At 36.5% G+C, this 144,179-nt stretch overlaps 2 protein-coding genes and 1 long non-coding RNA gene across 5 annotated transcripts; 2 read left to right on the top strand and 1 right to left on the bottom strand.

Moving 5' to 3' along the window:
- Positions 1-3,748: 3,748 nt before the first annotated feature.
- On the top strand, positions 3,749-14,575 carry Lrat (lecithin retinol acyltransferase). The gene is made up of 2 exons (XM_005330912.4): positions 3,749-5,504; positions 10,616-14,575. Exons 1-2 carry the CDS (start codon positions 4,965-4,967, stop codon positions 10,766-10,768), a joined length of 693 nt encoding a protein of 230 aa, XP_005330969.1. The 5' UTR covers positions 3,749-4,964; the 3' UTR covers positions 10,769-14,575.
- An 18,716-nt stretch (positions 14,576-33,291) lies between these two features.
- On the bottom strand, positions 33,292-42,469 carry LOC144366912 (uncharacterized). The gene is made up of 2 exons (XR_013426090.1): positions 41,658-42,469; positions 33,292-36,637 (listed from the first exon to the last, which is right to left on the bottom strand). It is a non-coding gene; the product is annotated as an uncharacterized LOC144366912 (long non-coding RNA).
- Positions 42,470-45,267: 2,798 nt separating this feature from the next.
- Positions 45,268-88,003, top strand: Rbm46 (RNA binding motif protein 46). 3 transcript variants are annotated; one of them, XM_040293152.2, is made up of 7 exons: positions 45,268-45,379; positions 48,297-48,422; positions 53,879-54,040; positions 54,915-55,382; positions 56,077-56,859; positions 77,919-77,978; positions 86,120-87,130. In XM_040293152.2, the coding sequence occupies exons 3-6, from the start codon at positions 53,890-53,892 to the stop codon at positions 77,972-77,974; spliced, it is 1,458 nt and encodes a 485-aa protein (XP_040149086.1). In that variant the 5' UTR covers positions 45,268-45,379; positions 48,297-48,422; positions 53,879-53,889; the 3' UTR covers positions 77,975-77,978; positions 86,120-87,130. The 3 variants fall into 3 exon arrangements, with proteins under 3 accessions (XP_040149086.1, XP_077878113.1, XP_077878112.1); XM_078021986.1 differs by lacking the exon at positions 45,268-45,379 and adding an exon at positions 45,746-45,904; XM_078021987.1 differs by lacking the exons at positions 45,268-45,379; positions 77,919-77,978; positions 86,120-87,130 and adding exons at positions 45,504-45,904; positions 87,158-88,003.
- Positions 88,004-144,179: the final 56,176 nt, after the last annotated feature.

Here is a 144,179-nt window from a genome sequence, read left to right as displayed (position 1 = left end):
CCTCACTCACGTTAGGTGAGTGCTCTACCACTTAGCCACAATCACAGCCCCCATTCCAAGTTCTTAAGAAGAAACATGACAGCCAGATCTTAAAATCAGGTTTTTGCTCCCTTCCTCTACATCACAGCTGCCTCAACCTGTTGTAAATTTTATATTAAACTATATTCATTTGGATTCGTATTTTGCATAATGCTAAATATAAATTCTTTTTCTCAATGTCTGACTTTGTGGTTGGCAAACAACAAATTATCAAATGCAACTGTAGTCTTTAAGCTTTCTAAAGCCAATAGGCAGGAGGGAGGCCCTCCTAATAGGGTGTGAGCCAGCCAGGAAGGAAGCTGGGGAAAGTTTCCTCCCAGGAGGTAATTAATTCCTATTGTCCTAACACTCCAAGTAACCTTGAGTTAGGAGAGCCCAGTCTGCTCTTTTTCCTCTGCTTCCCAGAGGAAATTCCCTGGAGAATTTCACAAAAGCTTTTATTCTCATCACCCCTGTAGAGTAAGCTAGTTAGGCCCTCTGCTTGTGTCCAGAGGACCAGATCTGAACGTATGTAAATGAACTCAAAGTCGATGGACAGCCCAGAAGGAAAACATCATTTATGAGCCCAGTGATTAGTAACCTAAATAAGATCTAAAAACCACAACAACAAATCTTAGAAGAATTTAAATGAGCCCAGTGGTTTAGTACTTTAAAAAAAGATCGAAGAAGAAGAAGAACAAAATAATCTTAAAGGAGGACAAGAATTTAAAATGATGCCATTTAGACCCAAATTTATCAATCTGACACTCAGGAAAAAAAAAATGGGCTAAAACAAAAAATCAGTAAGACTGGATCTAGGTTCTGCTCCTGACTCTTTGCTTCTGGGAAAGACACTGAACTTTCTGCCTAGAAGCATGTGCCTAAGGAGGATAAAAGACTAGTGTCATTTACCCAATGACATTCAAATGAAGGCCTTTCTGGTGAGGATATTCTATTAAACAAAACCTTTACCAGCCCTTTCTTACTATCCCAGTACAATAACTGATGCCAGAAATTGGACACCATGGTTCTAGAGAGGTGGAGAAATGAAGCCCAAAGACAGAAGATCTATGTTTAAGGGTTAATTGTAATGAACTTCTAGGACTGGACATAGTGCCTGGCATACAGCAGGTACTCAGAAAATGAATATATGGTAGATAGACTGATGGAAGATCAGGCCTTCCCCAGTGGTGGTTAAGAACCTCTGGGCAAATGAGACCTGTGGTTGAGTTCTTATCAACCAATTAGCACTGTGACCTAGACAGATAATGCTATAAGCCTTGATTTCTTTCTGTGTAAAAAAGAAATACCTCTTCAAGGTTGTTATGATTAAATGAGAAAGTGCTCAGTTCAGAGTCTAGCACATAAGATGCATACAATAATCATCAGTTATTTTTAGTACTAACATTATGACCACATCCCTCCTCTCCAGACACAAAACAGGGCAGCTCCGAGGTAAGGACCCCACAGGTGAGATTATCTGTTAGCCTCCTAGAGCCTTCGGCCTCTTCTGACTCTACACTTCCTCTTCATCCTGGTTCCCCACAGCAGAAACTGGAGACTCTTCATGAGGTCACAGGCCTTAAAGTGATAACTGGTAGAGTCCATTTTTCTGCCTCCTTTGTGCTGAGACCTAACCTAATCTTGGCCTGTACAGTTGGGGGAAACTGACAGGCCTGAGCACTGCAGCTGATAGACTCTGGCTTGGCCAACCTACAGCTAGGAACATCATAGCTGTCATTCTTTCTGTAGCCTAGAGGGGGGCTGTGGCCCTCACGAGGGTGGAAGGCTCAGATCTGGCTATTTGTTGACCAGGGAAGTTGAGGATATTTCTACATTGCCTTACCGGATCTGCATGTATTTAAGACATAGATGGACCTTTATTTTATTCATTTTTTTATATGTGGTGCTGAGGATAGAACCCAGTGCGTCACACAAGCTAGGCAAGTGCTCAACCACTGAGCCACAACTGCAGCCCCTGCACATAGAACTTTTTACTTAGGATCTAGGAGAGAAAGATCTTTATAGTGACCTTTACTGGCATGAAGGTGGAGCAGACTGGTTACTCTTGTCTCCCAAAGGCCCTTTCAAATTTAGGGGACCTGCTAATATCAGATTTCTTTTGGGATTTCCTAACAGTGACCGGTTTCCCTTCATGCAGCTTTGATGCAGCAGGAAAGTCTGAAAATGTGACCCTGTTAGTGAGTAAATGTATTTGTATTGTTTGTCTCTAAAGACAAACTGACTGTCAAAAACTGACAGCCACAGAAGTATATGCAACTCTTGAGAAAACGTCAAGAAGCTGCCTTTTGCAAGGTAAGGTTATAATAATGATCCTTGACCAAGAAGTGAGGGACATAAAGCAGTCTAGCCAATATATGCTCATTCGACTTTACATTCTTCAATTGAAAATCATGGGGTGACACCTCCCCTCTACATTAAGGGGTTGGAAGACTTCAGAAGTGTCATAAAAGACATTTGGCTGCCTGCTTCGGGTTACCCAAAGCTGAATTTCCTGCAGGTGGGGCAGGCAGTTCCATTGAGAAAAATATATTTAATGATATTATATTATGGCTTAACAATCGGTATTTATCACAGGCAAAACCAATAATCTTCCAGAAACTTCATTTCCCAAGCTGCAGAATACCTGCAATATTAAACTACACCAATTCCCCCTTGCAGAAAAAAAAGGCAGTCCAAAACTTGACCCCAACAGGCAAGAGAAAAAATAACTTCAAATGCAAAACAGCGAGGCACTACCTGCCTCTCCTCAAAACGTCCCGTGGGTGAGGCTGAGAATCTGTAGAGTCTTCCCTCTCAATATATTTTCATCTAGAAAAAATCTCTATGCAACCCCATGCTTTTGTCTCCTGCAAGTTTATAAGCAGCGTTAGTGACCACCAGAGACGGAAACTGCTAATTACCAAGACTCTTTTGATCTCTGGGGCCATTTGGCCGGGACACAAGCTCCAGTATAGTTTCCAGCGAGTCCAGAGCCTGCGAGTCGGACGATGAATCTACAGTTAACATACCAGCCCAAATCTGGATCAGACATTCTAAATTTTCCACGGACCTTCCCCCATTTTAAGGAAGTACGAACTGTTGGTACTGCTGCCTTAGTGTGCTGCTAAAAGAAAACAAGCTCCCCCCTTGTGCAGAAGTGTTTGATTAATTTCAGAAACCCTCTAGCCCCGCACTTTTCTTTGAATTCAGGGGACAGATTAGGGAAATAAGTTTTTAAAACTGTCCATGTCCACTGACTCTCTCCCTTCCCCACCTTCTTCCTTTGATTCGTTTGTACAAGTTTCTTCTTTTTTTCCTGACACCATAATGGGATTCGCAGTGGTTTGTGTAACGAACAAAAGTCACTGCCAAGAGACAGATCACTAAAAGCAGACGGAGAGGGGTGGGTAAGAGGTGGCCTCGGAGGAGGATAATGGGAAGCCGGTCTCCTTCCCATCTGGTCTCCAAAGCCCCCTTCATCTTCCAGGTAAAATGAATGTCCCTTCATCCATCATCCGCAGTGAACGCCCTCCCCCAGGCGAGCCGACAATCTTCTCTCTGATTAAACCTATTAGCCCCGAGCTAGGCGGCTTTGTGGAGCCAACTGAGGCTCTCCATTGTGGCCTTTGTCCGCGGAATTTAAGCATTTACATAATGCATTAGCACGGAACTCAGCACAGGGTCGGGACATCGCGTGGCCAGTTTATCAGCAGCTCCCTCACACGGCGACTCGCGGGGACCACCCTCGCGGATGCGCCTGGTTCAGGCTGCAGACGCGTAGTGTTTAGCCTCCCGTAGGCACTTCAGGATCGCTGCGCTTTAAGAGAAATCGGTAACGTTTCCGTGAGTAAACCGAAGCTTGGGCCGTGTGACCCTAACGCCAGAAAAAAAACTAGACATGAATCCTCCTTTCCTGGTGGACGTTGGGGCCTCACGGTTTTTCATGCTGACGGTTGGACTGCCGCGCGCTCAACGGCCACTGGTACTGTGGAGCGCAGAGGGTCCTCGAGTTCCAATCGCTTGCGCTGGGATCCTGATTCGAGGGTAACAACCCCATCCACCCGTGTTCTTCCTGAAAGCACCAGGGATTCGGGACACTTAAGGGGGCGGGGGAGATATCATTTTGAGAAAGAATTTGCAGGCTTTCCAGGAGCGCACACTTGGCAGAGTGAATGCAAACTCTTTAGGAAGCCAACGTCTCTGGGTATCCATCCCTTCGGAAGGAGTGGTCCTACTCAGAAATCGCGCCCTAGGAAACTTTCCACTGAAGAAGATTCCGAAGTTTTGAGAACGTGCCCCAGTCTCGACAGGTGCAGGATCTGTCGCGTGGCCACGCCTTCGGCCTCTAAATCAGCCGCCTAAAGGCCAGAGTACTTCGGGCTTCAGTGCAAGACAGAGCCCACGGCAAAAGGGGGACTAGGTGCCGAACGTGAGAGCTCTGGGGCTCTGCCCGCGGGCTTCCAAAGAACCCTGGGTCCTGCTACCTCCGGGCGAGTGCTCTCACCAGCACCCAATCAGTGCTCTCGCCGAGTCAATGACCGCGTTCGTCCCGCCCCCTCGACGGTGATAAAAGCCGCAGCGAAAGCAGTGCTCTGGACGAAGGCGCGTGGTTCTGCACCCCGGCACCTTCCGCGAGGTGTGTTTCTTCTCTCGCTCCTCAGAGCGTGGGTCCCACTGTCCCCGCGGTCGGCAGCTACTCTAATTCCTCACCCTCTTCAGCCCGCAGTCAGAATTGGCAGAGCTGCTTTCCAGGCTTCTCTCCCTCCGCTCCTTTTCTGTCTCCCTCCTTAGCAGTCGCTTTACCTCGCGGCTTTGGGTCGCTGGCGGGCCTGCAGGTGAGCAGCAGCGCAGCGCCACTGTCTGGCGAGTTTACCTTGCACAGCCGGACTCGGGCCACAGCAGCTGCAGCAGCACCTCTCCCAAGACTCACTCTTCCTTGCAGAATGAAGAACCCGATGCTGGAGGTGGTGTCCCTACTGTTGGAGAAGCTGGTCCTCTTTTCCAACTTCAGGTTTTTCAGTTTAGACATCCCGGGAGAAGAAAAAGGATGGAAAAAATTCTATGAGGTCAACTGTTTCCTCCGCGGCGACTTACTGGAAGTGCCCCGGACCCACCTGACCCACTATGGCATCTACCTGGGCGACAACCGTGTCGCACACCTAATGCCCGACATTTTGTTGGCTCTGACCAATGACAAGAAGCGCACGCAGAAAGTGGTCTCCAACAAGCGTCTCATTCTGGGCGTCATTGGTAAGGTGGCCAGCATCCGCGTGGACACAGTGGAGGACTTCGCCTATGGAGCCGACATCCTTGTCAATCACCTGGACCAGTACGTCAAAAAGAAGGCTCTGCTCAACGAGGAGGTGGCCCGGAGGGCTGAGAAACTGTTGGGTCTGACCTCCTACAGCCTATTGTGGAACAATTGCGAACACTTTGTAACTTACTGCAGATACGGTTCCGCGATCAGCCCCCAGGTCGACAAGGTAGGATGTATGACTCTAGGGAGTTGGGCTCGGTGGGGACGCCCCCTACCATCTCTGACATTTTCTCTTCCCTGGTAGCAGGAATCTTGTGTACCTCCCCCACTATTTCCACACCATTCACCATTCTTAAGAGTTCTAGATTAAGTACGGAAAGCTCTGATGTTTCTAAGGGAGACAAAGTAAGTAAAATAAATGTCGAAGAGCTTTGCAGGATATGCTCAGGAAAAGGCTGTAGCCATGCAGGACCGCTTCCAGCAAATCCAGACAGCAGCCCTGTTATTGCTGCAGAAGTCATCAGATATATACACAACCATAGTAATTCAAATGACAAAGAGCAAGTGGTTGAGGGGTCTCAGGAAATCTTTTGCAGTAACTTGCAACTTTTCCCAAGAATTGCAATTGGAAGGAAGGTGTGTATTGTATTTATTTAATCCATAATATTATAAATATTAAAATAAGGAAGTGTGCATATTTGTCCCTCTGTAAGCTCCCAGGAGTGAATTCCCTTAGCTTAATATAAACTACCAAAATGTCCTGCTATTAGGACATCCCTGATAAACCCTTTATTTCTGTTTTTTTTTTTTTTTTTTTTTTTTTTTTTGCTTCAGAGAAGTTTTCTCCTTGTACTGTGAATCTTTTCCTGTATTGACTTTAATCCCCATCTAACTCCCTCATTGTTAACCATCCTTTATCCATTAGCTCCAAAGATAGTTAGGGCATTTACAAGTTCCCCAGGGATCAAATCTATTGATTTTTCAAAAAGAGCTCTTTAAATGTTAGAAGGTAATTTTTACAGGAACTTTGAAAAAACAGTATTACAATTTAAGATTCTTAAATGAGCCACAAATCCAAGGGCGGGGGCAGATTGTTTTCTTTTGGAATCTCTTAACTTTTAAAGATAGTCAACATTTTAAGCCTGCCACTTCATTTGCAATTGGAAGCTTTCTCAGCCTTCACTGTAGTTGTTAAAGAGGTATTGTTAATATTCACTCTTCTTAATGGAAACCTGGGTGAACACACAATGAGCTTTAATATTCCTGTTCACATTTAGATGAAGAATCTGAGTAAATATAATCAAATCTTAGATTTTTAATTGCTCCACATCTTACTAATTTTTTTTACCCAAATGGGAACTCCCTGCCCCACAAAGCATGAAAGTATTATGTTTTTATACATTGATGTATGAAACCCCTGTAGATTTTTTATAGAGCTCAGCCTCAATCTAGGAATTCTTTCCCAAGCAAAATTAAAATACAGTTAGAACACTGTGAAATGATTCAAGAATCACAGCTCCAGTCCAGGCCTGTTTAGAAATGAACTTGCCCACATTTACAAACACTGTCTCTAAAAGTATGCAAAAGGAAACACGTCAGATTTACTTAAGAACCAAGCAAATCATTTCTCCAAGGAAAATCAGTATTTCTATCTAGTAATTAGGAGTTACTTCTTCATGGAACACATGGAGCACTGTATTATATATTTCTACAGAAACAGAGTACAAGTGCTTTTTAAAGCTAGTAAAATAATCTGCATAAATAACTAGTTGTAGTAGTTTTTCATCTTTGGAAACTTTGTCAGGTTTAGCAGCAGTGGAGAAGTGTTTTAATTACTGTTGCTGCATAGCACCTCTTGTGAAACTGAGTTTTTGTCTTCACTTTGAATGGTCTAACAAACAATTTTGGCCACAGACTAGATTTCCTCAGGGGGAAAAAAAATCTTCATCCCCAAATTTTCTAATTCTAAGAACTGTTTTTTGAACTTTCCCAGAGAGAAGTAGGCCATTCATAATAAAGAAGTTCTACTTTTTAGAAATATAAGAAATTATTTGATTCTGGATTCGATTGTTGAAATCTCCATATTCAAAGCTATTATCATCTTAACATGAGCGTGTTAAAGTGGTCTCTTACTTAAATTCATGTTGGAAAAAAAAAAAAAAACACAAAACTCTCCCAAAGGTTTTCCCTCAGAAAAACACTGCAGTTAGTTTGAAAATGAACTGGGAAAGAACCTTTTAGTTCTTTGTGATAAATTCTTTTTACAAGTTTAGAAGCCATAAAACTAAGAGATTTTGATATTGCTTTTGATCATTAGGATTTTGTAAATCATAATTTTATAATTATACTTTATAAATCCTTTGATTACAACGCCTTATGCTTTTTCTCCTATGATGTTTTTTTCTGACTTTGCTAATACTGTTTTTTTCTTTGCCAAAATGAATATGAACAGAAAATTGCTCTACATCTTACTAAGTTTTTTTACCAATGGAAACAGAAAATTTTTCATTTTCTGTGAATTCAGCACTCACAAAAGTATCCCTACAGGCTTCTTGATCCCTTTCTAGAAACTTCCTACTGTTCAGTACCTCTAGAGATGCCTCCTGGGCTGATGGCCAACTGAACAAGAACTGGAACATTAGAAATGAAATGCTCTTTGAGAGAAACTGCTTCAGGGGAGAATTTGCCCCAATTCTTAGTTTGCCTTCACTAGTAGGATGAAGAAGAAGCAAACATAACTGTATCAGGACAACTTACTTACCTAAATACGCCTTCTGGTATTTCCAACCTCCTTTTCTAACTGTCCTGAAAACTTCATTCATTTTGATCATCACTACTTTTAAGACAATGTTCTTATTAACTAATGTTTTAGTTTAGTAGAAAAGAAACAAATCAGGGCTGAGGTTGTGGCTCAATGGCAGAGTGCTCGCCTAGCATGTATGAGGCACTGGTTTCGATCCTCAGCACCACATAAATATAAAATAAAGATATTGTGTCCATCTGAAACTAAAAAATAAATACTAAAAAAAGAAACAAATCAAATGCTTGACCTATAAATAGATCAACATCTGGATGATTAACAGGATGATTAACAGGATGTTTCTCTCTTAAATAATATGTAAAAGTATGAACAGGGATAACTATGCACAGTTAAGATAGTATGTTAAAATATATAGTCATTCACTGAGAACAAATTTTGAATGGATCCACTCCTGTGAGGACAGAGGATATGGCAGTAATGTTCACCACAGACTTTATTTCCACCAGAAGTAAAATTTAGCAGTTTTATGCCTTATCAGTTCTGTGTTTAGGAAATATATCTTGAAGGAAACATAAATCTAGAAAACTACCCTGTTTTCTAGTTGACATCTTTCTTGACTTATTTAAAAGAAATGAAAATCAATAAACAATTTTTCTCATTGCTTACAGACTAAAGTGGAAATTATTTTTTACTAGCATTGACTGTTAATATCTTTTGCTATCTTATGAGCAATTTAACAGAAGACTTAATGATTATTAAATATGAACCTTATAAAATTCAGCATAACAATCTATGATATAAATTATAAGAAAGAAACTTCACATTAGTTTTGTAGAAAAGAAAAACTTAAAATGTAATTCATTATTATAAAACTTGATTAAGGAGCATCTCAAAATCCCATGTAATGTGAATTTTATCAATAAAGGTCAACTAGGAAAAAATTTTTTAAAATATACAGTCATGCATCCTTAGTGACATGAGAAATGCACAGTTAGGAGATGTCATCATTGTATGAACATGATAGAGTATACTTACATAAGCATTATCATTTTACTGGGCTATGTTCTATGTGTGGTCAGTTGTCAATGAAATGTCACTATTGTGACTCATGACTGTATTGAACTTGTTTATTGTCTCCTTTAAGAACTTGGAAACCAGCTGGGCAAGGTGTGCACACTTGTTGTAATCCCAGCAGCTTGAGAGGCTGAGGCAGGAGGATGGAGAGTTTTTGAACTCAGCAAAAGTATGGGGCTAAGCAACTCAGTGAGATCCTGTCTCTAAATAAAATATAAAATAGGCCTGGAGATATGGCTCAATGGCCGAGTGCCCCTGAGTTCAATCCCTGGTGAAAGAACTTGGAAACCCAGCTGTGGATACAGCTCAGTGGTACAGTATTTGCCTAGCATGTGCCAGATCCTGAACTTGAGCCTCAGCACTGCAAAATAAATAAACAAATTAATTAATATGGAAATATTCCCAAGGCTTTTGGAAGCTAAAGCAGGAGGATTTTTTTTTTTTTTTTAAGCTTCAATGTTCTAAGCTATCTTGGTCAATATAACAAGAAGAAAAACTTTGGAAACCTCGCTGTCCAATACTCTATAAGACACTATAAGAGAACTTAAAATCATACACAATGCCATGTTCTGGAACAAGAGCTTAAATCTAGTATGAATAGAAAAACTCTTTAAAAATGATAATCGTTAAATTCTTGCAGTGACAATGATGAGGTAGAGATTCTCAACAGTGATAATAATCATTATAATACTTTACATTTATATAACTTGTAGAAGAATATAAAATACACTGTTGCATAGAAGATCTCATTTGATCCCCACAGTTGCCATGGTATTTCTATGAAGAGGAGTTGTATTTCTATGAAGAGGAGTTGACAGGTTAAGTGACTTATTTGAGATCACTCAGTCAATAAGAGGTGGATTCAGGAATTCAACAGAGGCCATTGCTTCCAAGTAAAATGGTTTTTCTAAGAAAAAACTACACATTAAGAGAATGCATTACTGAAGGTTATTTCCAGTAACCAATTTATGTGTGCATATAATTGACGGTGAATATAATATATTTAGACAGGGAATGGGATATGACAACAAAATGAGACTAATTTTATGCCTTCAGATTTTAAGCTTTATATAAAGTTATTATTGACATTGAGCATATTTAGAATGGTGAATTAGAAAAACTGAATTCCCCCTAACAATAAACTTAATTCTGTTTTTTACACAGTATTAGAGATCTTTCTTATGTAATTTTAGAACATGCTATTAATACTAACAAGTATTTGAATATTTTTAACCTTTCATCCTGAATAACTTTTAGCTTTCTATAAAATTCTGTATTTTAAAATTTATTAACCTAGTTGTTTGTTGTATTATTTCACCTATTCAGGATATAGAATCAAGAAACTGAGTTATCTACATTTTAAATTTTTTCACATATCACACAGAAATTTCTAGTTCTCCTGGTAGACAGAAAATAGTTGTAAAAACTGTTTTGCTATTTGGTATATGTGATTCTTTTAGGTTTAGCTACCTTTCCTAACATTCTTAACTTTTATTTTCCAGTTTTTTGAGATGCTGAAGATAATTATTCGTGATCAGAGAAGTGTTCTTGCTTCAGCGATCTTGGGATTGGTGTCTATAGTCTGCATGGGCCTGGCATCATATACTACCTTTCCTGCAATTATTATTCCATTCTGCTTATGGATGGTTGCCTAATTACATGTCCCCACATTAGTGTGTATGTATTCAGCATGTAAATGTATTTATATTTATAGAGCACAAATCACTATAAGCCTTGTTAACAAAAAATGTGACCTGTAACCCTGTGTTCTGGATAAAAATGTGATTAAGAATCACACCAAGTGCTTACCATGTAAGCCCAAGAACAAAGGCTTTCTGAATCTTCTCAGGCAGTTCTGTTGCAAAGCACTATCCAAACCTTGGAAAAGTGACAGCTTGTGATAGAATTTGACAGTACAAGAAAATCAGCCCCTAAGGTGATGGCCAGAGGAGATTATTTGTGTTGTGTTTTTCTTCTGCAATCATGGTTGTGAGTCTTGAATTTGAAGATTGGAAGACTTAACAACTGTGCTAACCAATTTAATGTAAGTTTATTTTGTTTTATTGAAAAACTTAACATTAAACTGAAAGCATTTTCCAAATGCAGATGAAAACATGTTTGATGATTGGCTTAAAAGAACCACCACCAAAACACAATGTCCTTTTTCTTGCATATTATATATTATCCCAAGCAAGTCAAGAAATCTTATTTTCATTACTTGAAATCATTCTAGGCAAAGTTAAAAGTTTAATGAACAAGTAACTGACCAGTAAGTGTGGAAGTCTGTGTTTTCCTGAAGAAATAGCTACAATAGCATTAAATCTGATTTGATTATTTAATCAGAAGCCTGGCATTGATAACTTTTTCCTTTTATGTGTCAATATTGTTATTTTAAATCTGAGAAATAAATGGATATGGATTAAAATAATTTGGATATTGGACATATATGTATATATATATCAAATGTATTTGGAGATATCCACATATGCACCAATTAAAAGACAAATTAAGTTTATTCTTGATTGCTCTATTATACTGGTGTGGTTATTATAGGGTATCTGTTGAGGCGAATATAAAAGCAAGTCCAATCTGTTTTCTTGTGCCTTGAACCATTAGATATATGTGATTGATTGGTTATCTATTGAAGCCTTTACCAGTAACGTATGGTATAATTTTTTTACAGATTTCTTTTTCTGGTCAGTTGTCTCCATTTCATTTCTAGCCATACTTTATGTCCTTAAAATAATGATGCTACACCAGAATATAAAACCCAAATAAGTAGGACCAAAGGAAATTACTGGGTGAAATAATTTTGAAGTGTCTCCATGCTACCTAGCATGTAAGTTGACTTCACTGCGGCTGGCGAGACACAGCAGCGTTAACACCATCCCGAGGCATTTTTGCAAAATTACCAGATTCAAAAAATCAATCACAAAATAGATTGTATTTCAACTATTAAAATTGCTTTATTAATATTGAGAATCACAAAACAATAAATCATCAGGACAGTGAGGTCAGCTATTGATCCAATTAGAACAAATTTAAAGAGCATATTTTAGTTTAACTGAAGTTTTATCACCCTTAATTTGCCCACATAAATTCAGTTGTATTATAATATGAACTAAACTTTGTGTTTAATTATTCAATTTAAGTGTTTAATTGTTTTCAAATTTTTAAAATTAAAACACTTAATGGCAATACCAAAGAATATGGGTGTTCTGTGGGTCTATTCCATTCACTTAAAGTTATCTTAGGAATGTATGCAGAATATCAACCACTATGAGAACCATTGTGCTAGTGGTTTTTCACTTCTTACCCTTGTATTGATTGTTTAAATAAATTCATTTCTTCAAAATATAATGTCCTCATAAATAATTAACACTCTTTTGCAGTCTTGAGTATTAAAGGCAGGAAAAAACAACAACAACAATAAAACACTGTTTGAAATTAAATCTGTGTTCAAAGATAAGGAACATTTTATTTTATTTTAGTTTTGTATCAGGGATTGAACCCCAGGGGCGCTTACCCATTAAGCCACATACCTAACACTTTTTATTTTTTATTTGGATACAGGGTCTTGCTAAATTACTTAGGACCTCACTAAATTGCTGAAGCTCCCTTTGAACTTGTGATCCTCCTGTGTGTGTCATGTGTTCGCCATGTTCAAGGACCAACAAGGAAATTCTTAAAGTTAGAATTAACGTAATTACTCTTGACTCACTTCATACCTTTAACCAAGCTTTAATCCATCATTCAAGTGCTCATTGTGTGCTAGGCACTGAACTGTTGTAACTTCATGCTCTAGAATTAATATTGTTTTAAAACTTAACTGTTACAGAGTATATATACTGCTATGGGAATAGAGGAGAAAAAGCAAGTCAATTTGCCTGAAAGGTCATCTTATTTGAAGGAGGCAGTGCTAGGCATGAAGCTGAGAATAGTATGAAGTGATCTTATCACACTGATAAAGAGGGAGCAGGAAGGAAGGTTTTATTTATTTAATGTTCCACAACACCAGAATTATTGAACTTCTTAGGAGAAAGGGAGATTCTTTGTTTCCTGTGCTAAATTTGGTTGTTTAACAAGGTAGAAAGAGAGCATGCCTTCCTGATGATGGCAGTGAAGAAAACCTTGTGTCTCCTAACTTGAAGCAGTTTATGAATTTCTATGGACTCAACCACTTATGGTTCATCCTTATGATCCTACAAGGCCCTTATATTTATATATTTATATTCTAACTTGTAAAATCATAACCGAGTAGTATCTGATGGCATTTCTCGTTATTAGTTTGTTCTTTGCCCTAGATGGAAGTTGAGAGAACTCGTTGGGGCTTAGATAGGTTGATGCAAGTGTCAGGCACCAGTCATGTGTTAGGATGAAAAGATGCAAGAGATGTGGATCTTTAAAGCTGATGGCCTAGTAGGCAGAGACTTTCAGCAGTTGACATCTGAATAGAGCCAATTGAAGGCATGGAAAGAAAAGTGGTTGGGTTTAATAACTGACAAGGCCAAAATTATAGGAACTGAGTAGTGCCTTGAAAATATGTGTTTATTTTTCCAGGAGACAGATCTTGGGCAGGACATTTTACATGCTGGAAACAGTATACGTAAATGCATGAAAACTGCAACAACGTGGCTCATGCATAGCTGTGAGGTACTCTATTTTAATGGAAAACATTAAACTGCAAAGAGAATTCAGGCAATTGTAAGTGGTTCAAGGGCCAGAGCAGAATAAGTGTGGTGGGTAGAGATATCAGGAAAGGAAAGCAATGGTCAAGTGGTCTAAGTCTTCTGCAGACCAAGAAGTTTGGACTTTATATACAGGCAGTGGAGATTTGGAATACAGAAAGCTAACTCCCAAAAATATGGTGGAAGGATGGAGGCTTGTGCAAGAATGGACAAGAGATTTAGCTTAAATCCTCAATCTCAAATAAGGGTCTATAATTTTGAGGATAGAAAGCAAACAAGTCAAGGAAGTGCAAATAGACTTTAGTCAAATCTTTTCATTTTACTCATGAATAACTCTTGGTGGAGTGTTAGGGAAGAGTCCTGCACTCTCTCCAAAAAAAAAAAAAAAAAAAAAGATTCCTGAAAAATAAATTAACTTGGTCACTATGTGTATATATTGAATGCTCCTGGTCTTTGCTCTGCTAGAGATGCTTCTTTCTAAGGAAAATCAAGTATGAATTTGTTGCTTCAACTTTTCTTCAGAATACAGTTATAGTTCTTATTTTTCCGTTTTCCATTTCATACTATTAATGTCAAATATAAAAAAAAATGTTTTCCAGTAATATCAAGTTGGGGCAGTACAAAACTCTTTTGTTATGGATGAGAAGCATATGAGAAATAGTGGCCAATCTTTGTTTTATATGATCTATTTGGAGAGTTTTAACCCAGCCTCTGTCAGATAAACTAATTTTATATTTGATATGCATACATGTTGAATAAAATCAATTTTACATATTGTTCTCTCTTTTCTTTGGATTTGAAATACATAAAAGTAGGTCACAAATACTTTTTTTGACATGGTAGCTCTAAAGAATATTGCCCGTTCAAGCTTCCTTCTCCATTTATTGAATATAGATTTACATGTCTGAAATAGAACTTTATGCAGATCTGCCTTCAGACGTATGTGTTATCTACATCTCAAAGCCTACCTTGATTATGAAGGCATGTGTAATATTAAACAACAAATCTCTTCTCCATTCTCCGAAATTAAGCAGTAACAACAACTAATGAGAGCTATGCTATAAACTCCGTAACCACATTTATAGTGTTACCAAAGCATCCAGCAGTGTGAGTGGCAAGGGTTGGGGTATGAGCAGGGCCATTATTGAAATGCATTTACAGGCAAGCACCAAACATTCCTGAACTGAAACCTTAAATATCTGAACATATTTACAGATGCAAAAGATCAGAGGAGTCAAAGTGCTTCAGAGTGAGATCAAGAACTTGGCTGCCGAGTTCTTTCCACTATACCAAATAGGTCTTGGAGGTCTCACAGGAATTGGACAAGCCTTCCACCAATCAATGTATTAATTTCTTATACATTTTCTGGGTACTCTAAACAGGACCATAGGGCCACAAGAGGATGAACTACTTAGAATCTTTTTTTTTTTTTTGGAACTACTAAGAATTCAATCTAGGAGCGGTGTACTTCTGAGCCACATCCCCAGTCCTTTTATATGTTTTATTTGGAGACAGGATCTGACAATCACATAGGCTGTTCTCAGATACTCCTGCCTCAGCTTCCCAAGTAGCTGGAATTAGAGTTATGCCCAGCCAGCACTAGTTAAAATTTTAGTTGTATAGTTGCTTAGTCTAATGAGAAAGAATGGCAAGCAAATAGATTTTAAAGCAGTGGTAAGCTCGTACAAGTGTCAGAAAAGCAAAGACCAGACCTTTACCTGTCTGTTGGGGTCCAGTGAGAAGAATGTTAAAGGATATAAATATTGAAAGTAAAAAAGACCTCCCTTTTCTAGGTCATTCCAGGCACTCAAGAACAGTAAATACAAAGGCCCGGAGTCATGTGAGAATCCTTAACACTGTTGGTTTGCTCCCGGTCATTGAAAACAATGGCCTGTGTTTATTTTGCTGCTTTGAGAGATGGGGGCCAGTCCAGTCAAAAGGAACTCAAGGCAAGATCACCAAGGACTTGGCACTATGAGAGTCTGCAGTTGAGAGAAAGCAATTCCCAAACTTTCTAAGTGCCTTGCCTGAGTATTCTGAATGTGCAATTGAATGAGACATGGAAAATAGAGGAGGAAAGAAAACATAAGCATTGTGAGTGAGGTTTATTTAAGGATACACAGATGTAGGAAGTACAGAATCATTCAGTAGGTGAATGGTCACTTTTCCCTGTTCACCTCACAATTGCTCACACCCAGCCCAACCCCAGCAGCATCCTCTTTGGTTCTGGATGCTACTGCTGCTATTTCCACTGAATTTATAACTGCTGCTTCTATGGCTGACTACCTACTGCTATGAACTTGGTGTATTATTGTTTCTGCTGTCTCGTGGTTTTCATATACCTTCACTCTATTTCTTTTGGCCTCTACTCCACTCTCTTGCTTCTTTGCCTCTCATTTAGAATTGCCAAGGGATCTAATCAGGCTGACAAGTCATACCGCAACACTGATGGTCATGGTCAAAAGTCCTCTAGCCTGGTTACCTTTTGGTCATTGGTTCCTCCCACAGCCTTGAGACCAGTGCTTTCAGGTGATATCCTTGAACTAGTTGGTTGTCACCAAGTTGCAAAAGCATGTGCTCCAAGACCTGGTGACCTTATTTTTAAGGACTCACTTATGAGTAATCTTCCTTTGAAGATGGCTATCATCAGCCTTAGTCTAAAAGAGAGAGTAAATATCTGATTATCATTTTAGAAAGTTCACTCTGCAACAGTGCAGAAAGTGGATTGGAAGAAGAGATGTAAACTAGGGGATATAAAGTCTATTACCCAAATGTAGGGGAGAAATGATGAAGACTAGTTGTAGTCAATGGCAGTGTACATGGCACAGAAAGGAGCAGTGGGTGAATCTGAAGGGGTAAGAAAGAAGGATTTCATGCTGATTCCAACCAGGAAAGTGGCAACTGTTCTCAGTACTGCCCGGTGACATGCGTAAGAGCGTGCCTGTGTGGTACCCTGGTTTCTCCTCACCTCTCAGCCTCTGCTTCACCTTGGCCACTAGGTCAGAAACCAAGAGACAGAGCAGCCTGGGAAATAGGCTGTTGGCAAAGGTGAAAAATGTACCTGGGGGATTAAAGGTCAAAATAGGTACCTGGTAAGTATAACTGGTTGGTTTGTGGCATGATTTAGGGAGTTCGAGGAAATGGGTTTTAAGTAGGATGAACTTGGGCTGAGTTCATGAAGTTTGAGTCGCCTAGAGTCTCATAGTTAGAAATATAAAAGAGACAGCTGAAAATTGGAGTCTCACATACAAGATAGTTCAGGGATGAGGAGATATTTAGGTATAAAAGAGGTAGTTAAGGCCAATGATGTGAATTAGACCATCCTGGGAGAGTTCATGAAATTTTTTGTTTTCTTTTGTTTTGTTTTTAAATATAAAGATGAAAGACTAGCAAACAGGAGAAGGAAGAATGATCAAGAATAATTCCAGAAGTCAAGATTGAGGCCTAATGGTACAAAAGGTTAGAACAGACCAGGAGAGACTGAAGAAGCCAAAGAGAAGAAAGTCTTAGAAAGTAAGAGTGTGAATAGCATCAAGATATAGGACGAATCTGACAAGTAAGTCTGATCATCTTGATCAAAAGCACTACACTAATGCCAGGAATAGGGGTGTCAAGGAGGTCAGAGGGAGAAAGCAGACTGTAGGTAGAGATGTAAAGGGGAAACAACGGTGGGCCTCTTTTTCCTTGTACTTTGGTAGGAGGAGAAAGAAAATGAATAAAGCCCACAGACCCAGAAAACAGACCATAATACCTGACTTGTCTTTTCACTTCAGCATGCTTTGAGACAAAAACATATCATTACCTGCTTTATTCTTCAATTAGGAAGCATAAATCAGGGGCTGAGATTGTGGTTCAGTAGCTTAGCATCCATAATCCCCAGCGCATGCACATGTATACACACACGTGCGCGCACACACACGCACAAGAGCATAAATCACAATGTTCGTAATTCTTTTCTGAGGAACATTCTATGATATAATCATAATTGATGACTATCAGAGGTTTAGTTAGATCAATAAACAGCTTCTTTAAAAAAAACCCATATATTCATATTCAAATTCTCATCAGAGGAATTGAGGTGGGGTAGAAATAAATGCTGTATGGGACTCCAGAGCCTTAACTCTCATCCTTTAACAGAAGAATGGAGTAGAGGGATCAAGACTGTGCAAGATTCACATTCAAACTCTTTGGAAAGTTTCTGAGCAGCATGATCTTATAAATATTCAGATTCTCTACAATTAAGATATTCATGGAAAAACATAATGGAAGATTAAAGAAATCCAAGTGGGTCACATATCCAAAGACAACTGGACAGAGCAATGGTTTCTTATCCCTTTGTCTTATTCTGACCCAACATGTAAACTTTGAGATCACTTTTATCTCATGCTTAACTGAATCCCCTATCCTTTGAAGAAGAATGTGTCAGTATTTCTGACAAAATCTTCTTGTTTATATTGAGCTAAACAATGAACCCAAATTCCAAAATTTATCAGATTAACAACACTTGTCTGCTAATCCTGGCTCAGCCTGCAGTTGCCCCAGAGGATCTGCTCAGGCTGAAGGACTGGAGCTCCGTAAGCTTTACATTGGTTTAGAACGACCAGGTGTCTCACTGCTGGGTGGAAACCAAAAAGATAGCAGTTGCTATGTGCTCCATCGAGGCCGAGATTTCTTTCCTCTCCAAGATTTCTTTCCTCTCCTGATTCTCTTTTCCACACACTCTTTCCACTTCACCTCTAGCAAGTCACACACAAATGACTGCCAGGGGCTTTAACAATGGCAAATTCTTTTCACGCTCATTTTTTTCTGGATGGGGACTTAAGATGACCCCGAACTTCATGACAATGATTTGTAAAAACAGAATGGAGTTGAAGGCATAAGACAAGATGGGAGAAAATCTGAAAATGAGATTTAAAGAAATGAGATAAGGATTTACAGTGCTTAGTATGTTTCAGTGTCTAGATTCTCTGCTGAATGATGCTTCCTGTGACTATTAGGGCTTCATCAGAGGAATTGAGGTGGGGTAGAAATAAACGCTGTATGGGACTCCAGAGCCTTAACTCTCATCCTTTAACAGAAGAATGGAGTAGAGGGTCAAGGCTGCTGCTGCTGCTGCTAGGGTTTAATAAGATTTCTCCACTTTGTAAATACTCATTTTCTTGACCACTCTGGAACCACCTGAAATGAGGATCTTTTCTCAAAGTTTTTTTTTTTTTTTTTTGCATTGGGGATTGAACCCAGAGCCTAGTGCATACTTTTGAGGGGACTGGAGGTATATAGCTCAGTAGTAGAGTGCTCATGGTGCTAGTGACTGGGTTCAGTCACTTGTATCACCATAAAAAAAAAGATTTTTGAGAAAATGTACTTATTGCATTTATTCTTGACAGAATTCAGCTATAGGATTTGTGGACTTCTGAGATGAGGAAACTAAGAATTTCTTTTAGAGTAGTGATCTTCAAAATGTGTTTCTTTACTTGGTTTTCAAACTCAAACTTATCCCCCCCCCCAAAGTAAGTCAATTCTTTGATTCATAATTATTTTCTTAGAGGAAAAAAAGATTCAATTTTCATTCTTGGAACTTGATTTCTATTTTTTCCATGTTTTCGTCTTCCCATCAGGTCTAATGTCAGGTGCCTCTCCTCTCAAGAGCTTCATCTGGTCATCCGGGCTTTTCTAGGCAAGGTGAACAGATGCAGCATGCAGAATGAACATTTAGTAGGAGATCAAAACTACAAAGTTTTAAGTTTTATTTAATTAAACTGAACTTATAGAATGCCACCATATCCCACTAACCTGATTTACAATCAAATCACAGTGAAATTGCAATGTTGTATTTTGGGTGACTAATAATTAATACCATTAGTAATAGTAGAGTACGAAATCACAAGTGTGTAGGCAACTTTCCATTTCTGTAACAAATACCTGAGATCAACTTACAGAGAGAAAAGGTTTATTTTGACTCACAGTTTTGAAGGTGACCAATCTTTCCCTGACCAATGGACCCCATTGCTTTTGGCCTGTGGTGGCATTTCACGTGGGGGCATGTATTGGAGCAAAGCTTTTCACCTTATAGTGTGGAAGTGAAAGAGAGAGGGAGGAAGACATCAGAGTCCCACTGACCCCTCCTAATAACCTGAAATTTCCTACTAGGCCCACCGCTCACACTTTCCACTACTTCCCAAGAGCACCAAGCTGGGACTAAGGTTTAATATATGGGCCTTTGGAGGCATTCCAGATCCCAACTGTAGTGATGAGTTTCTTGGGGAGCTAGAGATGTAAAGGATAAGAGAAAATCTTCAGGTCATAGATGCTCCTGAACTCTAATAAAGCATCATGAATCAGAAGCAGGTGGCCACGGCAACTTTTGGCACGATAGTCTAGCAAATTAGAGATGATGGCATGTTCAGAGCTCCCAGACAATAGGGCTGGTGAGTCATAGCAGAGGGCAATCCAGTCTCTTCACTTTATATGCAAATTTTAGGTCGAAAAGAACTTGGACTCCAAGGAGACTTTGTGATAGAACCAGAAGAAAAATAGATTCTTCTGACACTTATTTCCTCTTTTACTCTGGGGATTCTATATTGATGCCTTGTTTGCAAGTTCCCCAGCTGGTAAGGGAATTCTTTCACATTGCAACCATTATTTGATTATTGTGGGAGAGGAGACTCTAATCCTAAAGTTATCTTCCTATCTAGACAGCTGCACAAATTTTTAGAAAAATAGGAAAAGTCAACTTTATCCCTCCCAGGTCATATTTAAATTGCTTGCCTCTGTCTGTATTAAGCTCAGAGAACTTTAACTGATGTGTCCAAAGCACAGATTTTGCCTGATATGTTTTTGGGGATTGAACCCAGGGCCTTGTGCATGTTAGGCAAGTGTTCTATCACTGATCTGCCTATCAGTGATAGATTTTGCCTATCAGCAGATTTTTGCCTAATCTGAAGGAGAACTGGTGGAGCCTCCTTTTTTTGTCTCTTAAGAACACACAGCCTATGGGGCTCACTTACCAACCACTCCATATTGTAGTTATGGGCTTGAGTGATACTAACTTTTCTTGCAAGTTGAGACAGCCAAATTATTTCCATGACAAAAAATTCAGATTCTGATTCATTCCTTTAATTCATATTACACATACTGATGTCACCAAGATGCTAGGTATTAAACTTGGCTGGGTCTACATAGCTAAAAAACAGAGTTTCTGCTGTCAAAAAAAAAAAAAGGTATGTTGCTATCATGACATTATGACTGAGTTGAAAGTGGCTTTAAAAATTATCTAACATGGGCTAGGGTTGTGGCTCAGAGGTAGAGTGCTTGCCTACCATGTGTGAGGCACTGGGTTCGATCCTCAGCATCACATAAAAATACAATAAAGATATTGTGTCCACCTATAACTAAAAAACAAATATTAAAAAAATTATCCAACATTTTAGCATTTAGTATTTTATAAAGCACTTTCACATTGACCTGGGTTCAATTCCTGGTACCCACACATACACAAAAAAAGAATTCTAGCCAGTGATGTAACATTAGGACTCAATCCTTGGTGTCTTTACTCCAAATGTTATATTATATCACACTATCCTACTGGGGACTAATGAAGTAAATAAAGTCATTAATTTCTTTTCACAATCATATTACCACATCTAGTCCATGATAATTTTGCACAAGAAGGCAACATGTTTATTTATATAATTTTTTTAAAGATGTTGACAAACCTTTATTTTATTTCATTTATTTATATGTGGTGCTGAGAATTGAACTCAGTGCCTCACACATGCTAGGCAAGTGCTCTACCATTGAGCCACAACCCAGCCCCTATTTATATAATCTTTACCTGTGATTTTCAGCTGCAGAGTTTACAGTTGAATATGATGCAATATTACAATCTTCAGTTTTCACCCAGGGAACTTGTATGGAAAGATGAGGCAGCTCCTGCCCCTGGAACCTGAAAATTAAGTTGACACAAATGATGTCTGGTTTTAGTTTTACAAGTGTATCTGTTATGAGCAGAATGTTAACTTCCCCCTCAAAATACATGTTCAGTACCCAACTCCCAATGTGATGGTACTTGCAGGTGGGGCCTGTGGGAGGTAATTAGGTTTAGATGACATTATGAAGGTGGAGTCTACTTTGCCGAAGTCTGGCTGGGCACAAATCATCGAGCTGGCAGAAAGCACTTGTATCTTCAAACAGGAAACTTTATTGCCTGAACTCCAACAGCACTCCATGCACACTCCCCAGGAACTCTCCCGAACACCACCCATGCGGCCCCCAGGATCACCACACACCAACCGGAACTCCCTCCACTGGGCTGCATGCATTCACTCTCCGAACTCCTCCAGACCGGGAACTCCAAAGTAGCAGGCCCCCAAGGCAGCAAGAGCCTCCCTATTACTGGTGTAAAGGTCTAAAATACAATTGAATCAATCCAGCATCATCTTAATGGCTTGCCTCTCAACCATTACTTCTGGCAAAATGTCAGGGGCCATTCTGACTCCGCTGTGGCTCTCAACACTACTTCATGGGAATAGGGTCCTTATGAGAAGACAAAGAAACCAGGATGCGCTATTTCTTTCTCCTGCCATGTGGGAGCACAGTTAAAAGACTTCCTTTTGGAAATCAGGAAGAGGGCCCTACCAGGAAAGAATTTGTCCACAACATGATATTAGTGTCAGTTGTTTTAAGTCACCTTATCTATGGCATTTTTTATATGAACCCATGTGGACAAAGATGGTGTCCATGCAACTTGTACCTAGTTACATTGATCCTGTTCTAATTCTGCAGTCCTCCTGTGAGGGCAATATGAAATTTATGAGTTGACATCATGGCGTATATTCCATAGAAAACTGCTTACAAAGCAACTTCCTTATGGGAAGCAATGCCACAGCAGATATTAAAATAAAACCAAGGCCTGTAACAATAACATCTGTCTGTTGGTATACCCACAGATGCACGTATGATTCCCTAAACTTGGAATCTTGGTATTTGGGAATTATACTCTAGGTATATGAAGATAATATTTTCTGGAAATGAATTTCATATTCTAAATGACAGTGCAGGAAATGGGAAGCTGAGATAACAGAAGAAGCAATTGGACCATCCTGACTCCTCATCCCAATTGAGAACTTTGCAATTCTTTTCGGTTATAAATCAAAAGATATAGGTCATATGTGATATATCTAATGATGTTGACTCAGAGAAATCTGTCCTGGCCATTTCCTAAAAGCAGACAGGCTGGAATATATATCTATACTTCTAAACTCCTCTGATTTTCATAACTTGTGGGTAAAGCCCTGAAATCCCTATTAATGCTGTTGATAAGCAACAATAATATACTTATATATCAATATGATAGTCACTTAAGAGATGGGAAAATATGTCAGAAGACACAGTAGAAGACAAGTAGGATAAATCTGTCTTGTAAGGATAGGCTTTCCTTCTTCATCTGGCCCATCCAGGCATTTTTAAATCAACAGCCTGAATGTCTGCAGCAATATTGGAAAACAAAAGAGACCAAAACCACACCTTGAGTGCCTTCTGCAGAGTGGGTTATCTGGGGGATGGATGCAGGCCCAGTACCTTTTGTCTACCTGTGATTCTAAATGCACTGGGGGAAGGCATAGCTCATGATACTAAGACAACCTGGAAACACTGTAAAGGTAAAATTTCTAAGCCGATTCTAAGCTGCAAAGCCTGAGTTAAAGTGTAAAAGACCAGGCATTGTAAAGTTTCTAAACTGCAAGGCCTGGGTTAAAAAGTAAAAGACTAGGTATTGTTAAAATTCCTCTGCTACCCCTAGAACCTGAAATCCCTGTATCTGTTAGGACAATACCCGAACTGCCCAGTAAATATTTCCACTGATTCCCTGGTTGTTTAATAGCTAAGGGCTCTGAGTAGCCCAGCACGTAGGCATCCAGGCCCCAAAACCAATCAGTTTGAATGTGTACCCCGCTTAGGAGTGACCAATCACCCCTGCCCAGCCTGTTCCTGCCAATGAATGTACTAATCATGTCTCAGAGTTGTTGTTCAATTTTCCCGTGCCTCATGATGATTTGTTCTGATGTATGCAAAGCCCCCCACCCTCTCCAAAAAGTGTACTTAAGCTCTGCTTGACCTCTGCTCTGGGCTCTGGGCTGCTCTATCTTCCTGAGTGAGCCTGGAACCTCAGCATGCTGAATTAATAAATTAATAAATCCCTAGATGTCTAGAAGACATCTTTCCAAGATTTGGACTGCCTAAGGTAATGGGGTCCGATAACGGACCGGCGTTCATGGCCCAGGTAAGTCAGGGATTGGCCAGGACACTGGGGATTAATTGGAAGTTACATTGTGCCTATAGACCCCAGAGTTCAGGACAGGTAGAAAGGATGAATAGAACCATTAAAGAGACCTTAACAAAATTAAGCTTGGAGACTGGCATAAAAGATTGGACTATGCTCCTACCTTATGCACTGTTTTGTGCAAGAAATACCTCCTCCGTCTCTTTGTGTAACCTCACCCCCTATGAAATTCTCTATGGTGCCCCTCCTCCAATCAGGGACCTGACCCCAACTCTGAGACTTAACGATTCCTTTCACACCCCCTTGCTTAACAGACTTAAAGCCCTTGAACACACCCAGTGATACCTGTGGAAACGGTTGGCCACTGCTTATCAGCCTGGAGACAAGGAAATCCCACACCGATATCAAGTGGGAGACTTCGTCTATGGAGACGACATCAGGTGTCATCCTTGGAACCCTGCTGGAAAGGACCATACCAGGTGCTGCTTATAACACCTACAGCGGTAAAAGTAGATGGGATCGCTTCCTGGATCCATGCCTCCCATCTCAAGCCTGCGCCCTGTCCAGACTCCGGCTGGAAACTGGAACAGACTGGTAACCCTCTCAAGTTGCGTGTCCATCGTGTGGGTAGGGCTATGGATTCTTACCCTGACCACCTGCAGCCCTAATCCCCAACAGCCTGTTCAACAACAGTGGCAAATTATAAATCCCACTGGACAAGTAGTATGGTCTATTTCACATATAGCTCCCTTATGGACTTGGTGGCCATCTCTCCATCTGGACATTTGTCAACTGGCCATAGGCCTCTCTAACTGGGACCTCCCTGACATAGAGGACCCCACACAGATCCCGTTCGACCCCAAGCCAGGGCAACATTCCCCACAGGGTCACCATATGCATTATGGATGTCATCGCCCACATCATAGGTGTAGACTAGCCAGTCTTGATTATTATGTGTACCAAGCTGATTTCTGAAGCTGCAAACAGGCCGAACCTGGGGAGGGCCCAATGACTTTTATTGCAAATCTTGGGGTTGTGAACAAATGGGAGCTGCATGGTGGAAACCAAATTCCCCAGACAGCATGATTCAGGTAGGGTGAAATAACACCTGGATAAACCCTAGAGACTGTGTAACTAGCCGAGTGTCGAACACTCGCTGTGGAAAAAATAGTCTGTGTAACCCCCCTCAACATAACTTTTACCTCCAAAGCAAGGGGCTACCTCAGGACCACATGGCTTACGGGAAATACCTGGGGAATGCGATTCTATGTTTATGGCCCCACCTATGACTTTGGTCTCTGTTTCACCATCAGACTTAAGCAGGAAGAAAATCTCACGGCAATAGGGCCCAATCCCCTTAAGCCAGGAATTAAGCATCCCAAACCCTAAGTTCGCTTAGAACTACCAGAACCCCTTTACTATCTCATTCCTCCCGGTTTCCGTCTTTGCCTACTTCCCCAGTCCAGAGTACAGCTGACTCCTCCCCCTGGGAATTAATTAAAGGAACCTTCGTGGTACTGAACTCCACACAGCCAGACCTCACCCAATCCTGCTGGCTATGCCTCTCTGCCGCGCTCCCTTATTATGAAGGGATAGCAGTTAATGGGACTTACGCCGTAAAGACGCAGAGTTCCACCTGCAGTTGGGGTGAAAATCCAAAGTTAACTCTCCCAGAAGTAACCGGGGCAGGTTTATGTCTAGGGTCCCCACCTAAAAGTAAACAACACATATGTACTCAGATAGGAGAAATTAAGCAGGGCTTTCTAGTCCCAGAGAAAGGAACCTGGTGGGCGTGTGACTCAGGATTAACCCCTTGCATTTCAGTCCAGGTGTTTGACAGCTCAGTAAACTATTGTGTAATGGTGCAAGTACTCCCCAGGGTGCTTTTTCATGATGCAGAATCATTTGAAGGTTTAGTAGGGGGACAAATAACCCGTTTCCCCCCGGGGAACCAGTGTCCCTCACTCTGGCCATACTATTGGGGATAGGAGCTGCTGCAGGAGTTGGTACAGGAGCTGCTGCTATGATCCAGGGGTCGCAAAAAATGGCTCAGTTAGAGACAGCAATACATCAGGATTTGAAAACATTAGAAACTTCTATCACAGCCTTGCAAGAGTCTTTAACCTCTCTCTCTGAGGTTGTTTTGCAGAATAGGCGAGGGTTAGATCTTCTTTTTATGAGGGAAGGAGGCCTCTGTGTAGCACTAAGGGAAGAATGTTGTTTTTATGCTGACCATACTGGAGTTGTAAAAGAATCCATGAGTAAATTAAGAAAACGCCTTGAAGAGCACCAGAAAGAGAAGGAAACTCAACAAGGGTGGTTTGAGTCTTGGTTTGCCCAGTCCACCTGGTTAATTACACTCCTATCAGCTCTAGCTGGACCCTTGATCATTCTTATGCTGTTACTGACTGTGGGTCCCTGTTTGCTTAACTGAATAGTTTCTTTCCTCCAGGCTCAGATTGGATAGGTGAAACTCATGGTAATCAGGCAACAATATGCTCCACTGGCAGAAATGGAAAATGAGACCCTCCAATAATTATGATTCAGTACTTTTAAGATTAAAAGTAGTTAGAAAAAGGAGTGGGAAATGTAAAGGTAAAATTTCTAAACCGATTCTAAGCTGCAAAGCCTGAGTTAAAGTGTAAAAGACCAGGCATTGTAAAGTTTCTAAACTGCAAGGCCTGGGTTAAAAAGTAAAAGACTAGGTATTGTTAAAATTCCTCTGCTACTCCCAGAACCTGTAATCCCTGTAGCTGTTAGGACAATACCTGAACTGCCCAGTAAATATTTCCACTGATTCCCTGGTTGTTTAATAGCTAAGGGCTCTGAGTAGCCCAGCACGTAGGCATCCAGGCCCCCAAACCAATCAGTTTGAATGTATACCCCGCTTAGGAGTGACCAATCACCCCTGCCCAGCCTGTTCCTGCCAATGAATGTACTAATCATGTCTCAGAGTTGTTGTTCAATTTTCCCGTGCCTCATGATGATTTGTTCTGATGTATGCAAAGCCCCCTGCCCTCTCCAAAAAGTGTACTTAAGCTCTGCTTGACCTCTGCTCTGGGCCCTGGGCTGCTCTATCTTCCTGAGTGAGCCTGGAACCTCAGCATGCTGAATTAATAAATCCCCTTTGCCAATTGCATGAAGTCAGTCTCTTGTGTGGTCTCCTCCTCCGACACTCCGCCAGACCCTTACAACACCATGGGCTGTGAGTTGGAAATTAATGGGTATGTTTGTTTACAGTGGTTTGTCTTACTCCCTAATAAAATTATAAGTTATCCTTTTTTTAAAAAAATATTTTGCTACTGGGGATTGAACCCAGGGGCACTCTACCCCTGAGCTACATCACCAGTCTTCTTAAAATTTTTAAACTTTTGATATCAGGTTTTGCTAAGTTTCTGAGGCTAGTTTTGAACTTACAATCCTCCTGTCTCATTCACACAAGTAGCTAGGATTACAGGTGTGTGCACTACTCCTGGATCATAAATTCTAATAAGGAGTTTTTAAGTGTCAATACTCATAGTATATACAGAACTCATAAATTCTAAAGAATGAGTACAATTTCACTGTCCCCAGAGTGGTCATTATTTTTTTTATTTCTATCAACAGGTAGTCAAAGTAAAGAAGCTCTTTCCTTTCTTGTTCCTTTGTAGACTTATATTTAAAAATCTAATTATTCATTTTTTTTCTTTTTCCTTACTACTTTCCTCTCTGCAACAAATTTATTTTGAGGACCTAAGTGTGTGGGAAGCTATTCTAACACGTGATTGAGCGACTCCCGTTAAGGGCCTGAGGCACTTTGGCAAAAGTCGAAGTTTTCCCGACCCTTTCCTGATGAGAGAGCCCATCCGTGTGGGGGTGTGCCTGACCACTGACCCCGGGGACCCAATCACTGACCCTGACTTTGGAGTACAGCCCCCTCTCAACCTTCATTGGATGGAATTCTCCCCTGAATCTCTTGTTCCCCAATAAAAGGCTGTTCCCGGCGTGCTCTCTCTCTCCTGCTAGCCCTGAGTAATCCCTGCTGCCCTGCTGGGCGGCTAGAGGAGCGAACCAGAGAGGGGAGCCGTCTTGGACCTAGCAATAGAAATAAGGTAATTGAGTCTGTGTTTTTATTCTGATCTCTTCTAACTAATTTTATGCCTAGAACCTCATTAATGAAACCACTGTGCAGGCTGCGTGGTAGATAACTGTAATGCTGGACCTCTTTATTTGTTCTGAATGTGGAAGATGAACTACCAGATCTTCCCAGCAGAAGGCAGAGGGTGGCCCCATGTAGACTCTCTTATCTGTTGTCTGCAGTACTAACAGTGATATTACTGTGGTTTGTGTGCATAAACAAAGTACTTATGGCCATACATTATAAATTTCCTCTTTAATCCCTTGTTTATCTCTATACCACTCCAATTCATAGTGTTGAAGCCTTACTCCTAGGACTGGCTATGACTTTAAGGTACAAAATGTTTCTCCTTTCTTTGTAAATTTCTTCTGGTGCTCAGTGGACTATCTCATAATAAAAACTTTTGGACTATATTAATTTGAAGGGGGATGAACATAGCTGTTTTCCAGGGCATGAACTCTACTGTTGCCTTCTTCCACAGGGGTCATTGCCAGAACTGCCCCAGGACATCCAGGTTGGCTATATTATTCATTTCCATCACTACTGTGATCATTTTAAAAAAAAGCCTGTTTCTTCTTACATCATTTCTTTTTTTGTGTACTATTAACAAAGAATAAAGTCTGCTTGGTCAAGAATAAAGAATATCACATTTATTTGGGAATAATTAGGATCACAACTGGGAGACAAAAATTCAAACATATTTGAAATGTGATCTAAGACATGATAAAATGGCAGCTGTACCTAAAACCAAAATTTAAGGAGTTGGTAGTTTTATCATTTGTTACTCAGGAGTTAGGTCTGGTGCTGGTTAAAAAACAAAAAGAAAGACAAAAGTTAAGCAGTCCTGTAAGAAAGGGCTTGGGTGTAGTCTCAGTCTCTGGGTCTTTGAGGAAGGGGTCCCTTGTATAGAAGGTCTGCAGAAGTCAACAGAGTTTCACTAAACTCTGCCTTTAAGCCAGTCCAAAGGTCAGCACATCAAGGGGGATGAGAATGGGGTGTCTGCTTCCCAGTTCAGAGGTTGGCTTGTATATAAAAGATCATTTCTGAAATTTCATCCAACTGACTCCATTTTAAGTCCTCAGAACAAATACCATTTTGATTTTCCTCCTTGATATTACCATCTAATTTAATGAATTTAAAAATAATTTTATTTATTTATTTTTATGTGGTGCTAAGGATTGAATCCAGTGCCTCATGGGAGCGAGGCAAGCCCTCTATCACTGAGCCATAACTCCATTCCCATAATTTTTTATTTCTAGATTTAATAAAATATATTTGAATTCAAAGTTTTGGTATTACCTAGTCCTCTAATTTTTCTGTTATTTTATGAACATTATCACATTGATTTAAAGCTTCCATCATAATTTCACATTTCTCCCATGATTCTGTTCCATCTTCATGGAAAAATGTAGTGATAAAATGGGAAGGCTTAGCTTTGTGTCTAGCTCCTGACCAGCTGCAGCTTATGGTAAATTATGTCTTTATTTTTCACATATAAATGGGGGTGATATTAGTCCTCTGTAGAAATTATTGTAAAAGTTAAAATATGTAGAGCCCTCTGATGAGCGTGGCACAGAGATGCACCTAGTCAAGGTCAACCACGAGACAAAGTGGCTTTGCCTCCCCCATGTTGTGAGCACTGTTTCTAGGCTCACAGTTCCTCCTTGTATTTACACATCAATTTTCTGTTAATGTTTATAGAAGAGATTCTTTCCTGCCCTTAGCTTCTGCATGACTTAAGCCTCAGAACAAAGCAGGTGCTCAGCTCTCCTGCTGCCACATCTTTGAGGAAGGCAAAGTGGGTGTGGGAAGCCATTCTTGCACGTGATTGGGCACCTCCTTGACTGGGTGTGAGGCGTTCAGGCCAAGCTGTGTCAGAACCTATCCCCACCCTTTTTAGGTGTGAAAGACCCTCCGTGTGGGGGAGTGACTGACCATTGACCCTGAGCTTCATACTAGAGGTCCTAAGCATAGAAGATAACTAGTGAGATCAAAATAAACACACAGAAACTCAATTTACCTTTCTCTTGACCAGGTCAGAGATGGTCCCCCCTGGCTCCTGCCTTGAGCCACCTGGTGGGGTAGTGAGGTTTACACAAGAGACTAGCAGGAGAGAAGAAGAGCACGTCAGAGAGTGGCCTTTTATTGGGGAACAAGAAATTCAGGGGAAAATTTTATCCAATGAAGGTTGAGGGGGACAGCATTCCAAGGTCAGGGTCAGTGATTGGTCTCAGGGTCAATGGTCAGTCACACCCCCACATGGATGGGCTCTCGCACCTAAAAGGGGTGGGGATAGGTTTTGACACAGCTTGGCCGGAATGCCTCACACCCAGTCAGGGAGGTGCCCAATCACGTGCGAGAATGGCTTCCCACAAGTGGGGATTAGGGTAGCTGTGTCCCAGGTGGCTGCTTAGACCATGTGGCCATTTCCACTGATGTGACCCAGCTTCTGGTGTCTTAAGAATCCCAGTATGGACAGACTGGCTCTGCTTACAGCAACAGGATGAGATTCTTTCAAAGCAATGACTTTATAAAGAGAAAGGGCCACTGGCAGTGAAGTGCTTTTTTACATGGAATTTGGGTAATAGGAAAGCTTGTTTGGAAGCAGTCAGGGAAAGGAAGATGGAGGTAAAAAGAAAGGACAGACTTGCCACAGAAGGCATGGATGCGACTCAAAGCTTGTATGGATGCATGTATGTTTGCATTTATTTGTATACACTGAACTATATAACTAAGCCCAAAGCTTGCACTATGAATGAACACCTCTTATTCTAAAATCAGAACCTAGGAAAATTCAATGGCTGTTCAGTTATAATTAGCAATCACATTGATAACTGAGGTTTTATATCATTCAAGAGTCCACCTGAGGAATTCAATGCAATCAATTTTGTGCATGTGTACAAGTTCCCATGTGTGCACTCAGTGTATATTTTAGATGTTCAGAAATAATAATCCATATATAATAATGTGGTAATACTAAGCCAATTAAAAAATTTAATACTAATACCCAATTTTTTAACATTCTTTATAAACAAGAGGTGGTTTTTAAAGGTATACGTTTTGTTATCTCCATCAATTGGACTGCTTAAAAAAAACATTGGTCAATTATAATTTCCCCCTTATTCTTATTTCCTATAGTACTGTTATTGTGCACCCCATGGGCCACCTCCATTAGAGTCACACAGACTGTTAAACATTCCTGGCTCCTGGGCAACAGTCTACATGTGGTGGAGCACAGATGACTAATTGTCACCTTCCTTTTTAATGACATGATCCTGATTTAGTTGGGATTAGCAATACAGCTATTGTGATACTATATTTACTGGCTTCTTTTCCATGTGACAAAGTTCTGAAAAATCAAATGAAAGCAGAAATGTCACATAAAAGACACCTGGAAAGGGAAGGAACACACATTTTTTCCATGCCTGGAAGTAGACACCAGAAGACCTGTAGATCAAGAGGTAGAGCCAGGCACCTTGGGTGGTGAAGAAGGAAGAATCTTGGGTCCCCATGATGCCAATATATCAGGGTTGGGCTATTTCCCTCCAGAGGAAATAAGCTAATTTATTTAAATGTTTAGGTTATTTTAGATTATTCTCTTCTTTGCAGCAGACTTAATCCCATTTACCAAAATCTAGTGATTTAAAATGTAAGGTTTGGAAATCTGTCTTTTTGACAATCTCCTAGGATAACTCTTGAATACAATAGAATTTAGGAGTAACTACCATCCTTTACTAAAACCATTTTATAATTTTTTCCTGGACACAGACCTGCAAAAGGAATTGTATAAATTATGCCTTCAGGGCTGGGGATGTGGCTCAAGCAGTAGCGCGCTCGCCTGGCATGCGTGCGGCCCGGGTTCGATCCTCAGCACCACATACAAACAAAGATGTTGTGTCCGCCGATGATTAAAAAAATAAATATTAAAATTCTCTCTCTTGCTCCCTATCTCTCACTCTCTCTTTAAAAAAAAATTATGCCTTCACTTAGAGCAAATTATGCTAAGTGAAATTAGCCAATCTCCTCCCCCCCCAAAAAAAATGCCAAATGTCTTCTCTAAGGGAGGTGACTCAAAATGGGGTAGGGAGGAAGAGCATGAGAAGAAAATTACCTCTAGATAGGGAAGAGAGGTGGGAGGGAAAGAGAGGGAAAAGGGGAATTGCATGGAAGATGGAAGATCAAGAGGTAGAGCAGAGGTGGAGCAGAGACCCCCTTCGTTATACAGAATACAGTATGATGATGTAAGGGGAAAGAAAAGAATCACATTAGATTGGGTAGAGAGAAGTGATGGGAGGGGAGGGGAAATGAAGGGGGCAATGGAAGGACAGCAGAATAAAATAGACATTATTATTGCTGTGGGTATATACGTGACTGAATGACCAATGTAATTCTGCAACCTGTACACTCAGAAAAATGAGAAATTATATCCCATCTATTTCAATTGTATATGTCAAGATCATTGTACTGTCATGTGTAACTAATTAAAACAAATAAAAAAATATGCCTTCACTTTTAGGGTACAGGGTTTAGTACCATAACAAAGGATTCATCTAAGCCTTCATTATGAACTACACTCATTTTTCCTTCTTTAGCTACCAGAGAAAATAATTCTCCATTGTAAACAATTTTTTTTGGTACCAGGAATTGAACTCAGGGCCACTCAACCACTGAGCCATATCCCCAGACCTATTTTGTATTTTATTTAGAGACAGGGTCTCACTGAGTTGCTTAGTGCCATACCTTAGCTGAGTCTGGCTTTGAACTTGTGATCCTCTTATCTCAGCCTCCTGAACCACTGGGATTATAGGTGTGCACCACCGCGCCTGGCTCCATTGTGAATAATTTTTTAAAAACACTTGAAATATAATTTTTCTATTCCTTTGAAAGTTTGGACTATATTATTAAACTACAATGTGATGAACAGTGATGATATAGTTTCTCAAATGTGGTGGCTATTCTACTTCCAAAGTCTCTTCCAGAGTGTTCTACCAGGACAGCATGAGTTTAGCAGGCTTACTTACTTCCGTACTGTTAGTCTCCTTGGAAGTAGAATAAAATCTAGTCTGTCACATAAAGCAATTAAATGTAACAATATTCCTTTTATGATACATATTTTAATATACAAATATATACAAATGAATATCTGTGGGTAAACATACACATACATGTACACATCACTTTATAAACAAACTTTCAACTTCTCAGGTATTATATGTCCTCCAAAATTATGGCCAGTAATAACTCTGATAATTATGCTAATGAAAATAACATTTTTTGGATTGGAAGTTGTTAGTGGTGCTTAGAAGTCAAGGATGATACATGTTGATGATTTAAGAAATTCCCACTAAATTTTTTTTTGGAAAAAAATTCACCTGTATGTTTCAGGATATTGATTAGCCAACATTTCTAAAGTGGTGAAAAATTTTGGCACTTTCCCTGTATTTCCAGATTCACTATAACATGGAATCTATCATCTTACTTGTATTTTCCTTTTATTGTGTGAGGACTGGAATATGCTTCTGAGAAAGAATTCAAAAGGAAAGATCAACAGCAGAATAGAAACAATCAATAAATTATCTAGTGGCTGGAAGAACAGGTCAAATACTTACCAGTAGTAACAGGAATGAAGACAAGCAACATGGTATATTGGCTAAAATTAAGATGCTTTGGGTTTGTATCTCATGTCTGCAACTTAATAGTTGAGAAACTTTAAACAAATCACTTAACTATCTTAACCATTTCCTCATGTAAAATAGGTAATCATACCTATATAGTTTTGTAATGAGGATTAAATTAGTTAAAAGATGCAAAATGTACATCAGAGTCTTTAGCAAATAGCTAATGCTGCATAAATGTAAGGTCATTTTATTATATCTGGTAAATATGTGTATGTGTATGTGTTTGGGGTCAAATCCAGGGTTTGAGCATACCAGGCAACTGTTCTATCACTGAGCTACATCGTCAGATCAAGATATTCTTATTATAAAGAATTAGGAACTATAAAAGAGTAATTCATAGGAAATGTAGGAGAGAAGCATCTATCATTCAACTAACATGAGTTCTTAAAGAGGGAAACAAGATGAAAGGAGGAAACAATTAAGAGGAAGACTATTTAAAGACTGTTATATTCCAGAATCAAATAAAGACGAAATCTCTCTGAAAGTCATAGAGATTTAAAAGTGATGAGGAAAAGAAAACTATACCTAGACACACTGCCATAAAATTTAAGATCAGAGACAGCATGCTCATGCGTGTGTGCATGAGCAAGAGAGAGAGAAAGCTGCGTGAGAAAACAGAAAATCATGAAAAGAACAAGAGTAGGTTGACATCACATTCCTCTACAATAACACTGGACACAAGAAGATAGTGAGTACTATTTCAGGTGAACTAATATAATTGAACAAATAGGGTTTTATACCCAGGAACACTATTTCCATATGTTATGGAGCAAAAAAGAAGGGTCTGACATTGAGGAGTCAGAAAAGAGTATTAGAAGGGGGAAAAAAACCTGAGAAAAATAAATCGAGACAGCTGTGGAAATGAGAGGTAAGTAGGTGACTGATTAAAGCATTTAATTTACAAAAATTGTAGGTCTGTTTGTGTGAGATAATCCCATGCCACAGCAAGAAAGCAGTTGTGTATAGTGTGGTCAGGAGAGCAGGAGAAGGAAAGAAGAAACAAAGTTCTAAAGGCCTTGTCTTAATCATAAAAAACAAAACAAACAGAAATAAAGAAGTAAAAGTCTTAGCAAATTAGACATAAAATATATAGTTTTCATATCAGCAGAAAAAAACAAATCTTTTCATATAAAGTGAGAAAGGGAAAAACAAAAAGAACCTCATGCTTCAACTTCCCCCACTGCATCAAACCCCTACTTCTTGTATTCTTAATTTTATTATGTTTAAATTTGCAACCTCGTTATGAGTTACCACTTATCCAACAGTCTGTATCAGATAATACAGTGGCTTTAAATTATGTACTTATATGCCTAGAAAATCATTTATTCAGACATCAACAAGTTACATCTTATGACATTGCTGTCAGGTTTGGTCGAGGCTTAATTTTACAAGAATTTTAAGAAATTAGTATCAAACCCAAGACTACAAGAGAGAATAAATTACTTCAGATATAATTTAAGGGATTCCTAATACTTTTTTGGGAGGGATATGAGGGATTGAACCCAAGGTGCTTAACCACTGAGACACATCAGTTGTTGAGGTTTGTCTCAAACTTGCCATCCTCTTGCCTCAGCCTCCCACCTCAGCCTCTTGAACCACTGGGATTATAGGTGTGTGCCACCATGCCCAGTAAGGATCCTAAATATTTTTAAAGTAGCCATTTACTTACATGCATTTATTTGCAAATTTGGAAATAGGTATCAATCACTCTCATGTACTCATTAAGTTGTTTTCAGAGAATACTTTTTGTCAGTTTTATTGCTCAAATGTTTGTTTAAAATAAATACTTAAGGTGTTGGGGCCTAGCAAGGTGAGGGAGGCACTGGGTTTAATGAACGCTGGGTTCAATCCTTAGCACCACATAAACAAATAAAGGCATGCTGTCTATCTACAACTACAAAAGAATAAAATTTAAAAAATAAATGCTTAAGATAAAATCCTCCTTTCTCCTTTTGATTGGAATTAGCAAAGTAAGTGTGTACTGTAAAAAAGAATCTAGTATAAAATATTAAGTACCACACAATTCCCGGGCTGACCTCTTGTTAACCATCCTGAAAGTGCTCAACCCATAGGGAGAAGCTGACCTATCTATGGTGATTCTAGGTCTTGGTCTAAGCAGTCCTAAGAACTGTTTTTTTTTTTTTTTTTAACCTTGTGCATATATATACTACCAGGGTGTGTTCAGCCAAGATAAACTGTGCATAACCCATTTATCATCTAATCCTTATTAAAATTAAACTCAACACTTATTTTCTTTGGCTAATTATAAAATTATTTTTTCTTAGCTTTATGGCAGATAAAGGCTTGTTTTATTGAGTTATTGATGTATATAAATGCCTAAACCACTATTGTACAAATAAAAGAGGATGATCTTTGCTTCATGATCTTTTCCTCCTTGGACAAAACCTTGATTATCTCTTCCTTAGCCTGGGGTGGCTCTTCAGGACGATCTGGGATTCCTTGCTCTTAGTCCCACAGGCTACAGTCTGGTCAGCAGGGAGCTTCCTGGAGGCTTTCTCTGCCTTCAGTTTGTGGTGTGTTCCAGGTGAATCTCTTTGATATCTATCTGCTTGAAAGATAATGTAATCTTTAAGATAAAAATCATCTAAGTTGCTTTTCTTTGGGCACTTCAGCCCCAACCACATGTATTGCTTCAGGCCTCTGAATAGGCTGGTTTCCAGCATCCTCTGCTGTGACATGAATGCTTGGTAGGATCCAAATGGGACCAATCCAACAGTCAATGCCAGCTCCAGTCACCAGATCTGGAAGCAGATCAAAGAAGAGTGGATCATTTGCCAGCCTACGATTATCTCTTCCTAGGAAAAGGGGCAGGCATGTTAGGTGTAGGTAAGCATGCAGATCCTTCAGATGCTGAAATGACTGAAAAAGTAACATGCATGAAGAGGATGAGGACTCTATTCTGGCTTCTTAAAAAGATAATACAATCAAAGACTGATCACCATCTTGTATCACAGCATGTACCTGGAAAACACATGTGTCAGTTTAGAATCTAGCATGTAATTGCCCACATGGGATCTTTTAGAGTCTCCTTTTTGTTTACCATAGTAATTTGCAATGTAATAAAAAGTAGTGCTCCATCAGTCTGGGTTCCTGATTAAAGAGCTAAAGGAAGACTGTGCAATAGCAGAGCCACCGTTACTACAGATCAAGAGAGAAATAAGCTTTTATTGTTTTAAGCTTAGATTTTGTAGAATTGTTGGTTATTACAACATAACCCAGAATATACTGACTGACAGAGTACCTTATTTGCTCCAGACAACAAACATACAAGGTATGTAATATTTCTATAAATTTAATTAATGTGTAAATGAAGACTTTGGGAGGTTACTTATTTCCAAAGCCAGCATTTGGATGATCTCATGCAAAATTCCTGTGTATTTACACTTTGTCTTTCTGACTCAAAGAAAGTTTTGAAGTAAAATTCATTAGACTCCCTCGCATGTTTAGAAATATGTAGATGATACACAAAATTGTGTTGAACAATGTTGCACATGCCTTTGGATCACTCTTCCAGTGATCTTGAGATTAGTAAAAAAAAATAGTCCTCTACAGTACCAGCAAAGAACACTTCTAGAGACTAGAGAGAAAGCTGGCTTTGGAATCTGCAGGAATTTAAGCTTCAACATAATATCAATTAAGAGGTAAATGAACAAATATAGCATAAATTGTCTAAAACCTAATTTTAAAGTCATACAGCCCAAATTTTCAAAATACTTCAGCCATAACTTACCTAAATCATGATTACTGTTAGAATCATCACTTACAGTTTTAAAATAAATATTCTATTTTTTTTTGTAGAAGCAGAGAGATAGAAAAGATATCTATGTTTTCAATTTGGGAGACCATATAGGAATCACACTTTCATTTATTAGGTCATTTTAGGCATTAAAATTTAAGAAGAAAATATATGTTCTAATTTTTATCTTTTATTTATTCATTCATTTGAAAAATAATTATTATTATGGTAGGTACTGTACGTAAAGCAATTAATAACTTAGACAAAGATCTCTGCCCTTTTGGAATCTATATTTTAGTTGGGGAGACAGATAATAACAAGGTAAAATACAGAGTTAGAAGCACAATGGAGAAAAATGCTATAATGGGAAAAAAAGAATGCAATTAACATACTATGCCAGGCTGGGGATGTGGCTCAAGCAGTAACACGCTCGCCTGGCATTTGTGGGGTGCTGGGTTCAATTCTCAGCACCACATACAAACAAAGATGTTGTGTCCGCCAAAAAAACTAGAAAATAAATATCAAAAAATTCTCTCTCTCTCTCTCTCTTTTTTTTTTTAAAAAAAAACATACTATGCCCACAAGTGAGACACATTGTACATTTTTGTTAATTTCCAAAATGATAGGTCTTATTGAGAAAGTGCAAGGTCTTACTGAGAAAGTGAAATTTGAACAAAGCCTTATATATGGTGAACTAGCCAGCTACTTAGCTATCTGGAGGAAGAATGTTACAGAATCATGGAATGCCAACAGTAATGGCCCTAGGGTGGCAGTATAGCTCAGGATATACATACTCAGCATGCAGTAGACTCTGGGTTCAATTTTCAATCAACAAAATGAAACAAAAAACAACAATAACAACAAAAAACCCACAATGACTCTGAGGCAGCATTGTGCCTAGTATAATTAGGAAAAAAAAAAGCTAGATCATTGTAGCTAGTAGAAAGTGAGGACAAGGCCTTCTATCTTGTTCACCATAAATCTCCAACCTAGCAATTAGCATAAGTGCCTGGAACTTAGTACTCTCTGTAAATATATGTCAAATAAAGGAACCAACCTATGGACAAAGGGAGTGAATGGCTTTAGGACTCCCTGGTCAAAGAGTATGCTAATTGTATTGTATGTATGTGTACAGTTTTCTTTAAATTGAAAAGAATTAAGTCAATGTGACTAAATGCTAAGAGTGACAATTTTGTGTTGTTAAGAAAGCACACTGTACTTTGTTTGGTTAATTTCCAAAATGATGGTGATCATCCAATTCAAGAGATGGTACCAAAAATTCCACACCCTACAAATGAAGTGGCTAGATGGGGTGTAACATTTCCACTTGCTGTTTCATGTTATCCTACACATCTCTGAGAGTAGGTGCTACTCTCTCCTTTTTTCATCTGTGGAAACTAAATCTCAGAAAGCTTATGTGAGTTGACTAAGGTTTTGTACAACTAGGAAAAATAAGAGATAAAATTTCTTTATAGGCTTTTCTGACTCTAATTCCAGCATTTGTTTTTCATATAACACTATCAGGCATCTCACATGAGAACCAACAGGAATGATAAAATATATTTAACCTGTTTGTTACATCTAGTAAGTCATAAGAAAAGAAAATCAAGCTGGGTACAATTTTAGTATATTTTATGCTATTAATATTTTTTATTAATCACTTAGAATTTACAACTTATAATAATTCTACCCCCTTCTTGCCTCTCATACCTCCAACTGACTTATTCCCTGCTCATGCAATTCTTCACCAACTGTGTTAGTTTTCCAATGCTATGTCAAAATAACTTGATAAAATCAACTTAAAGGAAGGAAGGTTTATTTTGGCTCATAGTTTGAGAGGTTTTAGTCCATGGTCAGCTGGCTCCATTGCTTTTAGGCCTGAGGCAAGAAAGGGAATCTTGGAGGAAAGTTGCTCAGATCAAGGCAGCCAAGAAGGAGAGACAGAGAAGGGGTTGGGTCGGGGGAGGGGGAGAAAGCGAGAGCAAGCATGTTCATGAGGGGTAGTATGAGACACATACCAGGGTCAAGATACACGCTTACAGGGCACACCTCTAGGGACCTCCTTTCTCTAAGTAGGCTCCAATTCCTATGGTTTCTGCCACCTACCAATAGTTCATTTAATTATGAATCTATGAATTAATGAATGAATGAATGAATGATCCTATTGATGGGATTAGGGACCTCATGATCCAATCACCTCCCAGAAGCCCCAACTCGATACTGCTGTACTGAGGACCAAGCTTTCATTACATAAGCCTTTGAGGGCACTCCCCAGATCTAAATCATAACACCATCCAAGCACATACTTACTCTACTTATATCTATTTATGGAACCAAGGACCTATATCTGGGTTACACAGAGCTACTAGACTGAACTAGAGAGGAAGGCCTAATTCAGTCTAGTTAGCCTGTCCTATAAATACAGGAACAAAAAATAGTTCTGGTGAAAATCAGAATTACAGATTACAGCTATTCTGACAAATTTACATTTAGATAAATTATTTTGACAGAATGAGATTGCCTCTTTTTTTTTTTTGTCACTGGGCTTAGTAATTCAGTAGTATTAGGATACAAGTTGACCAAAAATGTATCTTGTCTACAATGACAATTATAATTGAGACAATGACAATTGTAGAATGAGAAGTTTAAAATGGTATATGTAAAAGCTGGCAAAAGACAGTGATTTCAGGAATGCCCTAGAGACTGTGCATACAAGCTGACTGGTGCAAATTGAGCTGGATTTTAAATATTTATAAGGACTTCCCATTGCTTTTCTTCCATTTTGGGGAAGGTATTTACAGAAGGTATAGAAAGATCAAATACCTTAATTTAAGAACAAATTGTATGGTGGAGAATAATGGCACTCTTTCCTGTTTCAGAGTTTCATGATCTTTATGTCCTGAATTAAGAAAATGGAAGCAAAGCACAGTGACAAATGACAGAATTGGACAGTCAGAGCTGGAATCATCTAGGACTTCACCCATATAATGCAAAGAAAAAAATGTCATTACCAAGAAACTGCCTCACCTCAAACATTCTTTATGGTGAATTGCACTAATATCCCTGAACTAAAGCTGACCCTGCTGTCTTTAGCCAAAATAATTTTTCTCATCAGATATATTTATGATAGCTTCAAAAAAACCCAACAATTTGCCAGTCAGAGTGTTGCATGCCTCTAATCCCAGTGATTTGGGAAGCTGAGGTAGGAGGATCACAAGTTCACGCCAGTCTCAGGAGCTTGGCAAGACCTTGTCTGAAAATAAAAAATAAAAAGGGCTGGGGATGTGCTCAGTAGTTAAGTGCCCCTCAGATAAATCCTCAGTACCAAAAGAAACAAAAAAAAAATATCACCACCAAAACCATCCAACATAAAATGCAATTCAAAACCTTCTGAGAAAGCCACTGGAGCAAATTAGAAGAAAGGAGTTGGAGACTCAGACTAGTTGCTAACTGGCTCTGTGATTTGGGGCAAATTATTTCATCTTTCCAAGCTGACTGGCTGTTAAGGTATGTTTCAGCTCTAATTTCATTGTAACTTATTACCCAGGGAAGCATACTATGAAGTTCTCCAGTGATATAAGACAGAAAATATTTAATAACAACAAAATATTTAATTTTTAATCAGTCTTCATGATCAGAAAGGTATTTTTTATAACATATGTTAGTTTCCCCCATGTTTTAGGTAAAGCCTAATCATCTCAGAGGAGAAAAAAACCCCCTTATTTCCAGTATCCCCTAATGCTATCACTAATATTGTAGTTTATTACTTTTAATAACTGGGTGACTGAACTCTGATGATAAATATCAACTAACACCAAGAAAAAGGCTGGCTTCATCAATACTCCCTTTAGTTTGTACTTATGTTAAGGCCTGGGCCATGGGTTGGATTCCTATATAGGACTCTAGGCTACATACAAAAATCTCCATATTTGTTTTGTTGTCCTGTAAAATGATGTTGTTAATTGAAGATACAATGATGGTTCATCAATACAACTAAGAAAGCAAAGCTAAAGTGCCTCTCTTACCTTAGAGTCATCTTGGTGCTGATGCTCACTGTCCACCAAAATAAAAAGTTCAAAAGAATCTGTTGAAGAAAGTGGCAAACCACAGTGAGAAAGAAAGGGTCAGTAGATTGGAATAAAACATATTTACTATCAGCATAAAAAAACAAAACCCAAGACTCCTTACTTTGGAAGGATATGACACGTAAATTCTACTGGAGTCACCATGTTAAAGAGCTATGTACTCTATCCTGAGCTCTGTGCCATAAATTATTAATTCTATAGGCACACAAGTAGCTGTCACGTTTTGGGTAGATCTGTGTGGTCATTGCCAGATTATGAACAAAAGAAGCTCCAACACGTGGAAAATAAACTAGACTACAATACACTGTTCTTTTATGGGGAACATTTCATATCTCATTATTTTTATCAAGTGTAAGCTGGATTTTCAACATTTATAAGGATTTTCCATTGCTTTTCTTCCCTTTTGGGGGGTTTGTATTTTACAGAAGGCATATGACACTAATTTCCACATAATCCAAAAAGCTTGTGTTTCATATGGGAAAAAACACTGTTTTAACCAACTATATTTTGCATAGCACTTCCATTGTTTAATTGCTAACTTTTCTTCCCATGTCTTAAAGACAGTATTATTTCCCTTTCTGGTATTCATAGAGCTCTCCCTCCCCAATAAAAGTCCCCATGTCGTCTTTTCACTTCAAAACAGTTCTACATCACTTATCTTCAATCTTATTCATTTGGGTCTCCTTTTTCTATAAACCTGTAACAAATCCTAATTTAGTGTCTATTCCTGAAGAAGGATGCTAGCTGGCAAAACTCTCTTAGATTTCTTTTTCTAGGAGCCTTGAGCAACAAATATACCACTTACAGTAACTTTCAAGTGGAAAATGTAATTTTTATACAATTTGAAAAATATGCCTGTAAAAAAAACTTTGAATAATAAAAACCTCAGAAGGAATCTGACCTAAAGGACAAAGAATTTAAGTGGGGGAAGAGTCTTTAAACAATACTGTCTTATCTAATGAAAGGTTCTACGACCTGACTCTCATGCTTATTAAGAAACCCTTTTTTTTTTTCAGTTTTCCTTATATTTTGGGGAAATGGCCAGGCAAAGGGAAAAATCAAGGAAATTAAAAATGTTAAATAACAACTCCTCAGTCTGCTTTTAAGAACTTTCACACCTCAAAAGCTATCTCCACCCAATGACTGAAGGATCCTACAGCAATTTTTTGAAATTCTTATTTGTTTTAGCACCATTTTAGTTATTTTAACCTTAAACACACTTGTATTTAAAATTAACTACTAGGAACTGAGAATACATCAAGAAAATGAAGAATGTGGTGAGTCCTTTTCTGGAGAAATAAAAAAAAACCAAAACAAATATTAATCAATATGATATAACTGTTATTAACCCCAATTCTTGAGGTAGAGGATGGCATGTTTAAAAAAAAAGAGGTTTGGAGTTATATCTCAGTAGTAGAGCACTTGCCTATCATGTGTGAGGCACTGGGTTCGATCCTCAGCACCACATAAAACTAAATAAATAAAATAAAGGTATTGTGTTATACTTTTATTTATTTAGAAAACAAATTTTAAAAAGAAAAGACAGCCAAGTAGTTCTACCACTGTAGTTGCTTTATTTTGTATGCATATAGCCTTCATAAAATGAGACTGGTATTCACTGACCAAAGGGCAGAGAGCTCAAAAAAAAAATATTTGTTGAGCTTCCAAAGTGCTTATCTTCAATCTTGGTTTTTTTTTTTTTTTGCCAAGTGTTCTTGTTTCTGGAAATACAGTGGTTATATCTACAGGTTTTAGAGCTAAACTGGGTTCACTTAATTGCTGTAAAATCTTAGGCAAATTGCTTAATCCATTAAGGCCCATTGTTCTAGACACAGGGCAACTATAAAAACTTAAATTGAGCAACAAATATACTTGACAGGAGAGTTACAGGAGAGTTTGAAATAAACAAAGGACAGGAGAGTTTGAAGTAAACATGTTGTGATGAAGAAAGGTGCCTAAGCTAGAAAATGTGTGAAATAGATAAGGATAAAAGGTAAACATGTTTTGAGGTATTTTAGCACAAAACAAGTGTGATTTTCTAAGATAAGCAAAGATGTAAACAAGATGTGATGTAATAGAGACGATCTGTTAAGATAGGATAAGAAATAGAAATTATGGAATAAACATGTTTTTGGTTTAAAGTATTGTAAACAACTATAGTATTTAAAGGCCAGGAAGGCTGAGCTCTTTGGCCAGTTCAGACCCACTATGTGCGGGTCAACATCGAGCGAACTGAGTCCCACCAGCCTCTGTTCCTGTGCCTCGTGTGATGTGATGTGATGGAGTGAATAAACCGGGCATTCGAAAAGGCATCTCGCGTGTGGCGGCTTCTTCTTTCAAGACACGGATCGTCGGCCGGGAGAGGTTACCTGGGGCAGGGGCAGCCGTGACTTCAGGACCACCCGGGAGCGGTCGGAGGACCTCGCCGCCGTCCTTTGCTCGTGTCAATACTACTTACAGTAACTTTCAAAATAATCATTGTTTGTAAGAGTTCTATTCTTTTGAAAAAATAGGTGAATGACTAGAGCTTTTAAAAATATACATTTCACACACACACACACACACATATATATATGTATATATAAAGGTTATATAAACTCTAGATTATGATTTCCAACGTAGTTTAGAGCTCCCGCGTCAATTCTGTTGAAATTCTCAAAGAATTGAAAGCTTAAGACTTAATGAATTAAGCTTTCTAAATCTCAATTTCCCAATCTGTGGGGATAGTACTTTTATCAAATTTTGGTATTATTCATCATCGGATCCTCACAATCTCTATTTTGAACAGGAGTTCAAGTAAGTTAAGTAGCTTTTTTTTTATTATTTATATGAGGAAGCGGAATGCATTACAATTCTTTTTACACATATAGAGCACAATTTTTCATATCTCTGGTTGTATACAAAGTATATTCATACCAATTTGTTTCTTTATAAATGTACTTTGGATAATAATGATCATCACATTCCACCATCATTTCTAACCTCATGCCCCCTCTCTTTCCCTCCCACCCCTCTACCCTATCTAGAGTCGTCTATTCTTCCCAATCCCACTATGAATCAGCTTCCTTATAAGCCACCTACTCCAGCCCTTCTTTTAAAAGGTCCACAGTTAAATATATGACTTTTCCCACACGCTAGTAATTTAAGACTTACAAATTCCTTCAAACAAGAAAAAGAAACTTCACAAGTATCTATATTTCCCTAAGTAAGCAAGGTATATAAATTCAAATTATAAACTTTTTAGTGCCTTTAGATATGTGAGACTTTCATTTGTCATTGCCCCAGGCCCGTCCACACCCTTAGTATTGCTTTTCTCGCCTCAATTGACTGCAGTGCCAGTCACTCCAAACTCTCACACCTCTCCCAAGAACCTCCTAATTGATTTGACCCTTGGTCCAGCCCACTCCTCCTGGCTCCTCCCCGAGGAGCTGCTGATTGGTCGAAGCACCCCGCCGCGTGGGGCTGTCTAGGCCACCTCGCGCAGCGCCCGCTGGGAGCCTAGCCAAGGCGCGAGGACTAGCGCGAGCTCCTCCTGGTGGGCCCCCTCCCCCTGAGACGACCCCCGCCCCTCCGCCCGACTGGTCCCCGAAACGGTGGTGGTGGCGGCGGTTTGTGGTCGTTGGTCCCAGGGATTTAGGACCAACCTTTGAAGACCCAAAGGGGTGAGGAAAGGATGGGGACAGTGGGTTTAGTGCCAACTAACTTACCGCACCTAACGGCTGGAGACCCTGCCCCTTGGCCGCAAAAAGTCCGGTCCCACTCACTGTCACGCTGAACAGGCAGCAGGGATCTTGCCCCGCCAAAGGCAGTCGCTGTGGGCTCGTCCCGCCCTCCCCAGTGCCACCCAGCAGCCCAAGTCAGCTGTTGGAGAAGTCCCTCCCTGGCCCAGGGGCATCTTGAGGCCAGACAGTGTCTGGAGCCCGCTCTCGCGCCGCCCGTCCCCGCCGTCGGGCCTGGGCTGCTCCTTCCGCCCAGCGGCGCCCTGCCCTCTCTCCGCCTTATTTCCGCTCTCCCTGGCCGCCTTCCGGCTGCTTCCCGTCTGCTGCCTTCCATGTTCTCTCCTTGACCCTCTTCCTGCGTCGACTGCAGCAGGTCTGGGCCGCCCGCCTTCCCGTCCGGCAGTTGTCGCGCCCGCGCGTCTCTTCCAGAGCCTTTGAGACGACGCCTAGGGGCGTCCGGACCGCGGGGTGAGATTTAGCAATCACGTCGTGCCTCCCTCGAGTACTGAGAATGAGCCTCGAACTTTCCTCTTGCTGGAACTCCTTCCTGTCTCTTCCCCAAGCCCTCTCCTGCGTGTTGAGTAGTGGAAGGTTGCGGGTGGACCGGGAAGACAAGTGACCCCTCTCACCCGCGTACGCCCTGGGTAGCTGGACGCGCCACCGTACCATCGTGGTTTCCTTACACTTGATGGCTTTAATGGCTAATTTTAAAATGTTTCCTGGAGGAGAACTAGGGAGTCCCTAGAATCTGGAAATTGGGGGTTTTACCTTAGCGTTAATACAAATGCTGAGATCCTCGGGCAAACCTTGGGTTGGCTCGGGCACCGCCTTCCTCCTCTGTAGATTTAATGTGGCTCACGTTGAAGTTCCTTTAAGCTTTGACTCTCTTTACACTCGTGGTAAATAGGCTCTGCTCTTTACGTTATGTAAATCGTGTCTTTAAAAAAAAAATCTGCCCCACGTTGTTTGGGAATGGCGTTATAAAGCAGGAAGCAGGATGCCCTGCAAGTAGACATTAATTCACGTGTGGGCAGAGATTTGCTTATTGAAGTGATCGGAAGATATTTTCAAGAATGAACAAAACAGAAAGTTGAGGAATTAGACATATTTGGAGCTTTTCAGATTTAAATTTCTTATGAACCGTGATGATAGACTTATTCAAACCATTCCCTTTTAATACTTACTTGCAACTGTGTGTCTTTATAGACGTAAAGGTGACTGCAGTTCCTGCATATTAACAGTGCCTTGTGTTCTGCTTAATAAATGCCGATTTCCACGTCAGGGGGAAGTAGTAAACTTGAATATTGCTAAAGATAATAATGTAGTTTAATACTTAAAACGTAAACATGTATTATGGGATATATTATGACTTAAAGATTAAGAATATACCCAATTTATGGATTGAAATTTAAGCCTCATGTCTCACAGTGTCATTTTGTTGTCTGATGACACCAGACATACTTAAGAAAGAGTTGTGAATAGAAATCAGTGAGTTGGCTTAAAAAGTTGGACATTTTAATGCTGGCTATTGTTTACCATTTTATTTTAACTACCTAGTGGTTGGTTAGGTTAGATAAGGAATTGTGGGAAGAAAATATGGTCTCGATTATAGAAGAAATTTAAGAATAGAGGTATACTTAATTTGGACAATAATATGTGGATGTATTTGTCCTGCATCCAAAGGGTGTATATACTTTTGTGTTCAAAAAATATTTTAAAAGTTTCTTAAAAGTTATAAATTATTTTTTAAATTTTTATTTTATGCAAAATTTAAATCTCTCTGCAGTAATTCTAGGTGCATGAAACACTACATTACATTTATTTTACTTTTTGCAACAAAATGTGCTGATTCTTTAAAATTTTAAATGGAATTCAGCTGATCCATCTGTGCACTTTTATTTTGAAATAATCTTACATGCACCTATCTTCACAGGTCTTATTAATCCTTCTTATTTTCCAAACAAGTTGCTCTAGTGCATTCTGTCACTAAAATGAATTGCTGCTGAAAATCTCCACTGAATTGGCAGCCATGGTCTCACTATACCGTAGTGTATAACTGAACTGTAACGTATCAGGAATTTAACATCTACTTTTAAGAATTCCATAAATATCTAATTGCTTTCTTTAAAAGTTTTGATATCTTGAAATGTTTTCATTATTACATTTAATTTTTAAAATCGCAAAAGATGGGACTGGAGTTATGACTCAGTGTAATGCACTTGCCTGGCATGCATGAGGCACTGGGTTTGATTTTCAGCACCACGTACAAATAAATAAAATAAAGGTACAGAAACAACTAAAAATATTTTTAAAACATCGCAAAAGACCTGTTCACTTTCAAATTACTACTTGTTTTGTAGAAATTTGGAAGAAGTTTTAATTTAAATTGATGAAACCAACTTCCTTAGATAAATTGTGTTGTCCATTTATATTTTACTAAAATTGTATTTATCTATTTTTTATTAATATGTTTAATATATTTCCTTTTTTGCAAGACAATGAAAATATGAAAAACATGTATTTGTTAACGAAAGATGCTTGAAATTAAGATGTAGTTAACAAAGCTAAAGATTTGGTGGAATTGTTGTATATCTGTTCTGTGATTAGCTATGTTGTCCTGACCTTTTCATAATTTATTGAGTTTTTTCATTTTTTCAAAATTAAACTAGAGGTAAAAATATTTATCTCTGAAAGTGTGGTAAATATGACAAAAGAACATTTATTTATTTTTTTAGAGAGTATTTATTGATTATTTTTTTCATATTTTTCATTGGTGCATTGGGTAAAACAACTTTTAATCTACTATTTCTACTTTTTTTCTTTCTTTTTCATAAACCATTTGTGTCATTCTCTTGCCCAGGAACCCTCCTTTTCCTACTCTATTCCTTGGGTCTGCAGAATAAAGAAAAAAATTGGTAGAATACTTTGGAGTGTGAATCCACAGCTGAAAGTAAAGAGGAAAGAGTGAGCCTGGAACCCTCAATTGGTATGTCAGCTTTGTCTTGATGATTAGGGCTGCTATGCTTCCTTAGACATTTAGGTTAGATCTCAGATTGATTCTGGAATGTTTTAGAATGAATATATTAGGTCTGAGTATAATTCTCTGGCTCTGACTCTTGAATTTTGGTTCTTTTAGAGATATAATTTGGTTAATAGTGTGTTAAATTTAGGCACTTGTAAACTTTCTTAATTGTGCATTATACATATATATTTGTGTATATATATATATATATATATATATATATATATATATATACATATATATATATGAGATTTTAAGAACAGATACCTTTTTAGGAGCTCCAGTGGCACGCGGTACTTATAAGAACAGATACCTTTTTAAAGAGATAATGGGATTGGTGACTCTCCTGTGTGTCTTAAATTTCTGTAATTTCAAGTTTTTGCAATATTTTGATTGAAATTTCTTGAACTGTACAAAGTCTTGCATATATTTCTTGTCATTCTCTAGTAAAAGGAGTGGGTAAAGATTAGATGGTAGGTAGGGAGAACTGGCAGTCGAATCTAATAAGATAAAATTCAGCTGATTGTAAAATCTGGTTACTTAGTATATAGGTCAGGACAGATTTCTTTTTTTTTTGATAGATATAACTCATTTGAACCAATAATTTTATGCAACTCTGTTGGACACTAATGTGATCTTTCTCTGCACTAGTAACTTTTTAATTTTGGCTACCACACTTTTAAAGGAAATAGGATAATGAGAGAACATGATGGTACAGCATATAAGAAACCGTTAAAGTAGCATTTTCCAAATGGTTCTATAGGAAATAAATAGTTTGACAAGGGAAATTAGGAGATCATGCTGAAATTAAATGGAATTAAACAAAGATGAAAAGTTCATTTTAACTGAAACTTTTAATGGCCTTAAATATGCTTATGTTCATTATTATAGTTTGAGGAGGGAGGTGTGATTCTTTGAGACATAATTAGATGTGGAATACTTATACCCTGGAAAAGTGTTCTGAGGAACAGAACATCTTTCTCCTTTAAAAAAAAAAAAAAGCTGTTTTTACTATATTTACCATACTTTAGGAAACCAGTTTGGGAAATGTTGTTTTAAAGAAACTGAATATTTAGCCTGGAGAAGAGGAGAATTATCTTTTAGATGCAACTGTATAAAATTGGATAGGAGGGTAAATCAGGATCAATATTGAAATTTATAGAGAAAAAGATTATAATGCATTAAAAGAAAGATCTCAGTTAACCAAAGATACAGTACTTTAGATGATAGTCCATGTAAGAATCATGAATAAAATGGGTATCTGCTCTCTATGGGTGTTACAAAAGAGGATGTAGATTTCACATGGGTAAATTTGATATTTAAGGTCTCTAATAATTCTGAAATTATTTTACTAGAGGTTTTTCCAAGAAGCTTTTGTTGCTAGACTTTCTCCTTAATATAGTTTTGAGTGTTTTTTAATCATGGTATAAGTTTTCAAAGTCAATGAATAACTGTTACTAGATGTTTTACTTTTTTAATTTTTTTAAATATTTACTTTTTTAGTTGTAGTTGGACATGATACTTTTATTTTATTTATTTATTTTCATGTGGTGCTGAGGATTGTACCCAGGGCCCCACCCTTGCTAGGCAAGGGCTCTACCATTGGGCCACAACCCCAGCCCTTGACTAGATGTTTTAATCGTTTGAAAAAAACTTCTGTAGTGAAAAAATCTGAATTCAGGTATTGGTACCACTATGTTATATGATTGCAGGTAAATCACATTTTTTTCATAGCTTTTAGTTTTTAAAATATTTAAAGTGAAGGTAATATAAAATAAAGGTTAGGAGCCCAACATTTGGGCAGACAAACCTCTGAATTGAATATATGCCTCTATAATTCTATGATTTTTATCTCAGACTCACTTTGTTTTTCAAATGGAAAAGAGTAGTATTAATCTCACAGGATTGTTGCAAGTACTATATACTGTGTTTGTCATTCTGTATGGCATTTAATTATGTTAAATATATACAGAAGTAAGCATAAACTGGAATTTCACTAATTAAGAAAGTAAAGGTCAGAGTTATAAAGTGATTTGACAGAAATGTTGACCAGTGACTGAAATTCAGGTCTTTTCTCATACAAGTTCATTATTTTCATTTCAATAATGATGTACCTCCTGTCCTGCATCATTCATTTAACATTTATCATAGGCCAAGGAGTTTACATGGTGTTAGAGATATAAAAGACTAGACTCTCTTGAATGTCTCGTGGGTTTGAGGAAGGGAACAAGTGGAGGTGTAGGTGAAGAAGAGGGAGACTGACCTTCTTAGGTTCTGTGATTGTAGTGGATACAAAGGAATACCTAAAATTTAGAATTGAGAGAAGGAGAGTGGAGGTGGAGAAGGATTCCCAGAGAATACTAGGAATGAAAAATGCCAAAAAAAAGTAGGGAGGAAATGTGTAAAAAAATCTAGGTAAAGTCTAGTATATGAGAAGATGTGTATTTGAGAATTTATAAATAGGTACCTGCTGTTGGCATATAATAAGAAATGAATAATAAGTAGACTGATTATATGTGTGTGTGTGTGTGTGTGTATGTATGTGTATACATATATATATATATATATATATATAGTGCTTATATGCAATGGAATTCTTCATATCTTTGTGATCAGTTAGCCGTAAGTCAAAGGAAAGCCTCTGGGATAACTCCTAGATTTCTAGCTTTGACACTTTGAAGAAGAAATATATTTGTTTTGGTGCCCTGTATTCATTGAAAGAGTTGAGATAAGATAAAGTAACAAGTAACAGGTTTGGAAGATAGAATGGCATTCAGTTTTTTTAATATTTATTTTTTAGTTTTAGGTGGACGCCAATATCTTTATTTTACATTTATGTGGTTCTGAGGATTGAACCCAGAGCCTCATGCATACTAGGTGAACACTCTACCATTGAGCCACAACCCCAGCCCTGGCATTCAGTTTTTGATATGTTGAATTTGAGATGCCTAATGATATCTAATTTTCAGCACATATCCATTAGGCTGTTTTGTAAATGAATCTTAGCTTAGGAAAGAAGGCTGGTCCCGAAAGAGTAACTTTAAGGAAATAAGATAGATGGCACATAGAAACTATGAAGTGCATGAGTTGCTTTCCTGGAAAGCAACTTTAAAAGGAGAGTGTGCGTACATATATGCATGTGCATGGAGAGAGGAGAGAGATGCTATGCCATCATTCATCACTCAGAAAAATTTAGATAATATAAAAGTAGGAAGTACTTAAGAGTTCACAAAATTTAGCTATGTCAGTTTCTGAATATTTCATTTGCATGAAAGTAATTTAGGGGTCTTCCTTGTTTTTCAAGGGACTTAAGGTAAAATTGTGGCAGAAAGTATAACAGAATAATTTTCTTGGCAGGAAGGTAGTGTTTGAGATCAAACAGACCTGGTTATGAATCTGTCTATGCCATTTTCTGGCTCTTATGATCTTGGGTAGTATAATTCTCTCTCAATCTGTTAAGTGGAAATAATAGTTTTCTTTTAATAAGGTTAATACTTGCCTCTAGTAGTTGTAGTGATCAGTGGTAACATGTAGAAATTTCCTGATATTTATAGTACACCCACAGAATTAAACCAAACCTCTTATGATTTTATTATCAGATTATTATTCTGTTTCTGTCTGGTATCACAGTTTTGTTTTGAAGCCAATTATTCTATAGATAATTGAATAATTGGATTTCAGGCTATAGTTATTTGCAGATGCCTAGTGGTTTGAAAGGTTTCAATATATGCATAAAAATTTGTGGTTGAGTAGTATTTTTATTGTTTAAAGCCAAAAAATGAATCCTAAAGGCTTTTTTAACATTGATTTATTCTTCATAAAAATTTGTGAGACTAGAAAGTATTATTTCTGCATATGATAGATGAGGAAATTGAGATACATTGGAGCTAATATATAACTTAAAATTATATAATTAGTAAGTGAAAAGAAAGGTTATGAGTCCAAGTAATACTAGGGAAGATGGCTGCAGGGACAGTTCAATGCTCTGGAGCAGATCCTTTGGTGATATCACTTCAATCCCATCCCACTTACTGTAGAGATGTGGATATTCTTCTGTAGCTATGTGTCTGTCATATTACACTTACTTCTTACTTTTGAGAAAATGAAATATGTTTCTGAAAAAAGCATGTCTGTGTCAGCAGAGTTGGTGCAAAAAAAAAGTAAGATGTACTGTTAGTCTCGTATTTATCAAAGCTAGCCTTTATTTGATATTGTGGAATTTTGGCAGTCTTTTTACATACCTTGTCTTATTCAGTCTTAAAAGCAACCATGTTATAAGGTTATCCCATTTTTAAGTGAAGAGACTGAAGTGAGAAGAAATTGAATAAATTGTCTAAGATTGCACAATAAGGAAACCTGAAATTGAGGTGCTGTGGCTCAGAATTTCATATTTTAAAATGCTTTGTCCCAGTGACTTTATTTACATTTATAATTAGGAAGGTTCTATTGGAAAGTGAAAAAGCTTTCACAGTGTATTTTTTCTCCATGCTGCGAATTTTAATTTTTTGTATTTATTCATGATAACATTGAATGAACAACATAAAATTAATTAATAAGTCACAGCATTGATATTAGGAAAAATCCTAAAGAATATGGTAATTAAAGTACATTTTTAATGATAAGTGAGTTCTTGGCTCTTTTGCCTTAGCTCCTGCCACCAGTTTTATTTCTTAAGCTGCAGCTAGTAGGAAATTATAGTAGCTCTTGTTTTTGCTCAGATGACCAGAGGCTGTATTCTCTCATCTCTCTAGTAACTTCTAGTAGATAGGTTCAGGGACTGACTTGAATCTCTTATTCCAGTTATCGGGTTTTGGATTCTGGTGAAGCTGTTTGGGATTGCTGACAAAAAAGCAATATTGGCAGAAGCCTACTTATATTTGGACACAGAAAGTTTGAGTGGCCTATATAATAAAGTGATTTAAATCTTGGGCTATGAAGATTAACAATGATTACGTATTCTTTGATGGCAGTATGTTTTGTTTTCTTGCTCCTTTTGCTGTGTGTGTGTGTGTGTGGGGGGGGGTGTTGGGGATTGAACCCAGGACCTTATGTATGGGACACAAGCGTTCTACCAACTGAGCTATGCCCCCAGCCCTTGTTTTATTTTTTTCCTTCTCTCTCTTGTTCTTTTTTTTTTTTAAATCATTACTGGTTTTATTTATCTTTTTTCACTTTTTCTGTCCCTTTAGAAGGCTCAGGCTTTCTAAAGATATTGCTTAATTAAACAGTAATAAAAGAAGTTTCCAGTTTCTATTGTAGGGAAGAACTCTTGATGCAGAACTAAAGGGAACAAACAGCAAAGAGTAATCACCCAACATGGCAGCCACAACTGTCCTTGGTTTCTTGTACAAAGGAATGCTTCATAGATTATGGGTTCTATGACATAAATTTAAGCATTTTTAAATTTAACTTCATTTTAGGTATTACAGCCATGAATGAAGAAAATATAGATGGAACAAATGGATGTGGTAAAGTTCGAACTGGCACTCAGAATGAAGCAGCATTACTTGCTTTGATGGAAAAGACTGGTTACAACATGGTTCAAGAAAATGGGCAAAGGAAATTTGGTGGTCCACCTCCAGGTGGGGATTTGTTTATATTCTTTTAAATTAGATCTTTAGTCATTTAGATGATGTGTATGTTTCTGCAAGTATCCCAAATAGTAGGTCTCTCCTTGTAACTGCTTTAAGACCTCACCAGTCATTTTAAGGGGAAGGGATATATGCTGTGTTCGTCTTACTCCCCCACCTCCCACCTCCCTTTTCCCCCAGCTCTGCTCTTGGTTTGAAAAGTAGTTGAGAAAGAAGTCTGGATAGGTACAATGTGAAAAAGTGTACTTTTGATATTAAAGGGGAAGTTGTTTGGGAGAGAATTTGAAAGCAATGAGTAGAAAATTGCTATTTATAGAAGAAAATCAGATTCAAACAGATATAGTATTTTATTTTCCTATCAGTGGCAGTGCAGCTACTTTGTTCAGAGCCCTCCAGTTAGCTTTATTATATCTAAAGTTCTTGCTTCCAATGACCTCAGTGACTGTATCACTAAATACTTTGCTTGACCCTCAAGCATGCTGTAGCCATATAGACCTTTATGCTGTTTTGCTCTAACATCTAAAACTCTCTTTTTCTTCTTCCCGAATGCTCTTCTCTTGAGAGATTTGTCATGGCTCATTCCCTTATTTGTACTTGAACATTGTGATAAAAGAAGTTTCATGGTAAAGCTCAGAGCTTTACCATGTCACTATTGAATGCATCATCCCTTTCATGGCTTGCTTTTTCCTTCATAACACTTACCATTCACTTATTGTCTTTCTTGTCTTTTGAATATCAGCCATTGTATCTCCAACACCTAGAATAGTGCTTGGCACATAGGAGGCCCACAGCAAGTTTGTTGAATGAATAAATGATTCAGTAATGAATAAATGTTTTTAGATTTTTTTTTTTTTTGGTCTTTCAGGTTGGGAAGGTCCACCTCCACCAAGAGGCTGTGAAGTTTTTGTAGGAAAAATACCTCGTGATATGTATGAAGATGAGTTAGTTCCTGTATTTGAAAGAGCTGGAAAGATATATGAATTTCGACTTATGATGGAATTTAGTGGTGAAAATCGAGGTTATGCTTTTGTGATGTACACTACAAAAGAAGAAGCCCAGTTAGCCATCAGAATTCTTAATAATTATGAGATTAGACCAGGGAAGTTTATTGGTGTGTGTGTGAGCTTGGATAATTGCAGATTATTTATTGGAGCTATTCCTAAGGAAAAGAAGAAAGAAGAAATTTTGGATGAAATGAAGAAAGTTACTGAAGGAGTTGTAGATGTCATTGTCTATCCAAGTGCAACTGATAAGACCAAAAATCGTGGTTTTGCATTTGTTGAATATGAATCTCACAGAGCTGCTGCTATGGCTAGGAGAAAACTAATTCCAGGTAAACTGATCTTTTAAAGGTTATTTTTCCATATTAACTTTATTATTACAAATATGGAAAAATAACAGTACATCATAGATCATTATTAACAAAATATGTAATGCCGCTTAACAGGAATAAAGAATTGTTTGAGTAAGGGAAGTAAAATAAATGATTCTAAAAGACAAGAAATTATTTCTATAAAAATGTATCATGTGTATGATAATTATCAATTACTGAATTGTATACTTTAGTTGAGGTATTAACTATTAATAAAAATCCAAAGAGAATTAATTCTTCTAATGGAGACCTAGCTTTAAAGAATATTTGTCATATTAAATAAATTTCATTGTCAGGTGCTTGCCTGTAATCCAAGCTACTTGAGAGGCTGAGGTAGTAGGATCCCAAGTTTGAGGCCTTCTTGGTCAACTTAGCAAGACCCTGTCTCAAAATTAAAAAAGGTCTGGGGATATAGCTAAGTGCTAAAGCATCCCTGTGTTCAGTTCCCAGCATCAGGTACAGAGGGGATTCCGCTAAATTCTGATTATGTTTGCTTTAATAAAAGGTTTTTATGTGAGTAGGAAATGAAGGCTTAACCAAATACAAACATATGTGCTTGAGTTTCTGCTTCTTTGAAGAAATAGTTTTACTTAATATTTTAAACTTTTGTTTTTTGTTCTGATTGTCTTCAAATTAATATAATTCTTTTATACAGGAACATTCCAACTATGGGGCCACACCATACAGGTAGATTGGGCTGATCCAGAGAAAGAAGTTGATGAGGAAACCATGCAGAGAGTTAAAGTTCTCTATGTAAGAAATTTAATGATATCAACTACAGAGGAAACTATTAAAGCAGAATTCAATAAATTCAAGCCTGGTGCAGTTGAACGAGTAAAGAAACTTAGAGACTATGCTTTTGTTCACTTTTTCAATCGAGAAGATGCAGTGGCTGCTATGTCTGTTATGAATGGAAAATGCATTGATGGAGCAAGTATTGAGGTAACACTGGCAAAACCAGTAAATAAAGAAAACACTTGGCGACAGCATCTTAATGGTCAGATTAGCCCCAATTCTGAAAACCTGATTGTGTATGCTAACAAAGAAGAGAGCCACCCAAAAACTCTAGGCAAGCCACCAACTCTTCCTGCTCGTCTTAATGGTCAGCATAGTCCAAGTCCCCCTGAAATTGAGAGATGCACTTACCCTTTTTTTCCTGGAACAAAGCTTACTCCAATTAGTATGTATTCTTTAAAGTCCAATCATTTTAATTCTGCAGTAATGCATTTGGATTATTACTGCAACAAGAATAATTGGGCACCACCAGAATATTATTTATATTCAACAACCAGTCAGGATGGGAAAGTACTCTTGGTATATAAAATAGTTATTCCTGCTATTGCAAATGGATCCCAGAGTTACTTCATGCCAGACAAACTCTGTACTACGTTAGAAGATGCGAAGGAACTGGCAGCCCAATTTACATTACTTCATTTGGGTAAGTTTAAAAATATTTAAATAATATTTAATATGAAGTTAGGAATATAATGAAAGACTGTTTATAAATGTGTTTATTTAACATTATAAATGTGTTATTTAACATTAGTGCAGAGCATTTAATATTAATTTTATCTGTTTTATGAATTCATGATAAACTATTGAAAGTTGTCTCCTATATAATATTCCTACATATAGCTTTTTAAGCATTTGTTGCTTAGAAGAAAATTTGGTTTTGATTTAGACTCTGTTTCATTTACTTTATTATTTTTATAATGACAAATCCTAATTTGATAAAAATTTGTTAGTTACAGAATTTATGATGTAAACTAACTTATAATTCTGCCCCTACATCTTTGGTAAAGTCTACACAGTGATCTTTTTGAGGTACAGGAGTAGGGAGTTCTTTGAGAGACATTTCATGTGGGTTATGTATTGAGCCAGCCTTATGCTCACCAATCTGGAAATTTGTCATTATTACTCATGAAAGGAAAAAAAAAGCATCATTAAGAGGTGTTTATTACCATCATCTCTTAATAATTTGTATATTTATAAAGTAAGTTTACAGTGTTTGAGGGATAATTAATAAGGCTGTGGAGCTCATATAAAGATATTCTAACTAAATATTTGACATTTGTAAAGGAAAACATGTCACTCTGTTGGCGTCCTACTTCTTTCATTTGTGTAATTTTTTAATGCATCTATGGAATTCAATTGGTGATTCCTCTCCATCCAGAATAATATTTACTAGAAGAGTAGTGGTTTCTTGGTCAGCAATAAGAGAGAAAGATCTACTACTGAGGATTACAGTTTTTTCTTGATTATAATTGTCAAACTTTTAGCTTATATGGTTTCAGAACCATACTAATGAAGCTTTTATCTATGTAAAATTAGTATTCTCAAATTTACTCAAGAGAAGGAATCAAGAAGGAAAATATTATCATAATGGAGAGTAATTTTTATACATTGTGAAACTTACCCATACTTCTGTTTTGAATATTTTCAGGAGAGTTTGGTTTGGATATCTCATCAAAACTTCAGGGCTAAATATAGGAGTCTCCTTCAAAGAAACTTTTCAGTAGTGTCCTTCATTAATAGTTTGGAAATGTTAGGAATTTAATAGTCACACAAGATAAATTCTTAGATATTACTCTGTTTACACAAAATAGAAACTTTCTTTTTCTTTAAACAAAGATCATCTAAATTTATTAGGTGAATAGCAAATCATTCAAATTCAAATTCTTAGACAAAAATGGGTTAAAATTTTTTTTGGAGTTGGGTATAGGTAATTAGCTGCTGAGCAAGGATTTCCCTTGTGTCTGATCTACCATGGTAATGCTGACACATTTTAAAATTTTTGTCCCTATTCATTCCCTTACAAATTTACTTAAATGTCTAAGATTCTTGGAACTTGGCAGGTTTTTACGTAGACATGGTTTGCCCATATGTTTATCCCATAAAGAAGATTAGATTCGGAGGTTTTTCATCAAGTTTTAACTTTCTTATTAGGATACTTTTAACTTTAGTCCTAGGGCCTTAGTTAACTGTTATTGACCTGGAGTTCCTAAGAAAACTCTTGCAGATATGTATTGCTAACTTGATTTTGGTTAATTAATGATAAAATTAGCTTTAAGAAATTAAATACTTAGAGGGTTACATGCGGTTTCCTTTTTATCAACCTTGTATCAAAGCTGCTGTTAATAAAAAGTTAAATGATTTTTATTTTATGTATTTACTCAGTGTATTCATTATCAGGGAGAAGAACTAATAAATTTAAGCAAGATCCAGATATAAAAATATTTTAAAAATTAGATTAAATCCTAGGGCCTATTTGAGCACAATACCCAAGACCTAGGCCTTGGCTAGAGACAGTAATAGAAAAATCCATATTACACTTGAATAGTAAATATAACTGAAGTTTGCTCAGGTAGAGATAGGAACTATTACATTTAGCCAAATGAAGAGTAGGAAAGAAAGAATTTAGGGAAGCAGAAAAGCCAGAGATCCAAGAAACTTCGATCCTAAAAAAAAAAAGCAAATATCAGGCCTTCAGAGGTCATTGCAGGGTCAGGAGCTATGGACAGCCAGGAGGTTACATGTTACCACATAGTGGATTAGAAATAGATTGAATATTGCTTGAGCAGTGTTTTAGTTCACTTTTTTTCTTTTAAAAATATTGGAGCTTCTGATTACAACATTTAAAGTGTTGATCCTATTTTAGATGCACCTCCTGTAGAGTTTCATTGGGTAGTTCAGGGTTGAAATAAATTAATGGTAGTAGTATGTTTTTGGAGGGGAAGGGGTAGTGTATTTATATTCTGCTAAATGTTTCAAGGATTGAATTTTTCTGAAGTCTTACAAGGTTGTTATTGGCTCTTGGATTCTCTCAAATAGAATTCCTTGTGTGTTAAATCATCTTTTGGCTCCATTTAAAAAAATAGAAACTAATTTTTTAGTTCATTTTTTAACTGCTATTTTAAGATATTTTCTTTGAATGTGATAATTTTTTAAAATTTTTGTCTGGATATTCGTCTGTGAATCCTTTCAGTTTCATTCTTTTTTCAGGTATTGTTATCTGATCTTACTTTAATTAGTTTTGCTATTGTATGTAATACAAATAATCATTTACCTTTTTATTTCAGCTCATTTTGAAGGTATTTCTAATACCTTCTAATCCACATAATTTTGGAATTACCATCCCCATATTTTGAGTTTGAAAACTAAAAGAGGAAAGGAAAATTAGACTTTATGTACTTAAATGATCATCATTAATGTTATGAAAAACAGATATACCTTTTGAGAACTAACAAGCAACTAAATGAATATTAGAAATATGGGAGTTTAATTCTGGTGACCATTTAGTGATCTTACCCGAATCCAAAAAGTTCTTGTTTTAAAGCATATAAATTTTTAGAATCAATCTCTGTCTCTCCTCCCAACCTCTCTCCTCCCTCCCTCCTCCTGTTCCCCCTCCCGTCCCCACCTTCTCTCTTTCTCTCTCACAGGTTCCTTCCAAAATGAGTTCTGTTTTAAGCCAAATACCCTTAAATAGAAGTAAAGGTGAAAGTATATTTTTTGCTTCAAAATTATACACTGTCTCCATTTTCATAATATCAGAGAATAACCTTCCTTTATGTCATCTGGAGATGATCACCTGTCCACCAGGATAAGAAATTGTGTATTTGCCTGGCTATTTTTTAGGAACCTGTAATAAATATGATCTTCAGTGAGTCTAATAGGTGTAGACTTGAGGGTTAGGATGGATAGGTTCTGTACGAAATGTATAGTTTATAGAGACATCTCAGATCATTCAGTATCACTTTTAAATAAGTTTTTTTTTTGTAATTTTGCATTTCTTTAGTAGTGGGTCAGAATGATCATGTGAGTAAGAATCCTGCTTTTCTTAAAAGATTAATTCTGTTTTGGATCTGGACCTTTCAGTAGTTATCACTGCTTTTCTCTGGAGGACTCTCTTGTAGGAGTGGAATAAACAAAATCAAGGAGATAAAGGAAAGTTCTGAGGAGTTAAAAAATTGAAAAGTCCTGGAGAATACTTGGTGGAAGGGAAGAAGGAGTCTTCTTTGTGTTGATATGAATTTTCCTTATTAAATAATTTATTAACAATAAGTGTAGGCAAGGCATTCCTGCTTATTACTGTGTAATGCTCACTGATGGTAGTGGTTGTTTTTTCTTGACCACGTGAAACTTTAGTTTTTAAAAACAGGGATGAGAACCTCTCTATCACAAACTAGCTTGTGCTTTTGATTTAATTATACCTGATTTGTGTACTGTTGTTCTGGCCATGGTATGATGACGTTTAACTAAAGAAGACATCTTTTTTGAATACCTCTTGTGAGATAAATGTGCTTTCTTAAGCACTTCAGAGATAAAGATAAATAAAACTTGTTTTTCTCTTAAGAAGTCATGGGCTAATGAAGGCAGCACAAATGTATGCATAGGCAATTTTGGTAGTATGAGGGAGGGGCTGGCTTTCTACCTGATCCAAGCTGTAAATCTTGAGATAATATAATTAAAGAGAGGCACACAACACCAGCAAACTTCTTTAAGAAAATAGTATTGTGGTGGGTTAGTGACTGGCAGTTGTATATAGTGTTTGCTTTGGAAATTTCAGTCAGATTTTAAGAATTAAAAAAGCTGAAAAGATGTGGATGTTAACTGAACTTTTATTAGTCCTTCTGTTTAAAACTTTCCAAGTATTGTTTTTAGTACTACTGTGTTGGATGTACTTGGGGTTTCCTCGATGCATTTAGTTTTTCAAGATGAACCTATCCTGATTTCTGTGGACCACTTAAAAAAAAGTGTCATTTTTACTGGCTTTTTTTGTCTGACTTGTATGTTGCTTATCATTTGATTTGAAACAGCATCAGCATACTCTTTATTTTTTCTAGTCATTTATTTGTTAAAATATTTAGTGTATGTATTTGTATTGTTTGCTATCAGTATCATTAAATTTAGTCTTATTTTCTTCTTTCACTTGTAACTTTCAAGAGTTATGAAATAGCAAGGTGAAAGTCATGTTGAAGTTTTCATCTTAAAACTAATTGGTGCTTTTTTCTTATGAACTATTATTATTTCCAGATTGATGGGCAGAAGTGCAAAAATAAAAAAAAAATTAGATTTAAAATTTTGGCAATAAATTGTTTTGAAATAAAGAGAAACTTTTCCCCAGAGTTTTAAATTTTAATAAGTAATTTTAGTAGATATTTGAGTTAAATATAAAATGATGGTTACTTTAATTATAAGTAGAAGAAAATACTTTTAGAAAGCTATTCTTTCCAGTTTTAATTGCACCTGTGATGATGCTGTCTCAAACTGATACTCCAAAGAATAAAAATAATTTGATTTAAAAATCACCTAGTTAAGTGTTAGGTTTTGTATGATGACATATACTTGCTTTTTCGTTATTTTCTTCTGAATTAGTCAAAACCAAGATTTTTAAGATTCTTATAAAACAAATTTTACACATTTGTTTTCATATGATCAAATGGTGAGACCAAAATTCCATTAACTCAACTATGTGTCTTTGACCCTCCCAAGAGGGAACAGTCCTCATTTAAGTGCATATATATTCCTTTTGAATGATCATCTAGTATTATTCATAATTCTCATTAACACTTGTATTAATGGACCATAAATAATATAGCATTAGTTCTATAAGAGAAGCAGCTTAATAGAGTAATGAGTACTAAAATAAAAATATAAGAATCTGCAGTTTTAGCCACCAACAAAAGGTGTGACCTAAGTTGGCAAATGAATTGGTCTTTGTGTGGACTTCAGAGTCTTTACCTCTAAAATGTGACAGTTTTATTTGGTGAGCTCTAAGGAGTCTTTTGTCTCAAAAATTGGTGGTTTTGTTTAAAGTACATGTTCAAAAATCACAAAAATGGTATTTTAATATATTTTCTGTTTGCCAAAATACATTTGAATTCAAGTAATTTAAAATCAAGAACTTTTTCTAATAATTAATTCTTCATCAGTTTATCATTCCTTTCATTGTAAAATTCAAAGCTTATTTTTGCCTTTTACATAGCAGAACAACTGGATATAATATTAAAAATTTAGTCAGCCAACTGTTTTGTGTGATGACATATACTTGCTTTTATATTATTTTCTTCTCTGAATTAGTCAAAAAACAAGATTTTAAGATTCTTAAGAAATAAGTTTATCACTTCAAAGTTTTTAAACTAGTTTTTTATTTTTTTAACAGAGGATCAAGGAAAACAATGATGGTATTAAAACATATGACCAGTATTTGTTCCATAGTTATATTTACTAGCTAAAGTGATAAATTCTGATTTTATTTATTTTATAATAAATAAAATTAATAAATACTTATTTAATCATGCTTAATTCTTTACCCTATAATTTATTAATCTTTGGCTAATACATTCCTAAAATACTTGTTCTAATACAATGACTTTAACAGTAGCTATTGTTGTATTAATAAATTTAATGTCTCATTGTGTCAATTAATTCATGATTTAAAAAAAATGGTTTTAAAATTTTTCTCTCCTATCAAATGCATATAAGTTCCATTCTGAGATATCAGCAGCAGTTCATAATTTTGCCACATGGTGTCGCCTAAATATATTTTTTAATGTGGCTTTAAAAGGAATTTTAATGTTTTATTGATTTTTAGCTCCTTTGTTGCTTACCTTCTTTTTTTGTTTTTGTTTTTGAATCAGGAAAATCTGTGTGAGAAGCTGAAATCAGTCTTCTTCAACCTGTCATGCCTTCATTTCTGCTTCATATTTAGTATTTAGTATAGACAATAATAGTTTATGCTGTAGCAATGTAAGTTAGTGAATGGACTAGTGATTGGAGACAGATATTCTACATTGATGACTTTACTGCAATGAAATTATTTGTGCTTTTAATCACTTTAAAATTATTCCATGTCCCTTGCTTCCAGACTTTTTGTTTAAAATCAAATGTACTCTTACCAGTTAATATCTGACATATCAACAATCCTAGAGTAATTCATTCTCTATCCTAGAGCATCACATCTTCTATCCAGGGCCTTATAGTATGTTACCTCCAAGAATGGTACACTTCCCTGTGGATTTTTAAAATAAAAGGAAACAAAAACATTAGTCTCCCCAACTAATTAGAAGTTTTAAGCTACCAGAATATTAGTAATTACTTGAATTCTCTTGCTCCTTAAATTGATAGTTTCTAGGTAGAGAATATTAATTATATGTGGACCATTATTTTTCTGCAAGTGATATTTGAGCTGTACCAATGACCTGCATGTGGATTTTTATATACATATTTTAAAAGTAAGAAAATAATGTTTGGGTAAAAAAATTTAGGTTATTTCTGCATTACTTTGATTCAGTAAATGTAGTCTTTATGCCACACTGATAGTATAATGATTTATATTGCTATTCTGTCTGTAAGTTTAGTTTAAAAAGTACATAGGACGGTGTGGGGAGAGGACCCTAGGGGTGTATCTCAGTGGTTAGAGCACATGCCTGATAATGTGCAAGGCCCTGGGCTCAGTCCCCAGCAAACACACATACACACACACACACACACACACACACACACACACAGTTTGCAGGCCTGAAATCATTAGATTATAAGTCTTTTGTAATTATATTGCCTGATAATTTTGTGAGTATACTCTGGAACTACTCTTGGTTGTGCTTTTAAACAGTAAAACTTAATCCTTGTATAATAATTAATTCAAGGGATTGGCACTTTAATAAATAAAATAATAAAAAATGTAAACCAAGATAGAAAACTCCAGCTTCTTTTATAAAGATCTATGCCAACCTTTACTTTTTCTTTTGCACATTTTGATTGTCCCTTTTTATGTTTTATAAAGATGTTAATACTACTTTTCTTCTTTAAACTTTTTTTTGTAATCCTGTTTTGTTTGTGAATTGTTACAACTCTATAATCCTGTTAATAATTTTTTTCTTGTTAACTTTGTTTCAGAAATACATGTTCCAGTCTGCTTGTTTACTGCCCAGACTCTGGGATAAACAAATGTCCATAAATTTGCAACATGTATGTTATATATGGATACCTTCCCCCCTTTTTTTTCTTGTTGCTGCTCTGTTAATTTTTGGTTCTGGGGTGATCAAAGTTGTAGTTACAATTTTATAAAAATATTGGATTATTTGGAGCATAAAATTTGTAAGTTTCACTGTGAGTCATAATGAATGTTTAAAAAACAAATTTAAAATTGATTTCTGTACTATAAGGTTATAACTTTTGCCAGAAGTAAAAACAAATAATTCAAGTAGAAAAATGTTCATTAACTTGAAGGAGTCTTATCTTTATATCTCATGTGTTTACACGTTTCATTGAGAAATTAAAAATCCTTGAAGGATTCCTTGATATGAAATTTTGGTATACAAGTATGGAAGTAATTGTTGATACCAAGTATTGGAATTTTTTTTTCTAAGCAGAAAATTTTTTTTCTAAGCAGAAAAATACAATGACTTACTCTATGTAAAACTACTCATTTGGCTTCTGAGGATGATTTATAAACAGGATGAAATTTTCCCACTTTATTTCTTAATTTTTTCTTTTGTAATAGACTTAAGATTTTTAAGTTTTTCTCTTAAAATATAGGTAGTTTGCTGCTCACTTCTCTTGATTTTTAAGTCATCATAGTTTTATTTATTCTTATGGTTTGTATTTACAAGCGGAGAGCTGCTACATTAAATAATATGACTCGGAAAGAGAGATTGCTGGACTTCTCTTCATTCTTCTGTGGGGCAATGTGTGTGCCAGGGATTGAACTCGAGCACTCAACCACTGAGGCACATTTCCCAGGTGAATTTTGTACTTTATTTAGAGGCAGAGTCTCACTGAGGTGCTTAGCACCTCACTTGTTACTGAAGCTGGCTTTGAACTCAAGATACTCCTGCTTCAGCATCCCGAGCTGCTGGGATTACAGGCATGTGCCACTGCACCCAACTTCATCAGTCTTTTGAGGTCTCAGAAAGTAGCTTAGCAGTGTGAAGTATGCTTTCATTTGAATTAGAATTATTTCATTGCCTTAAGATTGCATTTGAATTTTTATATAATAGTAATGATTTTTATTCTCAGTTCAATTTGAAACTTTATGATAGGAGTTTTCTATGACAAGAAAGATTTCTATAGTTCAATTCGCAAGTATATATACTTAGGTCTGAAGCATGAATACATTGAAACTAAATAATCAAATATAACTGGCTTATTTATTATATTTTTTCATGCAACCTGGGATGCTTTTTAATTGTATGGTATCTCAATTCTGGGAATTTACATAATACTAAAAACCCTATTGTAAAACACAACTTTTAGGAGAGGTTGGAAAGATATTCAGTTTCCCCTTGGCCCATTTTCTTACCGAAGAGAGATGACAATCTCTCATATTGATGCATTGCAGTGTGACCTAAGAATATTAATATGCCCTCTTATCTTTTCTGTATCCTTTTTACTGGCAATGGATTCACTTTAATCTCTGCCTTATTCCACAAAACATTTGCAGTGCTTTTTATAAAGATGTAAAAACAAAGGAATGAAATTTTTAAAATGAAGGAATTCAGGAAGTGGGAAATTATGATTAAGAAAATAAAACCAAGCAAAACTTAACAATATATTGTTTATGGGTATATAAATATAAAACTTTGAAAATGTGGGGAATGATTAACATCTGAAAAATTAGAATTGTGTTTACTTTACAGGTTAGAGGAAGAATTTAGGAAGAATGCAAAATAAACTTCTAAGGCAATTTTCTATTTTTACACATGGGTGGTGAATACATGTTTTTATTTTTTAAAAATTAATTAGCTGTCCATCTGTATTATGTACATTCCTCAGTTTGTATATTTTTGTTATATAAATAAGCTGGCATAGAATGAAAGCTAGCAAACCAAGAGTAAGAATTTAAAAGTAATTCTACTCTTATAAAGATTCTTAATTTAATATAATTCACGGCAAAATAGGAAAGTTACATAGTGTCCAGGACAAATAATTCTGTTCTGCTCAGACTCTGATGTTTGCTTTTTGGTACTACAGTTTAATTAAGACTTGACAACTAGGGAAGGCTTGGAAATGCTGTAATATGAAGTATGGCAGTGAACACATGAAATGTTTGGGGCTTCATAACCTGTAAATACGGATAAGTATACTGAGGGATCATGATCGCTGGTTTCAAATGTCTGAAGGGCTGGCACATAAAACAAAGACTAGGAAGCGCCAGGAAATAGAAGTATGTCTGATGGGAATGTTTTAGGGAGGTACATTATGACAGTAAACCAGGACTATCTAAGCCCAAACTCCATATCCTTCAGTGAAAACCAAACAATTTTGTACTTTATTTAGAGGCAGAGTCTCACTGAGGTGCTTAGCACCTCACTTGTTACTGAAGCTGGCTTGATTTTTTAAGATTTATTTAAAATCTGTATTTGCAAAGGATAAATGTATAGGGAAGGAGAGTTTTTTCTAGACTCTTGCAGGTCAGAATGATTTTCCCTAGCAGTACTTCCATTGCCATTTGGAAGCCCACTGAAAAATTTAACAAAATATGATTCAGGGTGCCACAGTCTGGCTGGGCACAAATAACCGAGCTGCCACAAAGCCTTGTGGGTTCAAACAGCAATTATTTATTCCCCAACTCTCACCAGCACTGCACACACACTACTGGGGAACACACTCCTTCCACCGGGCTCCTGTGCCCAGTCTCCCTGAACCACTTCAAGAACTGCACAGGAACTCCAAAGTAGCGGGTGCGGAGGCAGATTCCCAGGAGCCACCCTATTCCCCCGGTGCAGGGTCCATATACAACTCAATCAATTCAGCATCACAGCAATTATATACAGCTTAACTCAAGTCATCATCTCAATGGTTTGCTGGTATCACCTTTCAACTATTGCCTCTGGCAATATGCTAGGCGTCATTCTGACTCCCTGTGGCTCTCAACATCAGGAAACATTGATTTGGGCATCCTTGTTCTTCTTGTACATTGCTTTAGGCCTTCTGTTTTCATTTTCTGTTTATTAACTGGCAGCAAACTGTTTAATTAATTCTTGTTAAAATGGGTTTACTTAGTAAATACTTATTCAATACTGTGCTTTGTATGAAGATCACTGTAGTGAATCAGATACACTTGCTGCAGTTATAAAGCTTTCCTTCTGTTGACGGAGACTGCTATTCAGTTACAGTTCTGATAAATGCTCTGAAGAAATACAGGGTGTTATGAAAATATATGATTGGTGACCCTACCTAATCTGGAATGATAAGTCAAGACATGGTACATTGCATTTTAGAAAGAATTTCAGCAAAAGGAAACCCAGTACTTAAAATTTAGTATAGCATATAGACAAAAGAGTATAAGAGCATAGCTTTTGAAGCTGGATGTTCTGTGTTCACATTCCAGCTTTGTTGCTTGGAAAATTTTTTTCTCTGTACTTGTATCTCTCTCATCTGTAAAATGGGAGTGAGAACATTTTATGTCATAGGGAAATTACAAGTATTAAGTGAGTTTTAAGTGATTTATAATTTATATTTCTAATTTATAAATTTATATTATGCTCATAATTATTCAGAAAACATCCATTTCCCATCACATGTAACAACAAATATTAGTAATGATAAGAGTTAAGATTCTTTGAGCACTTATTATGTATTAGGTATTCTGCTAAATGCCTTTATAGTTTATTGTTCTCACAACTTACTGAGGTAGATATTATTTTAATATTGACACTTTATTTTTAATACATGAAGAAACAGACATTGGCAGGTGAACTTGCTTCAGATTCCAGTTAGCTAAGAAGCTGTGCTCTTAACTGTTACTCTTTGTACCTTCTTCACATAATTTCAATTTCAGTTTTAACATTTGTCTAATGTTAAACATTTGATAACAGACTGTGAACTTAACCGAATATTATTGAAAGTTATTCTTCTAAAAATTAAAATATTATGAGACAGGCTTTTTGTCTCTGCTTTATTTACTCTTCAGAGACCATTTTGGCCTTATCAGTCCAAATCAGAGTTATTCATGAGTATCTCTATTATTATTCTTCCTTTAGGCTTTATGTTCTCATTTTCTGTTTATTAACTGTCATCATCTGTCAACTTGACACATATGATATTGGTTGGCAATGATTATCCTACAATAAAGTTTAAAATCCCAAAGGTATTTACAAGATGCCTACAAAGGTATCTTATAAATAAGATATGTTCACAAGATCTTTTCAACTTATTAAAATGATTTCCTTAGGATTTAGCCAGATGTCCCAGGTCCACACTACACTGAAGTGATCTGGTATTAGGGCTTGTAGGACGGCAAAATTTCAAACAGACAAGGTTTGTTTTTATTTATCTCCTGGTCCCTTGTTTCTTGGTACTCTCAGTTTACTCTGATTATATTCAAAACATTTCAACACACAGTTCAGCCATGTTTTAATCATGATAATTTATCAGTCCAGATATGTTTTTTTTTATTATTTTCTTGCTTAGGGATCTACAATAGCTTTCTGTTGTAGTATAATCAAATACACTGAACTCCATATTCTGAATGCTCTATTGTTTCCATCTTACCTAACCTTAGGTATGTATCTTCTGCTTTGATCATCATCTGTACATATCCTGTTCATAGATAGTTACAGACACTTCTTGGTGCTCTTCATTCTGCTTAGAATATTGTTTTCTTGGGAAAACAAGAGTAATCCTAAATGACTTGTTCTTTATAATATTACTCAATGGTTTAGTATTTTTTATGTTGTTCTTTATTAGAACAATTTTTTATATCTTTATATGTTTCTTACATGGTGCTGAGGATTGAAACCAGTGTGTCACATATGCTAAGCAAGTACTCTGCCACTGAGCTACAATCCCAGCCCTAAGCATAATTTTTAATCCATCAAGATTTATAAAACCAAGGGACTTTGTATACATATAATTTGTTGTTGCTATGCCCTGCATTATATTATGTGAGTACCATGTCCTTTAGTACTCCTTTAGTAGTAATTTTAGATAAAGTGATCTGCTTGCTATAAGGTTAAAAGATAGAGGTGAAGGAAAAATAAATTTTGACTGTGCTTTGAGCAGAAAGAAGAAAGGATTGAAAAGGATGTAAGTTATGGAGTTGGCAGGTTGGCAGGAACAATTAAATTATAAATGGTAGTTAGTGGCATTAGATGTACATCTATTTCAAGGAACTAGAAATTAACTAATATGTAATTTTCAAGATTCTCATGAAATGAAAGTTTTAAAATGGTAGAACTCTAGAAGCATAGACTGAGGTATACGAAGGAATTTATATTGGATAAGTATGCGTTGTATATGTATGTATATATTTATAAAATAGAATAAGAGATTATGATTGTAGTAGTTTTTATTTTTGTTTATATATTCTGTTTTTGTGGTACTGGGGATCAAGTACAAGTCCTCACACATCTTAGGCAAGTGCTCTACCATTGAGCTATATCCTCAGCCCATAGTAGTTGTTTTTAAAGCATTAGAGGAAGACTTGTTTTTATCTGTGTCATTAAAATATAGACTGTAACGGATCATATTATATATGTTTTATAATTTTTCTTAAATTCATATCCACAGTTTTATAGTTGGAATACTAACATCTCTAATATTAAAGCTTCACAAATGGGAAGTATTTGGCAATAGCTTTTGTTATTTCTTTCTAATTTAAGTTTATACTAGCATTGCATTTCTTCAGGGTGTTCTACACAGGTACAGGACTGAGAAGATAGTATTGTACCTTTCAGTTTAGTATGCCAATCTGGCAGGTTTATTTGGGATACACTGGAATCCTATACATTCAATTATTTTTTTTTGTCCTCAAGAGAATAAATAGATGTGTAACATATCTGAGAGTCTGTAAAATAGTTTTCATTTATCATACCAATTACTTTAAAAATTATATGGATTTTTTCCTCTGATCAAAGAGCAGTAAAATCTTCAAATATACAGAATGTGTTTGTACAGTTTTAAATGACTTAAAATTTCTTGTTACACTTTCATAAAAGTCATATCTGCAATATTATTATATCTCATGGAAGTTAATGAATTAAGATCCTAATTAGGAATTTTTACCTAGTTCATCTTTCTGTTTTTCTCTTATTCCTACATAAAAGAAAACTAAAAATAATACATAAAGTGATTCCCATTTTATAGAAAGCAGGTTAAAATCCTTTTTTTGATCTTTGTGAAGTATAATTTATTCTTATTCTGGACTTTTTGACAAGCCTTTCCCTAGTTTTCTTTTTTTTCATTCTCTTGATTAAACCCTTATTGTCTGAACAATCCCTTTTAAAATAATTTCTCATATTGTGAGAAATTGGTACATTTTAAAAATAAATGACATTAGTAAAATGGCTAATTAAATTGTACCAACATACTTTTACTAACCTTGTGTTTGACTCTACAGTGAGACTCTGCCTATAGTTTTGCCTTTGCTCTGACAATTATCACCATTTCTTATATGCTCAATATTACTAAATAAGATATAAAATTATAATCTTAAAGGAGTTTAGTTACCATAAATTGATCATTTAAATTCCAGCATTGTTCTCTGTTAAACTTGATAACATTCAGATTAAAAATTAATAGGAAAACTAAGTGGTAGATAGTGAAGTCATTATGAAGAAAAGACCTGTTCCATATTTAAGAGTATTTCCATTTAATATCTCTACTGAAAAGTCACTATCATAGTTTAAAAATTAGTTTAAATTGTTTTTATTTTTGTATATTTTTCTGTTATGATAGTAACTGTAATAATCAGGGATTTTGTATTTTATTGTATTATATATTATCCTCCTCTTCATCATGTGTATCCTTGGCAGGTGTTTTAGTCCCCTTTTTTACTCCTCATTTTTACTTCTTAAGTTATAACATCATGTGTAAACAGGAAGTGCACAAATCACAAGTGTCAGCCAATGAATTACCACAAAGGACTGTATCTCGTAGTCCCAGATGAAGACAAAATACCGCCCTCCAAGAAGGCCTTTGTGTATTTCCTGCTAGACGTTAGCCTACCTCCTTTCCAAATGAAGCCATTTTTTTCACTAATTCTGTGTACTTTTGAAATTTCATAACCTTTTATATACTCTTCTGGCTTCTTTCAACATTGTAAGAGTGGTCCATGTTGTTGCTTTGTTTCATTCAAATGAAATAATTTATTTGCTGTTTCTGTTGATGGAAATACAAAGTGCTTTAGTTCGGGGCTATTTTAATAATGAGGTTATGCAGATTCTTATACTTTCTTGGTTTTGTTTTTATGTTTATTTTTATGCATTTTATTGCATTTAAGTACATTTGGTAGGGTTTTATTTTTAAAACTTCAGTATATAGTGCCAAACAGTTTCCGAAGTGATAAATTTATGCCTCTGCAGCAATATATGGGAGTTGTAGTTGTTCTTTATTCTTGCTGATACTTAAGTAGCAATATTTTTAGATGTGGACATTCTGGCTGCCATATATTGCTGTCTCATTAAGATTATAATTTTATATCACTGTTTTCTAATATTGAACATCTTCTAATGGTGCATTAGACTCTCTTTTTGAAGAACTGTGTTATCTTAAGTCTCTTGTCCCATTATTCTAATGCTTTGTCTGGGTTTTTTCCTTTCTTAATATACACAAAGAATCACAACTTCTTTGTGTGATTATATTTTGTAAATACTTTTTTTTCCACTTTTTTTTCTTTTTACTGTCTTCATGGTATTTCTGTCAAAATTTTAATTTTAATGTGACTTAATTTGTTAATGTTTTAGTGCCATTTGTGTCCTGCATAAGAAATCTTCATTTACTTCAAGGTCATGAAGTATTCTCCTATATTATCTTTTAGAAACTTTTAAAAATCTTCTAAATTTAGTGAAGGTTTAAGTAAAGCAAAAGTCAAAGCTTTCCCCCACCAATATGTACGTTCACTTACTTAGCGCTACTTATTGAAGACTCATTTTCCCATGGCTCTGCAGTTCCACTTTAGCATTAACCAAGTGTATTTGTATACACACAACATACATATATGTACATACATATCTTATGGATTCTCTATTGTATTGCTCCAGTCCTTAATGCTCCATTATCTTATTACAAATTTTATGAAATGTTTGATATTTGGAAAGGAATGTTTTCCTACTTTAATTTCCTTCACATTTATTTTAGCTGCTCTTAGTTCTTCCATTTTAATAGGAATTTTAGAGTCATCTTTATAAAAAGCAATCCTACTGGAATTTTGAATGCAATTGAATTCTGTAGATTGGTTTGGAAACTAATAATATTTTAATAGTATCAGACCCTGTGATTAATGAACATGATTCATGATCCATTTATTTAGGCTTTCTTAAATTTCTCTCATACATTCAGTAGTTTATTGTATAAATATCTTTCTTCACTTTTCATTATTTTATTCCTAGTATTTTTCAGTGCCATTGTAAAAGATACCTTCTTTTACTTTTGATTTCTGATCGTTTCTACTTTATATAAATATAATTTATTTTTTAACATTAAATAAAACTATTTATTTGATTCTAATGGTTTGACTCTATAGTGTCAGCTATATCAGTTGAGTTTTTTCTTCTTTTCTATTCATATACTTTTTGCACTGGCTAGAACTGCTGTCCAGACATCCTTATAAACTTTTAAAATATTTCTTCATTAAGCTAGGATGTCTGCTATAGCTTTTATTTATAGAAGCCTTTTATCACTTAATAGATATTTCCTTCTGTTCTCAGGTTTTATTTTTTTATCACGAATGGACGAAGAATTTTATCATACTTTTTTGTATGTATTTAGATTGTTATAACATTATTGTTATGTTTTTTTAAATTTTTAGTTGTTGATAAACCTTTATTTAATTTATTTATTTATTTGTGGTGCTCAGGATTGAGCCTAGTGCCTCACACATGCCAGACAAGCACTCTACCACTGAGTCACAACCCCAAATGTAGCAAATTGCCATTGATACCAGAATGTTCAACTTTGCACTTCGTACTTAGGAATAAACCAACTTTGGTAATAGTACATTATCTCTTTTATATTTTCTATATTTTATTTTTATATTGTCTTTAGAATTTTTATTATCTATGTTTATAAGTGAGATTGGCCCATAGTTTCCTCATAAAAATAGTTCAGAAATTTCTTCTCTTTATCTCTGGAAGAGTTTGTGTATGTCTGATATTATATCTCCTTTGATTTTATATACATATTGCTTAAGGAGCCGTCCAAGTTTAACATTTTTAGCCTTTTAAAAAATCATACTATGTGCATTTAAAGGCTCTAAATTTTCCTCTTAAGTATGGTAAAAACTATTTCTATAACTGTTTTATGTGTTTCATTTTTGTCAGCATTTTAAAATATTTTGTTTTGATTTTTTTCTTGACCCATGGGTATTAATTTCTACATATGAAAACTGTTGTAGTCATAATTTTGGTACTCATTTTGCAATAATTAGAAGGTATATTCTGTATTGTTTCATTTATTTTTTTAAAAAATGTGTTTGCAACTGGTGATTGCATTATTATCAGTATCCTCATGGCTGCTGGGGCAAATTACCACAAACTGAATGGCTTATAAACAACAGAAGTTAATTTTCCCATGTTCTGGAGGCTACAAATCATAAATCAAGATGTTCAATGATCATGTTCCTTCTGAAGCCTACAGGAGAGCTTGTAGTATTTGCCAGCAGTCTTTGAATTCCCTTTGTCTATACATGAATTATTCTGGTCTCCGTCTCTGTAATAATATGGCTCTTTCTTCTTTGTGTCTTTGTGTCTGCACATGAAATTCTCTTATTTCTCTACTCTTATTTATCATTCACATTAGATTAAGGGTTTACCCCACTTCTGTGTGACCTCATTTAAATTAATTACATCTATAGTGCACTTATTTCCAAAGAGGAGGGTTACATTCTGAAGTACTGTGTATTTAGATTTTGACATAATTTTTGGGAACACAATTTAGCCTATAACCACTACATGTACTATTTAGGTGAAGTTTGTTAGTCTAAATTTCTTTTTCATAGTTTTACAAAAGAAATAATTCTTAGTGCTGGGGATATAGCTCAGTTGTTAGAGTGCTTGCCTCTTATGCACAAGGTCCTGGGTTCAATCCCCAGCACCACCAAAAAACAAAACAAAACAAAAAATTCCTTTAGAGAGGGTTATGAAAATCACCCATTGTAAATATAGACTTGTTTTTCTCTCTTTAAGTTCTGTCAATTTTTGCTTTATATATTTTGAGGTTATGCATTAGGTACATAGAAATTTAGAATTTTGTTTTTGGTGAAGTGAACCCTTTATCATATTTTGTGTCACACTGTCTCTGTAATGCATTTCTTCCTTAAGGGCTACTTTTCTCTGATATTGTAATAACTTTTTTTGGTGAAAGTTTGTATATTATATATTTTCCCATCTTTTCAGATTTCCTGTTTCTTAGCATTGAGATGCTCCCAATATGCGGTTATGATTTTTTGTTGTTGTTTGTTCAAAGTCTATCCTTGCAGTATTTGGTCAGCTTGCATTTAATGTATTTGTTGATGTGTTTGGGATTAAGTCTCTCATCTTGCCATTTGTTTATATTTTTTCATATTGTCTCTTTGCATTCTTTTCTTTAGTATTACTGATTCTACCTGGACTGTTCTTTGATTACTCTGTAAATTACAACATTAATTCTTTAAAGAACTTTTTTTTAGTTGTAGATGGACACAATACTTTTATTTGTTTTTATGTGGTGCTGTGAGGGTTGAACTCAATGCCTCACTACAACCTCAACCCCACAAAATGCATTCTTAACTTATTTAAGTTTAATGTTAGTACTTTAATTCTTATAGTCTAGACAATACAAGGAAGTTAAGTTCTTTTCATTTTTTCTTCCAATTTAAATATTTTAATTGATATTTCTATGTAGTTTACCCCTTACGTATTTTAAACCCTACAATAACTAATTTATAGTAGTTTTTAGACTTAATATATGTTTATATTTATTTATGCATTTATTATTTCCTTCGCCCTTCATTTCTTTCTATGTCTCCATGCTTCTACCAGAATGGTTTATTTACTTTGCCTCAAGAACATGTGCCCATATTTCCTTTTAAATGGGGATGCTGATGATAAATTATCTTAGTTTTTGGTTGTCTGGTTGTACTTTTTGATTGAAAGGATATTTTTGCTAGGTTAGCAGTCCTTTTTTTGTTTGTTTTAGAAAGGTAAATTTTTTCTGTTTTCAAATATTGCTTTCGTCCCATTTCCTTTTTTCTTTCTTTACAGTATCCCAGTTATGCATGTTAGACCTTCTTACTCTGTCCCACATAATGGATTATATTCATTCTATATTTTCTATTCATAATTTAGTCTGTCTTCTTATATGTTATTTGGTTCATGAATTATTGTTTTCATCTGTGTCTAACATGCTGACAAAACCATTTATTTGGATTTGTTTTTCAGTTCTATGATTTCATTCAACTCTTTATGATTTCTATTGTCTTCCAAAATTTTTAGTCTTTTATTCCCTGAGTATATTAGGCACAGTTTTTAAAAAAATATTTTTTTAGTTGTAGATGGACACAATATTTATGTGTTTATTTTTATGTGGTGCTGAGGATCAAACCCAGTGCCTCACACATGCTACTTGAGTATTCTACTACTGAGCCAAAGCCCCCACCCCTAGGCACAATGCTTTTAATAATTAGTTATAAAACTTTGTTATCTATACACCTTGGAGGTCTTTTACCGGTGACAGCTGTGTTTAGTGCAGGTTTTCTTTCCTGATATACTTGATCATTTTTTTATTGAATGCCAGATACTGCATGTGAAAAATTATAGAGATGATTTGAAGGTGAACCTAATGTTATCTTTATTCAGAAAGCATTTATTTTGGCTTAAGACTGACAGTCCTATATTCTAGGCAGAAATTAAGAAGATACAAAGTTGAATTTAGTATGTTAAAGTGGGACAACTTCTGACTTAGTTTTATACTCTGGGTTCTAGTCATGCCTCATCATAGCTCTTTAGCTCTTTTTTTTGTCATCCTAGCCTTAAAAACTTGTCTTTTGTCACCTTTTGCTTTTAATCTCCCTCTTGGAATTTGGCCAACCCTTGAAGGGAAAACGTGCAGCACCCTTCAAGTCATGACCCTGTAAATTGTCACAGGCTTGCTTTCAAACAGATGCTGTTTTTAATGATTAAAAACAAAGTTTATTAATGTAATCTAGTTTATTGTATGAAAACAAGATATTGTTAATTTTTTTGTACTGATTGTAATCTTTAAATGGTTCCTTAAAATCTACAAAAGTTTTTTGTAGAACTTCAACCATTTTCACTTGTTTATGTTTATGCATGCACATTATTTTTTAAAATTTATTTATTTATTCTAATTAGGTATATATGACAGCAGAATGCATTTTGATTCATCGTACACAATTGCAGCACATCTTTTCATTTCTTTGGTTATAAACAATGTATCGTCACACCATATATGCAGTCACACATGTACCTAGAGCAATAATGTCCATCACATTCCAACATCTTTCTTTCTTTCATCATGCCCCCTTGCCTCCCTCCCCTTTGCCCAATCACTGTTCCTCCATTTTTTCCATGTCCCTGCTCCCATTATGGATCAGTATCCACTTATTAGAACATTCAGCCTTTGGATTTTGGGGATTGGCTTAGTTCACTTACCATGATATCCTCCAACTCCATCCATTTACCTGCAAATGCCATAATTTTATTCTCTTTTAATACTGAGTAATATTCCATTGTGTATATATACAATTTCTTTATCGATTCATCTACTGAAGGGCATTTAGGTTGGTTCCATAGTTTAGCTATTTTGAATTGAGCTGCTATAAACATTGATGTGGCTGTGTTACTATAGTATGCTGATTTTAAGTCCTTTAGATATCAACCCAGGAGTCAAATGGTTGTTCCATTTCAAATATTCTGAGGAGTCTCCATACTGCTTTCCAGATTTGTTGCACCAATTTGCAGTCCCACCAGCAATGTATGAGTGTGCCTTTTCCCCCACATCCTCGCCAACACTTATTGTTTGTATTTTAATAACTTATGCACAGTGTTATTTTAGCATGTAATTCCATGTATATCCTTGACAGAAAGCTTTAAGGAATATAAAAAAGAAATAACCACTAAAATAGATGGATGCCCACAGTGTGCTATATATGGTTAACTTAGGTTTTAAGTAAATTTTGCTTAGATTCTTTGGCTCTTATAAATTAGGTAATCTCATTTATTTTTAAAATCCTTTCTTTACCTGAATAGAGTAGTATTTCTTGGAAAGTCCAAGAAATTAAGTTCTAGTAAGAACTTAATTCACTTAGAAAGATAAATATATTTTGATATATTAGCTGTAATTTTCATTTAGATATAAAAATAGTGTTCTCTGCTCATCTTTACAAAACTTCAGAAGTTATAACTATTTGCCATTTGTTTCTTTTTCTCTAAATTTATTTTCTTATATAATGATCAGAAGTTTTTAACTAAAGCTATCAAGGATTCCATGCACTTCCAAGATAGGGATAACATCACTCTAAAGACAATTCTTTTCTGTCTCCACTGCTTACAGACAGGGAACACAATCTCTTCAGCCTGGACCTGTGTAGAAGAATATGGAGAAAATAAACAGGTAAGAGAAAGTCTCTTAGGATTATTATGATATATCTAGTTTTGAGAAAACCAGTTTTAAGTTGTTCTTTTGGATATAAGAAATATTCAGAATTGTCTAATAAAACCTTGTGGGCTGTTTTGTTTTTACTAGTTCTATTACTTGCTGGTTCATTAATCAAAATTTTAAAGTTAAACTTTTATTTTCAAAACTTTGAACTCATTGTGTACACTAAACCACTGAGATCATAAACATTATTGTAAATTAGAGATGGAGTGAGCCTTTTATATTTTTATATGTTATATTTTATATATTATCTAGTATTTCTCAAAATTGTCAGAAAATGGGAGTCTAATATTTTTCAATCTTATCAAGCCAAAATCTTATTAGATCAATTTACAATAAAATTAATATTTATTAGAATTCACCAAGCTACTGGGAAAGATAAACTTCAGTAGGAAGTTAAAGGTAATTTGTGGCTTGAGTGAGGATTATTACTGTTGAGACTCCTTTATATATGTAGAGGCAAAGAAAAGAGTATCCTGGTAAACAATGCATGTGCTGTTTCTGTGTGCTTGTGTAAGTTAATTCTCCTTTTTGTACTTCCATTTTCTCATTGTCAAAGGGGTTGAGAAAAAGTATTTATGAATCTATGTAAGGATTCAGTTGTACTGATCTAGTATGGTTATTTTGGCACTTATTAAGTCCTCATTAACTATTAATTATTATAATTAATATAATCTAGAGATATATACTACAAAAAGAAATATATTATTATTTTTGAGACTTGTAACTTTATTTTTATAAATATTAAATTTTAGCTCAAAATTCAAATATGTGATACTGGTCTCAGAACGACTTTCTTTACAACTTTTTATTTATTTTTAAATTTTGATTTATGACGACTGATTTTGCTGACAGAAATGAAACTTGAAAAGTTTCTAAGGCTTTCTATCTTCTCCTCATTTGTGCCCGTAATTTATTTAGTGAGTCACAATTTGTTCTGAGTTTTAAAGCCTAGATTGCCATTGCACAAGTCATGATTTTTTCCTCTCCTAAGCTGCTTATACTATTCTCTTTCTATATGTTTAAAAACTAATATTAAAAGGAGTTTTCCTTAATTATCTCAGTACAAAGGTATCAAACTTGAAACTCTAGACATGATTTGTTTGGTGTCTTTAGTTATTTGAAAGGAAAGCAGTTATACTTAGTTTCAATAGAAATAGTCATTTTTTGTTTCATATTTGGCCCTCTTTGATTCTTGTTGTTGTTGAGGTGTCAAGTCTTGACCTCTATAGAGTGATTTGAGTTTGTAATTGCTATGTTTTAACATATTTGAAGAATTTTTCAGTTTTATTTTTAATATTTTCTCATTATACATTAATCCCCATTAGAGTTCTTCCCATGTTGATTTTCCAAGTTGTTCAGTGAAATAACTGTAAGGTCAAAGAAGTTTGGGGAAAGCTATACTACATATGCCCCTTGGAAAATTATCATGAGTATTATCATATTAAATAATTAAGGTAGAAACCTTTTCTTTTTTCAAGTTTTTTTTTCTCTCTTAAACTTTTCCCAAGATGATTTTGCTGAGGGATTTTTCTTTTAGGGATGCTTATTCTTGAATTGTATGGGATGTAATTTGGAAACAGTGAAACTAACCCAAAATACTTTGGGTTTGTTTCTTTGTGTGTTTGTAACTTTATTGAGGTTTAATTGAAATACAATAAAATGTACCTAATTGAAGTATACACTTTTGTTATTTTTGATTAATGTATATATGTCTGTAAAATGACAATACAATCAATAAAATAAACATTTCCATCTTCCTTAAAAGGTACTGCAAGCCCATTTGTATTCTATTCTTCCGTCTTTTCTTGTCAACCACTTAGTTTGCATTTTTTAGAATTTCACACCCTTGCTTTTAAAGATTTAAATTTTAATCCTTAGATAACTTAGAAAAAATAGCTATAATTCTTAAAATAAAGGTACAATATCTGACAAATATGTGTGTTTATGCTAGTTGTTACACACTGGCAAAATTTCACAGGAAGATTTTAAAGCTGAAATCATTACTTTTTAATATATTGTAAATTGAAAAAATAATTTTGGTTTAAAAACAAAAGCCAATGATTTTTTTCCACTAAAACAATTTGAAAAGTAATAGAGAACTAAGCAGAACTTTATAAGGAAGCAGTTAGGTATGGTTAACTTTATTTTCTCTTCAGCCATTTATTACTAAGATTACACTATTCAGTCACTTTTAAAATCATCTTAAACAAATTCATAAGCTACTCTGTGAGTCTAGTCTTAGAAAATTGTATTGGTCCCTTCAAGTCTGCTACTTGCCTTTTGCTGTTAGTAGCCTGATAGGGAACATTAAGTAGAGAGTAAATTTAAAAAAAGTTGATTGTAATAGGGCAAATGAGATTTTTTAAATGCCAGTAAATTTGGTATATATATTTCCCAGCCAAAAGTATACTTAAAATTTTCTAATTCATGATTTTCAAAATCTTACAGGTTATAAAATGCTTAAAAATCAGCAACCTGGAGAAATTTTTTTCTGTGTTTTATAGTTAGCTCTTGGTTTTCTATACTAGAATGGGAAGTACAAAATATTTTTTAAAATGTGATTTGTATTCCAATATAGAATTTTTTATCTCTGTATTTTTCCACAATAGTTAGTATTTCAGTTAAAGAAAGTTATTCAGTTATGATTATTGAGTGTTAGAAATTGAAATTATAAAATGGTAAAATGAGGAAGTTTTTTAAAATTTCAATACAGAGCCACAGAAATTTAAAAGAAATGTTTAATATATGTATTAAAGGCCTGAGAAATGTATTTCATAGACAAAAGAACGTAGTTGAGTTTTTGGAAAATATAGGATTTGAAATTTTGGTCTTTAATATGTGTACATAGTTATTACAGTCATCCTCATACATGCTGGTAAGAGTGCAAAATGGTTTAGCCACATTGGAAAAATTTGGTAGTTCTTAAAAAATTGAGACAGATTTATCAATACAACTTAGCAGTTCTGTGCCTATGTATTTACTCAAGAGAATTGAAAACAAATCCACACAGAAATTTATACATACTACTACTTAATTGAAAACAAATCCACACAGAAATTTATACATACTACTCCTTATTATTTTTAATAGCCCAAAGGTAGAAGAAACAACATAAATATCTATCAAATAATGAAAGGATAAATTAAATGTGGTCTATCCATACAATGGAATATTATTCAACCATAAAAGGGATTGAAATACTGATAACATCCTATAATATGGATGAACCTTGAAAACATTATTCTAAGAGGCTATTTCCAGAGACTATGGAAGTTGTATGATTTCACATAAATTTATGTGAAAAGTCCAGAATAGGCAAATATATATGTATAAATTAGTGTTTGCTCAAAAAGAGGGAATGGGACTGACTGCTAATGGGTACTGAGTTTCTGTTTAGGATGATAAAAATGTTCTGGAATTAGAATGGTGGTAGTTGTACAAACTTTGTGAATATATTGACAGTTGCTGAATTGTATACTAATGGTGCATCCAAAAGAGGGTGGATGTGGTGGTAGCACTAAGGTAGATAAACTAGAAGAAGAAAGAAACCAATTAAGAAATATAGGGCTGAGGATGTGGCTCAAGTGGTAGCGCGCTCGCCTAGCGTGCGTGAGGCACTGGGTTCGATTCTCAGCACCACATAAAAATAAAATAAAGATGTTGTGTCCACCTAAAACTAAAAAATAAATATTTAAAAAAGAAATATACTTTTTAATGGAAAATTAGTCTGAAGTATAGTTAGAAATAAAAGATGAAGATAGCCAAAATTAATATGAGAGGACCCTTTGAATTCATGATTAAGGTTTTTTTGTTCGTTTTTAAAATACTTTTTTAGTTGTCACTGTACATTTTGTTTATTTTTTATTATATGTGGGTTGAGAATTGAACTCAGTGCCTCACACATGCTAGCTACACTGAGCTACAACCCCAGCCCTCATGTTCAAGTTTTTATTAAAGGGTTTCCTCATTTTTAATACAGAGAAGCAGCTCCAGAAATAGTGCTTTGGTCCAAACGTGCAGTATGGAATTAGATATAAAATGAGAAACGTTGAATAAATTAGCATGTCTGTTCCTTATATTTTCACTGAGAAACACATTGGTGATACTCACTACCAGATGGTCTTCGTGCTGGATGGAGAATACAATAGACCCAAATTGTAATAACTACATTAACAGTTATGTGTTAATGTACTGCCAGTCTCTACACTTGCTCCTGTGTCAGTTGTGGCTGCTTTCCTGTTCATTCCACATTCGTCAACTGAAGCTCTGAATCCAGAGCTCTTATGAGCCATTACTGCTGGAATTGAATTGGAACTTAAGGTTAAGCCTATATGTTGTTATTCTTTTCCCATATATTTTTATTGGTGCATTGTAATTCTATATAAAGGTGGGATTCATTATTACATATTCATATATGCATAGGATATAACAATAATTTGGTCAGTGTCAATCCTCTGTATATTTTCCCTTTCCCTTTTCTTCCTCCCCCTTCCCTATTTTCTACTCCAATTCTGATCTGCCTCAGATTTTTATGAGACCCCCCTGCCCCACATCTTTTCTTTTACTTATTCCTCTTTAGCTTCCACATATGAGAAAAAAACATGACATTTGACTTTCTGAGTTTGGCTTGTTTAGTATTTAAGTACATCAGATTTGTTCTTTGAAAGTATTTGTATTCATTCAGAATATAAATATGAAATTATAGAAAATTTGATTACAGTACCATCTCTAATATAATATTAGAGCAGTTCTTACATCTTTTCTTCAAATGAAATATTACACAAATTTAGCATATAAAACAAGGAAATGCAGGAGCTTCATGGGTTGAAATGGGAGGTGTGGAATGGGTAGGTAGGTGCAAGTAAAATCCAATTAGAGTAGCACTATCTGCTTTACTTCTGTTCTCCTGCCTATAATAATCTAAAATACTTTCTTTTGAAAATCCTGTTTAAGGATATTGCCCAAGTGAAAAAACTTGATCAAATGGAAATAATACTTCCTAGGAATCAGGATGCCTGATCTTATACTCTTTCTCCATTCAGCTATGGGAATATAAATCAGTCACTTACTCAGTCATCTTCTGTCTCTTCTCATTCATATGGAAGAGGTCATTTGACTTAGAGACTTCTACTATCTCAGCCTATTTCTGGTCTGTTATTTAGGATCAAAGAATTGATTAGTATCAATAAAAAGACAAAGCCAATAAAATTGAGCAAAAGGCTTGAGCAGATAACTTTACCAAAGATGGCCAAGTGCTTGATAGCCACATTACTAGTCATAAGGGAAATCAAAGTTAAAATTACAATGAGATAAAATTTCACATGCACTAGAATGACTATAATTAAAAATGCTGGCAATGCCAAATGTTAGGATATGGAGTAATTAACTAGAGGTCTTACATTTTGCTAGTGTGTATATAAAATGGGCACAGTGGAGAATTCTTAAAACATTTTCTTTTATGTGACCCAGCAGTCCCATTCCCAGTTATTTACCCAAAACATATATTCATAAAAAGAAATGAAAACATATATCTATGAAATATTTGTATAAGAAGGTTCATAGCAGCTTTATTCATAATACTCAAAAACAAGTATTCTATCAATAAAAACAACTCAAGTATTCTATCAGTAGGTGAACAAAGAAATTGTTATATATTCATACAATGGAATAATAACAAAAGAAAGCAAATTACTATATGACATGAATGAATGTTAGAGATTATATTGAAAAAAGCTAGGATAAAAAACTTTAAAATTAATAAAATTCAAAACCAATAAAGCTAATCTGTGATGATAGAAATCAGAAAGTGGTTGCTTCCGACAGAAAGGCTCTTGACTGAAGAGGGAACAGGAAACTTCTGGATTGATGGATATGTTTTATAATTTTTGGGGGGTTTGGATTACATGATTTATACAGTTATCAAAAGTCATTGAAATGAACACATAGGGTTTATGCATCTTATTTTGTGCCAGTTGTACCTCAGTTTGAAGCATTAAGACAGTTGAATAATATGAAGTATAAGTTAAATTCTGAAGTTGGCTCTGTGTCGTTCCTTAAGAAGGGGCAAAGGGAATACAGATCTCTTTCTGAGGCAGAAACAGTGGGAAGAGTTAAGGATGTTAATTGGGAAGAAAAACCAGGGTGGGCAAATATGTGCTAGGAATTTTAACTCACATTAGTTTTTCCATAAACATTAAAGGAATTTTCTGCTGTTTTCTATAATGTGCAAATTATATGTTAGAGCTAAATAAAATGTGATTCTACTTCTAGGTTTAGGCCACTAGTTAAGTATTTTGAGTTTATATTTCATCCATTATCTTATTTGATATGTATTTTATTTTCTTATCACCCAGAAGTTTTTCTGAATATATTTAGATTCTTAGTGGTTTTAGGAGTAAAATTTATTTTTGATGTGCTTATAAAACTTTATCCAACTTTTTTGTTGCCTAATTTTTGTAGGATTTGGAGGGAAAGTTTTTTTCTCGACTTATTCTTTTTTTAAAAATCAAGTTGGCATTTTTTATTGATTTTTTTAAAAAAATAAATGACAGTGGAATGCATTACAGTTCTTGTTACACATATAGAGCTCATTTTTCATATCTCTGGTTGTACGTAAAGTATATTCACATCAATTCATGTCTTCATACATGTATTTTTTTGGATAATGATGTCCATTACATTCCACCATCCTTGCTAACTCCCTGCTGCCTCCTTTCCCCTTCCACCCCCTGCCCTATCTAGAGTTTGTCTATTCCTCCCATGCTCCCCCTCCTTATCCCTGCAAATGCCATGATTTTATTCTCTTTTATTGCTGAGTAAAATTCCATTGTGTATATATGCCACATTTTTTTTATCCATGAGTGAAGGGCATCTAGGTTGGTTCCACAGTTTAACTATTGTGAATTGTGCTGCTATAAACATTGATGTGGCTGTGTCCCTGTAGTATGCTGTTTTTAAATCCTTTGGGTGTAGACCCAGGAGAGGGATAGCTGGGTCAAATGGTGGTTCCATTCCCAGATTTACAAGAAATCTCCATACTGCTTTCCATATTGGCTGTACCAGTTTGCAGTCCTACCAGCATTGTATAGAGTGTACCCTTTTCCCCACATCCTCGCCAACATTTATTGTTGTTTGTCTTCATAATAGCTGCCATTTTGACTGGAATGAGATGATATCTTAGAATAGTTTTGATTTGTATTTCTCTAATTGCTAGAGATGATGAACATTTTTTTTGTTATATTTGTTGATTGATTGTATGTCCTCTTCTGAGAAGGGTCTGCTTAGGTCTTTGTCCCATTTATTGAATGGGTTATTTATTTATTTGTTTTTTGGTGTTTAGCTTCTTCACTTATTCTATATGAATTAATACATGAGAATCAACATATAATTTTATATTTAATTTAGTTTCCCTAAAAATATGGGAATACACCAGTTGATTAGTGTTTAAGTTAAAGATTTACAGTAGCAGACTGTCAAATGCAGATATGCTAATGAGCATTGTGCTAGTAGCCAGCTATTTGTTTAGCTTCTTTTTGAGTCTTCTGAAAATATCTCTGTGTGCATATTTCATGAATAGGCTGCAATACCTACCTCTTGAATAGATGTAAACCTAAAACAAAAGTGGTTTCTCTTTGAAAACTACATTTCCCTATCTGCAGAAGTCTTCTCTTTTGATTTATGTTGTAGATGACCTCATTGGTAAAATTTAAAAAGCTAGGTGCATCATAGTATGTGGCTAGTAAGGAACTGACTGATTTAGTACTTTTCAAAAATGCAGTTACAATATAGGAACATTGTTTCAGTATTTTAAACACTCCTGCATAGTGAATTCTTTAAAAAAAAAAGAAAAAAATATTTGAAAACTGGAGTCATGCTACTTCAGAGGGTGATGAAACAAAGTAATTCCTTATCCAGTTTCAAAATACTGAAAATATTTTGAACTGTATATGTTATATGTATTCATGTTTTTCTCAAGCTGCTTATTGATCTTTTTATAAAATTTAAAAGGTTATGAAAGTATTTTGAGTTTTACAATGCTAGAAGTTAAACCTGTATTTAACTGATTTTTATTTTTTCCATTTTTTCTTAACTAGGTCCTTTCTGATGTTGCTTGAGCTTATTCTTCTGCAGTTGATCTCATTCCTGTTGGCTAAACATTAAGTCCCCTGACAACATTAAGTTAATGCTCATGTGTTTTAGGCCTCATTTATAGTACCACGATAGTATTATAGAAAAGAAAAACTTTACATTTTAGATGACCTAATTCCTTTTTTTCTATTTCTAGAAACATGATAACTTTTATAAATAGTCATTGTCACACTTTGGCTTATCTACACTAAAGAACATAGTTGAGTTTTTGGAAACTACAGGATTTGAAAATTTGGTCTTCAGTATACACATATAATTATTACAATTAATGAAGCAGGAAATTATTGGTGCATAAGATGGATATTTATTGTGTAACAATAATATTTCAAATATAATTGTTTTTTAAATAATTTGGGTTAATTTTTGGATATTTTTCTATACTATAAGTTGATAATGGTTTCTTAAAAGTTTATTTTATCAACATGATTCATTTTACTATTTTGTGGTACCAGTAGGACTCTAATGTTAATTGGTATGTTGAGTTTATAAATGTTTATATTAGCATTTAAATAATGAAATATTGGACAGTTAGTTTCTACCAAATGTTTCTGAAATCCAGAGGTAAATGTTTCTACTGGTTTGATGCTTAATACAGTTTCAAAAAAAGCAACTATGAATTTTCTGTTTTTTTATCTTTTCTTCATGAACTGCCCCTTAGTGTCAGAACAGGAGAAGAGAAATCAGAGGTTCTCTTTTTCTATGTTAAAAAAATTATATAAATAAAGACAAGGAGTACATTCTAGTAAGATCTCTGAAATGCACTGTGTCAGTAAAGGCAACATTAATACTGACTTGATAAAACTAAGGACTTGAATTGCAGTGAATATGGAAATAATCTTTACCACCAGTACAGTATCATCAGGATTTTAAAAATGTTAGAACATTATGTTAAAATGTGATTATAATTTTAATGCTTTATCTCTTTGAATTAAATTTGTGTCCATAAAGATGTGCAGCATAATTGTTCATGTATTTATTTACAGACTACAATTTCCGTCGCAGCTCAATAAATAGTCTTTCCCCTGTTAGTGCTACCCTCTCTTCTGGGACTCCCAGCGTGCTTCCTTATACTTCAAGGCCTTATTCTTATCCAAGTTATCCCTTGTCACCAACAATATCTCTTGCTAATGGCAGCCATGTTGGACAACGACTATATATCTCCAATCAGGCCTCATTCTTCTGAAGAAAATCTGTAAACATTAGTATGAAAATTTCTTGTGAAAAGCATGCAAATTAAAATATTGTGAATCGGGTTTGCACATTTGGCTTCAAAAATGATATGTTTATGCCAACATAATAAACATCTGCTATAATTCAAATAATAACATAGAGTTGCAAAATTTATAAAAATGGAAAGTTTAAAAAGTTATTCAGTGGTTTAGCAAGCTACTTTCTTTTTAAACTTTTGAGATTTTCTTAATTCCTTAGTGGGTAATAGATCCCAGTAATTGTTATTTTTTTTTTTGTATAACTTTGCAGTATAGCATTTCACAAATGTAAACCACTTGAAGACAATGTTATACTAGATTGATGACCAAGGATCTCTATCTGTATTGGAAATTGGAACACTTATATAACCAGAAGCATCTAGCTATTATGTAGAAAGAAATGATGAGGCAAAAAGATTAATATGCAAATTTTATGCAGTACTAAAGAAAAAGCAATCTAACATTGTGGTCCTTGAAAATAACTAAATAATTTAGTTAATAATTATTTGTTACAAAAATTGTAATTTTGCTGTTAATATATTTAAGGTTTTTATAGTTATGCTTCATTTGTGTTTTTGATATTTGCTGTATTGTTTGAATAAGAAGTGTTATGGTTTTTTAATGTTGAAATCATGTGTTGTTTAATTTTTGTACTTGAATTCAAACTTTGACATTAAATATGTGATGCTTCTCATACATGTGTTTTATTTTAATTAGAATGCACATACACAAAAATTAGGTCTCATAATCATTGTGATCTTGGAGAACAGTTTTTCTTACTTGGTATATATATAGTTATAGGGTCATTGGTGCAGTGTCTTTATGAAACCAAATCATGGAATATTATATAGGGAGAAAATTGTTAGCTTTGTGATACAGTAACAAAAACATTTTCAGGGGCAATAGAAATATTGTTTAGACTCACTGAAGTTTCTCCCATTTACTTAAAAATAATTCAGTGAATTCAGATCATTTTGACTATTCATTGGTTTAGTAATGTACATTCATAATGATTTATAATGACATTTTCATAATTGATGTCGATGAAAATCTTAGATATCAAACATTACCTTTGTTGATTAGCTCACTCCACCTGTACAGACCTAACATATGCATATAATTTGAAATGGTTGCAGATAACTTTTCTACCAACTTGAGTTTGTAATAGAAGGTATGTGAATAGTAAATTCGTCTTTTAATTCTCTAAAGGTGGTTTATTACACATAAGTCATACTTAAACTTTTTTACAATTTAAATGAGCATGGGCACTAAATCAGCACTATTTTTTCCCTACACAGCTGTGTCTGAATTGCATAGATTTTGCCGTTTAATTTTCATATGTTTATAGTTCACAGTTGCATATCACTCATTCAGCAGACATACCGTGTTCTATTTTTTTGTTGGCTGGTGATAGCCTTGTCATACACAGGTGACTCAGGCTTTAAGACAGAAGAAAATCAGACACAATTAGTTTTTTATAAAAATGTTTGGAATGACCCAAATTACAAGTTTCCACATATATTTTTTTTTCATTTTGGAAAAAAATTTGAGCGAGCTTACCAACAACACCAAGTGTTTGGTGATCTGTGTTAAAACAGTGGAAAATGTGTAACTAAGCTTTGATATCACATTGAATTACCACTTCTGCCATTAACAGCTCTTTGAACTTGGATTTTTTTTTTTAAGTGTTGAGGATGGAACTTGCAATCTGTGCAAATGCTCTACCACTGAGCCATACCCACAACCCCTGGCTTTGACAGTTCTTAATCTGTTTCATACCTTTCACCTTTGTAAAATTGTGATACATTCATTATAAAGTTAAAACATCTGGCAAGTGAAATGTACTCAAATGATAGCTGATGTTTGGGTATAATTATATGAAGATGCTAGTGCTCTTTTGCAGTCTTCTCATCACTTCTCTCACAGGAATATAGAAATCAGTATATTTGTGAAGCACTATTCCTTTTTGTGATGTTATGGATGAGCAATTATTCTTATATTGTATGAAATTTCATTTGATTTGTGAACATTAATTATTTGCTGCCTTAATGTTTATACAATAGATTATATAGGCCATTACTCTAAATGAAGTCTTCCCTAGTAGTTGAACACAAGCTATTGATAAATCTTGGTCATGTTATATCTCATTGGGCAGGGAAACATTTCTAAAGACAGGTTATGTCAGAATTTGTGTGCCACTTTTTGCAAAGAACTCTGGCTAATATGTGGGAGTGTGACCTATTATGGAGCCATGTACCATTTTGCTTAACGTCCCCCTCTAAACAAAAAGGTATGCAGAAAGTTTAATTAACTTTATCTCTCTCCTTTGTTTTTATGTTAAAGTGGGAAAGGTTTCTGTAGCAACAACTCAAAATTTTAGAAACCATAATAGAAAAGATTGATAAATCCAACTTAAAAAGAAGAACCTAGGGCTGCGGATGTGGCTCAAGCGGTAGCGCGCTCGCCTAGCATGCGTGCGGCCCGGGTTCGATCCTCAGCAGCACCACATACCAATAATGTTGTGTCCGCCGAGAACTAAGAAAAAATAAATAAATGTTAAAATTCTCTCTCTCTCTCTCTCTCTCTCTCTCTCTCTCTCTCTCTCTCTCTCTCTCCTCTCTCTCTCTCTGTCCCCCTCTCTCACTCTCTCTTTAAAAAAAAAAAAAGAAGAACCTAGCCGGGTATGGTGGTTCACACCTGTAATCCCAGCAACTTGGGAGACTGAGGCAGGTTGTGAATTCAAAGCCAGCCTCAGAATTAGAGAGGCCCTGTCTCTAAATAAAATTTAAAAATGGGCTGGGGATGTTGCTCAGTGGTTATGTGCCCCTGGGCTCAATTCCTGGTACAAACAAACAAACAAACAAACAAAAAAAACCCCTGCATGGCAAGAAAGAACTATAAGTTGTTATTAAGTTACATCAAAAGAAAACTGGAGAAATACTTAGATTATTTCACAAAGGCCCAATCTCTAATTTTGAGGTACTGATGAGTTAAAAAATCAATAACTCAATGGAAAAATGCATAAAAAGTCTGACCAGACTGATGTCAGATGTCATATAAAGAGATACTTTATCTCATTAAAATAAATAAAAGTTTAGATAAAATTGAAAGTTCTATAAATTTTAGGTGAATCTTTATTGTCATACATTGCCAATGCAATTATAAATTGCTTAGTTCACATAGAGAATAACTTGACAGCTATTGATATTGCAAATACATCTTTGGATCCAGCAGTCACTTTTTTGAGATATACTTGTGTGTGTGGAATGATATATGTGAGGCTATTCATCATTGGGGAACTGCTTTAGGAATACATTTATCAGTATACACTAAGACATGTACAAAAGACAAAATTCTCTATTCCTGAAAGAGATAATGTTAAGCAAAAGACTGTTAAAAAAGGTACAGAAATGTATGTGTAATAATTCAGTATGCTATTTATGGGTAAAGAAGAGGGAAAGAACAATTGTATATGCCTACAGTGCACATAAAACCCTGGAAGGATAAACAGAATACAAGTATTCTCCACAGGAATAGATGAAGTCACCCTGCAGAAGTTCCTTTTATTTTTAGACAGTGCAGTGGTAAATAATTTCAACCAAAAAGACACAATTGTTCTTATAAACAAAGTGGAAGATCTTTTTGTGAACAGTAGTCCAAACAGAAACACATTAGGACAAGCTGCACTGATCTGTTTACTGAATATTCAGAAATTTTGAGTAGAACCCCAGGGTAAAATAAAACTCTCCAGGACATTAACAATATGCAAGCACTATATATACTTCACTAGTTTTGACTCATTGGATCCAGTGGACTTGAAATGTATGTCACTAATTATCCTGTGTATGGGCATGAAGCATTTTCAACTTCTGATGGGAAAAATCGCTTTGAAGATCTCTAGGATTTGGAGCAAAGCCCTGATCTCTTAGTTTCCTTTTGAGAAGTAGTCCTTATTTAATGATTAGGCCTTAATAGAAACTGACTATAGGATACCAAATAAAGTGAGTTGCCCATCATGAATTGGATGTTACCAAATTCATGAGGCTGAGAATGTCTAACATCGAAAGGGTTTGTGGTGACAAATTTGAGGCTTCTTTCTGCCATAGCGCCAGACCTTAGTCTGTGGTATCATGGAGGGTTCCTAAGATCAGTTGTGCTCATTTTAGGAATAAGTCAAGAATATATTATCCTAAGGATAATAGTGAAAGTTGCCATCATGTTCATTCATAAGAAGTAAAAAGAGCTATCGGTAAATGGCAGATCTCAGTGTCTCAGTGGAGATAAGGGAGCAGGTAGCAGGGGAGGGGAAGGAGAGGTAGTGGGGACTGAATTAGCACAAGATATGCTCCATATTTTTTTGGGTACCAGGGATTGAACCCAGGGCTACTCAACCATTGAGCCACATCCCCAGCCCTTTTAAATATTTTATTTAGTGGTCTTGCTGTGTTGCTTAGGTGCTTGCTAAGTTTTTTTGCTGAGGTTGGCTTTGAATTTGTGATCCTCCTGTCTCCGTCTCCTAAGCTTCTGGGATTATAGGCATGTGCCACCTCTCCTGACTATTTTCATGCTTTTATAATTATGTCAAAATAGATTCCACTGTCATATGTAACTAAAAAGAACCAATAAAAAAGGAAAGTTGCCAAAACCAAAAATCTCTTCATACATCCTATAGAAACTATACAAAGCTAAAACAAAAACAAACCATACATCACCCACCTCTTCAACATAACAAGAGAACACTATAATTTTCAAATTACTTATAAATAAATATATAAATACCAAATTCTAGCAGAGTAATTTTTTCTCAAGTTCTTGTATAAGCCTTTGTGGAGAATAAGGGCTCATGAGTCTGGAAAACTAGAAAACAGGAGAGGAGAGAGCCTAAGGTAAGCTAACAGAATATCCCTAGTGTGAAAACACTATAAAATTATCCTGATATATACAAGAATTGACTAAAGGAAGAGGACTTAGAATTGTGTGGCTCTGAGGACAGACTTGGAAAGGTATCCCAGTTGGGAGAAAATAAAAAAAAAAAAAGAACTGGGATATACCTTTTAGATGTGACTGGTGACGGGGTTAAAAAAGGGGGAGAGGATTCACAGTCCTGTAAGAGAAATAAGAACCAGAAAAAAATAAGGTGGGTGACATCAGCAAGATGGTGGAACAGGATTTCCTAGACCTGCTAAATCCCAGGGAGACATGGATTTAAAAGACATGACCAAATTGAAGCCAGTAGGGAAATTGGTGGCATTATCAGCAAAGCACCTATCTTTGGCATGGTTTGGTTGGATTGAGAGAAATACCCACTCCTGTATTTAATCTAGAGAGAAAAGAGTAAAACGTAGGTCCAACATTCTGACTTTTAGAGAACTTTACCAGAGGAGCCAGTTTCTATCTTGCTTGAATTCTATCACTGACAGAAATGGGATACTTATGATTTGCAGATCTTAGAATGAAGTACATTTGAGTCTGCAATAATACATACAAACACCAGAGGGAGCTCCTGTACTGTGGCCCACTACAGCCCCAGAGACACTGCAGCATCCCTTACAGACCTTGAATAGAAACTGGTAAACTTCTTGGATTAGGAGATTGCACACACAGGAAAGGATGCATCATCAGAAAAGTCTTGAGAGGTGTCTGGAATTTCTAGATGGGCTAAGTGGAGAAAGTCCTCTCTGAAACCAGATCACAAAATCTGGGAGTAGTGGCTGATTCTTTATGGAGCAAAAATCCGTGCTCCACACCAAATACAAAGAAACAGATAAACATGGCATTTTAGAGGGATACATAAAATCTCCAGAAACCAACCCTCAAAGAAATAGAGAAATATGAATTATCAAAGAATTAGAAATTACCAGTGTAAGAATGCTCAATAAATTGAAAGCACAGACCTCTACAGTAGTTGACTCACATAATCCCCCGTTTCGGGATGCCCACTCTCATTTAATAACAAAGAGGGGGGAATGTTGGGAGTCACCCTGGCTCTAAAGACTAACTTCCCCATCCCCCAAGAAGAGCTGTCCAATGGTGAGCCCTGCTGGCTCACATGATCCTGCCATCCAATGGTGATTCAACATGAAATCAGGAAAACTATATGAATAGAATGGAAATATCACCAAAGAGAAACTACGAAGAAGAATCAAATAGGAATTTTGGAAATGAAAAGTACAATAACTGAATTGATAAATTCAATTGAGCAAACTTGTCCAGCCAGAAGAAAGCATTTTGATAACATAGAGATTAGTTGTGGCTAGTAGCACAGAAAACTTAATGGTTTGTTCTGTTGTCAGTATGTCATGTAAAAGTGATATTTTATACCCCAACATAAAGATTTAAGGAATTTTTACATAAGCTAAACATCTCTGCATTTGAACATTTATTATGCTCTTTTATACCATAATACAATTCCAAAATAAGCAATAGGGGCAATTTGCAGGAAATATGGAAGCAGCTGGTTACAAGTTACTTCTTACCCCTAGTTTGAAAGATTTCATCCTTAAGGAGCTCATGTGTTCAGTCAGTAAACTCTTTATTCATTCACCAGATAATTCAATTTATGTTCACTGTAATCCACATTGTAATTAGTGGTGGATATATAATGAGTGTACACTGTTCCTATTTTTATAGGGAGAACTACTGATCAATATATAAATTCCTCCTTCAGGCCAAAGCTTCTGAATTTCTTATTAACAAAGATGTTACTAAAAACTACAAGTGCCCACACCATCGTGTAGATCTCAATAAAAAATAAACATCAGGGTTGCATGAATTCCATATAGCAAAGATGTTAAGGTAAAGTACCACAGCTCCCTTTATTTAAATACACATTACAAAAGGCTCTTTGGGATGTTTCTCAACAATAGATAAAGCTTTAAAGGTAATATTCAGAGAACACTGGAGTGAAGAATGCACACCAAACTGCCATCCACTGAAGAGTATTTGACCCTTGAACTGGGAGTGTAGTTTATCTTATCCCCATTTCATTTGAGTATCAGACGTCTGGCTTTTTGAATTATTCAATACAACCAATGAAGTTAATTATTTTGGATGTCAGTAAATAATTCAGGATAATATGCTGTGTGAACTCACAAAAATTGTTCTCTAAGCAGAGAAGGGGGCATAGTATTCCAGTTAGAAAAGTAATATATGCAATGGGGGCATTATGCATCACATGAATAGAGAATCAGAAGTGCAGATGGGGCAGAAGTTGCAGAACTAGACGAGGTTGTGAGAATGAATCAGACACAAGCTTGGAAAGGAAAGTAGAGATCAGGTCATGAAGGGCTTACTAGGGAACTTGTGCTTACTCTGTAGTTCATGGGAAAACCAATTAGAAGCTTAAATAGAGAAAAGAAATTATCGCCTTCAAGTTTCTGAAACACTTTAGTTCCCAAAGCAGGACTTTTAGAAGGCAAATTGAGTGAGGCCTTAAGGACAGAAGCCCAGTTAGGAAGCTGTTACCATCATCTGGACAACAGGTAACCAGTCTGAACTTTGACACGGCAATTGAGCCAGAAGGAGAAGGGTAAATTTAAAACATATGTGTGGATATAGAAGCTCACTGTTTTAGAGGCAACTTTTTGTTGCTGTAATCAAAATACCCAATACATGGCAAGAATAATTTAGAGAGGGAGAAGTTTATTTTGGCTCATGGTTTCAGAGGTTCAGTCCATGCATCCAATGGAGTTGCCATTGCCAACTCCACTGCTCTGGATTCAAGATGAGGCAGAACATCTCAGTGGAAGGGCATGGTAGAGGGAAAAAAAAAGGTCGGACCATGGCAACCAGGAAACAGAGCGAGCCGTACTTACCAGGCACAAAATATAAACCCCAAAGACATACTCTCCAGTGATCTACCTCCTCCAGCTATATCCTACCTGCCTGCCTACAATTACCACCCAGTCAATTCATATCAGTGGATTAATTCACTGATCAGGTTACGGCTCTCATAATCATTTCCCTCTCTGAAAATTCTTGCATTGTTTCACACATGAGCTTTTGGGGAACACCTCATATCTAAACCATGATGTTGAGGAAGAGGGAAGAATACTGGGAAGTTCAAGCATTGTCACTTATATTGAAGCTGATTTTAATATTTCATGCTAGGCATGAAATATTAAAATCAGCTTCATTTCTTCTGTTCTTTAAAATTCCTCGTGTATTATAAGTATTGGAAAATTGAAAACTACTTTTTTTCAGATTCCTGTGCATCTATGATTCTGTATTTGATTTAGGTTCTGCTAATATGGTGTACTCACAGGAAGTTTGAAGTTTGGAGTTGAGGTAGAGACCATATTGCCACTCCAGTGCTTTCTGGCAAGAAAAGTTTGGTGAATGTGAGTGCTTTCAGTGTTAGACATCAATTTCTAGTGGCTAGTCACCATCTTTGTGTGTGTGAGGCACTTGTCCTGGCAGCAGCTGTAGTAAAAACAGCACAACTACTATCTGATCTCTGAATCATCACTGAGGGGCGGGGACCCTAAAACCTAAATTGTCCAACAGTGGGCTCTTGACTTATGTTGACTTAAGTTTTTAACTACTCAGTTTCCTGTGTGAAATACCCTTCTGCAAGAAAAGCCTACAATGTTTTCTATTCCTGCAGGGAGAAACATCCCCCAGTTTAAGAGGAAAAAACAATATTAAGAACCACAGTGTCAGCAATTTGATTTAATATGAACCACACTCTTTTAAAACAAACGTTGCAACATGTGTGTGCTTGGTTCCTATTCTGTTTGTCTTGGGTGAAGAGTTTATCCTCATGTATTGTTTTAATAAAAAAGGATTTCAAAAGAAAGTGTGTCATCTCAAGTAACTCCTGATTGACCTTTGTGTAATATTTATTTCATATTCAGTTCTTGGATAGACTTTACCATCCAAGAACATAACTGGCTCTCTATTGTAATTGGTTGGTATGTATACAGAGATAGAGCTACCAGAACAAGGGATAATGGCTAAAGAAATAAAGTGAGCTATTAAGAAAGGAATAAAATAGGAATATTCCATTCTTTAAAGAATTCCATTCATTGAAATTTATTGACTATCGTCCATGTGGGCAGCACTCTGCTATGGGCTATGGATAGAAAAGTGAAGAGTCTGATGATTTGACTTTTAATTCAAAGTGAAAAATAATTAACGTTTGGCAATAAATCATTTTAAACATTTCAATTTCTTGTCTTCATTTGTTTGCTTTTTAGTGCGGTGCTGTGGATGAAACTTGGGAGTGCCCTATTGCTAAGTTATATCACCAACACTTTTTATTTTTTTATTTGGGAGAGGGTCTCGCTACGTTGCCAATGTTGGCCTTGAACTCAGCCTCTGGATTCGCTGGCATTACAGATGTACACCACCATGTCCAGCTTCATTCTGATTTTTAAAACATTTCTCAGAAAGATAAATGGGATGCTTTTGTCTTCGGATTTTACTTTTGAGACTAGAGAGTTCACTTTTACTCTGACATTTCACTTTGTTCGCAACTGCCTAATGGTTACACCCAGAGGTCTTTGCCAGATCTTGACTGCCTTTAACTTTCCTAAATCATTTAATTCCTAGAAGGCTTCACATGTGTTTGACATAAAAGGTAATTTCACATGTACTATTTTCTTTAATCCTCCTTCATACACTCTAATGTTAGCACTTCAGTTAAATCACGTGAATTGATAAAGATCTCTTTTTTTTTCTCCACACCTCAGTACAATACCAAAGGTTTTGTTATTGTTTTTGTGATTTGGACATTTTCCTTTTCAGGATGCTCTAAATGCCCCTGAGTATCAAAAATTCAACAGCTATAGCCCAGTTAAGCCATTCATTTTCCCCAACCTTCTCTATTAACAGTTTTTATTCTTCCTCTTACTCCTGACAGATGCAAAGTCAGTCCCAAAGCTCACTGTTTTATTGCCAAACGTTTCTTATTTTTCCCATTCTGTTTATCTGCTGCCAACACACCCTAGAGTATGAATGAAGATATAATTGACAACCATAAAATACACTGTCCAGTAAGTGGTATGAAGAAAAAGACAAAGGAAAGTGAGTGAAGGGCCATTCTCTGTAGAAGGAACATGGCACTGGAGAAGATGATCGAATAAGTACTGACGTCCAGAGACTGATCAAGGCAGAAGCTTCAGGTACATCCATTTCAATCCAAAGAAGGACCATACCAGGGGCCACTGGTGTCAGAACTTCCTGTGGAGCTGGCTAAGGAGGGCAGACCTGCGTAGAACTTCTCCCTCCATTCCTTTCCCTCCCTCCCATAGGTAGAGATCCCAAGGCACTCCTAAGTAAATATGCTAAACTCTGTGACTGTTGGTGCCCAGAGTCTGCAGAGCAAGCAAGTGATAAGGTGGTCCTGCAGTTTCTAAAACTTACACTAGTGGTGTCAGCGAAAAGCAGTGTCCTGGCTGGCGCAATGTATCATATGTTTGAAAGGTAGGGAGATGTGCAAGGCCCTGGTTCAATCCCCAGGACAAAAAAAAAAAAAAAAGAAGAAGAAGAAGAAGAAAGAAAGAAAAGGGGGTGGGATAAATACTAACTTTAAGAAAAATATTTGATGTCTACAGGTAAGTTTGATGGATTCTCTACAAAACGATAATGAAAGGCTGAGGGCATTTAATAGGCATTGAAAACCAAACGTAGAAACTGTAGGGCCTAGGTAGCTTACAAAGAAGCTCTCATCCACTGCAGAGGGAGATCAGAGTAAGCTGTGGGCCTTCCTGGGACTTAAGTGGTCGAGTAGCTCAGTTCCAGAAAGTACGGAACTCCAAGAGCTAGGGAGCTAGCTCCCCGGTAGATAGCTGGCTTAATGTGTATAAGGCCCTGAGCACCACAAAGAAAACAAAAAACTCCCCTCCCAAATGGGTGACTGCACAAAGGTTAGAGCCAAAGTGGAGAAAGAACGGGACCCTGACACATACGTAATGGTAACATCTGAGTGGATTCTCTCCATCTCCAAATCTCGAGTTACCTGACCCTCTGAACTAACCCTCCTCTCCCTATTTCTGGCTAGCACCCTCCTGTGGCTGAAGGTATCCCCCAAAGCAGAGGCACCTCTTCTGAATGACAACATGATCACCCCTTTCCCCTCAAGAACTTCCCTCCTCCCCTCCTGGCCTGAAGGCCTAGATCTGGGATTAAGGCTCAGCATAACGCAGCTGGGGAGTAAGTGGTGGGCCTGTGGAAGGAATGGAAGGTTCCTCACAGGTGCTGCAAGACTTGGCATGTACCAGCAGGAGTCACAAAAGGATGAATGGGACTGGATTCTTCTGTCATTCTTGAAGCCAAGGAGGACAGTAAAACATCAAGTTTTCTTTATTACAAATAGCCTTGCCACGTTAAGGGGAAAATGAGAGTGAGTCTGGGTCAGAATATCTGGATATATATTACCTCAAAGGGCACTGATTTTTTCTCATGTATGCTGAAAGTTAGTGTTATCTGCAAAATGATGTTTTCTTGCACACATGCCAAGTTCCTTAGGATACTCATCATCCAGTGGAACAAGACAAGTTAAGCTAGTGAAGTAACTGATATAGAACAGAGCACAATGGAGAGGAAAGTGCTTGTCCATTTCACTCTTTATGACTGAATAGAGCTCCATGGTGTATATATACCACACTTTCTTTATCCATTCATCCACTGATGGATCTACACTGATTTCATGATTTTGCTACTGTGAATCTTGTATGGCACTGATATCAAGACAAAGAAGCCTTTACAACTTATAAATCACTTGATTGGTAAAGCTGCAATTCCTAGGAGAATTAACATACACATTACCATGGACTGAATCGTGTATCTGCCATATTTATATGTTGGAGCCTATTATGGTTTAGATATTGAGGTATCCCCCAAAAGCTCATGTGGGAGATAATGCAAAAATGTTCAGAAGTGAGTTGATTTATATCCTTTATAAATGTTCTGTGCTAATGAAGTGAAGGAGGCAAATTAAGAATAAGTACATTGTTTGCTGGTTGTTCTGTCCTAGGTTATGGGCTTCATCTACTTTCTTATTTGAAGGAAAGAGAAAGGAGCCGAAGTCCTGGGAAGGAAGTTTGTTTATAAAAAGGAGATGACCTGAGAATTGTAAATGGCCCTTTCTCTTACATCTCATTTGCCTAAACGGAGTCACATGATCACACTGGCTGTAAAAAGCCTGGAGATGAAGCCTTCAGCCATGTGCCCAGAGAGAGGGAAGAACAAGTTTATTGGGTTCAGTCAACAGTCTTCCACATTTGGTGTGCCATTTAAAGCAGCATCAATAAGTTTTGTATCAAAATCCCTCAAAACAGTACACATTTTTTTAGAATGTAGTAGAACCTTTTAGTGTATCAAAAGAATCTCAAGTCGGATGACAGTATAGAACAGAACTCAGAGTAGACTAGTGAATGAGAAACAAACCATTTCATTTAAACTGCTGTGGGTGGGGGGATTTCTCTGTTAGAACAATTTAGTCTTTATTCAGAAATAGATACCTGGGGATGGTGTACTGCCATAAAAAAATTCTATGGTCTGTTGCAAATTAGTGGTCAAGTGGGTGGTAAAGAGAAAAAACGTCTCCATCTGTAATGGGTTGTCCATTGTATAATAAAACATTTGGTAAAGCTGTGTCCTGATACAATCTTTTGGCCAACTAGAAACAGAAGGTGGTTTTCTTATTGTCCAAAATAACTATAATATGAAGATATCATTTGCAAAAGCATCAAAAATACAAAGTACTTTGGAATACATCCAATAAAATCTGCATAAGTAATTCTTTAAATTATGTAAAAATGGGGAGACATTTATAAATGGAAGGCTAAATACTGTACCCAATAGTTCTCCCCAGTTCCATTTAGATAGTGTTACCTGAATCAAAGTCCACACAATGCTTTTTTGTAAATGGGAAGCTGATACTGAAGTTTGTACAGAATTTGTGGATACAGTTAACTAAAGGAGCTTGGTGCTGCATGAGGATAGACAGATGAATGGAATGGACTAGAGAGCCCAGAGTCATATCTTCAATAATATGGATACTTGATATTTGAAGACTATAGATCCGTGGAGAAGGGACACAATTTTTTTTTTTAAATAAATAGTGCTGAGACAATTAGGCACCCAGATGGGAGAAAAAGAAAACAACAACCCTGACTCTACTTCATACTGTGCACAAGCACATCTTAAACACTCAACCATCTCTGGAATAAGGAGATTTTTAAAATCTGTCGCATGTCACAGTTTACTTAGCAACCATTTTTCTTTTCTGGTTTTGGATAATAAAATAGGGGATCTTACATAGGATAATGACTTCAGTTTGATGTACAGTTTGGGTTTGATCAAGAAAATCAAAGTCAACTCGTTTGCCAAGAGTAATTCATTTTAATACATAGCATCAGAAGGCTTCGTGATCACTATGAGGACTATAGAAATAAAGAACAGGAATGTGGGTATTGCTGACCTTGCCCAGGAATGCGAGAGATCAGCAGTGAGGGTCTGTAAATCTCAGCAGCCTCCAGGAAGCCACTGACAACTCTGTTAACTTACTTCCTCAGAGACAGTGATGGTCACAAAGTTACCACCAGTGACTTTAAGTTTCTAGAGCACAAACACTGGTGAAAACACAAATCTGAATGTAGTCGTTGTCTCTCTGATGCTGGTAACAAGGTGTCATAAGAAAGGGAGGAGGGCTGGGGATGTAGCTTGGCGGTAGAGAACTTGCCTAGCATGCACAAGGCCCTGCATTCGATTCCCAGCACTTCAAAAAAATAAAATTAAAAAGGAAAAGCTGGGTGCGGTGGCACATGCCCATAATCCTAGGGGCTCAGGAAGCTGAGGCAGGAGGATGGCGAGTTCAAAGTCAGCCTTGGCAACAGCCAGGCGCTAAGCAACTCACTGAGACAAAGGAGGTTTTAGAGAGATGAACCAGGGACTACACAAACCACTGACCTTCCAGTGCCTTTGCAATTGTTTCCCATTCCTTTTTCCAAAATGAAAAATTTAATTTGACTTATCGCTTTTTGGTTTGCAAATGGATTGTGTGTATTTGAGAGATGAAGATGACATGTCTTAACTTCTCTTCAAATCTGCACATTTCTAGATCAGGAGCCACCCTGAACCAGACAGAGAAGCTGCTCCTCACTCTAGGGTCTGAATTTTGAGCTGGTTGCAGTAACTGGATGAGACCTTGAATATTTTTCCTTGGGGAAGATAGGGTGACTTTCATGTGTGGGGAGAATGGTGTGTGTAGGGTATTTTGATGGTTAGAAGGGCAGATGATAGCAGACTAATTGTCTCTTTTTTATTTAAAAAATTTTTGTGGTTGTCAATGGACTTTAATATTTATTTATATGCAGTGCTGAGAATTGAACCCAGTGCCTTACACATGCTAGTTAGTTCTACCACTGAACTACAAGCCCAGCCCTGCTAATTCACGGCTATATGACCATCTGCAGAGAGATTACATTCCCCACTCTTCCTTGTTGCTAGGTGTGGCCATGTGACTAACAGTGGACTAAGGGAGATACGAGGGGAAGTTATGTATTCAACTTACAGTTCTTATCCACTTAAGGACTAGTGATATTTTCCAGACACCTGTGAACTCGAGCACAGACATGTCACAGACACGTCTAGCAGTGCCCAAGAAGTCAAGGCCAATGCTCTTGGACATGACCATATTCAAGGTATGAGGGGGTGCACACGTGAATCTCAGGATGTCCATGTGAGCAGAGAGGTGTGGCCAGCCTAGAACAACTGGACTATAATGCAATAGGGAAAGATTGATCTATATCATTTAGCCATTACATGGTGAGATAGTTTTCATCTAAGATATCAAAATTATAACCATCGATAAATGTTTATAATGAATGTCATTTGAAATAATATCCATCGTGGTTTTACCATATAATATATTTAATAGTAACCCTTTAACTCTGGAAGTCACTTTAAAATTAGCAAATTCAAAGCCTTACATTTGGAGTTTTTTGAAGTGTTAATTTGGCCTTAAATTCGAAGTTTCTGACTGAAGCCATTTTTTTAGCCTTAAAACTGTGGAACATTTTTCCACGATGATGCATATTAGATGCTATTTTTTCTAGTCATAAAGCAATATTTAGCTATTATAACCCTTTTCTACACAACAGATAACTTGAAGTTCATTTGCAGATCAGAATTTTGTATATTATCACGTCTTCCGGCATTTCCACCTCTGGTTAAGTTCACTCCAGAATTTGCTAGACCAGGCGGTCAGTTCTGAAAGAACCAGCATTACAGCTAAATAAGGGCTCCATTTTGGTGATTATGAATTTGCTACCTAGCTCAGGGGCTAACTCAATCCTGCAAATGTAAAATAAAGCATGTTGGGGAAAAAATGGGAGAGAGCCCAATAAGTAGCCATTATTACTGTGTAGATGGCAAGGAGATGTCCAGTCCATGTTAATTAACCCTTGGGTTGATCATCACTCCAGGGTCCTGAATTTTGAACTGGCTGCAGCTCAAAATAAGTGCTGTCTTATCTTACATCTCTGCATCCACACCCTGATTTATACTCTTTTTTTGGGGGGTGGGGTACCAGGGATAGAACTCAGGGCACCTTTGATATAATGAGAACAACTATGAACAGAGCAGGGAGGAAGAGCAGGAAGAAAAGATTAACATTAAACAGAGACATGAGATGGGAGGGAAAGGGAGAGAAAAGGGAAATTGCATGGAAATGAAGGGAGACCCTCATTGCTATACAAAATTACATATAAGAGGTTGTGAGGGGAATGGGAAAATAAACAAGGAGAGAAATGAATTACAGTAAATGGGGTAGAGAGAGAAGATGTGAGGGAAGGGGAGGGGAAAAAAAAAAAGAACTCAGGGCACTTGACCACTGAGCAACATCCCTAGCCCTATTTTGTGTTTTGTTTAGAAACAGGGTCTCACTGATTTGCTTAGTGCCTCACTTTTGCTGAGGCTGGTTTTGAACTTGTGATCCTCCTGTCTCAGCCTTCCTAGCTGCTAGGATTACAGGTGTATACTCATATCTCTTTATATTAGTGGCTAATATTTATTAACCACTTAATGAGTACCGATGCTATTATAAGAACATAAATATTTTTATAATTAACAAGTCCCCAAAATACGAATTAGGTATTTGAATTATCCCTGTTTTATGAGCAAATATTCTGAGGCATAGGACAATTTGTCAGGTCCATACAGTTAGTAAGTAGCTGGTAAATCAGTGTTCACACTCAGGAGTCCTCTTTCTGAACCCGTGCTCTTAAATGCTGTTTTCTTAGGAGGTTATTACTCAGCCTCTTTTTTGGTGGTTCTCTGATGTCTACTGAATCTTCTCTTGACAGTCAGCACTTCCCATAATCTGGCATCTTCTTGTTCTATTACATTGGCCAATATTCACTCTACTTCAAATACCATTCCACCAGAGGGTTTATTGCTCTTTTCACCTGTTTGGTCAGTGGTAATGTACTTTTCAAAATCCTTCATCAGACTCAGTGTGATTTTCAGGAGTGTGTTAATTGGTTTTACCCCACACAGGCAGTGGTTAGTTGCTTGAAGAGAAAAAGCATACTTTAGGGGTGGTGGTGTGGTTGGTATTTAAGTAAAAGGGTACTCTGAACAGCAAGAGCTCCTAGGACTTCCTCAACTGTCTTTAAGCTCTAATCCACTGGATGCCATGTAACTTTAGCAAAATAAATGTTAGAGTTTAAGTTTTACGAGTTGAAATGAATTCTGTTTAAGATATGTGGCTTGGAATGGACCTTGTATAAGAATCTAGCAGGTCTAGTGATGTGTTCTTTTTGGAATGGTGCCTGAGACTCCATTCCAAAATGTTGATGTGGGCGGCCTCATTTTCAGAAAAGTCTGGATGCCTCATGTTGAACACATGGCTGGTTGATTCTGTCTTTGGAATATTATTGCTTTTGTCTTTACCCTATCCCTCTTGCTAGTTGTGAGCAGAATGCCTAAAAAGAGTTCGAACTGAACCTCATAAAACTCGCTTCTGTTTATTTGCTTACTTAATGTTTACAGGTGTAGATAAATTCAGGACTGAGACTTATTTTTATTGGAAACTGGTATTGAGATTGGGTGAGTGGGAGGCTCACCCGAGCTGTTATTTACCATTGAATTTTGTTACCTGTTGGTGGTTAATGATATCTGCCATAACTTCTGGTAATTCTAGATGACCATACTGGCTCAATCAGTTTGCTGCCATACCCATTCCAGATCCATTTCTTACCTTTGAACTCTTCTGATAAATACTGCTCCCTGTGGAGAGTAGTGTTTTCATTAGTACCTCTGTAAGAACATTTTATATTTTCATTTCATGGCCTATCTTAAAACTCTACCTCTTCATGAAGCCTTTGTTGACTCCTTCTTTCTGATCATGATTATGGACTCTTAAGACATTTAGGTTTTGCTAAGTTGACTGGTCAGGCCTGAACTTGTGATCTCCCTGCAACAGCTTCCTGAGTAGATGAGATTCTATATGTGCACCACTGAGCCTGGTCATGCCATGGTTCCTTTAAATGTTTTACAGACCTAAGAATTCACAACAAGTTACCTCACAGTAACGCATGTCGACATACAAAATTTAAGAATACAAAGAGAAATTTCCCTGTTGACAGAGCTTGGTCAAACAATAGACTCAATCGAATCTCTATAAAATATAAATGGAGGGTAGATTTTCCAACATGCCATAGTTACTGTGGGCTCCACCACATTATCGGAAAGAGGTCATTTCATTTGTTTTACCTGATTTCATAAGTGATTGTATTGTTCCTATTTGCAGATATAAAACTGGAGTTTTGAGATAAAACCAGATTCCACACTTCTGCTGGCAGATGGGGTTTGTTCGGGCTGCAGGCCTCACCAATTCCCTTCTGGGTTCTTGTCTTATAAATTTGAAGAATAAAATCCATGCACAACAACAAAAGGGAAGTGTAGATTTATTTAAGTGAGAAAAAATAGAACTCCTGAGGGTAGACCTGATAGTGTTATGGGGCTGAAGTCTTCTGGGAAACTGAGGCAGCCTGAAGACACCCCCTGTTTTAGTCAGTTTTTTTTTTCTGCTATGACTAAAAGGAACCACCCAGAATAATTATAGAGGAGTAAAAGTTTACTTGAGGGCTCATGATTTTAGAGGTCTCCATCCACAGACAGCAGGCTCCGTTCCTAGTGCCCAGGGTGAGGCAGAACATCATGGTGGAGGGACGCAGCTCACTTGTTGATCAGAAAGCAGAGAGAGGCTCTACTCGCCAGATACAAATATATACCCAAAGCCAGGCCCCAATTCCCACCTCCTCCAGCCACACCCCACCACTTCAGTTACCGTAACTCAGTTCATCCCTATCAAGGGATCAATTCACGGATTGGGTTAAGACTCTTACAACACAATCATTTCTCCACCGAACCTTCTTGGATTGTCTCCTAGGTAAGCTTTTGGGGGACATCTCACATCCAAACCATAGCACACTCCCTTAAAACCGTAAATCTTGTCATCAAGTCAGAAACATTTCAGACCTGTCTCTCAGAGTAACATTTGTACTGAGTTTATGGAAGGAATAGGAAAAGGAAAAAGAGGACACTAACAAGGGAGGGAGTGGGTTTTCTCAGAGAGGAGAGGGAAGGTATGACTTTCCTTCACTTCAGTTTCATTGGGGATCTCAGAGAAGTTTCCAGAGAGTCCTGCCCAGTCTACCTCTTGACACTGGACTGACAGCAGGATGACATCAGACTTTCAAGTCCTCACTTCCATGAAAACTCTAGGTCACTTTGGCCCATGTCGACTGGTTCTAATTGAAATCTTCACCATACATTTTTATGGGTTTTATGGTTTGGAGGAATTATCATCATCTCCCAGAACTCTGGGATCTGGTCTGTGAAAAGGGTCACAAAGGTCTCCCCCTCAGGATAACTGGTTTCTTCTTATCCAATTTATTTTATGCCTGCCTTCTCAGCAAATTACTTGTTCATTTGCTGAGGACTGTGACATATCTTGTCCATTTAAGCCAGGTGGGACTGCAGATAAATTGCTTCTTGGAAAAGAAAGTATATGGGGATTAGAACAGTGGGCCCATGTTGTAGAATTAATCTCTTAATTTCATGTTGTATTCACACCACTCACATCTGTCAGCACCCTATTAGCTAGATATAATGAAAAACAAAATATCCCTAATAATTTCTAACTGATGATGTAGGCTAAAGTACTTAATATCTCTAGATTTAACTTTCCACATTTGCAAAATGGAAAAAAACACAATTAAATAAACCAATAAAACCACATACCATAAGACCACATATTAATGCATGTGAAAATATCTATCACTGTTCCTGAAAATATAACTAGCAATCAGCAATCCTATTTTTCTGGGTAACAAGTTGAAATAATCTATTCAGAGACCTTCCCTCAAGTTTCATTAGATAACCAGTTACTAAATGGTAACTAGAAGCAGTTTTACATGATGAGTGCAAACCATCACCTACACCTGTGACCTTGGGTAAGGTATTTCAATTTTCTGCACTTCAGTTTCATTTCTTATAGATTGGAGATGATAAGACCTCCCTTGTGGGAAGGATTAAATCATTTATTGTACAGAGAGCATTTAGAATAGTGCTTGGCAATGGGAAACACTCAATAAATTGCAGTGACTATTAAATTACATGCAAAGAACTGTGCTAGGACTTGTAGAGGGTAATAACTCTCAAAGATAAATGTGTTTCATTCTTTTCCCACGAGTTTACAATATTGTGTACAATTAGAGGGAAGAGCTAGCCTTCATTCTACATGAACCAGTTCTTGGTACTATAGGCAAGATCCCCCTTACCTGATTCTGAGTTACCTTCCCATCCTCTTTATACACACATTTTCTAATGCCTCTGACCTTCCTTGAAAATAAGAATAAAATTCTTATTTTGAGAGTTATTATCCTCCATATCTCCTAGTATTATCATATTCTTCTTTGAGAGTTATTATCCTCCACATCTCCTAGTACAGAAGTATTCAACAAGAAGCTTTGAAGAGTTTATTATGAGCAGAATTAGGTGGTCTGCTTTTTGTTTAAGCTGCAAATCTATGGTTGCAATATGTGGATAGAGGATGAAACAGATTGGAGAAAGGAAGAACAGTGGAACCTATCATAATTATCTCAGTGGGGCAGACTTTGTTGGTTGCTTGCCCAATATTTTAGTCTTGCTAATAGAATTGTGATTTTTTCCAGGTATTTGTTGGGTTTCATCTGGATCCAGAGGTAAATTATGATTGGTTTAGGGAATAGCCATGAGACCTAGATATGGCCAAGGAGACACAGGATAGGCTTAGTGGGTGAGGCCCCTGAGTAATTTTTCCTAGCCCTAAAAAAGAGATTTATTTGGGGAGGTACATTTTCAAAGCTTTGATGTGGTACTCCAGCATGAACATCTGTCTTGTGATCACGAGGACCCAGCCAAAGATAATAAGCTGAGACATTGGTTCCTGTATTTGTGCATGAACGGTTATTTACTGCCAAATGAGACAGAGCCCATCAACCATTCTATTCATATTATTCGCTCTAATGGATTTAAGTGCTGAGAAATGTGTTTATTTGTATATGTAGAGGGGAATGGAAGCTATTTGGTTTTGATGGTGTCTTATTTCTTTGAGCTTCTAAATAATTGCTCTAATATTGAAAAATTATTTTTGATGATTATCAGCTGGCATTAGGTCTGACTTTAATTTTATTGAAAGCAAAGAATTGAAAGTTATCTAAATATAACAGTGGGGATTTTTAATGCAGTCAGAAGGGTCATTCACTTTCTCAGCCTGAAACCGGCATTCTAACCATCCGTTTGTCTTGGCATATGATCATTCTTAGCACTCCAAGGCTATGTTTCACTACAAATCTTGATGGATAGGAGGAATGTCTTTGTTTTATGAAGTAGAAGTGAGATTATGAAGAGAGGGATTGTGGTGAGAGAGAAGAGCCAGAAGAATGCCTGAAATTCAGGTATTGCCCCAGGCAGACATGTTTTAGGAAAAATTACATGAAGAAATTAAGGATCTGGACTGTGATCTCATAGTGAAAACCACATTCCAGTGCTTCTTAAAAAGTCTCTTTGTACTCCCAGGATTATAAAATGCCAGTTTGAAGATTGCCAATTTAAATCTTTTTTTATTTATATTTTTCTGATATTTGAAGTCAACAACAATTGATGAATACATTTGGTAAGACATCTGAATAATATTTAATCAACGTTTTTGGATTTCTTTTACCTTGCTTAAGAGACCCTCCTCTTTTCCTTTGCCCTCTGTGCTTAACATTCAAAATTAAACTCAAAGAAACCCCCCAACCCCACCCCACGTACATGCTCCAGAGTTCCCAGGTTAGTCTGTATTTAGTTCAAATGGTGATATACCTGTTTGTTTGTTTGCTTTCTATCTACCCTCAGTTAGACTGTAAGATCCAGCTGTGAGGAAATTATGTTTATTAAATAAGTGAATGGATGGATGGATGAATCAGGATAACTAACTGAGGGATATTGAGTAGGGAATGGGAAGGAGGGCATGGGTACAGAAGATGCTGTGGATATCAGGTAGACAAGAGACTTGGTGACTAGTAATTTTGGGAAAAAAGATGAAAGTTGGAAGGAGTTTGAGACAGATTTGTTACAAGTTTACAAAATCCATTACAAAGTAGATTAATTATATTTCCTCAGCCTCCCAAGTAGTTAAGGTGACTCTATGATTGAATTTTAATCAATGGAATGTGAGCAGAACCCATGTGTATCACTTCCACAATTGGCCCCACACAGTGTCATGTTTACCCCTCCAGACAGTTTTCCTTCAGACTCAGAGAGCACAGCAACCTTGGATGTCGTATGTTGACAGTTGCAGAGCCACCTTTGGAATGAACACTGGAACCAGGGTCACTGCTTGGAGGATGAATATCAGCTTTAGATTTTATATAAATGAGAAGAAAAAAGAAGCCACACAAATTTTGGAGTTTTGTTGTTTCAGGATCTAATGGTATTTGTCAGGGTGTGGCTGGAGGAAATGGGAATCAGATTGTGGCTTTGGTGTATTTATTTATATCTGGAAAGTGGAGTCTCTCTCTCTGCTTCATGATCACCATGATGTGAGAAGCTGCCCTCTGCCACATACTCTGCCATGATGTTGAGCCTCATCTCGAGCCTGAGAAATGGAACTTGCCTTCTACGCACTAAGACCTCTGAAACTGGGAGCCCTCAAATAAATTCTTCCTTCTCTCTAGTTGTTCTGATCAGATTCACAGCAGCAAAAAAGATGACTAAATAAATATTCTAACTACTAAAGAAATTGGCACCCGAATACTGATGAAGCCAGGAAGCTTCTAGAACTCACATAGTAAAAGGTAAAACTGAACGGGTGTGTTGAGATTCAGTCCTGCAGTGAAGGTGAGTTGGGAGCAGTGAGCCTCATGTTAGCCCATATGACATTGATGCTGGGTGTCCTGTGGTGAGAGACAGAATTACAGCACACTGTGTCTAGGAAAGACCATGGAGTTGGGGTTATTGGTACTTGGAAATGACTGGAAACAAATAGTCCGGATGCTAAGAAATTGTTGGAGGAAATTATATTACAAATGGGATAAGCCTTTTTAATAAACACCAAGATCTGAAACTGTAAGGATGGCCTTAGGCCTGAGCCTAAGCAACTCCATTTTAAAACTCCAGTTTGAAACCTGTGGTCTCACCAGGCATGCCTAAAGAAGCCCTCCAGTATGGCCCTCTGGCACAAAAAGTCACTTTCCCCCACCCCATAAACTCAGAGTGAAGTCTCTGGCAGGCTCTCCTCACCTGATAAAAGGGAAAGGCAAGATGGTTTTAACCCCAGGGTGGCAACTGATAAGTATTGAAAGGGGAGTCAAAGGCCCCCAAATTTGGTATAAATGATGGAGCACATGAGCAGACATTCAGCCAGCCGACACTGATGCACATAAGCCTGAGAACTGATTAGGATCTGGACTGACACCCCAACTCTTCTCATTGGCCTGATCCTCTGCATTGTTCTCACCTCTTTCAAACTCTACAGCAGCCTCTTGACTCTGGTGAGAACAGGACTTCTCCCTGTGACCGCCTCCTCAGCCAATTGTCAGCTCCACCCCAGGAGAAGCCTGCCTTGGTTCCTGATCTGATCACCAAGGTCTGAGTGAGTGTGCATCTGCTGGACTTAGAGCCTAAGGCTTGGGACTTTTGATCTGACACTTAAACTTAACATGCAGAGGGAATGTCTGTCATGAGCCTGTCATGATTTGAGTGTGCTTGCAGTGCTTAGAAGTAATCTAGAATTGTTTGTCCTGAATTGATTATGTCTATTGCAGTGCCTAGCATTAAGGATTGTCATTTTCTTGATTAAGAACCTATAGAGTGAAATTGTATTAAGTGATTTGAGTGAATAAAACGTTGAAAAGTGCAGAAGCACGTGCACTCTTTATCTCTCCCTTTGACGGCAGATGTCGCACCATTTGCCATCGCAACATAAACTTACATGGGTAGGAAGCAGTCCCAAAAGCCCTATACGCACCCCCCCCACACACACACCAAATACATGTTTCTAAATCCTCGCTGCAGAAGTGGCCATTGAGGATAATGCACAGGGAAGAAACTTCTGAAGGGCGAAGCCAGGTTACACAAAGAACAACAGGCAAGGAAACTCACCACAGAGAGCAGAATCAGAAATTGCCCATCCGCGGGACTGAATGTCTTCATAATTTCCTTCTGGAAGCACTTCATCCTTGCTGTAGACCAGTGATTATTTCTCCAATTCCTTTCTTTTTCACAAATTAAAATGTTTATTGTTCTCTGCCACAACCTGCGTAGCTAAGACAAACTGGGTTTAAACGGGCTGGCTGCAACATTAAACTAAGAAGAAGAAGGCGAAAAATCACACAACACAGAGATAATTTTGTAATTGAGGGCAAGGCAGCTCTTTGAGCTTAAGGGACAAGCTTCCACACTGGAAAGAGAGAGTGAGCCTACTTCCTTTATTTTATAGCTGGGGACACCAGGAACCAGGGATAGGGTTTCAAGGGTGGAGTCTTGCTTCATGATGTCTTCTGGTCAGCAGATTGACTGACATCTTGGCAAGTCAAACCCATATCAGGTGCTGTGTGGGATCTTAGGCAGAACTAGAGGGGGAGGCTCACCTGCATCTTGTGATCAGTCCCTGCCACAGGGAATTCCCAGTGCCAGACCTATCCCCTCAAGAGGCTACTACGTGCAACAGAATCCACACACAGGGCATGGACGGCTTGTGACATATTGTGTTTATCATGCCTCTGTTTACCATACATGATAGATGTGACTGAGAGTGTGAGAGCATGTGTGTGTGTGTGTGTGTGTGTGTGTGTGTGTGTGTGTGTATTGAGGAGTTCAAACAACTTATGTTTTTATGTTACAAATCACTGAACCATGAGCGACATTTTCATACTTGATGGGAAGAAGCATGTGTCATCCAGACCCCCTTGACATAGAGCTGGATTCAGTAACTGGATGGGACGTTGACTTCTATGCCTTAAGGAGAGAGTACTTGAGCTCTGTGTGGAAAGAAGAGTAGAATGGATATTTGATGGGCAGAAAGGTAGAATGTGGTAAAGCCTACTAGTCACACTGATTTCCTCTTCTTCCTGGGAATACCACTTAATTGTATGTCCTGACCTCCTGCTAAAGACTCAATTGTGTCCTGCCAAATTTCTGTGTTGAAATCCTACACTCCAATGTGCCTGTGTCTGGAGATAGGATCTTTAAGAGGAAAGTAAGGTTAAAAAAGACCATACGGATTATTAAAAGAGGGAGAGAAAAAGAGACCATTCTTTTTCCTAAGACGATCTCCATGTGAAGGCACAAAGAGAAACTGGCATCTGCAAGTCAGAAAGACGCCCTCACCAACAAACTAATCAGCTGGCACCTTGGTCTTGAATTTTCCAGCCCCCCAAACTGTAATGAATACATTTCTGTTGTTTAAACCACATAATTTATGGTATTTTCTTAGGCAGCCAAGGCCAACTAATATACCTTCCTTAAGATGTGGCCATGTAATGAGTACTACTCCATTGAATATGAACAGAAGTGATATGCATCACTTCAGAACTGACCAAAAAATCACTTTTGTCCAACTTTCTGTGATTTTTTTCCCCTTCTAATGGCTCACTGAAGACATGCTAAATGACTTTGAAGGCCATCCATTAAAGATGGCAGAGTCATTGAGAGAAGGTGTCTGGGTGTTTGAATCATGCTGGCAGAGAGTGGCCTCTAGATGAGGAATCTCTGTTTTGAACTACATATATGTAAGCCTTGACGTTCATTGTGCCAAGCACCTAAGATTTTGAGAGACCATCCATTATAGCAGCTGGAATCATCCTACTGCCATATGAATGTCATTAGATAATATGGGGGAGAAAATGGCAGATTTCTGGGGGGTGGGGGTGGGAATATATTAGTTCAATATTTTTGATATCCTACAATTGGAAATTCACATCAGATCACAAGGAACAAAATAAGAAGGTGTCCAAGGACACAGACTTAAGGAATATCTATATTTAAGGGGTTAGAAAATGAGGAAATCACAATGAGATTGAGCAGGAACAGAGTGGTAAGAAAAACACCAACAAGGTAGAGGAGGAGGAAAAGAGCTTCCGGTGAGAGGTGAAGAATATGTCATTTCCCAGCAGGACTGAGGGTGAACTTGCAGAGAAGTAAAGCAGTGGCTGAGACTGCTGCTCTGAGAAGCTTGGCAATGGAGGACTCCATGCTCAGGGAAAAGACCTGGAAAGGGAAAAGGTCACTGGGGATTCAGTTGTTCGCCTTTGCTTGTTGGGGTGGAGGAGACGGGCATATTTATCTGCAAGGGAAAAGGAATTAGTGGTGGGGGAAGGAGATTGACCTTATGAGAGAAAAGGAGTAATTGAGAAAGTCAAAATCTTGAGAAACAATAACCTGCACAATTTCTAATGAAACCTTCCTTAATGAAGATGGAGCCTCTCAACTTTCACATTAGCAGAAAGGCAAATTTTATTTTTTTTACTATTCTTGCATTTTTTCCAATCCCTTCAATAGAAACAGAGGACTCTTTCTTTGCTCTTTTTCTGACCAAATAACAAGTTACTAAGAATCAAAAATACATTTGGTAGGTATATTTCTGACTGCCATTATTTATTTTTTATGATCTTATTTAAAGCTTATAAATCTTTTGATTAACTCTGGTGTTAGGAGACTGTGGATTTAGGCCTGGAGCTATCTATGCTTTACATCTTTTGAAATATGAGTAGTAGAAGTTTTCTTCTCTTTATAGATCTTTGGAACTTAGTCTATTTTTTATTCCTGAAAAGTAAGTAAAAGAATAACTGTAATACACTACTGTCTCTACCTGCTCTATTGTCTATTGAGAGCAAAGGAGGAAGGGAAGGAGTGATGATGGTGTGTGTGTGTGTGTGTGTGTGTGTGTGTGTGTGTGTGTGTGTGTTATGGAAGACATACACAGAGGGACAGGGTAGGGTGTGGGGGGGGCAGGGGAGAGTATGAATGAGAGGATTTCCAGAAATTTCAACTCTATTCTTGCTGGGTGGGCTTATCCTTCCAGCATCGACTGTGGGGAGCTTGAAAGTGTAGAGAAATCCCTCTGGAGATGGTTTCAGAGAACAGTGTCTGCTTTATTGAACAGCAAGAATAGTTTTTATAGTGGGTATGTACCTATTTACCTGTAACAGTCATGATAGGCCAGGGGTAACACATACATATCATCTTATGGAAGTCATGATACCAAGAGTCCAGAAACTGCTGCGTAGCCCGACCCTACACCAACAGGGGAATAACTTCTTGTCAAAGGACCAAGGAAATTGTGCTTGTGAGTATTCTGACAGCACTTTGTCCCCCAAACACACCGTTCTATGTTAGGACTTTCCTGTTGCACAACGAACAAGATAAGCATTCCTCCATGTGGTTCCAAGGTTAGGCCCTGCAGCATATTATTCCAAAACCTTGTATAACATCTATTATTGAGGAGAATATTAGCATTAGCATGAAGTTGCTTGGAGTAGTCACAACGACCTCAAACTATCTGTATTTGCAAAATGGGAAAAAATGAGATGCATGTTTCTTTGGTATGAAGATGTGAAAATTATATGAGACAACCTAAATATCTGGTGTGAAAGCGTTTAATACCAAGCACATTGCAGAGGATCAATACATGTTAAGTTCTATTTGTTTCACAGTTCTTTTTAACTTTATTTTTTCTAAATCTATGATTAAGAAAACAGTTTCCTGTGTGTTTTTTTATGTTAACTATTGCTCTTCCCTAATAATGCCCACTGGAAAGTTGTTCATTAGAATATAAGTCCTAATATGTGTGACTTCTATTCTGTAGGTACACTGAATTCCACCTTGTCAGAAGGGTTTTAGTTCACTGAATCAGCACCTTAAGAAGTTATGGTAGGGAAATGAATTATCAATCGTCTATTTAACATTTAAGTTTTTTAAGCACCAAAATAGCCTCTGATGGCTCTATATTATTATAATCAAAATCAACCAACTCATTCTGACAATGCTAGAATTCTGTCTCACAAGATGTTAAGATGCCTATTGTCAGAGAACAATAGTTTGTCTCATGATTGAGTCTTAATGTAGGGACTAGATAAAGACTTTCAATGCTGTTCCATCTTTGCAGGAGAAACTTATGTATTTTCATCTTTATTTTTATCTCTATCTTTGTGTCTATATATTGCTGTTATACATGTCTCATGCATACATGTGTCATAACAGCACATTGCTATTAATATATGAGGAATATGACATAGCAATTTTCCGAAAACGGAAATGTTAGCAGAGAATTATATTAAGAGCCAGAATGAGCTAACATTAACCTTTTCAGGATTTGTATTTCTTTGGTTAGAAATGAAACCAAAGAAGAGAAATGACCAAATTATTAAAATTTCATTTAATCAAAGACATACAGGCAAAGTCCAAGGTCAATTTGGTGGTTCTTCCTTGCATTAGGAATGTGTCCACTTGCAAAAGGAGATGCAAACGGATAGCTTTAGTTTAATACAGAAGTAATACCTGATGACATATCTATGTTTCAACATTTCCATGTAAATGCTTCCATTAAGTTGCTCTCCAATCAGTATTCAAAAGATTTAGAATTATCTTAGCATTCGGAAGTTCACTGATGTATTATTTTCTAATATCTTGAAATATTCCTATTTTAGTTTTGAAAGCAGCAGCTCTGTGTTTTCTCCCTTGAAATCCACTTTGGTGACTCCCTGGACACTCACAATAATGAATGCACTCAGTCTCCCTGGCTGACCTCGTTCTGATGCTTAATGGCTCATAATACATAATTATTTATATGCCTAACTAGGCTTAGCATCAAGGAGTGATGTTCGAGTGGCTTTTTAAAGCGCAATGAAACAAAGCCACATTTATAGTAAGGGCACCCTTGGGAACCCCAGAGTTTTCAATCTCTATGACTATTGTTAAGGTTCCTGTTTCCATTTCAGATTACTGTTGTACAGTTAGATTATGTTGCTGCAACCCAACACTTTGACAAAACTAGTCTACTGGGGAGTGGATTAGGTCCTCCCTTAACATTTCCTTTTGAGTCCTAGAGATAAACTGAGCAAGCATTCTTAGATTTTCTTTATGGTTCTGTATCCTAACACTGTGACTAGAATAACAGAGAAATGACAAATTTGGTTAAATTATTTTCAAAATCTACAACTGTTACTGGGTGAGATCACTCCTCACTTTTCGTCTTGTTGAGACAAAGATTTTGGTCAAGAGACTTATTAAGAACAGTTTATTTAGTGCAACAGAAAGTATATTCCATTTGGAGCAGGTCACCTTCAAGAGAGGAAACCACCAGGAGTTTTCGACCTGGCAGGTTTTTAAGTTTGGTCTGGGAATCTCCCTGCTCACCAATTACATTTTGGGAGCAAACAGCAGTTTTTGCACCAGGGCTCAGTGCGCCTGTGCTGGTTGTGTGACATTGGAAAGTTCCCATTTGTAGAGCGTCTGGGTAGATTTCATTTTTTTTTTTTTGTTTTTCCACGCGTCATGGCTCAGTGTGCCTGCACTGGATTCACCACGTTGGCGATTTGACATTAATATATGAGGAAAATCTGTTGGGGTTTAAAGTCATAATATCAACTACAGTGAATCAGGGTGCTTCAATTGACAGTGCTTCAGTGCTCTGCCTCTGTTTTGACGTTTGAAAGTCCCTTCTGCTGGCTTCACTGGTTCTCCCAGTTGAAGAAGGTATCTGACTCAGAAAGAGGCAGGTCTATGGGCTGGGTTTCCCCCAACTGAGGTGGAGTGGTTTTTTGTTACGTTATTGGAATCCTAGGCCAGAGACCTCTCTCTGGGTATCCAATAAATGAGGCCTGGCCATGTGCCCCCAACCTTTTCTGCTTTTTACCATTACTTTTTTGGTTGGACCTGATTTACCCAATCCCCAAATCAGGCTTCTCTGGCCTAGGATTTCAGGTACAGCTTTGGCGTGCAGCAGGAGAAAGCAAGCCATTTGGACATTAGCAACTGGCAGCTAGCTGACCCTAAAAGGAAGAGGGCCAAAAAGCAGGGACCTGTGTACATTCATTTTGGGGTCTCTCCTTTTCTTTTTCCTCCAGGATGGTACCAGCTGCTTTTCACCATCTTTGGGGAGCTGAGAAATGCACTTTTGGACTCCTTGGGCCCTGAAGTCTGATCCCTGGTGAGCTGTTCCTGAGGGCATGTTGGGCCTGCCCCTTCCTTTTGCTAGTTTGGTACTCATTTAAGCCAATTTGAGTTCTTTTGTACCACTTTGGGCAGAAGGGGCTCTTTTGAGCCAGTTAGAGTTCTTTTGAACCAACTTGGGCTTTGGCTATTTGTCTGACGGGGAAGTTTGGATTCTGTGATTTTGTGGTGCCAATTAACAGGGAAGGGATGGATGTCAGGTACCCAGAGAAACGAGGCTGGTTTGGTGAGATCTCTGTTGTGATTTGCATTAAGAATGCAAAGTGCTAGTTCTGTGACAGTCATTGCCCCCTAGGGAGAATTTTTGACTGTCTGTATTTAAAAACTATAAAATTATGACTAGAAAAAAGATTCAGCATGGCCTATGTACCTGAAAGTGCACTTTGGTTTCATGTTATTGTTTTATGTGTTCTGTCATCTGTTAATTTGGGTGTTAGTCTGTTTATGATGACTGACTTGATAAAAGCAAAACAAAAATTAAAAAAAAATCCATTCTAATGACTGGCAATGAGTCTCTCCTGGAAATGGTGGATGATTTTTGGTTTATTCTGAGCTGGTTATTTTGTATATTCTTTGACAGAACCCTTGTCAGAATGTTGTTTGCTAGCATTTTTTTTCTCTCTGCCACTCCATTGTGTAGATTTGTGTTGTTGGTTTTTATTTCTTTCTCCTGATCAGTGTAACTTTGCCTGCCTCCTTTAGTCCCAAACTCAAGTCTGTCAGCTCAGCGTGCTATAATATCAGGAGAAAGGGCAGCTCCACTAAAATGGGAAATACATTCAAGAGAGGAGAATATGTTTGGAGAAAAACCTCATCTGGTACTCTAACTAGTTTTAGGTTTGATGATTACCAGACCTCAACTTGCAAGTACTTAAAAAATGTAGAATATTTAATATTCCTAATTTGGTTTTCCTGAGTACTGATTTAGAGTCCTTGAGCAATAAAATATACTAAATAAAAATTATATACATGTTTTGGAACAGCCATTCTAAATTCTGATACAGTGGGAAATGTAAAAATAAAAGCAAACTATTTCTAAAACGACTGAAGCCTGTGGTAAATTAAAGCTAGGGGGGAAAAAAAAAGCTTTGGAAAACTTAAATAAGCTGTCCAGGTTGGGTGTGCAGAGAAAGTGTCCTTTGCCCAACTCTTTGAAGGGCTATCTCTGATTATAAAACAAGTTAGGTCAGAAGGATTTACCAACTAGATAGTTCTCTAAGACATGTTTTTTTTGTTTGTTTAATCCTAAAGCTTTACAAAAAAAATTTCCATTTTAAGGGTGACTTGGTTGATTGTTCTTAAAACAGGTAATGATATTAATAGTCCTGCATTAACATATTAACAAGCCTCACCTGGTAAACTTTTGATTCCATTGGGCCTTTGCCTTGACCCTCTTAATGATATTTAGCTTTGTGCCTTTTGAGATACAAATTTTCTGCTGTTTTAACCAAGTTATAACTTTGAAATGCATATTTAAGATCTTGGATTGCTTAGGACTATAGTAATCATAGGAATAGACAAGTTAAAAAAAACTGTCAAATGATCAATCTAAACTAAAGCTAAAACATCTTATTTTCTATTTTTATGTATTGTATATTTTGTTCACCTGGTACAAAACTGGCTTATAAATAAATAAGCTCTCCTAAATTTAAGGATAACACAAATTCAAAGGTCTTAACTCATATGACTTAAATATTTGGCAAATAAGTTAAATTTGTAGGTAAGATAAAAATAAAAAGATCTTTAAAAGTTATTAAAGAGTAAGATGATAGATAGTAAAATGGTCAGGCATTCAGAGTAATGCACCACAATTGAGACATTTTTTTTCCAAATGTAAAGGTGACTCCATGAAAATAATCAGAAAAACTCCAAACTTTGCAGCCAAGACTTTATCCTTGAGTGGTGTCCTCACTCAAGGGGACAGACTCAAATGGAAGTTACAGGAAAGTGGAAACTCAAAGGCTAAGAGGGGATAGTCGTTTAGAAGTCAGGGGCTGAACCAATAGCCTGGACACTTTTCCAAGACCTGATTAGCATAGATATTGCTCAATGCCGCTGTGTATTAACTTGTAGTACCTAAGACTAGTGCACTTAAATGGCAACCCCTATCAGGTTCCCATTTGCCCTGCAGAAGCTCTGTCTTTCCTCATTTGAATAAATCCTACTTTTTTATGCTCATTCTTCCTCATCCATGGATTTCATTTTTTGAATCTAGAAGGAAGGCAATGACAGGCAGCTGCTGCAACACTATAGCAGAATAGGCTGAAAGTCCAGTTCCATTAACACACAGTTTTTCTCTTATTGCTGAAATAATATTCCATTGTGTATATATGCCGCATTTTTTTTTATCCATTCATCCCTTGAAGGGCATCTAGGTTGGTTCCACAGTTTAGCTATTGTGAATTGTGCTGCTATAAACATTGATGTGGCTGTGTCCCTGTAGTATGCTGTTTTTAAGTCCTTTGGGTATAGACCCAGGAGAGGAACAGCTGGGTCAAATGGTAGTTCCATTCCCAATTTTCCAAGAAATCTCCTTACTGCTTTCCATATTGGCTGCACAAATTTGCAGTCCCACCAGCAGTGTATGAGTATATCTTTTACCCCACATCCTTGCCAACACTTATTGTTGTTTGTCTTCATTTGCCATTATGACTGGGGTGAGAGATGAAAAGAGTAGTTTTGGTTTGCATTTCTCTAATTGCTAGTGATAATGAGCATTTTTTTCATATATTTGTTGATTGTATATTATCTTCTGAGAAGTGTCTGTTCAGTTCCTTGGCCCATTTATTGATTAAGTTATTTATTTTTTTGATGTTTAGCTTTTTGAGTTCTTTATATACCTTAGAGAGGAGTGCTCTATCTGATGTGTGAAGGGTAAAAATTTGCCCCCAAGATATAGGCTCTCTATTCACTTCACACAGTTAGAGAAGATAATGCTAAGTGAATTAGCCAATCCCCAAAAAACAAATGCTAAATGTTTTCTCTGATATAATGAAGCTGATTCATAGTGGGGTAGGGAAGGGGAGCATGGGAGGAATAGATGAACTCTAGACAGGGCAGAGTGTTTGGAGGGGAAGGGAGCAGGAAGGGGTTTAGAAATGATGGTGGAATGTGAAGGACATCATTGTCCAAAGTACGTGTATGAAGACACAAATTGGTGTGAATTCATATCTCTGTATACAATCAGATATGAAAAATTTGTGCTCTACATGTATAATATGAATTGTAATGCATTCTGCCTTCATATATAAACAAAAAATAATTAAAAGAAGAAATTCCTAGAAATGGAAAATCTACATATACAAAAATGAAGCTAATTGTTACTTAGGGCTGATAGGGAGGGTATAGGATCCTGGGGAGAAATTAGAGCATAAAAATTGCTGAATTGTACAACTTAAATTGTGAAGTATGTGAATTATATCTCCTAAAGATTATTTTTTAAGTAAAAAAAAAAGAAAAGAAAAAAAACCTACACAGTTTTTGCTTAGGTTAATAGTTGGGATTGTATTTGTCTCTGTTAAGATGTTTATAGTACAACATCGATTGTTTTTATGGTTTTTCTTTAGCAGAAATAATAGCTTATAATATTAACCATGCTTGTCTGATAGCTTGGTTTTCATGGGTAATCTAAATATAGTTTTAAAATGGATAAACTAGGTTTAAAATAAATGGGATAAACATTTATAAATGTATTTGTTCAAGAAAAATATCTGAGTCATTTGTGAGTTAAAATACTGAAGCATCAATTGCTAAATATAAATCCATATACTCTTTGTCTCTTAAATTCTAATGAGAAAAAACTATATTTTGGTCTATTAAATGTGTCCTTTTTTTAAACTTTAATTTTTGGTACCAGGGATTGAACACAGGGGTGCTTAACCACTGAGCCATATCCCCAGACCTTATTTATATTTTATTTTGATACAGGGTCTTGCTAAGTAGCTTAGGGCCTTGCTAATTTGTTGAGGCTATCTTTGAACTTGTGGTCTTCCTGACTTAGCCTCCCTAGCTAGGGATTACAGGCTTGTGCCTCTTTGCCCAGCCATATTCTTATAAATTGTATGTGGAAAAAATAGTGTAAGATTGCTTTGTTTCTAAGACTTCACTAAAAGGCAAAATTACCAAGAGTTAAAATTCTCAATAACAGTTGTAATTCTATGTGCAAAAATACAAATAATTTAAACTGTTTTGATTAAAATACTGGGGAAAGTGTAAAGTATTTCATTGTATTGGAAAAAAAAGAATACTTTGTGTAAATTAAAGATTTTGGACAGATTGTTTCAAAATATAAACTTAAGGTCAAAAAGGGAAAGTAGGAAAAAATATATAAAAAGGTTAAGAATATGAGGACATCTTTTTGGAGAATGTATTTTGTATGGTAAAGTAATATTTTTGCTCTAAAGTCCAGGAAGGGAATAAAGAGGACAAAACTAATGTTGTATACAAGTTGTAGAGGGTCTAAGTAAGTCACAAAACGTTTATGGAAGATAAATTGTAGGAAATTTGTATGTGTGATTAAATTGGCTATAATTAACATGGTTATGGTTATGTAAGAATTTGTCTAAGGTCAAAAATTAATGTACCAATATAAAATCAGAATCTAATTATCTTCGTTTATAACAAGGATATCTTAAAAGTTCTTATAACATTTACAAATAACTGGTTTAAAGAACTAAGATTTTTATGTTTTATCAAGATAATTTTTTGCATCTGTTAAGATTTCATTACTTTGGAAACTAAGTCTTAAAAATATCGTGTTTAAGTACCTGTCTGTTTTAAATAATCACTTCATAATTCTAGTTAAATAAACAACTATTATTTTTAGATTATTATAGTGTATTTGACACCCTAAATATTTATGACTAGAGATATGTATATTTCTGAAGGCTAATTATATTTGCCTATGTTTTGTTTAAACATTATGTAAATGTTTGTAGAATTAAAGCTGTGTAGGTTTCATACAGGCAGGGTAACCAGGGAGTGCTCTCTTATTCAATATAGTTTCTGGATATTAAACATACAGTAATGGTCAGTGAAACTTTTGGTGTTCAGGCCATTTGTACTTGGCCTGCATCTGTTGGCTTAAGCATTTTGTTGTTTTATGTATGAGTTGTACTTGTACATCAGGTAATAAGCCTATTTATGATCATTAGCATGGTTTCTTATGAGAGGTCTAAAACTCTCCTTTGTTTATCTGTGCTGGTAATCTATGTAGACCCTCAATTATACTTATCCCATGGAGCCATGATTCTGAATTTTGATTGAAAAGTTAAAACTAAATTAACATGGGGATAAATGTGTAACTGTGATGCTGATTATTACTGGATTTTTTTTGTACGTTTAATGTATTCATGTTCTTCAAGTGTGTAAGCCTTCTAAATGTAACGCTTAGGAGAAGACTTTAACAAGCTAGTTTCTTCAAACTGAAATTGTTAGCAGTGATAGCCTTTCTCAGACGTATATAAAAACAGAGAATTTAGATGAAGATTTATGTCATTTAATATTTTTTAATTGTGTAAAATAACCTGTTATCAATAAGTTGTATATGGATGATTATGTTATTCTTTACCCTGTGGTGGGAATTTAAATGGACTTTTGGAAAGATAATAAGGAGAGCTTGATTTGTTTAAAGGCAGGCAGTGTGGAACTTGGAAACGTTTTGCCACTTTTTCCACAAAGAAAGAAGTTAAGGACTCTCTCTGCCTTTCTATTTTATTCACATTGCAAATGTGATGATATTATGTTAACTGATATTCAAATAGACTCAGGAAACAATAGATGACAACTCTGTCTTCTTATACTTCTAGAGAGAATAATGTTTAGAAAGGGAGCAAATATTAGCTTCAAATGTAAAACAGGTTATGATTTGTCAAAAGGCCAGCCTCCTCTCAGATAAGGGTTGTGTTCATTGTATCTTGCCCCCTCAATGTTAGGATAGCCCCAAAGTAGGCTAAAATTAAGCTCCTTTAAAGTGCTGTTCAAAAGTATAATTTTTTTTTTTGCAAAAATTACTGTGATCTCAAAATAGAAAGAGATTATAATGCAAAACTAAGGAAAGGTTAGTTTTTTAGGTAAATTGTAAAAGATATTTAAAGGTTATAAAAAAGTTTCTTAAAAATGGAATTTATAAAAAAATTTGTATGTGATTGAGTTGACAAATTATGGGTTTTATAGAGGCTAAACAGACATCAAAGTTACATTAGTGTTATTATAAAAAGCAGAATTTAGTTCAGAACTATTATAAAAACTGAATGTTTTTTCCCTTGCTAATTTAATTTTATATTTTCCTTGTAAAACTTTATAACTATTGCCTGTTAGTGTTTTGTAGAAGTACAACTTATGACCATAACCTGAGTTAATTTGAGATAATAAGCCATCACTACAGGACAGAAAGGATATGATGTTGATTTCCAATACTAATACCCAAATTAAATGGTAGAAGTTAAAATTATAAAATTAAAATATTTTTAAAAATTGTAGAAGTTAAAATACAACCCATTATTCCCACTTTAGACTTGTAGAACCTGGTGACTTTTTGGGTGAATAAACACTGAGACTTGGATACCAAGGCCGAGGAACACAAATGGGCTCAGAAAAAGTAGCCAATATTTTGGCCCTTACCTTCCAAGGTCAGCTAGGACCTGGGGCATGATGGAACTAGTGTAAGGGCCCTGCAACTGTAGTGAGTCCCCAGCATCAAACTCAGAAGGATTATGAGTATCCTTGAGAACAGGAGGCCAACTAGTTTGCATTCTGCAAAGAGGAGGGTCATTGGAGAGGGTAATGTCCCTAAAGCTTATAAGGGAAGCCACTTGTGGTCAGTGAGAATTCTGACCCATCTTGGAAGATGGTGCAGCTGGTGGAGGAAAAGGCTGAAGGAGTCAAGAAGCTACTTAAAAGCTCCTAAATGTAACCCCTGAGGAATCTTGGCCAACCTTAATAGTTGTGAGGAAAGAGGGTTAATTTTTGGTTATCTATTTGGTCCTGAACACCCAGAAGGGAAAAATAACTAAAGACTAAGGTAATGTACCTCCCAGTGTAGCTGCACTGAGAAAAGTCCCTTTCATGATTTTCACTTTTCTTTTTTCCCTGTTTGGTTTTTGGAATGAGTGGCTAGACTTGATTTACTGGATTGCCAGAGTCTGGTCTCTGGCCTAGGACTTTGGTAACAACCAGTGAGCCCTATTTTTCTTTCTCCCACCCCACTGCACACGTCTATATCTCTGTCTGCCTATTTTAACAAAACCAAGGCTACATTATTTGAATGAATAAATTACTAAAAAAGAGAGAACAAAAGGAACATTAAAAGGCAATTAGGAGAAAATTAACACCAAAAACAAAATTCTCACACAGGGCTTAAGGGTATATTTCACAGATGTTCATCATAGCAGCGATTCTGATAGCAAGGAGCTAGAGGTGATCTAGTACTTACTTGGAGGGAATGGAGTAGGAGGATGAATAATTAAAAGATTTCTACTAGGAACTATGATGCCACAGTTTGAAGCTAGATTTTTACATAGAAACTTGGTAAGAATATAATTATTAGAAAAATTATATGAGATTCGAGATGCCAATGTATATTTTAAAACCACTTATGAAAACTTAAAATACATGTTCATAGTATAATAGGGCCTATTTAAACTTGGAAGCTCCCATTTATTTTTACCTCTCCATTTCTTGCCTAAGCTCTTTTTTCTATCCCGGCTTCCTAAAAGCCGTCATCTCATTGCTGAGAATGAAAGCTCACACTGCCCTTCACCAAAACCCTAGCACTGGCAAAGGTCAGAAAGTCAGAATCGTAGTTTATCGTGGTAGTATATCTCTGGCTGGCTGAGCCTGGCTAAATCTACATATGTATAATTCCTGGAGTTTTCTTCCTATAATTTATACCGTTTTTGTAGGAGGGCAAAAATAGATTAGGGCCAGTTTTGGGCCAAACTGTGATTGAATTTATTTTTCCTTTATATATCATATTCTTTTATTTCTGATGCAGGCAGGCAGGCAACTGAATCCAGTTAGTTGAAATCCCAGCAGCCTAAGGTGTAGGTCCTGGCAAATATATATATATATATATAAAATTTAAAAATTTTTTTTTCTTCCCCATGAGATGGGACAGGTAGGAGAATAGAAATAGTTAATCATTTTATGCAGTGTTCTTGCAGCCTTCCTAAAACAGGGTTGTGTTCATTGTATTCTAGTTCTTGAGTACAGAAGTAAGACTTGTGGCATATTGTAAAACAACTCAGTAAGCTGGAAATAAATTTGTGCTTTCCTCCAATTATTCAGAATTGAAATGTAGTGACATTATAGTTACTTCTATAATAGCAAGCATAGAAACCTGAAGGCTTGCTGGTAAAAATATGGGTAGTGGCCAATGTGGTGCCACAGTGGTATTGCAACAACAGAAGCCTAATTGCATAGTGCCTTCTATCAGCTATATACACTGCCCGCTGATCATTGTAGCTAGATCACTAAACCCAGGATAAAATGGAGATGTGCAACAAATGTTTTTAAGGGAATTCTTCCAGGTTATAGCTTAATATTGAATTCTTAAAAACTTCCTAAACATGGAATTCCCATGGCAATTCAGAGGCATTGGATGGCATTTTAGGCCAAGTCTTAATTTATTTGGCCCAGTTTTTCACTTATACAAATCTGTCAGTAGCCTGTTTACATGATATCCCCCTCTCTATATACCACTTAGATGCTTTTGCATGCTTATGTAAAAGGCTGGTGCTTCCTCTCATTACTGCTTAGGTTGACAATTAGAAATATCATAGCCTCTGTCTTATAGCATAATTATATTACCAGTACTGGCAACATCATGTCCCTCCATCATCTCCTACTTGGAAAGTTCATATCTTCAGGGATTTAGGGGAACAGGAAGGACTTCCCACCACCATCACATAGGAGGTTGGTGTCATTAGCTGGTACCCAGTCTATAGCAGGAATTCATTAATTTATCCCATTCCATCCAGGGTTCTTTATAATGCATACAAATGAAGATATGTCTATTTTTACTAATGTTGTCAATTTAAGAGCAGAATAGTCAATATTATCAACTTCTTGTAGGTAGGCATGAATATTAATATAGATGTCTTAAGAGCCAAATTCTGTTTTTTAGATGTTATTCAATTCGTTTTAATATGCTATGCTGTCATTAGGGCTATGAAAAAGATTAGTAAACTTGAAAATAGCACTAAAAATTATCCAAAAAGAAACATCCAGTGAAGAAAGAAAGAAAAACCAACAAAAAATGAAGTAAACATTGGAGAAATTCATTTGATCTAACATATACTCCAAGTCATGAATGGAAAGGACAGCAATACATAAAAAATTTTGACAAAATAATAGCTGAAAAATTTGGTGACAACCTACCTATTGAAGAAGCTCAACAAACCCAAGCACAAAAACACGAAGACAACTTCACCAAAACATAATGTAATCAAATTACTTAAAACTAGCAACAAAGACAAAATTATATAAGAAGTCAGGAAAAAAAAAACCATTGCATAATGCTCAGAGGAAGAAAGATAAGCATGACAGCAGCTTTCTCATCAGAAATAATTGAGGTGACACCAGAGCATCATCTTTATAAATCTACAGGAAACATCATCGAAAAGAAAACACCTACCAACCTAGAATTCTGTATTCAGGGGAAATATCTTTTGAAAATAAAACCAAATGCACTTTGAAAATTCACTCTCTGGCTCTTATCATTTCTCTTCTTTCGTTTTCCTAGGTTTCTCTGCTTCTTAGATACTTTTTAAATTAGCATATAACAAATAGGTATCTTCTACCTTCTCTGTTAGTCAGCTTTTGCATCACTGTGACCAAAACACCTGGCAAGAAAAACTTAGTGGAGAAAAATTTATTTGGACTTGTGGTTTCTGAGGTTTCATTTCATAGATGGCTAACTCCAATGCTCTGAGCCCAAGGGGAGACAGAACATCATGGTGGAAGGACCTGGCAGAGGAGAGCTGCTTCTCTCATGGCTGCAAGGAAGCAGAGAGAGAAGGAGAGGGAGGAAGGGACTATAGGAAGAACCCTTCCAGGGTAAGAGCCCAGTGACCTACCTCCCCCAGCCATGCACCACTGGCCAATATTACCATTTAGTTAATTGGTTCAAGCTAAGATGGAGTGATCAGCTTACAGATCTCATAATCCAGTCATTTTACCTCTGAACATTCCTGCATTAATGAGCTTTTGGGGGCACCTTGTATCCAAACTATATCACCTGCCAATCTGGAAGTGTTGTCAGATCCGTCATCTACCAAAACAATGGGTGGTTAACTCAAATTTTATGTTCATAACAAAAGATCTCATTTCTCCAGTTCTTTTAAACTAAGGGAGACTATGCTCCAAGGGCAAATTGCAGTCTCTAATCAAGAAGATAACAAGGATACTGTAAGTTATTAACTGGAAATGTGCTTATATTATATTCTCTATGGGCCCTGGTTTGCTGGCTCACTCTATTGTATTTTATCTGGCTGCTCATGGCATCTCTCTGTCATCACACTGTGCCTCTCTACATCTTTCTGCCATGTTCTATGACTGAACATCTTAACATTGTTACTGAACCCAGTTTCAGAGACGTAGCTCACAGAAAACCCAACTCCTGGGAGATGAAATGTTGGAGGGAATGAAAAGCTATGTTCAGTGGCCAAAGCATGGAGAAGAGGAAGCTTTGCTCACAAATCAGACTTTTAACTTTAGGGCTTAAGGGATATCCATATAGGATAGCAGTGAGAGAGGGATAGGCTAATAAAGGGGGGGAATATTGATGTCTTTGTTGGGAATAGATGGAGATCTTTCAGGAACTCAGGTGCTACCTCTTATCATTCCTTTCACGTTTTGGTATTTCTCATCATGATGGCTGGTGTGTGTCCTTAACCTCGAGGGAAGGAAAAAAAAAAAGAGAGTAGGCAAGTCTAGGTCAAGTTAACCCTAAATTATTGTTCTAGAAAAAAAATGTTTCAAATGATCAACATGTGCATGTGCAGTGCTGAGTAAAATCTAACACAAAGGTTAAGGCAAAAAAGAGACACAATATGAAGATAGAGATGCAAAGCCTTTTCATCCTTTCCAGTCATTCAACAAACATCTATAGGCTCAAGTGAACAGCCAGTGATTTCAGCAAAAGCGGCTTTCAGGTCCCTGAAGAGTAACCTAGGCAACCATTATCTTAATAACCCGTGTGTCAGAGGCATCATCTACCGCAAAGCTAGTGGAAGACTAAAAGTGTATTGTATTCACGCGGGGAATGCATAGCGGTCCTAAACTGCTCTCCACATGGTGGCAGGGAAGCAAAGAGAGAGAGGGGAAGGGGCTTGGGTCCTAATACATTCTTCAAGGGCACATCCTCAATTACCTAACTTCCTCCCACCAGGCCCCACCTCCTAAAGGTTTCCCTCCCACCAGTAGTCTCCTGAGCTTGGATCAGACCTTTAACAGGTGGCTCTTTGGGGGACACTTCAGATTCCTATCACAGCACTTCTACTGGTGATTTTTCAAAGTTGTCATGTTGAGGCAGGAAATTTCCAAGCTCATTGAAAATTGATTTTACATTTATTTATGTATATTTTTTCTTTGATAAGGGCCATTAACTTCTGAAAATGAGAGACTGTGATTGTCCCCCATGGACTCGCTTCCAGGGCCCAGTTTCATTTCTCTGTGGCTGTCTCTGACTCTCCACCCCTCCATCCTTCTCTCTCTCTCTCTACCTCCCCCCACCTGCCCTCTTTGTCTTCCTCTTTCTGTCCCTCAAGGTCCAGATTTTCACTGTGTCATGTTAGATAACTTTGGACTAAGCATAAGCTGAGAGTTGGGAAATGAAAGCTATGTTTATCATTAAATAGTATTTAATTGAATATAATTTTATAATTTCATTTAGAAGGTGAGGAAAAAGAAGAATACATGCTTTTATTTTTCTTATATTTATGTGTCTTTCTGCCTTATTTGTCTGTGAGTTTTCTAATTGCTGAGAGCTTGCACAGTATCTGTCAAATAGTACACGACACAAAAATATTGTTGAAATAAATATTTGTCAAATGCCAATGAATGCGTAAGACCATAGGAACTTAAAGTAAAAAAGGCATTCCGTGAACTCATGTATGGTAATTTCTGCCTATTTTCTTGGTTTTTCAGTAAGCCTACTTTGAAATGAAATGCTCTGTTTGATCTTCTGCAACTCCAATGTTGGATCACAGGAGAATTCTTGCTTTCTTTTTCTTCTGCTGATGGCATTTTCCCTTTCCATTTCCTTTAAGGTAATACCTCAACAAATTTTAGTAAGTTCAGAAATAGAAGGTTATTCAGTTCCAGTAAAAATATGCATCTGTTTGGCAGTACTATTTACAGGTCTTGTCTTTGCTGCAGTGATTTGAGTGAATAGCCAAAAAAGTGAAGTACAATGATTCATGTGAGGCCATTTCTATGGAATTTTAAAACTATCTGTGCAGATGAAGACATTTCCATTTTAAACAGGCTTCAGTTACTTGATGCATGCCACAACCTAAATGGCAAAAGCAAGCAAACAAACAAAAAAAATCCTACTTTTCTTTTGCCTCTACCTTTCTTAGAGTAATTTTCACATCCTCACACACAGCTAACTGGACTGTTCATGTACTGAATGAATGCATTCAGTTCTTTATTCATTCAGAACTGGGAATATAAGATGGATAAGACAGGGTCCTTTGCCTTGAAGCATTTTATAATTTGTCCTTACATTTCAAAAGCATTTTTTTGGTATGGGGAACCAGGGATTGAATCCAGGTTCAGACATTTAACCAAGGAGCCACATCCCCAGCCCTTTTTAAACATATTTTATTTACAGACAGGGTCTCACTAAGTTGCTAAGTGCCTCACTAAGTTGCTGAGGCTGGCTTTGAACTCCTGATCCTCCTGTCTCAGCCATTTTAATTTTTAACTATATTGTTTTGAAAAAGAAGTTTTTTACAATGGAAGGAAGAGACTCAAGACCACTGGGTTGCCCTTGGGAAAATTAATACTCATTGCATATATGTTGATTTTTGTTTATCCAGAATGAAATTATTCCATTGAAAGTTTTGAATACCACTAAACAGAAAGAACCTACAAAATATTTCCTTTACTTCTTCAGTTTTATCAAACAGAACATCATGATTTTCTGTTTCACTGGGAACAACTATAAATACTGGGGAAATATTTTAAAATACTCTTTTCAAGCATATCAATGAGCTGGTTAGCAAGAAAGGAATTTGTATAAAGACTAAGTGAAAGGAGGAGTGCAGGGAGATAAGCAGGGAACACACATGACTTAAGCTTTTAATTATCTTGAAGGATTCCACATTTGCCAGAGGTGGGAATCTTGCCTAGTCTGGAGGAAAAAAATTTTATTTGCAAAAGCCCTGTCTAGGAGATACCCAGACCGAGTGAGTGCTTCTTAAGTTTGAGCAGTCCATGATATTTGTGCTGGAGCCTCGATCAGCCAAAGCCAAAAAATGATTAAAATCTTAGTAATTTTAGTAAGTCTAATTTAGAAGTCATTTTTTTTTCTGGATGTACAAGGAGAACAACTGGCTATACTTAATGGACTCATCATGAATAATCCAGGGTATAGACTTCACCCACAATCAGCATAACTACCAAGAATTTTCTAGTATATAAAACTTCTTTCATTTCTCATAGTCGTTTGGTGAAGATATTCATGGGTCATTGTTACCTTATCTGGCAAAATTAATTTGGTATTCATTTTGCTGATAACTGTATGGTCTTTTTCTTTCTTTTATTATAAGAAGCCTCACACATAAATCTGGGTTGTGGAAAAGCAGCCCATAAATGCAAAAATGCACTAGAAATAAATTTACATGCAAAGCCTTTGGCAAATTAAGGTGAGAAAGATTTATGTGTCTTACACATAGTTGATGGATAGAGGTTACATGAATTTCCTTGAGATTTTTAACATACCTTGGCCTTTTCTTGGGTTTGCATCCAAATTCTCACTTTCTGGGTAGTATAAAAAACTCTCCAGATAGAAATCAAAACAGTCCCAGATGGGCATGGCCCTAGGCACATAGCAGAAGCAAACACAAATCCTCTTGAATGGAGTTCTAGCCTAATAAAGTTACAAGATGTATGAACTCATGTCATCTCCTTGAAGAACAAAACAAAAGAAAGCAAAACATAGAATGCAGAAGGAAATATGGAACAACAAGACTCGGGAGAAAAATTACATCACAAAACAGGCTCAGAAAATAAACTTATAAAATATAATTTAATTAAATGAAATTTAATTCTGGAATATAAATATATTTAAGGTTATAAAAGAGAGGATTGAAAATATAAACAAAGAGCAACAGACCAAAAAAAAAAAATAACAAGCACATTTGTGAAAAAAAAGAATTGAAATTATAGAAATAAAGGGGTTGGGGACATAGCTCTGTTGGTAGAGTACTTGCTTTGCATGCACAAGGCCTTGGGTTCAATCCCCAGCACCACACCAAAAAAAAAAAAAAAAGAAAGAAAGAAAGAAAGAAAGAAATCATAGAATCATAGAGATAAAAACAATACGATTATAATTAAGAAATCCCTGGATGTTCTTATAAACAAATTAAACCCAACAGAGAAATTATTAAGAAAGTAGTAGAGATGGACATGTAGAAAAAACATGAGGGAATTAAAGACATAGAGAAGAAAGACTATCTCACCAGGTGGCTTCTGGGGATAAGTTCTTATCTTGGGTAGCCCCTCTCTCTCCTTGGATCTAATTACCCCAGCCTTTCTTCCTATCAGTTGCTCTCTGTATATAATTGACCACTTGGCACTGCTCCTTCCCATCATGGTCAGGCGCAGGGAACTTCATTAGCAATCTTTGTTTACTTTTCACATATCAATCTTATAAATACTTTTATTTCTCTCTCAGTTTCATTCCTACTCATTGCAGCAATGGTCAGGGAGGTAAGGTAATGCATTTTTTCTTGCTCTTAACTGGAAGAGCTATGAACTGATTCTACTTTCCCCTCTGTACTATTGAGTGGGTGAGTGCTCATCCTGTTTGTCTAGAACAGGAGGCAAGGGCAGCTCACAATAGTGCTCATTCCTAACATTTTGTTCTTTCAGCTTTATTTTCACCACATAATCCTTTGCAATTAGACAAGTACCACAATGAAGGCATGCCTCCATTTCTAATTTTAAAAAGTATTTCTTCTTTCACAAATATAATGGATATTCCCTGTGGAAAATTTAGAAATACTAATATTCACAAAGAAGGCAATTAAAAGAAGCTGTAGTCCAGCCTCCCAGAAATAGCTACTATTTTGCTCTCGTTACTTACAATTTATGTCAAAGCATACAGATGCATTTGATATACTTTATTTCTTTTTATTTTTTTTTCCAAAAATGTATGCCTACTGGTATCCTGCTTTTTTTTGGTTACATACTTTATGATCATCTTATATATCAAGAGTTTTCTATAAATAATTTTTAGTAGCTGTCATCTATTATATTAAAGATACAGTGCTTTCAGTGCTTCACTTATGTGTTTATAAACATCTTCTAGCCCCTTTCTGTAAGCACCTGCTACTTTCTGCTTTCCCTGGTAGCATGGCCTTGACCCTTCAAAACTGGCAGAAAAAGTACAACCTTGGGTCTAATTTCAATCAATGAGTGAATAGGTATTAATAAATAAGTACCCCAGCTTCCCTGCCCCTCTGGTGGGATGACCCTGAAATTAGTGCTACCCGTTTTCCCAGAGGTCTCCCACAGGAGTATCCTGTTCATGGACACTCCTGGTATTGGCTTCCTTCTTCCTGGATCTTCCTTCCTGGTGATTCCTGGGATCACCTTCATATAACCTGTTTGCTCCAGGTGTGCCTCTTGGAGAATCCAAACTAAGATAATATTCAAAAAGGTCTTTGTAGATATTGCCCATTTTCCTTAAAAACTGAATTTTTCATTTTGTCATCCTGATATCTGGACAGCCCTGCTGGTTTTGTTTGGTGTCAGCAGGAGAGTTATAAAAAAATCAAAGCAGAAAGCAAAATTCGACATAGTCAAAATTTCCCTTATGGGTCCTTTTGGGACTTTAGTTCAGCATTTGTAGGCTTTAAAATATTCCCTCTTTCAGATCTTGATGACCTGGATGGAATGTTCTGTGTTATGATGGGGTGGTTGGGTAAACAGGTGGGAATTGTGGGTGTGTCTCCACCAGCAGCCCACCCCCCTTCCAGGCTCCACCTACTTAGCTGGCAATCAGCTCACCGTCTCTGAATGAGTTCAGCATACCCAGGTTCCTGTTGGAACAGATTTCTCTTTTGTCGGGCAGACATCAGAGGCAGTAATTGTATTTGGGTGTAGTGAAAATGAGGTGTATACATGCATGCATTTAAACATTAGCTTCCCATACAAGCTGGAGAGTTGATTATTTCTTATTCCATGAGAAGCATGATAGACCTGAGCTGGAGTAAGGGCAGACGACTTGCTTGCTCTGTTGCATGTACTCACTGAGTGCACTGGAAAACTCAGCCTACACTGTTCCAGGAGATTCCTTTCTTTTTCATTTGGCTAAATTGTACCTATTGAGCTTGGATGTATCAATTATGTCTATGCCATAATTCCATTGTAGTCAATTTATCTGCGGTCAGTTATGGTTTGGATGTGAGGTGTCCCCCAAAAGCTCACGTGTGAAACAGTACAAGAAGGTTCAGAGGAGAAATGATTGGGTTGTAAGAGTCTTAACCCAATCAGTGATTTAATTCTCTGATAGGGATTAACTGAGTGGTAACTGAAGTGGTAGGGTATGGCTGGAGGAGGTGGGAATTGGGGCCTGGCTTTGGGGTATATCTTTGTATTTAGCAAGTGGATTCTCTGTTTCCTGATCACCATGATGAGAGTTGCTTCGGTCTGCCACCATCTCCCACCGTGATGTTCAGCCTCACCTGGATCCCTGAGGAATGGAGCAGCCTTTTATGGACTAAGACTTCTGAAACTGTGAGCCCTCAATAAACTCTTCCTTCTCTATAATGGTGCTGGCTGGATCTTTTAGTCACAGCAGTGAAAAAGCTGACTTAAACAATTTAAACGGTTGCCATCAGATTGTCTAGGTAATGTGAAAAATAGTTCCTATTTATCTCATGGAGATTTTCAGAGATGCAGATAATATGTGCAAGTTCCCTATGATACACAGATTTCTGTAGGAAAGTTTTATTTTCATTGTATTTTAAAAGACAGGATATATCTCTATGGATTGTGCATCTAATTCTCAAACAACATCCAAACACTACCCTGCAGCCTGCAGAAGCTGCAGATCACACACAGGATCCCTTTTCATTTTCTCACCCTCGTGTCCCAGACCCTGGGTTGGAAGAAACCCCAAATGACAAGTTGGAGTTAGATTAAGCCTAAGGAGATCAGTCCTTGACAAGCACTGAATCTCTCTGGGCTTTGGTTTAATCATTGTAAAATAAGCCAAATTTCTCTATAGTTCCCTAAAACTTTGAGCTCATTAGTCAAAATTGATGTTTCTCAAGTGCGAACTAAAGGAAAATCAGCTTCATTGGAAATATCCAGAGAATTTGTTAAAAATGCAGATGAGATTTTCCAGCTTTATCCTGAATTTAATGAGTCAGAGTTCCCTGTTGTAAGGCCCCAATCTCTGCATTTTAATTAAGCATGGAAAAGAACACGTTTAGTCCTGTATTACAGTTATTATTATTTTTACATTACATTTGGCCATGAAGTATAATCAGAGTAAACCTTAATGAGAAATTTAATTCCTATCTTTCTCTCAGTCAACTCTCCATATCACATTCAAAATGCTCTTTTAAAACAGTATACAAAATTATATACACTCTGTTTGAAATTTTTAGAAGTTTCTGGTTAAAATTTAAATGAGATAGAATTGTTATCTAGCCAACATGGGAGCAGTGCAGAATTTGGTTTCTTCTTAGCCCTTCCCATTCCATCTCCTGGCCTCCCTGCTGGCCCTTGAACTTTGTCAGCATATTCCTTACCAAAGACTTTTACATTTGCTTTCTTTCTCAGCCTAAAATGTTCTCCTTGAAGTTGTTTTTTTAAATTTTTTTTTTTTGTGTGTGTGTGTGTCTGACTATTCTTGTCATTTAGACTGACTGATGTTCTCCTCGATCTCTAACAGCTATGAACTGGTCACTCTTCTTTCCATCACCCTTCTTAATTTTATCCAAAGTGGTTGTCATTCTTTGAAATCATTGTCTTCATAGTTTGCTTGTTCATTTTCTTTCTTCTTCCTATAGAATTTTAGCATCATAAGAGTGTGATTTTCTCTGTGCTGTTATCTAGCATCAAGAACAAGAGAAGACACACCATAATGGATTCTCAATAAATATTTATTGAATAAATCTTAGCATATTGATAATAGGAAAATGTAGTGGTTTGTGGGATAATACATGTAATTATGAAAATAAAGGACTTAACTCTTATTACATTGGATTCATAAACCAAATTATGGAATTTGTTTATTTTCACATAGATTTAGTATACATGAAAAATACTTTTAAAAGTGTAAGAGAAATTGTGGGACTAAAAAAAGATACTATTTTGAATATTTATTTTACCTTGCTGCACTTTTTAAAAATTAAATACTTAAGCAATCATTCTCTGGATTGTTCATCCATAAAATAGGTGATTAATGTGGAACATATTTTATAGATTTTTTTTCTTGCAAATCAGTGATTTATTGACCTACGTTCTTTACTATTCTTTTCTCTTCAGAGGGCTATAAATCATCTAACAAAAACTCCTTCAAAAAATTAATGATATTGGAAGCATTGAATGAATTGTATTTTTAAGCATATTCTAATTTATTTAAAGGGACAGAAGAAGGCAATAGATGGTGGACTGTGATAGACACCATTATCCAAAGTACATGTATGAAGACACAAATTGGTGTCAACATACTTTATATACAACCAGAAATATGAAAAATTGTGCTGTATATGTGTAATAAGAATTGTAATGCATTTGCTGTCATTTATTTTAAAAAAATCAATAAAAAAGAATAGCAAATTTTTGTGTGTGTGTGTGACTAGAGATGGAACGCAGGGGCCTCAGACATAAAAGGCGAGTGCTTTACCACTGAGCTACATCTTCAGCCCTCAAATAAATCTTTGATATGCAGTTTTGTTGTTGTTTACGTAGACCAATGTTAGGTTCACTAAGTAGGCAACTTGACATTAATCAAGTTAGACATCTATCAAGAGTGGTTAGACACCTACCAAAAATTTTAAACCTGGCAAGTCCTTCCTAATTTTAGCAAGTATACTGTGGCCTACATTTCATAATTTTTATAAGTCCATACTATTTTTAAATAACCCTGTATTTATAATTCAGGTGATGTACTAAAGAAACTTAATCATTGATACCTACGTGATTTGGAGTTTCTTTGTGGCAATAATTTCCTCATAGGAAACTTGAGGGGTAGAAGGAGAGGAAAACAAAACCACCACCACAAAGTGTCAACCTTCATCTTGCCCCGGGGATAAAACATGTACCATGATAACTGCAACTCAAGGTACGCCTAAGGGGAACACACCATAAAATGAGCTTAGAAAATGTTACATGGGATTTCAGGATTTTGTTTTGCTTTCTAGCTGTGAGAGGAAGACAGAATCTAAGAGACCAATAGTGTAGGTAGTTTGGTCCTACAGAGATAAAGGGCAGGGGAATTCCAAGTGAGAATTTGAAAAGGAAGGTGGTATTTAAAAGAAGGTTGGCTGTTTGGAGGTGGTGGACTGAGGTCAGACAGTGAAAGGACTTTGTGATTGCAGTAAGGAGTTTGAATTTTGGTAGTTTGTCAGGGACTGTTGAATTTGAGTGGCATGATGGAATGTATGCCTTAGGTAGATAATTATGGCAGCAGGATGGAAGAAGAAAAGAACTTTGGTGGTGGTATTGGCGAGAGAACTATTGCAATAGACCCAAAGTGAAGGTAGAGATAACAGAATACTGAAAGAGTAGAGAAGGGAGGAAAAACCTGAGATATATTGTAAATGCTTGAGTCAAGGGCTAGAAAACTAACTTGATATGGAGAAGGAGAATAAGTTCAATTTTGGAAATGCTGAATTTGAGGCCTTAAAAGGATCCCTAAGTGGAGCCAGCCAGTGATCAATTGTAACTTTATAATTTGAACTTGGTTGCAAATTTAGGTGAAAGAAAGACTTGGTGGGGGTGGGGTATAATTTCAGTGTAATTGGGACCTTAGATCTGCATCCTTGTGGCTTCAGATTGATAAGACAATTTTTAAAATTGCTCCATTAAAATTTCATCCACCTCCCTAAAGGGAAACCATCTCATATTCATTTTCTCTATTTTTTTTGCAAAGGCTAACTCAGGCTTTCATCTTGAAGCATAAGAAAGGCTCCAACCTGCTAAGTAGTCAATGAAAAAGAAAACCCTTCAATTGAAAAGACATGCAAAATTTTTACATTTTTGGATTGCCACCATCATTACACCCTCTGAAAGGGGCACAGCAAAGCAAAAACACAAGCAACTGAAACCAGTACAAGAGGACATGCAGGCCACAGGCCACATGGCTGAAACCAGTGTGTGCATCCAAAGAGACAAAATGCAGAAGTAAAATCACAGTATTGTCAACATCAAAGGGATACAGAATGCATTTGTTTTATGGTGAAATAAACCAAGACCTAGAGAGCATAAGTGACTTGCTCCAGATCACAGAGCTAGTTAATGGCATGCAGCAGACTGTAGCACTCAATAGATTTCCCTCAGAATGGTGGTGCAGTTATACTGCTTTTGTTTTTCTTTGTTTTTTTCTTTAGGAATGGGAAGAAAAAGCTGGCATAGTCCCAGAAAGGAAGAAGCCACACACACTGTGCATATACTTATTTTTGAGGCATTATTAATTTGAAGACCAGTATACAAATATGTTAGGGGTGGTTAGTTGAATAATCAGTTTTATCATCCTCTCTATTGGGGAGAGGAAATAAAGGCCTTAAATTTTTAGTGAAAAATCTATATTACAGTGTATTATTACAAACCTGTTTTAATACTATGTTACTTCAGTGTAAAATGTGATTTTCAAAGCACTAACAGTGGAAAGACACTTAAAAAGATGCATACTTTACTGGCCTCTGAAGAGGATGCACTGAGATCACTTGGTCAGATATAGGGTGCTATTTTTTTATTCTTTATTGTTCTGGGAAGCACCGAGGATAATGGGCAGTTCTCTAAAGATGAGATATTTCAGCTCAAATGGAGGGTTGTTCAGCAGTTTAGTAGTTTGAAGTGAGAAATTGTACTGAAATGTTAGAAAGGACGAACTTTGTATTTAAGTGCTGGGTTCTGTCCACTTCTGCCACGTAGTATGATCTATGGTCACAGCTCTAGGAGTGGTGAATACATTTTCTACTTCATTCTTGCTTCCTGGAGAAAGTGCCCTAGGAGTGGTGGGGGCCTTTAGCACTGTAGGTAACATTTTTCGTGGCAAACCTGTTTTTTTTTTTTTTTTTTTTTTTTTGCCAGTGACCCAAGGTTGAGTTTTTTTTAAAAATTAGATTCATGTCAATATGACCTGAATTTTATGAGCATTATGCAACTTTGAGTCTCCTTTAAGAATGAACACATTAAACAAATCCTAACACCTCCGTATCACTTCTCAGTTGTATTTATTAATAACCTTAGGAACATTTTGTTGGAATTTTGGTGTGAGATTCATGTTATAAATCTTCATTTCTCTTTAGAATCCCTTCTGTACCTTATTTTCAAATGCACACCATCTCTGAGGAGGAGATGTACAATAGATAATAACATGATTTTAAAATAATAGTTTATTGGGATTAAAAACCACTCTTTCATGGTGTACAATTCAGGGTTCTTAGTGCTTTCACAGAGTTGTGTATGCATTTTCATCATCCAATTCCAGAATACTTTCATCACCCCAAAAAGAGACTTTACCCCACATTCCTTCCTCTTTCTAACCCCTGGCAACCATGAATATATTTTCTGCCTTCATAAATTTGTCTCCTCTGAACATTTCACATATATGGAATTATGTCAAAGTGGCCCTCTGTTTCCGCTTCTTTCACTTAGCATGTTTTTTCAGGGTTCATTCATGCCATAGCATATATTAGAACTTCATTTTTTTTATGGTTGAACTGTATGCCATTGTATGGTTATGTTACATTGTGTTATTCATTCATCAACTGGTGGACATTTGGATTGTTTATAGTTTTCAACGATTATAAATAATGCTGATATGAACATTCATGTACAAGTGTTTGTTTTGATATGTTTTCAAATTCTCTTGGGAACATATCTAGGAGTGGTTTTCTTTTTAATGGCACTATTCATCTTTGGCACAAATGGTTTGCAGAGTAACCAAAAGTTGGCTGCAGATATTTTATTTCTAAAATGAACATATGTCCTTCCATTTTCTTAGCAATGAAATCAATTTCCTTGAAATCCATTTCTATTGACTTTAGTAGTTCTGTATCAAATCAAGATAAGTGCTTTATAATGGACATGAATGTAAGTCTCAATATGTGAGAATTATTCAAGTCTGTTGTTCTATATAAGCAAAAAGGTTGAAGGTAAAAATCTAATTAGGTTAACAAATCAGGAATGATAATGTTGATTTTCAACTACCATTTTAAAATTCTAACCTTTACTTTCTATGGCCAGAGCCAGCACAGAATGTAAACAAGTGTCGTGGTCAGCAATAATAAACTTGCTCAGTGTTCTTTTAAATTATTCTAAAGTGCCCAAATCTTCACATAATTAGGTAATATTATTTTCACTTTACAGATGAGGAAAAATGAGCCCCAGTTTGATTATTGAACACCAAGTTGCACAACTGATAAGTGGTAAGGATGGGGTTCAAACATAGAGGTAATAAAATATAGTGGTTAGGAGCAAAAGCATAGACTCCAAGCCCTTGCTTTATTCTTAGCTGTGTTATGGAGTAGCTGAGGTCTTAGACAAGCTTTGTAGACTCACTAGGTCTTAATTTCCTTTTCTGTAATATGGAAGAAGCAATATTTAATGCAGAAATAGAATTAAGAGATAACGTGTGCAGCATGTGCCTGCTGTATTTGCTTAGCAAATAAATCCAGTATCTCATTCCAGACACTACACTCTAGCAATGTGTCGCACTATTTTGGCCTGTCCACCAGCTTGGTAATGTAATAAGAACCTCTGATTCAGGAGTGCATGAGAGGGCTGCAACACAAATCAGTCATTCTTGGAGACATAAATGCTGCAAGGGGTGCAATTTGTTTTTCTCTTCCTTCCTACTGGGAGGTGGGGTGTTTCTTATGCTGCTAAAGAATTCTGGTTGTAAGAATGGTTTTTGACAACATCCTGCTTTTTTTCCCCTTCACTGATGTTAAAGGTGGTGGGTGAGGATTTATAGCATGCCTCACTGTTCTGCTCCCACTGCTCATGCTCAGGTCATTCTTCTGAGAAAGAAGTCTGGCCTCTGAGATGCTTCAGCCAGATCATACCCTTCATATCTAGCTGAAGTCCGGGTCTGAGTTAACAGTTCCTGTATATCCCAATGAGCTGTGACAGGGATATCAGATAAAATGCATTTGTTTATTAATTCTGGTGCCTCTGGCTAAAAGGAACTGCCTAGCATTAGGTGAGAGAGCAAGTCCCTTAAGTTCTAGAACACTTTGTGCTACTTCCTCTCGTTCTGCCAGGGTTTCTTATACACACTCAGAATCAACTTTGCCTGTCCAAAGGTGTTGTCTTTCATTCCCATTCTATTTAGGTGTGACCCTATTTGCCGTTAGCTGATAACCTTTCTTCATATTTCATTGAGAAAATGGGGTCAGTTTGGGGAAAGCTCCACGATTCATATCTACCAAATCTCCCAACTCTCTTGGACTTATCTTCATGATTCTGTTCTTCTTGTTTCGTTGGATGAAAGCATTTCCAAACCTATTTAAGGCCAACTCCACCCTGCTTTGACTCCCATTCCTTCTCATCTTCTTGAGGATTAAGCTTCTTTCTATTTTCTTTTCTTCCCTACAACATCATCTTCTCTTTATTTGGCCATACTCTTTCCCCTTTGAGCATGCTTGGATGGAAGCCATCTTTGAAAAATGCTTCTTGAACCAAAGCCCTGTCCATCTCTAATCTAAGTTCTATTATTCCACCATAATGTTTTCATTCTTAAAAAAAAAAGAATAACTAATCTTTGTCTTCAGTTGGGCCAGTAATTCTCAAGCTTGGATATGCATTAGATTCACCTGGAGTCTCTTAAAAAAGTGTTCTAGTCTTAATACACACCTTAAACATACTGTACCAGAATGTCAGTGTCTTGCAGTTCTCCCTGGTGACTTTAATGTGTGGCCAGGAATAGCTGTCTCTCATTGTAATGTAAGCTCCATGAAGACAGGGATAATGTCAGTTTGTAAAATGATGTGTCTTAAGAGTCTAGACGATAGCCTTGAACATTATAGCTGCTTTATAAATATTTATGAAAAAATATTAATTTTTGAGATAAATGTTTATAGCTGGGGGAATAGGCATGAAAAAGTGGGTAGTTTGATATCTTTTGCTCTGGAGTGGGATGTTATTATAGCTACCTGGCCTCCTACAATTTTTGTCTACTTTGTGGATTTTTTATTTTATCTTGAGGAGGTTGGGGTGGAGTGTAAAGAAATAATAATAAAGAGGAGATAGAGAGACAAGGTACAGAGGCAGGGAAGGTGGCAGAGTGGCTCTTTGTCCAAGCGGCCACGTGTATTTATAACAATAGGTACCATAACCACATTATTGTTCAGAGTATCAGTAAGGTTGCTTATTCTGCAGTTGTATTTCATAGTTACAATATGCAATGTTAGGAGCTTTGTGCAGTTCTCGAGAAGGTCCATTGTCTGAAGTTACTGTTAGGTGGATGAATAATATTTGATTTCTTCTTAATGCTAGTGGAGGCAAAAAGTAGGGTAGGCATTGACAACAGCAAGCACAACATAACAATCCCAGTATTAATAAACATCCACCTATGAATAATTGTTTTACCGAAGTAAAGTTGGGTAACCACGAAGTTAGCCAATTCAATAGGTTTAAACTTCCATCATCTTATCGGACCTTATCAATGATATCATTAAAGTAATCTAACTTCTTTGAAGTAGAATTATGGTTATCACTTAAGTTAAAGTAACATATATTATTAAACTTCTGACATCCTTTATGATGTAATAATAACCAATAATCAATTGCAGCCCAATTGTCAAGTGTGGTTGGACAATGTTGTTTTGTTCTTCATGAAGCATAATTGCCATAAAGGCATGATTAATATTATTTACCATAGCACAGTCCAGTTTTATAGTGGTTTTTTTAGGCCCCAACAGCTAGTCCAGGGATACCCTCTACGGAAAATGTCCAAGCGTCAAGTTTTGCCTTATAGAGGAGGCTCACTGATTCATCACAGTTTTTATCAAGGGGAATAGACCTTTTATGAATACATTATGCAGGGTGGTGGCCTATTAAATCCTGTAGGGATGGTAAGAACACAGTTAGCCTGTTAATACAACAATGGGTACCATGAGTCATTTTTGTAGGTATATAGCAATTTTAGATAAGCAAACCCAGATATTATAGTGGGTTTTAGAAGTTAAGGAGTCTGACTGTACTTAATTTCTATAGCTGGGGTCCAATAACAGAACAACATTATTGTTAAGGCCAAAGCATTTACAGAGTTCTGTGTGAGTGTAGCAATCAAAGCAGTAACTAAGTTTTCTGGAGTACATTTTAACCCCATTTGAGCCAATAGCTGTTGAGCTGATAGTATTAATGATTTTGTGTCTCCCCAAGTCACTAGAACTCTTAGCATGGGATCCACTTTCAGTGTACCTTCTCTTTTGAGGAGAATGATCATTGTCCTTTTGTTTGGCGGGATTCTCCTCATCCACAATCAAACGAAACTTGGGGATCAGGTTGTGAAGTCTCTGACGTTCATTCATAATTGATAAGTCTCATGCATAGAGCTGGAATCCAAACTGGACCTGCTGGTGTAAGCATAGCAATCTAACATTTTTCCCATGTGATCAGAGGCATAGGATCTTATCATCCTGGTTTGGTGGAACCCTATATTTTACATAAATTTTTGGTAATGGCTGTTTGGGTATAAAATCTCTATCCAAAGCAGATAACCAATTTTGAGTATCTACTTTGTTTTGCATGTTGAGTGCATTAACTGTAAATAAAACAATATCTAAGGCATTATTAATATGAGAGAGGCTAGATCCATCCTCCCCCACCTTTTTTTTAAGGCAAGTTTTAAGAGTATGATGTGCTCATTCAACCAAAGTTTGACTGGTAGGATTATGAGGAATTTTATGATTTAAAATTATATTTTATTGGTTACAAAATTGTGTAAAAGCATGAAATGTATAGGTAGAGACATTATCCATTTTTAAGTGAATAGGATTGCTCATGGTGGCAAAACAAAGCAATATATGAGGAATGCAAGAAGATACCTTATCAAACCTTTGGGCACTAGCCCAAATGAACCCAGAATGAGTATCACTGGAAACATGAAGGAAGGAATAATGATGAAAAGGAGGGAAATGGGTAACATCCATTTTCTAAAGTGTATTAGAACATAGATTTTTACATGGGGGCCCCAAAGATGAGAAAAGTTGTTGACTATAGCATGAACCTGTTGAAAAAAGGTGGAAAACATTTTGATTAGAGATCAAGCATTTTGATGAAAAAATCCATGGGATTTCACAGCATCTGAAAATAAAGGATAAAAGGATTTTATAGCTTTATCTGTGTGAGTGTTACCTTCTGTCAAAGGTCCAGGAATTTTGGTGTGGCTGTGTATATGAGAGGGTAAGATAGGAGATATGTGATGCTGTGAAAGAGTTTAAAGGATTTACAAAATTTAAAAAATACAAAAGTGATAGTAAATTGGAATCCAAATGAGGGCGTAACACAGCTATAAAAATATGAGGAACAAGTTTAGTTATACATCGAGAATCTGTAATAATGTTTAAAGTAGTAGAAAATAGTTTTAGGGCCAGGACAATGATAGTTAACTCAGCTTGCTATGGAGAGATTTGAGGTAGAGTATAATAGTCTATTTTTCATTAATAAAAAC

This window comes from Ictidomys tridecemlineatus, chromosome 9 (assembly GCF_052094955.1).
Source record: "Ictidomys tridecemlineatus isolate mIctTri1 chromosome 9, mIctTri1.hap1, whole genome shotgun sequence".
NCBI lineage: Eukaryota > Metazoa > Chordata > Mammalia > Rodentia > Sciuridae > Ictidomys > Ictidomys tridecemlineatus.
This window is presented reverse-complemented; position numbering and strand designations above follow the sequence as displayed.

Coding starts and splice junctions, on each gene's coding strand:
- Lrat (XM_005330912.4), top strand. CDS start 4,965: ATGAAGAACCCGATGCTGGAGGTGGTGTCCCTACTGTTGGAGAAGCTG. Junction 5,505..10,615: donor TCAGCCCCCAGGTCGACAAG/GTAGGATGTATG, acceptor TTTATTTTCCAG/TTTTTTGAGATGCTGAAGAT.
- Rbm46 (XM_078021987.1), top strand. CDS start 53,890: ATGAATGAAGAAAATATAGATGGAACAAATGGATGTGGTAAAGTTCGA. Junction 54,041..54,914: donor ATTTGGTGGTCCACCTCCAG/GTGGGGATTTGT, acceptor TTGGTCTTTCAG/GTTGGGAAGGTCCACCTCCA. Junction 55,383..56,076: donor TAGGAGAAAACTAATTCCAG/GTAAACTGATCT, acceptor TCTTTTATACAG/GAACATTCCAACTATGGGGC.